Here is a 144,179-nt window from a genome sequence, read left to right on the forward strand (position 1 = left end):
GGTACCAGCACCACACCTATGTGCTGGACTAGCACCGGCGTCACGACAATACCATCATTGGCCAAAAACACCACACATGATCAAACAAGTTCCAAAGAATTGGTAAATTGCAGATAAGCAAGCAGGCAGGCCCGGGCTCCGTTAATAAACCAGCAGCAGGAGCCTATGAGAGATTGGCTAGCATTACTGCAGATTACATGCATGGCTGTCCAGATCACAAGCTCACAGGTTGAGCTGATTATGTCTAATTTAGGAAGACTACAGATTACAAGTAAAAATAGTAAGGAGATAGCGAAGAGGCCGCCGGTGACTAATGACAACTTAGAAGATGCTTCACTTCTTCATACATGAAAGAGGAGCAGATTGAGCCGACATATGTACGGAGCTGTGCCATTAATCATGATAATGCTCTTAGACAGCCTTGCTGCATGTTTGGATACGATACAGAAGAACCATTGTCAGGCACGTCAGATTACAATGACATTGTTTTGCTTCTGTGTTTTTTAAGACAGCCATTAACATGTTAGACAAACTCTATGCTGCGTCATGGCTGACTAATGTATTTCGCTTCAAAAAATGCTATTCTTGTTGTCAACCAAGATTTTGGGGAAGGGGGGATCTTAAGTTTACATGCAATTCCTCTATTAGGGTATGTTCACACTATGGAATCAGCGCAGAATTTCAAGCGACGTTTGCGCTAGAAGTTCCGCCTGTCCCATTCACTCCACCATGGCTTATGGTGGAGTACCGCATTTGAAAGATACTCACCCGTGGTGGCATAGCTACCATGGAGGCAGGCTAGGCAGCTGCTATGGGGCCTGTGTTAACTCAGTGGCAATGTGAACTCACCCAGCTGCTCCCCCCCAGACAGTGAGAGGGTCAGGTGTGGTGGGTGCTGAGGAGACACTACCTGCAGAGCATCGTGGTTGCGGCTCCGGTCCGCAGGGGGGGAACAGGCTGGAGGCAGAGGGTGGTGCAAGACATACTGTTGCTGGTCTAGGGGCTGGAGACGGAGGAAGGCGCCAGCAGCAGCAGGCCAGCTGAGGCACTGACAGCTCACCTCTGCCTGCAACCGAGAGCAATCGGTGCGGCATCAGCTGGCCTGCTGCAGCTGGTGCCTTCCTCCATCTCCAGCCCCTGGACCAGCAACAGTATGTCTCACAGTATGTTCCTCCCCTGCGGACTAGAGCCGCAACCACGATCCTCTGCTCCACCCACACATAGTCTGTCACAATCCCCCCCCCCCGGTGGTCATGTCAGTAGCACTGGGGGGGGGGGGCAGTGTACAGGATTCAATGGGCCCCATACAGTTTTTTGCTATGGGGCCCCATGATTCCTAGCTACGCCCCTGCTCACCAGTTTCCGCATTTTGCTATACATAGTTTTACAATGTGGTTTTTACAGGTAGAACATTTATTTCCCAAGTTTGGTCAGTAGAAGGACACACAATAGCCATATTAAAGCTGCAGCAATTCACATTATACAATGCAAAGGTATACATAGACACAACAAACAACTGCTTCTCATTTATATCTTCTCTTAAGAGATGTTCATGGGGTTTGAATAAGTTTCAGATTATCAGCAGAAATCCACAGCGTATCCGTCATTCTTCAGAGCAGTCTTAAAGAGAGGCACAAAGGCTTGATGGTTAAACACACAACAGGCAAACAAATCTTTAATAGGAGATCTGGTTACAAAACATGTTGTTAATGGCTGTTCTTTGTCTCCATAGAATGTATGACACATCACAGAGAGAGCGTGTTCTCCAGACCAGCACATTGTCTGCTCCATCTAAGTCTTCTGCCTCCTTGCAGAGTGACACTTTGAAATTTTCTAGTGATTGGGCAGCTACATGAGCATCTCCACAAGTTCAGTTGAACATTTTCCGTGACACCTCTTTAGCTACTTTTCTTTGCGGGTCATAACTTTAAAGGGGTTGTTCACTCCAATTTTTTTTCTTTCAAATAAAATGGTTCCAGAAAGTGCCAGGGAGTTGTAATTTACTTCTATTAATAAATCTTGAGTCTTCCACTACTTATCAGCTACCCTATGCCCTTCAGAAAGTGGTGTATTCTCTTCAGTCTGACACAGTGCTCTCTGTTGCCACCTGTCCATGTCAGGAATTGTCCAGAGCAGTAGCAAATCCCCATACAAAACCTCTCCTGCTCTCCAGACTGGAAAGAATACCACTTCCGGCAGGACATACAGCAGCTGATAAGTACTTGAGATTTTTTTTAGTAGAGGTAAATTACAAATCTCTGGCACTTTCTGGCACCAGTTGATTTAAAGCTAGCAAAATTTTGGTAAATAACCACTTTAATGCATTAGATCATATGCACGTCCCTCTGGAATCCACACATTATGCCAGTGTTCTAGGGATGATACCAAACCTAGACATATACAGTAAATGCTTTTTTTCACTGTCCGCTCAGTGGATGCTATGGTACAATGCTTATTTGCCACTGTCTACTGTGACATAAGCAAAGACTCGCAGGCCAATCAGATCTACCGTATAAGACACTTATAAGCAAAAAAAACAGTACAATACAGTATAAATATCTAATATATAATACAACATAACTTAAAGGCATATAGACATACAGTGCACCACAGTTAACACATGATTTATTTAAACCACGTTGTATATTGTGTGAAAAAGAGCAGAACAACAATGGTAGAATTGCAGAAATTTACTATCTTGACCTCTTCCTGCAGTTTAACAAGTATAATTCTTATTATTTTTAATTTTGAGTTTATTGCAGAAGTAATAGGATAACCATCTAACAACATATAGTAAAAGGTAAAAGTATTCTCAATGGTGTGTTTACACAGAGGGATTTATCTGACAGATTTTTGAAGCCAAAGCCAGGAACAGACTATAAACAGAGAACAGGTGATAAAGGAAAGACTGAGATTTCTGCTCTTTTCAAATCCATTCCTGGCTTTGGCTTCAAAAATCTGTCAGATAAATCTCTGTGTAAACACACGATTAGTCCCACATGGAAAAGGAGAACCTGCTTTATGATGTAATCAGGGCCGTATTAACAGCTGTTGCTGCCCTAGGCGCTAAACCTGAGGACGCCCCATCCTCACTCACCAATTAGCATCAGGATTTTCTAGTTTCTGAACATCATATTGATATCTGATCCGTTTTTAGGCCACATTTACTGTATGACACCACATGCAGCCAAATACCAATACCACTATACTGTGACTGGATAACACCACTATATAGAGACTGGTTAACACTGCCATACTGTGACTGATTAACACCGCCATACTGTGACTGGATAACACCATCATACCAGTCTTCCCCCCTAAAAAGACACTGGATTTACTGACAATTCGGAAAGGGAGGTAGGAGACTAAAAAAAACAAACAAAAAAAAAGTTGTTTTCTTTCCCCTGCTCCCTGGTGCTGCCCCCTGCAAGGTGCTGCCCTAGGCACCGATCCACGGGTGCCTAGTGGTAAATACGGCCCTGGATGTAAGAGGTAAATCAATTAAATATTCTCCAAAATGGTGGCAAAATATACAAATACGTCATGCTAAGAGTAAGCCTTTATGCTGCGTTTACACGAAACGATAATTGACCCGATCGTACGATTAACGATGTCGGAGTCACGTTTTTTTTTTTCATAACAATCAGCGTTTAGAAAATTCGTTTTGCGATCGCTTAAGCCTATCTCACACATTGGTTAAATTGGCGAACGACTGTTTACACGGAACGATCTGCGAATTTTTTACGAACAACCATTTGGGAACTTGTAAGATCAAAATGAACGATTTCTCGTTCGTCGTTTGATCGTTTGCTGCGTTTACACGTACGATTATCGTTCGAATTCGATCGATCGTTATCGCGCAGATTTGCACAATAATCGTTACGTGTAAACGCAGCATTATACGGAAATGGTAATGGGAAAAAAACATTAGGTAGGGAAAAAATTTTTTTTTTTAAATTTATGTTCTCCAAAAATTACTATAATCTCTCGAAAACTAAATGAAAAGTAACTCATCGTTTCAGGTAACTTTTTAGCATAAGCAGTTGGGGTGGGTTACATAAGGAGTAGCGCTATTTTTGGCCATTATAACTTGGATTTTTTAAATGTTTTAACAGGTTTCATCTGTAATTTTCATTGGTGTCTGAGCTAGTGGGTGTAGACTAGTTGCTATAATGCATGGTCACCATACATTGCACTGACACAGGAAATCCTGCTCTCTTATGTCTCCATACCCACAGAGGACATTATAGAGCAGTTGTGAACAGTCAAAGCTGTGAATCAAGCACTGGGGTGAAATCTATTACTTACATTATCTTTGCGGTTTATCTATGTGATTGGGGCTCAAGACAAGAAAGAGCAGGCCTGGCAGGCAAGTGTACCAGGTTTTGACATAGAAATAATGTGTGCCAAAGGGCCTGCATAAGACCATACTATTTAGCTGTGAATTTGGAGCCAATTGATTACCACTATGGTCTATTCCTTATGGGATGATTCACATAGAACCTGTTAGGTCCTATAGGCATGCTGGGAGTTGTAGTTGGGGAGTCACACATTGCTTGGTAATGTTATTGTGCATTTAAATATTTATTATATCTATTATAAATATTCATAGTGTATGACATAATGAAGACCTTAGGGTGCTAATATTCCAATGTTACCACTAGATGCCGCTGTTGGCGCTGTGACAGCCTTCTATGGAGAAACACGTGGTGCATGCTCTGCTGCTTCCCCGGCACTGAGCACAGACAGCACTGCAGCAGCAGCAGCACCGGGTCCAGAGACAGCTCCTCCTGACGGGATGGTGAATGGAGGGATCAGATCCACTGCTCCGTGTATCCCAGCTACTGTGATAGGCAGCAGACCAGCAGCATTCCCTGTAAGTGCCATGCCAACCTGTCTGTGCCCCTGTGAGAGATGCCTTGTGTGCAGGGTATAATCTGCTTGGCTGTGCATGCTGCTCCTGCATTGCAATCCTCCCCTGATCACTCAGCACAAGGTGTCATCCATAGATGCATTGCTCAGGTAGGTTATCTATATGTGATTGCTGTATAATGTGCCATCTCCATGCCCTTACCACCAGCAGCTGGCAGGAGAAGGGACCCACCCTTAACCCTTCACTGGGGATGACAGCTAGACGCCTGCAAAGCTGCATTGGGTCTCTAGTGTTTGTGTGGCTTATACTGTATAATGCATAGTAATCCTGACAGCATCATTGTGTATGATGAGATACTGGGATGTGTGTGTCCGGCATAGATAAGGGGAAATGCAGACTTGTGTATTGCTATGAGCGTGAGGAGGGTGTGGTGGGAATAAGGATGACATACAGCAGTATAGGCAGCCTCATATGCACCTGTTATACTCATATATACAGTAGGAAGGGATAGAACTACTATATATACATTCTATCAATATCAACATCTTACTGCTAAATATTTATAAGAATATAACCATAATAATATAAATCAGTAATTATAAACCATTAGGTCGCCCTCTTCTGCCTAGTAGGGTGACAACCAATATGGTCTCCATGATAGGTCCAGCCTTCCTGGTGTCAATGGTAAATCACCTGTGATATGGGAGCAGGATATAGCAATATATTAAAGCGTATGGATGATGACCTCCCATAACAGCGGCCGTGGCGGCCATGATTGTTGTCACTTAGGTGAATGGAATTATAATACAACCCAAGATCGCACTGAAAAGTGGGCTTCTGTAGGGGTCTTCTATACAAAATGGGGTGGTCCTCTGGGGGGGTTTGCCATATCTATCTTTCAATTTCAGGAGCTGCTTTTGTAGTATATGCAACATTTAAAGGGGTTATCCAGTGGTACAAAAACATGGCCACTTTCTTTCAGAGATAACACGACTCTTGTCTCCAGTTCAGGTGCAGTTTGCAATTAAAGGGGTTATCCAGCGCTACAAAAACATGGCCACTTTTCCCCCTACTGTTGTCTCCAGTTCAGTTGCGGTTTGCAATTAAAGGGGTTATCCAGCGCTACAAAAATACGGCCTACTGTTGTCTCCAGTTCAGGTGCGGTTTGTAATTAAGCTCCATTTACTTCAATGGAACTAAGTTTCAAAACCCCACCCTAACTGGAGACAACAGTAGGGGGAAAGTAGCCATGTTTTTGTAGCGCTGGATAACCTCCATTCACTTCAATGGAACTGAGCAGCAAAACCTAGCCCAAGTTGGAGACAAGAGTGGGGCTGTCTGGAAGAAAGTGGCCATGTTTTTGTAGCGCAGGATAACCCCTTTAAGGCTCATGTCTGCTCATCAGAGAACTGTTAGCACTCCACATACCGCCATATGGTGCTTCACCATTAGGCGGTACATAGCCAGTCCTCTAATGTGTTTGAGGGTGTCCCAATTCTCCCTTGTTTTTTTTTTGTTTTTTTTTAGGGGAGGGGGGGTGTTGGTTTTGTTTGGGTTCCTTTATGCCGTCACATCTTTTTCAAAGCCCATTAGATCATTGCCAGTAAACCTCACATCTCGTCTTGGGGTGTAAATAGGAATGTGCGGCCTACTGTGAGGAGGTAATAGGCCATACAAATGATCCAGCAATCGATTGTGCTGCCTGGCTGCACAATTGATTGAGCCTTGTAAAGACTTGGCAAATGAGCGCAGATCAGCTTGCTGTTTCCATCGGGCTGTGTTAAAGGGCTCTTAGGTTTCAATGTGCCTGATCTTTGTTCTGATAGAGGATAGGCTGCTACCAGAGATATCTGGTATTTACTGTCCCCTGCTTACTGAGAACATGTGACAACCATGTGTATGGGGTCACCTGCAATTTGATGGCAGATACCTTTTAATTTGTCAGGATGCAGAAACATGGCAAGCCTTATCTTTACAGTTGGGACGGTCGCTGACTGGCTGAGCGGGGCTGACACATCATGGCCCGGTTACCGCCCAAATCAGCAGACCCCAGCGCTGGAGCCAGGGAGGTAGGTGCATTTGGTTAGGTTAGGCCACCTCCTCCCCGACTCTTTTGAAAAAAAACCTCTGTCTCCACCTTCTGTCCTCCCCCTACCTTCTAAGACCAAAGTCACTGTCTCTTCTGTTGCCAGGCAAGCTGTAACAACTAATCTGTAACAACACCACTGACATCACAACAATCAGTGAGCACCTGGCCAAGGGGCAGGGAAAGAACAGAATAGTGAGAGCCTCCTGAGCAGTATAGGGGAAAGGAAACACAGTTGTTTCATCTATCTTTCTAATCTATCTATTTAGATGGTTAGATAGATAGATAGATAGACAGACAGATAGATAGATAGATATTTTGTTTACAGTGTAGCCGTAGCAGATTAAGCTAGCGATGTGCAGATACTGTAAGATGAGGCAGACATTTGGCAGTTTGCTTGGAGGTGCAGTGCATTTTGGGAAATGTAGTTTCCTGGCCTGTGCCATCTTGGATATAGGCCTGCTTTTAGAAAAACATGGCAGCTAGAAAAATGGGAGATGGCTCAAAATACTAAGGGGGACTTGGTGAGTAAGGCTAGTTAGGTTTGGGAGCATTTAATTTTTTTACCTCTTGGGTGGAATACCCCTTTAATGTTGTTGTACCAATTTATTTCTTAGAGAACCCCTTTCCATTCTGGATGAACGTATAGGTTCTCTAGATCAGGAGGCCCCCAAACTCTTCCAAGTTCTAGAGCCATATCTTACTACTAAAAGTGGCAGCCATATAATGTGATCATATGGGAACCAGTATAAAACTGCTACAGATACTATTACCTGTAAGTAGCATGACAATGCATCAAGGAAGATTATACATTTTCCCCTGTTAAGGAAAAGTCTGCTACTGTGTACACTCTGTAAGGATCTCCTCTTAGGGATCGATCAGAGCGTTTACTCTGTTTACAGTATTTCCTTGTCCCCCTGGATACAGACATGTGACCCAATGCGACCAATTACTGGTTACAGCCGTGACCTGCAGCAGCATGTAAGTGACTGCAGTGGTCACATGTTAATGTCAAGAATGGTTTAGGAAATGCTGTAACAGCAGGACCAGGAAGGTTTGGAACGGACAAGGCAGGGGTTGGTAGGGAGAGGAGGAGTTATATTATTATTTTACACCATACCAAGCATTTTTTAAAACTTGTAAGTGGCCACACAAATATCCCCCCAGTGGACACCTTGGATGGGCAATCCAGAACACAGCTGATTTTGGCTCTGTACCATAGTATTTATTGCCCATGTCCCTAGCTGTCCCTACTTAGTCGCTGCAAAGGATCAGAGAGAACATTGGTGGTAAACTTTTTTTGGGTGTACACTGTGAATAAGACATGGGGTTAGTCCTGGCAGACATGTTCTGTAGATGCAGCCATTAATGTAGTTTGCATTTTTTGTGACACAATAGACTTTTTGGAGTATTCTCTAAAACTAGTAGAAAGACCAAATGAACATTGCTGAGAATTTGTAACAAAACCAGTAAATGTATATACGTATACAGGCATGTGCATTGGCAGGACATGCTGCACAGATACCCAGGGGGCAGTCATCTTTTTATTTGCTATACCTACCATAATGCATATGCTTTGAATTTCCGCTTTCCGCTCTAATTCTGCTTGAATTTTGCGCCAACTCAAAAAGAGTAAATTTTCCTCAGGAAACTTTCCTCTTCAATTCCTTGACTATTCCTCAGTGTGAACATACCCTAAGCATCATTATTGTTAAAAGTAAAGTGATTTACAGAATTGTTGGGAGTCACATAGCCTATCATAGTCTACCACATGGAAGGAAGTTGTTTGAAATTACAGTGACCCATTAAATATCTATAAAAAAAAGTATGGGTGCAAATTGAGTTACACTCAGAATATGGCCTGTTACCTTATGGTTTCTTGGTAAATCCAATCTGTAGACCGGCACTCCACACTTTTTATCCAAAACATGGTGCTTGTAGTTAAAAGTGACTCTGTACCCACAATCTGACCCCCCCTAACCACTTGTACCTTCAGATAGCTGCTTTTAATCCAAGATCTGTCCTGGGGTCCGTTCGGCAGGGGATGCAGTTATTGTCCTAAAAACAACTTTTAATACTACAGCGCTGTGTCTAACAGCCGGGGCTTACATTTGTATATGCATAAGGCTGGCACAACCTCTCCTTCCTTCCTCCCCACCCTCCTCATCATTAGGAATGATCCAGGAACATTTACTGCTGTTTGAGCTTTGCACAGGTGTATTAACGATCCAGGCCATGTTCATTATACACAGGTGGGGAATAGGAAGCAATCTGTCTGGGGCATTCCTAATGATGAGGAGGGTGGGGGGGGGGGGAAGGACAGAGAGGGTGTGCCAGCCTAATGCATATACAAATGTAAGCCCCGGCCGTTAGACACAGCGCTGCCGAGTTAAAAGTTGTTTTTATGACAATAACTGCATCACCTGCCGAACGGACCCCAGGACAGATCTTAGATTAAAAGAAGCTATCCGAAGGTACAAGTGGTTTGGGGGGGGTCAGTTTGTGGGTACGGAGTCGCTTTAAGAAGCATCCAAAATTAATAGAAAAATCTTGGCACTCACGTCTTGCTGCAAATTTGTATTTATTTATGTAGACATAGGACGCAGCACATGTTCTCAACACTTTTTTGTTTCTTGTGCAGAAAACATTTTTTGAGAAAGAAACATTGTAATTTACTTTAGTTAACAGAAGTGCTTAGCAGAACATCATCTCCCTAAAGATTCCCACAGTACTTTAAAAGCCATTTTACCTGTACTGACTAGGAGTGCACTAGAGAAGAAGCTCAGTAGACAAGTGCTGCTTCTACTGAACCTGATCATTTAAAGGGGTTATGCAGCAAAAAAGCTTTTTCTTTCAGAGCAACAATTTATTTAACTTCTATTTAAAAATGTCAATTCTTCCAGTACTTATCAGCTGCTGTATGTTCTGCAGGATGTGGTGTTTTCATTTCAGTCTGACATGGTTCTCTCTGTTGCCACCCCTGTTTGAGACAGGAACTGTCCAGAGCGGTACAAGTTTACTTTTTTTTATTTTCTGAAATCAGTTTTGAAACAAAAAGATTTTTGTCGGAGTACCCCTTTAATGTATTCAGTAAGGGAACGCTCATGTATTTGGAATATATATATATTGTTGAGAGCATGGCCCATCTAATATTTAACACCTATTATTCTGGTAAGTGATAAATATTCTGTATGCTATTCTTTCTTATGAGAGTTGGCCACAGTGTCATCCATTCCTGGGATGTTATAGTAGAATGGTATAAACCTACATCAGCTCTAAGACTGGAATTATTATTTTTTTTGCTATGGGGTCTACGTCTAGTCTGTGTACACCACTAAATGATACTGCATGTAAGGGTCCATTTACACAGAAAGATTATCTGACAGATTATCTGCCAAAGATTTGAAGCCAAAACCAGAAACAGACTATAAACAGAGAACAGGCCATAAAGGAAACCCTGAGATTTCTCTTCTTTTCAAATCCATTTCTGGCTTTGGCTTCAAATCTTTGGCAGATAATCTGCCAGATAATCTTTCTGTGTAAATGGACCCTTAAAGCTTGCACATTGCAGCCTACAGGGAGACACTAACTAAACACCACACCTAGTGCATAATACAAGGTAGGACGCAGCAGGTTTCTCAGCTGATGGACAGCTACAGCTCGGTCATGTGGATGGACATGACAGACATGGTAAACAGCAGAGGAGTAGTAGTAGTATTATGAACAAGAACATTCTAATAAAAAAAATGCAAAAATAATCATTGCTGTTGCTAGGAGATATAGACTTCTTCAAGGGTCACTTCCTGATGTGCTATAGCATCCAATCAATAGCGTTGTTAGGCTGTCCAGGCATGGTGGGAATTGTAGTCTAGCAACAGCTGCAGGGCCACAGTTTCCCCATCCCTGCTAGTGGAAGCAGTAGGAATTGAGGATGACAGGAAATCTAGTCTCTTTGTATATTACTTCTGCTTGGTGATGTAAGTTTTGCCAGACCTTAAATGTCATGCATGCAGTATTATGATGATAGGTCGCCTTCATTCAGGGAGCCCGGTCAGCTGGGTTCACAAGTTGCGTTCACAGGCACTTAACTGCTTGATGAAAATCTCAGATTACACAGGCTTGATAATGGAGATCTTGTTTAACTGGACAGGGATTAAAATTGTTTTAGCCTTGTTCTCTGTATCTCTTCAGAGTTTGGCTACACAGACAAAGGGTACAAACCCACTTGCCGGATCCGCAGCGAGTCCCCTTGCTGCGTATTTGCAGCAAGACTCGCTGCGGATCCCGGCCCTATACTTTCAATGCCAGACAAACTCGCAGCAGGGATGTACATCCATGCTGGGAGTTTGTCCGCAGCCCGCCCCGTTAACCCATACCTCCCAACTTTTGCAAAGAGCAAAGAGGGACATGTGCGCCACGGTTCCCATAGCCACGCCCCCATAGTGACCCTCCATAGCCACGCCCCATAGTGACCCCCCCATAGCAACCCTCCATAGCCACGCCCCCATAGCAACCCTCCATAGCCACTCCCCTACAGTCACCACATGCTGCTGACTGAATAGTGCCCTATACAGTATCCAATCCCCCCAAAATGCCCTATATATAGTATCCAATCCCCCATTATAGTGCCCCACATAGTATCCAATCCCCCCAATAGTGCCACACATAGTATCCAATCCCCCACATAGTGCCCCACATAGTATCCAATGCCCCATATAGTGCCCCACATAGTATCCAATCCCCCCATATAGTGCCCCACATAGTAGCCAATCCCCCCATATAGTGCCCCACATAGTAGCCAATCCCCATATAGTGCCCCACATAGAAGCCAATCCCCCCATATAGTGCCCCATAAAGTAGCCAATTCTCCCATATAGTGCCCACATAGTAGCCAATCCGCCCATATAGTAGCCAATCCCCCATATAGCGCCCGACATAGTAGCCAATCCCCCCAATTGTGTGGCCCCACCGAAAAAAACAATAAACCAGTAACTCACCTGTCCGCCGGTCCCAGCAGCTCCTCTCCCGGCAGAGCGCGCACTTCCGTCATCCTCCGGAGCGGGCAGCGGGTTATACAGACACTGACTGTGCCGGAAGTAATTAATGATAGAGGCTGCAGGTCACAGTCAGTGTCTGTATACCCCGCTGTCCGCCCTGGAGGATGACGGGAGTGCGCACTCTTCTGGGAGAGGAGCTGCTGGGACCGGCGGACAGGTGAGTTACTGGTTTATTGTTTTTTTTTCGGTGGGGCCATATATAATGCGGAACACTGGGTGCCGTTCCGGGACCGCGGGACAGCACCCAGAAAACTGGACTGTCCTGCGGAATCCGGGGCAGTTGGGAGCTATACCGTTAACCCCCTGCCAGCTGGACACTATACATTACCGGGTCCCCGTTCCTGCTTGCTTCGGCGGTTCCCGGCACGTCCCGCCCGGCCAATCAGTGCGCTGCCCCGCCAGAGTGCACTGATTGACCGAGCGGGACGTGCAGACACCGGGAGCCCCGAAGCAAGCCGGAGTGGGGACCCAGTAATGTATATTGTCCAGCCGGCAGGGGGTTAACGGGATGTACATCCCTGCTGCGAGTTTGTCTGGCATTGAAAGTATAGGGCCGGGATCCGTAGCGATCCACAGCAAATATGCAGCGAGGGGACTCGCTGCAGATTCGGCAAGTGGGTTTGTACCCTTAGGGTAGCTTCACATGTACCGTATTGCTGCGTTTTTATCGCTGCGTCTTTAACCCTGCGTTTTTGCTGCGTTTTTTTACATGCGTGTTTTGATTTTCACATGATTTTCATGTGAAAATCAAAAGTCGCATGTAAAAATCGCAGCGATACGGTGCGTGTGAAGGCAACCTTAAAGAGACTCTCAGTAGGTTTATGCTTTCCTGTCTAAGGGTATGTTCACACTGAGTAAAACAGGCAGAAATTCCAAGTAGAAACAGGGTGCATAAGGGTAAGAGTTGCATAAACTAGTGACAGAGAAGCTGAACAGAATGATGTATCACTTACATTGTTCTGTGTAGCTGATCCAGAGATATCCTCCTGAATAACATGGACAATGAGTAGTCCTCTCCGTTGTGTGCATGAGCCCAGTAGTCCTGGATATTCATGAGAAGCAGAAAACTCTGCCCACCAGCTGCTGGTTGGCAGTTATCTATGCATGCTGTCTATAGGCAGTCGACTGTCAATCAGCAGTTGGAGGGCGGGGGAGGGGTGTGGCTGGAATCCTATTCTATATATTAAGAGAATGGCTGAACAGAATTATACAAGTAATACACTCGTCTAGTCAGCATTTTTATCACTAGTTTATGCTGACAAATTCCCTTTAAAGAAATACGTCGGGAACACTGTGGGGCTGTGGAAGAGGATAACAGGGAATTTTGTTCATACTACCTTTAGGGCACGTTCTCACGTAGCGCATCCAGAGCGGATTTCATGCTACAAGTGCCACAGCAAAGCCTGCTGCGACATGAAGTACAGTTATTTTCTAAGGCTTCTGCATTCTCGTGGAAGTTTACTATTATTTGTCAATCTTTTCATTTATTGTAATGTGTGAGGGTTTTGTCTTTGTAACTAAACATAATTTGTCAGCTATAATTTAATTAAAAACCATTGAAAAAAATGGATCCTTCCATTCCGTAAAGGGGAACTCTGAAGAATTAAATGTTTTTAAATCAGTTGGTGTCAGAAAGATATAAAGATTTGTAAACTACTTCTTTTAAAAAAATATATAAAGTCTTCCAGTACTTATCAGCTGCTGTATGTCCTTCAGGAAGTGTTGTATTATTTCCAGTCTGACAGAGTGCTCTCTGCCTCTGCTGCCACCTCTGTCAGGAACTGTCCTGAGCAGGAGCAAATTGGTATAGAAAACTTGTCCTGCTCTGGACAGCTCCTGCAGAACATACGGCAGCTGATAAGTACTAGGGTGGAGATTTATCAAACTGGTGTAAAGTAGAGCTGGCTCAGTTGCCCCTAGCAACCAATCAGATTCCACCTTTCATTCCTCACAGACTCTTTGGAAAATGAAAGGTGGAATCTGATTGGTTGCTAGGGGCAACTTTGTGTTCTTTTTTTTTTTTTTAAAGAAGTCATTTACAAACCTGTATAACTTTTTGACACCAGTTGATTAAAAAATCTCTGGGGTCCCACTTAGGGGTAGCTTCACACGTCTCTGATCCGCTCCCTGTATGAAACCCGGCCCCTTTAACCCCCCGCCACCGGCCGCCCGCCCGCAGCCCCCGCCACGATCATACATTACCTGCTCGGCGCCGCAGCTGTATGTGACGCTCCCGGCTTTCCTCGCTCCTCATCAGCCAATCAGTGCTGCCGTGCACTGATTGGCTGATGAGTAGCGAGGGGAGCCGGGAGCTTCACACAGTCGCGGCGCTGAGCTGGTAATGTATGCTTCAGGCTGCAGGAGGCTGGTGGCGTTGGGGTTAAAGGGGCCGGGTCCCATACAGGGAGCGGATCCGCTGCGTGTATGGGACCCATTCAGCTTCACACAACAGGATCCGCAGCGGAGTAAGCTACCCTTACTTTAGAAATATGAATGTGTGAATAGGGCCTAAGACTATGTTCACACTGTGCACTCTGCCTCCATCAGAGTTATTTGTTGTTAACCAGCTGAGAACCAGAGACAGCAGTATACTGTTCTGGATAGCAGCAGGTTCTGTTCATTTTAATGGCCGGAGTTGTTTAGTGACTCCATTGGGCCGGATATGAAAATCTAAGGGTCCATTTACACAGAAAGATTATCTGACAGATTATGTGCCAAAGATTTGAAGCCAAAGCCAGAAACAGACTATAAACAGAGATCAGGTCATAAAGGAAAGCCTGAGATTTCTCCTCTTTTCAAATCCATTCCTGGCTTTGGCTTCAAATCTTTGGCAGATAATCTGTCAGATAATCTTTCTGTGTAAATGGACCCTAAATTGGCCATTGAAATGAATTGACATGTTTAAATTGACATGCAGCAGATATAAAATCTGTATGCGGGTCTGTTTATTTATGGACAAAAAGAAAACAGCACATGCAGATAATGCACCGTGAACAGTGTCAACCAGACATTAGGGTAGTTCCCCTTTAATTTGCCTCACTGACTTTTTAGAAGAAAACTGGCCTCAGGTGTGTGTACTGAGAGGATGAGAGATGGCTGTACACTAGTGCAGCAGCAGCAGCAGCAGCTTAGAAGGTGAGTATATAGGGAGCACTACTCTTAGTATTGCTTGTGTCTTTATAATCCCTCTGAATTTTACGTATTTTTTTTTAATTCCCCCCCCCCCCCCCTTTTAGTACTGTCAAAATTTTCTAATTTTTTTTCCATGCAGTAAAAGAAGACATGTAAGTGCAATGAAATGTGTTTATTGGTGAGTACCCTGTGTGTACTTGTTATTGTGTACATGTTATGAGTGTTCGCACTGAGGAATTTCCACCCTGAAAATTCGTCCATCAATTCTTTGAGTGGGGAGCGGACGTGCGCACGCTCTCCCATTCACTCACTGTGAGACACTGAGCACGGCGATTCTGCCATTTTTGCTCAGTGTGAACTGGGTCTAAGGGTATGTAGCTGACAAAAGTGTATGGGGACCTTTTAGGCTACTTCTCTAAAATCAGGCCCCCTTTCGCTTTCAAACGGTCGTGTGGTGTTGCCAAAAGTCCCAGCGACAGCGCAGGGCCATTGACGAGTGTAAGAGGGGGGAGGTTTTAAACGCCTACAGGGACGCATACCTCGTCTCTCTGCGCTCAAGGAATTAACATGTCAATTCTTTCAGCTTAGAGCAGAGGCGCGCTACACATCACACTGAGGCAGGCAGAATTCTGAGCGGCGTCCGCATCGGGAGTCCCACTCGGAATTTCGCCTGTTTTCCTCAGTGTGAACGTACCCTAATAGAAAGATCTGCACCTATCTGTTCTTCAGACCCACTCCCGTTATAGGACGTGGATACGGTCGAAAGTACAAGGGCAATTTATCAAGGTCTGTGCCTAGTGGAGACTGGTGAAAAGTCACACATTTTTGCACAAAGTTGTCGTTGTGTGTTTTTTTTTTTTTTTTTTTTTAACTGGTTTTCACCCTACTTGTACATCACAGTTATGAGGGGAGAAACATGGAAAAATCGTGAGGGAAGTTTAACACGCCATGTTATAGTAAGATTCTCATTGTTGCCCATAGCAACCAATCACAGCTCAGCTTTCATTTTTATCAGAGAAATGTGAGAAATGAAAGCTGAGCTGTGATTGGTTGCTATGAGCTGTAAAGGAAGAAAAAACTGTGCTTGTCCTGCACAGACATCCTACATGCCTCGGGGCATTGGGCTTTTCCTCAGAAATTCCTCTAGGTTTCCCATACAGATGTGTTCTCAGGTAAATTCTGCTAATTTTTACCACAGAATTGCACATGGTCACTAGGAATTAATATTTCTTGTCACTCAGTATTTCTAGTAATCCAGATACTAAAATTACTGTAACTTTCTTTACAGGAAGTCCCTAAATTAGTATAGGAACATGGTCGTATACCAGGGATGGTGCTCCTGCTGCATACAGGTGTCCTCAGATTTATGGTGTGTTTACACAGACATATTATCTCATTGATTTTTGAAGCCAAAGCCAGGAATTAATTTGAAAAGGGGAGAAATCTGTCTTTCCTTGACCTGTTCCCTGTTTATAGTTATAGTCTATTCCTGGCTTTGGCTTCAAAAATCTGTCAGATAAATCTCTCTGTGTAAATACACCATTAGGGCCCTATTAAATGAAATGATTATCAAATTTAGGGTACGTTCACACGTACCGACTCGCTCCGAGTTTTGCAGCGAGATCCACTACGAGTTAATGTGCTGGCAGGTCCTGTGCACGCATCTGAAAGACCGCTGCGAGTATGTTATGCAGCCGCCCCTTTAACACCTTTGGCTCCCACTCTCTGTATATACATTACCTCTCTCCTGCACGGGGTCCTGGCGTCCTGCTCTCCCGTCCAACCAATCAGTGGCTGCGGCCGGGCAACACACTGATTGACTGGGCGGGAGAGCAGGACGCCAGGACCCCGTGCAGGAGAGAGGTAATGTATATACAGATCGGGAGCCGAAGGAGGTAAGGGGGCGGCTGCATAACATACTCGCAGCGGTCTTTCAGATGTGTGCACAGGACCCGCCAGCACATTAAGTCGTAGTGGAACTCGCAGCGAGATTTCCGCTGCGAGTCGGTACGTGTGAACGTACCCTTAAACGAGAATCATTTTGTGTGAATGCAGGCTACAATTGAAAAATCATTTGTGTCTTGTTGATCTCATCTCTTGAGCTGAACCTGAAATCATCGTTAATCGGCCACTGTATTGTTGCATCTGTTCGGTAATTGTTCAGTGTAATGGTCCTTTTTACACGGAGCGATAATTTGGCCAATCGAACGATTAACGATTTCTTGTTGAAAGATCAAAATGAACGATTTCTCGCTCGTCACTTGACCGTTTGCTGTGTTTGCACAAGCCGATTATCGCTCAAATGCGATCGTTATTGCGAAAATTCGAACGATAATCGTTCCGTGTAAACGCACCATGATTCCACATTGTTCCTTCATCTGCTGGGATCAGATGGAGCCAACAATTCTAATAACAATCGCAATGAATGACTATTCTGTGTAATATGGTGAACAATTTTAGGTAGCTCTTGTTTGCGACTGTTAATAGTTAAAAATTGCTTTGTGTCTGATTGGACCCTTAGGGTGCCTTTATACAGAGATATTTATTTGACAGATTTTTGAAGCCAAAGCCAGGAACAGACTATAAACCGGGAACAGGCCATGAAGGAAAGACTGAGATTTCTCCTTTTTAAATCCATTCCTGGCTTTGGCTTCAAAAATCTGTCAGAGAAATCTCTGTGTAAAGGCACCCGTATACACAGACTGTTTCTAAGGTAAATCACATCCTGCATGGTAGTGTCTGTTTAGCTAGTCTTCATTCCTGTGAGACTCTCACACCAGGTGACGCAGACCCTGCCCACCTGGTGATGGGAGACTTTAGCACGGAAACTTTATTTGGCAAAATGAACTAAAATTTTATCACAAATTGACAACAGAGACGGCAGGTTAATTGTGGTCATGTTTTATTCTTACTTGTAAGGAGTATCAAACTTTCAAAGTTTTTGCTATTAGTTGAATATTATGCAAAATATGTGCATAATGGCAGCAGATAATTCTGTACATGTTTGCCAGCCATAAGGCAGCATAAAGAAGAATGTCTCACAGGCCTAGCGAGGCACTGTGAGATATACGGACATAATAGACTTTTAGCTATTGGCAAATTGCCATGGACATCTCCTTATTGCCTATATAAGATCGGATGCAATTTTTTTTTATATTGTTTGTATATCTGTATCTATTTTATATCTATACCTATTTTTTAGACATGAGGTTTATGAATACAGATTTTAGATATTGTCACGAATAAATCAACATAGTATGCTTTCACTTTGAGGTTCTCTCTCCATTTCCTTATGTTTTTCTCCTTTACCTGGTGTGAACAGGGACACACTGCTGAGAGTTACCCAGTGACTGCAGCAGTAATTCTGTGGTGGCACGTACCTAAGTAATGATTTATGCTTCTGCAGAAGTGTTACACTCTATGGTGGCACCATAGTCACTGTTTTTTTAAACATCTGTCACTAGGTTTTTTGTGCCTTAAATGAGGGCAGCATAAACTAGTGATAGAAAAGCTGAACAGAACGATGTATTACTTTCATCAGTCTGTTAAACCGTTTTCCTAATATGCAGGAGAATAGGATTTTTGCCACACCCCCTGCCCTCAAGCTTCTGATTAATAATTGACTGCCTATACACAGCATGGATAGGTAACTGCCAATCAACAGTGGATGGGCGGAGTTTTCTGCTTATGAATATCAGGACTACTGGGCTCATGTGTACAGTATAATAGAGAAGACTACTTATTGTCCATCTTGTTCAGGAGGAGATCTCTGAATCGGCTACACAGAACAATGTAAGTGATCCATCATTCTGTTCACTTTCTCAGTTACTAGTTTATGCCACCCTTAGATAGGACAGCAGAAACCTACTGACAGTCTCTTTAATGTAATTGTATTTTTAGCACTCCTCCATCTGTCACTATTCTGAGAAGAACATAAAAGCCATTTTTAATATACATTGTTTAGCATCTTCTTGTTTATTACAGAATTTCTTTTCCCCCTTTAATCCGTTGCCAATCTCCATTTATAGGATGAAAGGACTAAGATTAGAAAATAGCAGTAATAATTCCTCCACAATAATTGCCTTTGGCAGCACCTACGTAATAGTTTAATTGACTTGTCTACAATTTCATCTTCCTATAACCAATAGAAGTCTTACAAGTCAGTCCGCCAGGTGTAACAAGCAGAAGGGCCTCTGACAAAGAGAAGGAGAACCAACCATGAGCCCTATGAAAAAGTCTGTCATATGTTAGGACAGGACTGGACTAAGCTGAGGAGCCAAAAAAGTGGAAGGTCTATTAATCCTAAAATTTCCCGTCTTTGTGTCACCACCCATTTCTGCTATAAAGTGTATTACAGTGGTACCTTTGTTTAAGAGTAACTTGGATTAAGAGTGTTTTGCTCACTGTTTTTTAAAAATGTAACTTGGTTTAAGAGCATTGCTTTGGTTTAAGAGCTTCCTTTATTTGGTGGAAGTGGGGGAGGGGCATGGTCTGCATAGCGGGGTCTACAGCACTGTACTCTGACCTAGGAAGTCTCCCTCACCTTCCAAATCATAGCAGATCCACTTCAGGCTGGGGCTTTCGTCATATGTCCTGCTCATTCCTTCATATTCCCTGCAGTCTCTGTCAGCCCTTGTGTTCCCCATCCTCTCCATTCCTGCTATAATGTGCCTGCACTTCCACTCAGCTATATACACTGCTATAATGTGCCTGCACTTACACTCAGCCACTCACACTGCTGTATACTGAGGTTTCTGTCACTGTCCTGCACAGCTATGTGATTCTCATTTTCTGATTGGTCCATGCTGAGCACACACCACTTCCCCATTGCTGTCATGTGACCACACAGACCTCTGACAGCAGCCCTGCTCTCTATTAGCCTGTTGTACTACACTACTACATTATGGGGATCTGCAGTTCTATCCTGTATCTACAAACTGCTGCTATTTTTTCAGGTTTATACACTTACTATACATTATACACCACATGCTGATTGCTATACTGTACAGTAACTTAAAATATCACATATTCAGCAGTTTCTCATTGTTTCATCTGTTCTACATGTTGTTCAGAATAAAAAAAATAATTTTTGGGGTGTGAAACCAATTGCCTGCATTTCTATGATTTCTTATGGAAAAATGTGCTTTGGTTTGAGTGGATTTGTATTACAAGCACAGTCCCAGAACGAATTATGCTTGGAATCCAAGGCACCACAGTATTTATAAGGGTTGGAACATTTTAGATATTTTTTCATAATAATAATAATAATAATAATAATAATAATAATCCAGTATCAATTGGACCTGGTACAAGTGTTGGTCTCATAAGAACTACTGTAAATATGTTATGTATGTATATACTGTATATATGTGTATGTATGTGGGCTGCAAGTTCACCAAAGAGCTGATATGCATATAGGGGTGCTGGTTGCTGCCACCCCACTGATCAGACATGAATAACCTGTACGGAGGATAAGCCACCTATGCAAAGGGACCAGAACATTCAGGGTACATTCACACACGTACACTGCTCGCTGTGTGTTTTTGGCTTTATTCCTGCTGCTTTTGATGCTTCATAACTTAATTAAATCGGTTATTTGGGGTTAAAAGGAAAAGTCTGTGAAAGCCTGTAACTTTGCCACTTCATGGGCTGTATCTGGTATAGCCGTACTTGCCAACTTTTAAGAAGGGACATCCAAGGATATTGTGAAGTTGGGAACAAAAAGAAGTATTCGTAGCGTACTGGACAAAATGTTTCCCAATGTCCTGTCCCATTTACATTCCCAGCATATGAATAACAAATAATACAGACCCCAGACCAGGCCATTCCTCCTGTTTTACAGACCTCAGACTAAAAGCTTACTGTAGGTTTTTGCTTCCCCAGTTTGACATCATGATGATTTTCTCCAGCCTTGTCTGGGAATGGAGTGAAGCACAGGAATGGGCAGAGATTGGACATTTTGGTGTTTTTAAAAACATTTTAGTACGTTCGGAATAGGTGTTGGCTGGGCCTGGTTACTGCAACTCAGTTCCCATTCATTTGAACAGTTGAGTTGCATTAATGTAATCCCACCACTACACTGTGTACGGAGCCAGCCAGCCCCATTTACTGTATAATACAGCTGACTGGCCAGGTTCTGACACCCAGCACTCCTGACAGTCAGCGATTGATGGCCTATTCTCAGGCTGTCATACGATCATATTTCTCGTTTAATGACTCTGGATTCCAGGACTCATGAATTTTTAAACCTTGTCTTTGTGGTGATAAGCTTTACCTCGTTCACACATCCGTAGGGTTGTCCGTAGCTGCAGGCCTGCAGCTATAGATTGTATGGATTGCACTACGCATGTGCAACCGTAGCTGTCCGCAGTTGTACATAGCCATTTATGGGTAAATGGTGGTTGGCATAGACCTATGGATTTGAACAGGGCCAAACAAATAAATGGGTCCCCAGTTCTGGATATGGACGCGTGAACCTGGCCTTAGGTATGTTCATGCTACGTAATCGGAATTTCAGGAGTGCGGATTGCACTTGAGAAATCACATTGAATCAATGAGACAGGTGGAAGTTCAAGTAGATACCTCTTGAAATTCTTTGCCGGTTCTGTTCTGTGAACATTAGCGTGAATTACAGAGCATACAGCCGATTTGTCAGATCCGCAGCCTGTTGATGTTGCACAAATTTTTGATGATTTCCCCATTTAGGGGACACAAAGTTCATACAGCGTAAAATCGGTGGAGGATCCCGCCTGCCATCTATTTCAGTGAGATGGCTCGCGTGCCTCTGCAGCTCTCCGCTCAAAGTGGCATGTCAATTCTTTGAGCGGCAGAAGCGGAGGTGCGTTAGCCGTCCCATTCAAGCAGGTGGGATTCCGGCGATTTTACTGTGTGAACTGGCCCTTACAATGCAAAGTATGGAAGCCTTGGCTACTCTGGTGCAAAAAAAACCATTCCATAAATACACATTCAAAATGTACTCTTAACTTTCTATCACCAACCTAGAATAGGTAATGAGCACCTAATTTATTAACTTTCTCTACAAACAATATTCGCTGTTGGTTCTCATGGAGCTTTTTTATTAGGTGTTGGTTCCAGAGCAGTTCTGTCCCCACAACAAATGTTCCCCCTACATGATTCTAACAATCTCAGGGAGAGATAAATGCTTTCATTATCTCCAAGCCTGTAAACATTTTGCTTTGTTTTATTGCCCAATTGAGTTGCAGATGGATTTAGTGCTCATTTCACACATGCTGGTTGGCAATGCCGTTCCATTTAGGTCAGCACTCTGTTGGCTTCGTGCTGTCTGTTTTGGCAAGTGTCACTGGAGGCCTGAAATGGGACAAGAAAATTAATTTTGCCTTCCTTGATCCTTGTTTCCTCCTGGGGAGAAGCCTTCCAAGTGAACAGTAGCTGCAGTTCTAGGGCTGATATCCCCATAGAACATGTATTAAAGAGAAGGTTACTGTTCACTTTCCAGGATGCTTACTTTGCTGAGGTTATGATATTCTCTTTAAAAGCTTCCATGGGGGTTGTTATCCGGCTTTCCGGCAGACTGTTATGATCTTTAGTAGAGATGAGCAAACTGGGTTCGAGTCCATCCGAACCCGAACTTTCGGCATTTGATTAGCAGGGGGCTGCTGAACTTGGATAAAGCCCTAAGATTGTCTGGAAAACATGTATATCCATGTTTTCCACATAGCCTTAGGGCTTTATCCAACTTCAGCAGCCCTCCGCCAATCAAATGCTGAAAGTTTGGGTTCGCATGGACTCGAGCATGCTCCAGGTTCGCTCATCTCTACTCTTTAGGTATACAGCAGGGATCGGGAACCTTTGGCTTTTCAGCTGTTGCAAAACTACAATTCCCATCATGGCTAGACAGCTAAAGCTTTGTTTTTGGCTGTCAAGGATGATGAGCCGAGGCGGGACTCCGCTTCGACCGCTGAATGCATGAGCTGTCTTGAGTCATCACGTCTCAAGCCGCAGCTCAGACCAGGATGGGAGTACGGATCGGCTTAATCCGGGACCGAGCGTTGAAACCAGGAAGGTAAGTTACCAGTGGCCTCTATTTCCACCCCTTCCCTGTCCATACCCTAAAAATAACCCCAGCCCGGAGTACCCCTTTAACTATAAAAAAACAAAAAAAAATATCTTTTCAGGCATTTGAATAGTAAATATAAGTAAAGTAAAACTTTATGGCTGTTTGTGGCCACCGCTAGAGGGAGCTTACTGTATTTTGTGTTGTAATAGAATACAATGTATAAACCGTACATATTTGGGAAATGATGTACTAGTCACCACTTTTAGTTTGTTACATTTAATAACATGCGTCCACAGTGATATTGCATCATTTTACACTGAATACTGATGACGTACTGTCTGAATGGGGTGTGAGCTCAGACCAAGACGTAAATGCCCCTTTCTTCATAGGGCGGCTCCTATATACATAGTGTCATGTCCTCAGATGTGAGTAAGTAAAATGTCGTCTTGTCTCTTACTGGAATTGCACAGATTGATTGCTTCAGTCACAGCGAAGCAGCTAGCGGCTTGGATGCCGGCCGCCTTCATTGCCCGGCTTGTCTTTTGCATTCTTAATTACGCTGGTGGTGGGGGAGCATAAATAATTCATCGTAAGAGCACTTGTTCCAGGAAAAAAAGGTTTGTGTGCAAAGTAGGGCAAGCATCGAGCCGTGCAAGTGTCCACATATGGAAACCACACACACCTATGAGGACAGTGAATGACTGCTGTCACAACACAAGCAAGGATATGGCAATGTGCAGGTAAAGCAGAGCTGAGGTAGTAAGCTGGTGCCACTTGTTGCAATGTTATATCTATGTGAATAGATAAACAAAGTGCGTTTATCGTAAAGAGTACCGGTAGGGAATCTTGATGAGGTAAGAATATGCTCTTTATTTTCCATATCAGTGCAGCAATATATGTGGTGTATGCCCCCGGTGAAGATATTATGTCGGAGGATGGTGAGGTGTGACTCCACTCCGGTAGTGGTTGGCAGAGATAGTCGGACCTTGAGGTGTTATTTTGTGACGCCGGTCCCAGTTGGCCACACAGGTCTGAGGGCACACCTGCTTTTATTTTTCAAGGCCGGTTGTACCTTTTCCCCCTGTGGTCAGTGTCCTGCCAGGCTTCTACAGGGTCCCTTGGGTTAGTGTAATCACAGATGGCCAGAGCGGTGTAGTGACCCTACCGGACTATCGGATCTGCCACCCACAGAAAGGGGAAGTGTCCCAAGGTTGTGGTGTAGACTGTGTCAGTATAAGACGAAGGATCACAGAGTCTCTATCATAAATAAGGCTGTTTTTACTGAAGAGTACGTGCTTGCAGCAGGATACACAATTATGACGTTTCTCTTGAGAAAGCACTGGATAATACACTTGATAACACTTGGCAATACAGCAACTGAATCTGCGACAGGAATGCAGTGTTGAATACAGTTGTGCTTACTGAGTAGCATGTTGAGTGATACATAGAAGCAGATTAGCAGAGAGGAGGATGTCGCGAAAGTCTCAACCCAAGTAGTACTGTGCTCTGCCGGGATGTTGGAGGATGAGGTAGAAGAATACTTAGGAGAATAAGAGAGCACCTGTGCCCTTGTATTGACCTGATAGTCTTCACACCAGCTTATGCCCACTAGATTTGGCTGAACCGTCCTAGAGGGTGACACAGGCCCCAGACCTTGTTACCTGGGATGAGCGGAATGCTGAGGGTTCCCTGCTGACAACCACGCTGCGATAGAGTTCCTAGGCTTACTGCAGCTTTGCTCTATTTGGATCAGTTCCTAGCTTCTGTGGCTTTTGTGGATACTGTCCTGCTCTGTAACTCTCCTAGTCTATGGCGTGGGTTGAGGTTGTCTCTGACTTGTCGTCTCTTGAAAGGGGTTTAACACTGCACAGTGTTGTGTAGCGTTAACTAAAGAGAAACTGTAAGCTGCGTACTGTCTTGCTTCCTACCGTTACGGGGTTCTAGCTAAGACTGGACTTTGAGGGTACGGGGACCTGGCAGAGGGCCTGGGCACAAAGAGGAGAACCATAGAGAGCTATCTAGCTTGTGTCCTTCCTCTACAATGTCCAACACGAAAGACCCATACACTTCCTCCAGGGCATCTAAAGTGCGCTGTGAGTGGGTGAAGAATGCAAACAGAAGAAGTAAAGAGAGAGAGGTGATAGAGAAGAAGAGATTCCTTTTAGGTTCGAAGATCCATGTGACCCACAGATAAACAATAACCCTTTACACACTTCAGCCGTGCAGCCCCTGAACACACACATCAACACAGCGACATCTAGTGGTGAAACGTTATCACTACTTTCATCACCACATAAGTACAGGCTTTTACGAAGGGTGTATACAACAGCAATACACGTGGTAGGACACCACTTATATATTAAGAACAAAAAAGTAAAGGTCTGGAGTACCTATTTTAATCCATTTAAATGCTCTGTAAATGAGTGCTTAGCTAAAAGATTGGCGCTCATTTGCTTGGCAGGTTCAGGCCTTAGACCAGTGATGATAAACCTTTGGTGCTTTAGCTGTTGCAAATTTACAATTCCCATTATGCCTGGACATCCAAAGCTTAGGTTATACAGGATTTGTAGTTCTTCAACAGCTGGAGAGTCACACATTGGACACCTGTGCCTAATGGTGTGGTTACACAGACAGGTTATCTGGCAGATTTATTTTGCCATCAGGAACAGACTATAAACAGAGAACAGGTCATAAAGGAAAGATTGAGATTTTATTGAAATCATATCCCTTAGGGTTCGTTTACACAGACTTCTGACAGATTTTTTAAGCCAAAGCCAGGAATGGATTTGAAAAAAGGATAGATCTCAGTATTTTCTTTATGAACTGTTCCCTGATTATAGTCTGTTCCTAGTTTTGGCTTCAAAGATCTGTCTGTAAACACACAATTAGTCAGACCTAGTGGAAAAGTATCTAAAAAAGTGTGGTGCAAGTCATCTACGATGTGTTTGGTTTATGCGTATTCATTTGCCATAGTAAATCGGGGCCGCTTGTATATTCAATTGTGATGGTAATCAGGTTCCCCGTCACGTATTCTCTGTAATCTCCTACCTGATGAATTACCCAGCTCCATTGTGATACAATCATAACATCTCCCCAGGATTACAGACTGACACACATAAATGGCAGCTAAGTGACTTTATGATATATTTAAGGGTCACAGCTTGTCCCTGGCTTTGACCAGCCTTAAAGGGTTATCATATCGAGACTGACAGTCCAGAAACAATTTTCTTAAAACCTACAGCTTTAGTTGGTATGCCTCAAAGGTAATACAATCCACAGGCGAGTAAAGGTCACCAAGCCTACGTGTTTGCAACATGTGGTTCTTAGTCATAGTAATCCCTGCCCTCAAAGCCAAGGAAAATGCTCAGCTTGTGCAGATACCATGCAATCATGTGTGGTATTGTACCACCGTGATGATGATGATGATATGACAAGTGGTTGTGACAGCTCAGCCAAAGATATGTGTCGTGACGCCAGTGCTAGTCCAGCACACAGGTGTGATGTTGGTACCTGCTTTGTATAGAGGCTGGCTGTATTCCCCAGAAATGGTCTGTGACCTGCCGGGTTGTAATGGGTCCCTTGGGCTCTTGTCACGGTAGTCCAGAGTGGCAATTGACTCACCCAGACTATTAGTACCACCACCCACAGAAAGGGGAAAAGTGACCCAAGGTGTGTGTATAAGTGCTGGTGCGGAGGAAAGGATGACTGAGTCCCGATGATGAAAAAAATAGAACAGCTTTACTGGATAGTCTCTTAATTATACAAAACACTTTGGCAGCTAGTACATAAATCTTTGTACAGACTTCAGTGCTTAAACTTAGTTGTGCTGCGGAGATGCTTGGAGTAGAAGATAGTAGAGGTAGTTGTAGCGGTGCTTGAAGAGTTAGAAACAAAGTAGAGCAGAGGAGAGGAGTTTGTCAAGGGAGTCCTAACCCAATGTAGTATTGTGCGCTCTGCCGGAACTTGAAGAGAGACTTGAGTGAGAAGTTTACTTGTACCCGTGTATAGACTATAGTCTGACCAACTTCTGCCCTACAGTGTTGAGCTTCCCATCCTAATAGGGTGATACAAGCCTCAGCCTTGATTATCTGGGTAAAGCTAAGTGTCCGAGGTTTCCCAGTTACCTGCGCTGCGAGATAGAATACGTAGACCTTCTGGTAGCTTTTTTCTATCCAGGCTAGTTCCTTTTGTGTATTAGGATACTGCCCTGCACCTTTTAGACTGGTTCACGGTGTGGGCGAGGATGATCCCCCCCCCCGACTCTTTTTCCCTTTGGAGTGTCTAGCACTGCATAATAGATATAGTAGATAGACTGGAGAAACGGAGTGTCTCTGGTTGCTTCTGCATATACATGTGTTTACCAGCTAGACTCGGTAACCCACTCAACTGTCCCGGACAAGAGTCCTGGCAGAGCCAGGCCCTGGCTTGGCTACGGCAGGGGCATCCTGCTCCCATGAGAATCTGGGTAGAACTGACTACACCTCCTCCCAACAAGTAACTTCCTACAGGGACTAAGTAAGGGACCTTGTGAGTGGTGGAAAGGAATGTGTGCAAGGAAAAAGAGTAATGGGCTAGAAAGAGCATCTCCCATAGGTCAACAAAATCACATGGTACATATAAAACAATACCCTTAGTTAGCTTTATCTGTGCAACACATACGAGCATACATATAAAATACTGACATCTTGTGGTGAAACTCTAGAATACCTTCATCACAACTCAACCTAGAGTAAGAAGCTTTTTGCGACAGGTGTAAGAAACAAGAAACGCCAGTCATTTAGGCACCTGAAGGATCTACTTTTGGCTCTTAAAGGGGTACTCCGGAAATCAGTTGGTGTTAAAGGCATACAGATTTGTAAATTGTGTCTATTTAAAAATCTAAAGTTCTCCAGTACTTTTTAGCTACTGTATGTCCTGCAGGACGTGGTATATTCTTTCCAGTTTTAGGCTATGTTCACACAACAGCTGCAGAAAACCCTGTCAGTTCACACAATGAAGCGTGCGGCTCCGGGCGCACGCTCCATTGTGTGCAGTGGGGAATTCTGATGCGGGCACGCACTGATGCGCCTGCATCCGAATTTAGCGGCGGTAAAGATCATCCGACTGGTACTGCAGTACGGCCGGCATGATCATTTCTGAGACCGGCCATTCCAGTCTCTTACGACGTGTGAGCATAGCCTTACACTGTGCTCTCTGCTACTATCTCTGTGTGTAACAGGAACTGTCCAGAGCAGGAGAGGTTTGTTGGGGGAGGGGGTTTGGGGGTTGCTACTGTTCTGGACGCTCTTTAATGGTGTAGCCACTCCCTGTACGACATACAGCAGCTAAGTACTGGAAGACCTGAGATGTTCTAATAGAAATTATTTAGAAATCTGTACAACATAAAATAAAAAAACACTGGTTTGTTTTGTTTTTTTTTTTGTTTTTTTTTTACGGAGTACCCCTTCCCTTTTTTAAACAGTGGATTTATCAGCAGCTTCTTGAAATTTCCATTACAGACCACTAACCCCAGAGAAGGTTAGTTAGCAACTGCTAGGACCTGGGTTGCAGGGGCATTCTACTCATTTGGAGTACATTTACCTTTGAAACTATGAGTTACCCCTTTTCTAGTAGTTAGTAAGAGATGTATTGGTATTTTGCAACAGCTGAGGGGCCACAGGTTCCCCATCCCCGGCACTAAACCATCAGCTGAGATAACTTTCACATTGCCTGGCATGTAGCAACGTCATACGGCTGTGTGTGCTTGAGGCATGGAGGTAGATGCTAATAGTAGAGAGGAAATACGGTGGTGAGCTGTATAGGAAGTGCACAGAGCAGGCAGCATGTGAAGATAAAACTGACATGAGCACACTAAGGTAGGATGAGCTCCGCTTCTGATGTATAAGGTAACTATGGAAATCCTATTCTATATCTGGAAGTTTCTAATTCCAGCTTGTAAAATGGTCACACCGCCTCTTATGGTTTTCGTGTTTTGATTTTATTTCATCATCTAGTAGTCCCCAGTATATATAGTGCATTGTAGCATAAATGCTCCATAAGGGGTAAACATTTGCTTTATTTACCAGGGTGCACTGTATTTGACATAACTGCCTCCAAAATGGTTTCTGCACAATCTATGGGCCAGGTAGGTATGCTTAGAGGGGTTGGCCACTTTATAGTAACCGTATAGTCCCTTATGGACAGCAGCTCCCTGTGTACCTCATAAAGCTAAAATCAGACTCTCCTCCTACAGGCTGTGCTGCCCTGTTCTGTGGTGAGTCTCTTCATAAGATGGCTGAGCATGGAGGAGCAAGTGACCATGCCCCGCCCCCTGTGTCCTCCCTAGGCCTATACAGGCTCTGGGGAGGGGAATGGTCACATGCTCCTCTATGTCGGCCATCTTATGTCGGCAGGGCAGCACAGCCTGGAGGAGGGGAGTCTGATATTGGCTCTAAGGCACACAGGGAGCTGCAGTCAGTAAGTGCTGTGAGTGCACTAATACTGAACAATTCTACTATAAAGTGGCCAAACCCTTTATTAGATTGTATGGATTAGTCCACTCATGCTCCCATAGTAACCCCTGGCCTCCATGTATAGCGCTGTAACTAGAATGCATAGGGCTACTTGAGTGACTACTTGAAAGGGTTGTCTGTTTTATTACTCATTTTAATATTACAATTTTTGTCCTATTATGACGGAAGGATGTTTATCCCTGTTTCTGCCCTGGTGTTCTCAGGTTTTCTATGTAAACATCTTTTCATCAGCAAAGCACATAATAGTGTGAAGAACATAGCTAATCCTAGGGTTCTGCTTGACGGGCAGTGTATACCGATACAATCTCCTATCTACGTCACCTACCTGGAGAGAGACGGATACACATAATGACCAGGTGTCCATGGGTCCCCCACCTCCTTTCTTTTTTTTTTTTTCCTTCTATCTTCCACAAATGTAATTTTTTATCACTTCCCTTGCTCGTACAGAACGTAATTCTTGGGACGATGAGAGAGCACGAGACTGTGCTCCAAGGTGAGTAATGTAATGAGCAAAAGGAAGTGGTAAAGTTCCATGTGCAGGCAGTTCTCCCTAGTGGCCACTGAGTGCCACAGAATTACATTTGTTTTTTTATAAGCTAGGGAAACATGCTGGCTTCAGCTGGCTGCAACACAGGTCCCATAGCCACAGATGGCAAAAGTTGCTGTGTAGTATAAATTTTATGAAAGACCTAACGTCTCTATACTGATATATATTGTAAGGTTTATCCACATGATTTTAAAAACATAGTGGACATTTGTCTTAAAGTGAACTACTCACATTGAAAATGTAGTCCAGGCAGCATGTGCAGATAAATATATACTTATCGATAAGTTTCCAGTATAATGTCATTCAATAAAACGTCCGCTAGGCAGTCCTCACCAGTGAGTGACAGCTATGCTCTTAGGCATGCTAATGCAGGACAGGCTGTGACTCACTGCTTAGGACCACCCACTGGACTCCTAAGCCCAGAATGAGCAGGGATTTGAATTACTAAACAAGTTGTACCAAAAGTTTTTATAATATGCTACCTCCTTTTGAGATTGACATCTGGTGAGTGGTCAACCAGTTTACTCTGGGGCTGGATATGTATGCTCCAGCTGTTATGCAATATAGAAGCAGTTTGGTTTACTGTAATGGGATTTACATGGGCACTTTTGCTTTGCCCAGAAAACATTATAATGTCCAGATGTATATTATCTGCTTTGTCAGTGATGTATAACACAGAAGAACTGCCGAATACATTTACTCTACGCTTATATGCTATTAAACCCAGTGCACGGCATGTTATTTGTACTGGAAATGACTCTACAACAGAGAAGCCACAGGGAGTGTCGTAACAATGGCATCAATTACAGTCAGGGAGGTTTTTAATTGCTGTCATCAAAACACCATTGTACTTTATAGTACAATTCTCTATCGCTTTTTAAGTCCCTTAATATTATTAGGTTATAACAAGCAGAATTGCAGAATTAGTCCCTGCAGCTACCAACCCATCAGGAGACTGTGCTAAATGGCAGTCTGTAGTCTGCTGATGGATTATGGAGTATAATTTTTATATGGGATTCCCCTGCTGAGGATTCTGTTAGGCAGAAGAGCCAAAGAGCGACTTGACATGGTCATGTATTACATAGTCAACCATTCATATTTTGAGGCTTCTTGCTGCTTCCTTATCAGTAACAGTAGCTTGCTCTATGGCGAAAACGCTTTGCAGCTGACAGATTCACTTTAAAAGGAAGCTGCACCAGAAATTATTTAGGTCTCAACTTGTGGATTGGTGCCTTACTTAAAGGACAAGTCTGGTGAAATTTTTTATTAAAGTATTATATTGCCCCTCAAAAGTTATACAAGTCACCAATATATACACTTATTATGGGAAATGGTTATGAAGTGCTTTTTTCCCTGCACTTACTACTGCATCAAGGCTTCACTTCCTGGATAACATGGTGATGTCACTTCCTGGATAACATGGTGATGTCACGCCCCGACTCCCAGAGCTGTGCGGGCTGTGGCTGCTGGAGAGGATGATGGCAGGGGGATGCTCAGTGTCCCTCCAGTGCCCTGTGTCCCTCAGTGTCCCTCTGTCATCATTCTCTCCAGCAGCCACAGCCCACACAGCTCCGGGAGTCTGGTCATGACATCACCATTTTATCCAGGAAGTGAAGCCTTGATGCAGTAGTAAGTGCAGGGAAAAAAACACTTTATGTGCATTTCCCGTAATAAGTGGATATTGGTGATTTGTATAACTCTTGGGGGGGCAATACAATACTTTAATAAAAATTTTCGCCGGACTTCTCCTTTAACATGGCTTTAGTTGCCTTTGGTCTTTATTGTACGATTGTCTTATTACTGCTATACCACATGTGCTCTCATGCCACTTCGTTGTTTGCGGCAACCTGTGTTTTACACCCAACGGTGCTTAGGTTGCAAGTTTGTATATTACTATAATGTAGGTTTTTATTTAAAAAAATTAATAAAAATGTAGAATTAAAAAAAAAAAAAAAAAAAAAATATTTAGGTCTCAAACTGCTGACACTGTTAGGCCATGATCACGTACTGTTATTTTATATTAAAAAAAGGAAAAAAAAAAAAATGGCCGTTATTTAATACTCAAAATAACAGCTGTTATTTTCAGACTTCCATGATTTCTACTGAAGTCTATGGAAACTAGAATGAATTAATGTCCGGCCATCATTCAACCTGAACTTAAAGAGAGTTTCTTGGCAGGTCTATGGTGTCCTTTCTAAGGTAGCATAAAGTAATGATGGAGAAGCTGAACAGAATGATGTATCACTTATATTGTTCTGTGCAGCTAATTTGGAGTTATCCTCCTGAATAACATGGACAATAAGTAGTCCTCTCAATTATGTGCATGAGCTCAGTAGTCCTCAATATTCATAAGAAGCAGAAAACTCCACCCACCAGCTGCTGATTGGCAGTTATCTATCCATGCTGTGTATAGGTAGTCAACTTTTAATCAGCAGCTGGGGGGGGGGGGGGGGGGGGCAAGAATCCTAATCACCTAATATTAGATCTGTTCAGCATTTCTATCAATAATTTATGCTCATTGCGATGACATTCATAAAAGTATGTTAAATAACGGCCGTTGGAAATCGTGTTAACAAGGCCTTATGTGGTACACTTCATCTGTGGTCTGTGCTTCCAGAATGAAGAGAAATTTTTGTTTTCCTGTTTAAGTGTCAAGTGACTTTCCCAAGCTCCTGAAATGCCTCCTTGCTCCCCCTCCTATCCTTATTCCTGTTTGACTGTAAGCCGAAATCTATGTAACGTAGGCAGCTCAAGTTTGAGTGGTTGCAGCTCTGATTCCTCTGATATCCATATGCTAGGACATGTGTATTAAGGATGTCTTTAGAAGGGATCTGACAGGCAACTGTGATCCTGTTCACAGGAAGTTAGCTCACCCATGCCAGAACACTTCCTGAGGCACAGAAACCTATAACTTTATTTTTTGAGTGGTGATCGCATGATCCAGCTACAGTAATGAAACTTATAGATGCAGCTGAGCTTGAATGAAACAGATGGCACTGTAGTAGTAATGGTGGTGAGCTTGCATTATATAGGGAAAAAAATAGTGCTTCTTTACATTTTAACATTTTCAAAACCAGCTGTAAGAAATAGCCAATGCAGTTATTATAAAAACATAGTCTGCCCTTTTACACATCGAGTAGGGGGAATAAAATATAACCCAGACACTTTGACTTTAAAGGTATTTTCCAGCTTAGGTATTTTTCCACTAGGTACATCGCTTTAAGATTTTTACATCAATAGACTGGCACGGGGATGTTGGTGTCGTTTGTTTGTTTTGTTTTTTTTTGAACAGCAGCCTGGTTCCTGCGCACAGCACTGGTCTATTACCTGGCGTCCGCCCCCAATGTGACAACCCCCTGCCCTCTGTGACGTGGCTCTATCACCATTAATGGAGCCACATATCACATAGGGGAGGGCCGATTGCCACACCAGTCTGTTGATGTCTATTGAAGACCTGCAGATCATGTGGTCAGGTCTTTCAGCACTCTCCTCTGTGCACAAGATGTTGGCAGGTGCTGCTTCTCTGTTCCTCTTCTGATGATCAGCCCGCTCACCCTGCATTACAGTAAGTGGGCTGAACAGTACAGTGGCATTTCCCTCTCCTGGCCCCTGGGTGGGGGGTCGTTCTGCTGTCAGTGGCATACCATGAAGGAAGACAACGTTTTCCTGGGCCCCATAGTAGTTGCGTGGTCTGCATTTATGGTAGATACGCCACAAATTTAAAGAAGCAGTTCACAAAAAATTATTATTGGCCCCACTGGTAGGTGCTGGTACTTGCCGCAGCTGATCGGTGTCCCGTGGAGAGGCTTCGTTCCGGTCCCGCTGCGCCGTTCAAGTCTGGAGCACGTGCGCGTCCGCCTCTGCTGTGATGTCTTCTCTGTCCTGTGATTATACGCCAGAACTCACGCGCTTCAATGCATTTTCTATGGAAGCGCATGACTTCCGGCGTTCAATCACAGGACAGAGAAGAGGAGTGACTGCACAGGCTAAAGTGAGCGTGCGCCGTATTTGAACGGCGCAGGGGAACCGGAACGAAGCAGCGCTGTGGGACACCTATCAGCTGTGGTGAGTAAAGGTGCCAGCGCCTACCAGAGGGGCCAATAACTTTTTTGTGAACTGCTTCTTTAAGCATATGATAGATGTGATAAAATTGAGGGGTTAAACTATTTACATAAGGTAGGGTGTGTGGGTTTTTTTTTTTTTGTCTTTTTTGTTTTCCCGATGCATATTTAAAGACTTTAGACTAGGGAGAAAAGCCTTACAATTTAATGGTGCAGAATAATTCACAATAATAATAAATATAAACAATACATGAAAGAGGAAATATTTATGTATTGCATATAAAATCGGCTCAAAAACAAAATGTAAGTACATTGCATTTAATCCACTGCAAATAGTCGCTGTTAGGAAACGCAGCAGTAATGGTCATTACAACCCTCCTGTGTGTATAAATGGAAGTCTCTTTTCTCTTCTCTTGCAGTTGAACAGAGAGAAGGAGGATGGCTAAAAGTCGCACCCACAAGACTTGCGAATTAAAAAATAGTTGATATTTTTCTCCCCTCTTCGATGCCAAAGAGAAATAAGTCGGAATAGAAATAATTGGTTGTATCTGGTGTGGACACAATTGACGGAAACATGTCAAAGAAAAACCGAGCCAAAGGAGACAAGTGTGAAGTAGAAATGGAGGCGTTTCAGACTGCCAATGAGGAACTGCGGACAAAGCTCACTCAAATCCAAATAGAATATCAGCAGGAAAAACATAAGGTACAGTAGACTGATGATGATGATACTATTGTATTCCATGCCTATGAGGATCTGAACAATGTGCCCTCTCCGCAGGGCATGGCTGGCTCTTATGTTTGGCTGCCATTTTCAGACCTGTATGTCATTCTGGAAAATTCATCATTGTATAAATGGCCATCTTCTATCAAAATAGAAAATAGGAATTTTAAAATCCACACCGAAATATTAAATCCTGAACATGTACACTGGTGTGTAGAGAGAAAGCTGATGAATTGCTGGGATTTCCTGCTGTGAGAGAGAACTGCTTCAGAATATACAGCAAGGCAAACCATAAAGCATTACAATTTGGGTGGGAACTAGGAATGAATCATAGATTACATGCATGGGGGATTCATTTTCTCTAACTTTTTAAGTAGGAGAAGTTAATGCTTGATACTTCAAGAAGGTACAGTTTAATACAGCATCCTTGTATATTGGTGTTACATAAGTGTAATTGCTTGCACAAACTTGCATCGTTATTTTTCTGTCAGTGAATTATTAAAGTAGGCAGAAGGAGACTTTAGGAAATTGGATAACTGTTTTGGGGAAAAGAAGATAATAAGTGTACATTTTCCTTTGGGTTATTTGGGAAAAGTTGAAAGCGAGTGTCTGGCTTTTTCCTTCCTTTTAATAAATGGTAGGAGTAAGGAGACAGGCAGCAATGTGCTACAGGCTTTTTTTTTTTTTTTTTTTTTAGTCAGGAGTTCTGGAAAGAGAATTAACCCCTTGAGGGTGCGTTCACACGTACAGGATCTGCAGCAGATTTGATCTGATTGCCACAGATATCAATGTAACAAAATAACTGAACACTGCATCAACTCTGCTGTGGAACCTGTACGTGTTAAGGCGCCCTAAAGGAATATATTGCAAATCTAGTGGTATTAATTGGTAGCTGTAGAAGTAGATTAGTTTGAATTTGGGGTCGGCTTAAAGAAGATGTACCATCAGGTACACGCTCTAAAATACACATCAATCGAACGGCGCCGGTGCCTAGGTCCTTTTTTTTTTTTTTTAATTTTAATTTAACCGTACAGCGCCGCTCTATTCATGGTTACCGGTCAGGGTGTGAAGCACTGGAGGCAGGCCGGCCTGTCCCCAGTAGGAGAAAACCCCCACCCCTCCATGACGTGGATCCATTAGCAGCAATAGAGGGGCGGGGATTTCCTCCCACTGGGAACCATATTAGCCCAATTGGACTGATTGGTTCCCTTTAAATGGCTGTTTCCATTACCAGGCGGCTTCTTATTGTTGCTTATACTGCATGCAGGAGAGCATCAGATACACGAGACTTGGTGCTTGTGTAAGCTGGAGCTTCTCTGGTTTATTAAGGTACTTTCAGACTAGAGTACTTATCCAATTGCATGTAACTATGACTACTACTAACAGATCAAATCAAATTATACGACATATCTTATCCCAAAAAACATTAAAGGGGTATTCCAGGAAAAATCTATTTGTCCCCTAAGCACAGCATAGGAGAAAAGTAGGAGGTCACGGGGGCATACAACCTCTGTACCCCCCCACCAATCTTTCGTATCTGTCCCTGGATTCTGTATAATGAATAGAGCCGCGGTTACAGCACATGACCCGTGAATCTGTTTATTCCTATGGAGCGACGGAAAGAGCCACTCTGCTCCATAGGTGCCGTACACACGGCTATTTTCATTACACAGAAGCTGGGGCCCGATATGGAGATCGTGAAGGGGTACAAAGTTCTGCCCCCCCCCCATGATCTCCTCCTATATATTTTTCTTTTTCTTTACTTATTTTCTTACAATTGTGAACAGCAGACTCGAATTAGAACAGGGCATCAAAGTGACAGATTGCATAAGGTAGAACCATGTACTAGCACCAAGTACACATTTTTTTTTTTTTAAGTGATTTATTACCTAACATAACATTTTTGTTCCATATAAATTTTATCAAGCATGACAATGGTTGTATGGATCAACCAGAATCATCACACCCAAATTATGCATCAGCACATAAATGACTACTACTACTTGTGCTGTCACCACTTCATACATGGTTTTACTATGGATTGATGGGGGGGGGGAGAGAGACGGACCAAGTCCTCCAGGAAACATGCCCCATGGAATCCCTATAGAATGCTGCTTACACAGAGCATTGCATGTTGCAGGTGTGATCTCTGGCCTTTGATATGCTACCTTTTGTAAGTAAGGGATATTCAATTGGGTGTTAAGAGTAACTTGGATTGAGAGCGTTTTACAAGAAGAGCTCAGTTTTTCAAAATTGTGACATGATGTAAGAGCTCCCTGTACTGGGTGGGAGGGGGGAGGGGGGGAGGGGCATGGTCTGCATAGCTGGGTCTACACCACAGTACTCTGACCCAGGAAGACTCACTTCTGCCCTGCCCCTTCCTTTATGCTCCCTGCAGTCTCTGTCAGCCCTTGTGTTTCCCATCATCTCCATTCCTGCTATAATGTGCCTGCAGTCACACTCGTCTATACACACTGCTGCTATAATGTGCCTGCAGTCACACTCTGCTATACACACTGCTGTATAGAAACGTTTATCCTCCTGCACAGCTCTGTGATTCTCACTTCCTGATTGGTCCATGCTGAACACACCCCCTTCCCCAGCTGCCATGTGACCACACAGACCTCTGACAGCAGCCCTGTTTCTATATTCTAGCCATGGGGTACTCAACAACTTTTAGTGAAGGTCCACTTACCGGGGTCTATAGTCAGGTGAAGGTCCGAGCTGAACATCGTTTCACAAACTTTCAACTATTTACATACAGAATTGCTGCTTATTAGTGGGAAAACTGGCATTTTTTTTTTTCTCTCTCACCAGCCCTTTAATATAAGGTACAAAGAGGGTGACTGCCCTGGTAGTATATAGCCCTCCCTGTGAGCTCCCCCCCAGTAGTATATAGCCCCCTGTGAGCTCCCCCTGTATTATATAGCCCCCTGTTGCTCCCCCCAGTAGTATATAGCCCCCCTGTGCGCTCTACCCTTATTGATGGCCCCCAGACAAAAAAACAAAAAACAAACCCCAACTCGCCTAGCACCTCGCTCCCCCACTGCGCCTGTCTTCTCTTCTCCAGTCGGTCCGGCCCCCGACTGATATGCGCTCTGTAGGGATGTCCTGGGGATTCCATAGCAGAGCGCGCACCAGTGACCTCAGTGTACGCCGTCGGCCTGCACTTCCGGTAGAGCAGGCCGACGGCGTACACTGAGGTCAGTGGTGCCCGCTCTGCTGGGGAATACCCGGGACATCCCTACAGAGCGCGTATCAGCCGGGGCCGGACCGACACTGCCCCCAGCCCCACAGGCGTACTGCAACCTAAGGACAGTACGCCTATGGGGCAGGAGGCAGTGCGGTGGGGAGCGTGACCTCCTAACTGTCCCGGAATGGATCCGGGGCAGTTAGGAGGTCTGACCAGGGTGCCGGACAGCTGGCCTCCGCGGTCTGGGTTCGGACCGTGGTCCGCCAGTTGAGGACTCCTGTTCTAGCCTGTTGTACTACACTACTGCATTATGGGGATCTGCAGCTCCATTCTGTATAAACTGCTGCTGTGTTTTCAGGTTTATGCAGTTACTATATATTATACACCGAATGCGGATTGCTATACTGTACAGTAACTTGCAATATGACCTATTCAGCTGCTTCAAAATATTTGATTTACATGTTGTCCAGAATAAAAAATCATTTATATTTGGGGTGTTGAACAAATTGTCTGTATTTTTATATGAAAATTATATTTCTTATATGAAAATTTGCTTTGGTTTAAGAGCGATTTGGATTACAAGTACAAACAATTTATGCTCGTAATCCAAGGCACCACTGTATTTGGCTTACTTCTGTACAGTATGGCCACCATCAACCTCCTTGGCTTGGAGAATGAGGCTCACAAGATGAGCATTCTTCCAATAAGTGTGGACTGTAGAGGTGGGATCCCCAACTATAAAACATTGAAATAACCATAAGTTATGCTTCGATAAATATTCCGTATTTCATGTGTATTTCCAGGTGACAAAGCTTCGAGAAAAACTCCAAGATGCCAAGCAGGAGAGGGAGCAGGAACAGCACCGACATACTGCATACGTGTCTGATCTGAAAGCCAAGCTACACGAGGAGAAGATGAAGGAGCTTCAGTCCGTCAGGGAGGCACTGATACGCCAGCATGAACTTGATGTAGCCCGTGTGGTCAAAATTAAAGACAGTGAAATCCAACGTTTACAGTCCACGGTTAATGTTTTACGGGACGGGGCCGCGGACAAAGTAAAGACTGCTTTATTGAATGAAGCCAGAGAGGAAGCCAAGAGATCGTTTGATAGCGAACGCATTAAATTACAGCAGGAGATCCTAGAAATGAAAGCCGGCAAAAAACAGCTGGAGGAAACATTGAACAATGTCATGCAGGCGGATAAAACAAAAGCGGCAGATCTGCGAATAGCGTATCAGACGCATCAGGACGAAATTACCCGGATAAAGCGGGAATCTGAACGGGATATCCGCAGGCTGGTGAGTTGCATAGAACATGATTGACAAGTTCTGTTCTTTCCACTTGTGTCTTTGGTGTGAACTCCACTGAATTGTGGAGCATGAGCCCAGTAGTGCTGGATATCCATGAGAAGCAGAAAACTCCGCCCACAGATGCTGATTGGCAGCATCCCTGTGGTATATAGGCAATCAACTGTCAATCAGCAGCTGGAAGGTGGGATTAAGGGTGTGGCAAGAATCCTATTCTACTGCATATTAGGAGAACGGCTGAACAAAGTGATGTAAGTAAAACTCTGATCTGTTCAGCATTTTTCACTAGTTTGTCGCCCTTGTTTAATACGGCATAAACCTAGTGACAGATTCCCTTTACGTTTGCGTACAACTAAGTTCTCCACGGAGCATTGACTTGAGCTTTGACTCCAACTGATCTAAAATTCTGGGATTTAAAGGAGAAGTTCAGGCAAAATGTGTTTTTTAATATGTTACATAAAGAAAGTTGGACAAATTTCGAATATACACAAATTATTTGAGATGCACATAAAGTGCTATTTCCTTCAATTTAGTAGATCAGACAGGCTCAATTCTCCTACCCCCCCCCCCCCCCTAAAAACCTCCAAACTACCCCCATCAGAAGTGCCAGCAGCCAGCCAGCAGGAAGACTACGCATCACAGGAGGTTATGCACCTCCTCTGTGTGGCTCGGGTGGCACCCGGTGGAAGGGGGTGTTTGGGGGTGAGCTATGGGGTTTTTGGGGGGGGGGCGCTGGTCTGGGGTCTGTTGACACTGTGGGGAGGGCGGGAGCATTCGCACTACAAGTGCCAGCAGCCCCCCCCCCCTTAAGGACCCCATAGCTCACCCTCAAACACCCCTTTCCACCAGGTGCCCCCCGAGCCGCACTAAGAGGAGGTGCATAACCTGTGATGCAGTGTCTCCTCGCTGTCTGTCTCCTCTCCCGTACAGCAGCTGGAGAAGAGAGGGAGAGTGGGGAGACACTGCATCACAGGAGGTTATGAACCTCCTCGCGGTGCGGTTCGGGGGGCACCTGATGGAAGGGAGTGTTTTGAGGGTGAGCTATGGGGTCCTTGGGGGGCGCTAGTCTGGGGTCTGCGGTCGTGCGTGCGTGGGTGGGTGAGCACTACAAGTGCCAGCAGCCCCGTCCTATGTGCCGTGGACTGGGCTGCTGGCACTTCTGATGAAGGTAGTTTGGGGTTTTTAGGGGTGGTGGGTGGTCTGGGGTCTACTGTCGCAGGGGTGGGGGGCACCTGCAAAACAGGTGCCAGCAGCCCCGTCCTGTGCGCCGTGGACTGGGCTGCTGGCACTTGATGGGGGTCTTTAGGGGTGGGGGTGTTCACTGGGGGCTGCTGTCACGGGGGCAGCTGCACCACAAGTGCCAGCAGCCCCATCCTATGTGCCGTGGATGGGGCTGCTGGCACCTGTGGTATAGTTATTCTTACTATGTAATTTCTCCATACACTGTGCCCCCTGCTGGATGCTTCATAGGAATTACACCTAGCCCTGCTCTGATTTGTGGCATAACTGGAGGAGAATTTTTAGGAGAATTGAGCTTGTCTGATCTACTTAATCGAGGGAAATAGCACTTCCCATATTTAGTTATATTAGAAATTTGTCTCATTTTCCTTGTGTAATAACATATTAATTTTTTTTTTTTTCCTGGAGTTGTCCTTTTAATTTACTTTTATTTTTAAGTGCTGTCTTTCTTTTTTTCTCCAGTATTCGTAAGAGAGGCTCCCAGTTTTCCACTTGTGTACAGTAATGGAGAAAGTAAGGTTCCGATATAACAGGGCCATATTATCAGCTGCTCCTGCCCTAGGCACTACACCTGAAGACGCCCCATCTTCACTCACCAATTAGCATCATGATTTTCTAGTTTCTGAACATTATATTGATCTGATCAGTCTTAGGATGCGTTCCCACATTTACTGTACGTCACCACATGCAGCCGAAACCAGTCCCTCATGTGGTAACCAATAGGCGTATGGCCAATAATCCTGGTAACAGCACACAGGGTTGGCGTCGGCACCAGGCTTACCCCAAGCAAGTGCCGGGGCCCACAGCACCTCTAAGGGCCCACAGAGGGAGAAGGGCCTGGTGTTCTAATGTTCAGCCCACTGTAGTGCAGGGTGAGGGGCTGAGCATCAGAAGACACAGGTGACTGAGCAGGACCTGCACAGAGAGAGAGGGGTGAAGGACCTGATCACATGACCCGAAGGTCCTTAACCTTACAGTGTGGAAAGCAGCCCAACAGCGAGAAAGAGGGCGAAGACTGAGCTGCAAAAGCTGTTAGTCAGTGTTGGTCGGGGTCAGGTCTCAAGTAATTGAGTATAGAGTGTGGATGATGAGAGGCCTGCTGAGGCTCTGTCGCTCAAGGGCCCGCTAAATCTTGGAGCCATCTCTGACAGCACATGACTACTGAGGAAGAAATGGGAGAGTGGTTTCGGCCACATGCATTTCTCTACATGTAGAAACATTGTCTGAATTGCGTTTTTCATGGTTGTTAACTGGTTAGAACATTTAAACAAATTCCTGCATGGAATCAATGATTAGAGCCGTCTGCATGTTGTCTGAGGGAATTCTCACTACAGGATTGGTAGGTAATAGCTGCAAGCATCACGTTTACCACCGCCATACCAGACGTGAACAATACCGCCATACTGTGACTGGATAACACCGCCATACCAGACCTGACCAATACCGCCATACCCCCAGCCCCTACAAAAAACACCAGGTTTACTGCCAAGTCTGAACGGGAGGTGGGAGACTAAAAACATAAAAACACCAAAAAAAAGTTGTTTCCTTCCCCCTGCTTCCTGGTGCTGTCCTAGGCACTGGACCATGGGTTCCTAGTGGTAAATACGGCCCTGATCATAAGCTGGGAGTATCAGCATTTAGGCAAGGAGTTAGTAATAATATTACGTTGTATTAAATTGTAAATTTCTCAAAAACACCCAGAGAGGACACCATAAAAACATAGCAGGTTACCTTTTAATGTCTGTCTTCTGTTCATTGAGCATTGTAGTGATCCGTACCCCCCCCCCTTTCCGTGGTGGACCATAGACCATAGAATCTAACCTGTCTCTTTCTGCAGACATCTTGGGGATTTCTCCTGCTTGTATTCCCCAGTTCCTGTCATCATGCATCTTGCCTTGTGTACGAATTAATGGTACTAGATCTGACAGAACCGGCACAGAGATTATATTTTGAACAGATGGAAGCTGGCAGGGTGAACCTCCAAAATGTATGTTAGAAAGTGAAGTCTGCTCATCCAAACATAGGTCCTGACTGTGTGCATCGGATTTCATGAAGATAATATCGTAGAGACGTGCATACAACCGAGAAAAAAACATTCTTTTAATTTAAGGGGTTTTCTGGGGTTTATGGGATTTGTATTATGAAACAAAGTTGGTAAGAGAACATGTGTGCCACATAGCTATATACAAAGGAGTCCAAATGTCCTGTTTTTGGTAAAGTAATGTACGTCCATGTACAGTTTTATCTCCCACAAATCTAATCACGTTCTGGTTTCTTCTCGGAACTAATCCTGCTGTTGCCTTGCAACTGTGCGCACACTTTGTTCTGTGTAATAGGGCCCAATCTCCATGTGATACAAAGAAAACGATCAGATGAAGTAATCGTTGTCGCTTAAACTTGTGTAGTGGTGCGTGGCCCATTCGTACTTGCTCTCCGGTGTCCTGCATACCCTGCCACTTCTGGACCCATCTCTTCAATGAGCAGATGGGTCACTGAAGAGCCAGGATCAGAAGCGTGAGTGGGGAACACTGAGGGAAGGCTTCAGGACACTGGGGGAGCACTCGCAAGTATATAAACTTAATTATTATTATTTGTGTTTCTTTGTAAAAAGCAATGTCGGCACGGATCTTAGTAACTAAGTGCCGGTCTAGCCGTTTGGAGCTTGCTCACTTGGAGATGTGGGGCCATTTAATACAACCCTTGCAATTCTCTTGCTCGAAGGCTTGGTGGAGACAAATTGCCAGTGCTTTCTGGAGACCCAAGTTGAACTGAACATGCCTTGTCCATAGTGGGTTATAGCACAGGTTATCAAACAAAGCAGACACCTTAAGGATTAGAAAGTCTAGATCTCTCACACAGTATAGTTTCAGAATTTTTTTTTTTTTAATTTCACGTAATGTATCAGACCTAGTTTTCTTAATGACACAGCCCCTTTAAGGCATACCTCCAAAGTTCAACTCGTGCCCAATCGCAGTCTACCCTGCGAAAAGGGCTTGTGCAAGGAATTCACTGGGCATCATACAGTTGCTGGGGCAAGTGTACCTGGGTGGTACACTTGCCCCGGCAACTGTATGATGCCCAGTGAGTTCCTTGCACGAGCTCTTTTCTTATTGGTAGTAATTTGTATGTAGGGAACTTGGCAAACTGGCAGCCCAGTGTGAAGTGCGTCTCTTCTCTGGGAAGATCTGGTGAGAGTTTAAACTTTAGAGATCTGCTTTAAATCCTCAGGATAGACCACCATTATCAGATTGTTGGGGCCCAACCTCTAGCATCCCCACCAATCTGCTTACTAAAGTGTTGTAGCACTCAGGACAGCTCCTGATGCAGTGCTGTACATTGTGTAGTGGCCATACCTGGTACTGCAGCTCACTCACTCAAGTGAATAGGTGTGTGTGTGTGTGTGTGTAGTACTAATAAAGTAGCTGAGGGGTGCCAGCAGTCATACTCTGTATGAGATGAGGCCATCAATATTAAAGTCTTGAGGCACCCTAAAAATCTGATTGGCATGTGAGAGCGTTTCAAGCTCAAGCCTTTTAATATAATCCTATAAACTGTAAGAGCCTTTTGAAGTGAATATATATAATTTATATATATATATATTTTTTTTTACCATGCATCTAAGATTTTAGATTAAGACACATTTTTATTTGCTGTTTGTGGTGGTGCTGGATTGTTAGCAACATTAGCCTCTTAAGGCTCGTTTCACAGGGCAATAATATGACTGCAACAGATCTGCCGTATAGGGTTTGGATCAGCGGAGCCTAATGCTGCGTTTACACGGAGCAATAGATCGCCCAATCGATCGTTTAACGATTTTTAAGCAACAATTTTTGTTTTTTTTAGAACAATCAGCGTTTAGAAGAATAAATTGGTAGAAAAATCGTTAGAAAATTTGTAAGAAAAATCGTTATTGCGATCGTTTTAACATCGCTTAAGCCCATCTCACATGTAGGGTAAATCGGTGAAAGACTGTTTACACAAAGCGATCTGCGAATTTTTAGCAAACTATTTGAGAACATTGTTGAAAGATAAAAACGCACGATTTCTCGCTCGTCGTTGATTGTTAACTCTGTTTACACAGAACAATTATCGCTCAAATGCGATCGTTCGAACGATAATCGTTCTGTGTAAATGCAGCATCAGGTGAGTTAGTTAGTTCACACAGGTAGTCCAGGTGTTATACCTGAAATATGGACGCCAGGTGGTGGTGTAACACTGATCTTATACAGTCTCTCTCTCCTTCTTACTTAAGAGATTCTGGTGCGTAATTTTTCTTCATTCTGCAGTTTTAAAATTTTAAAGAATTCAGTATCTGAATGGGCAGAGCCATCTGGTATCCTCTATTATACATGGCAACTAGAAAATTACAGTCTGAAGCTGTTTGTACTGATTTAGGCTTTTACGTCTGTTGTTTTCAGTGCACAAAACAGTCATTTTATAATTAAACTGCTGAAGTAAGAATTCTCCAGCGCCCTTAGGTAGAGATCAGCATTAGAAGTCTTATTGAAAACTGCATTTCAGGGTGACCTCAGCATTTGTACAGGGGTATGACTGCAACTAAAATGATTGCAACGGAACAAAAAAATTTAACTTGGCTCATAAATTTTTAGAATTAAAAGCCAAAGGTGGGCAAGTTATTTAAAGGGGTAGTACGGCGCTAAACAATTATTCACAGAATAACACACATTACAAAGTTATACAACTTTGTAATGTATGTTATGTCTGTGAATCGCCCCCTTCTCGTGTCCCACCACCCCCGCCCGTGTACCCGGAAGTGTGTGGTGCATTATACATTACCTGATCCGTGTCGAGGGCCGTCCGCCATTTTGTGCCAAACGTCATCTTCGGACGCACGGCCGATTCCCTGCCGCCGCCCCCCCCCCTCCGCCGCGTCATAACTGTGCTTAGCCGCGATTGGCTGAGCACAGTTATGCTCAGCCAATCGCGGCTGATGACGAGGTCGCGTCATCAGCTGCTCAGTCGCGATTGGCTCGGCACAGTTATGCTCAGCCAATCGCGGCTGAGAATCGGATGACGCTGCAGAGGGCGGCCGGCATTCGGAACAGACGGAGCTGTTCGCCGGCTGAAGAAGACGTCACTGACTGAAGATCGGAGACGGGGGTTGGCACGTGACAGGTAATGTATAGCGCACCACACTTCCGGGTACACGGGTGGGGGGAGGGGGGACATGGGGAGGGGGCCAACCCGGGTGGGGGGGGGGGGTGGGACACGGGGAGGGGGCCATTCACAGACATAACATACATTACAAAGTTGTATAACTTTGTAATGTGTGTTATTCTCTGAATAATTCTTTACCGCCGCACTACTCCTTTAAGCTTGTAGCCTTTAGGCAGTAAAATAATGGTAATGGAACAGAGTTGCCTATACCGTAGGTCTCCTACCTATATCTTAGGTCCGTTTTTCTTCTGGGACCTCAGACATCAGAATCAATCAGTGATGCACACAAAAACAGGAAGATAAGTGGCCACAAGGTGGCGCCTGCCTAGAAGTCACTGGGCAATGCTTGATTAGAAATTAAACATCATATAGCTTGTGAACCCTTTGACTTCTGTTGGGCCTTGTTCCGCAAGAACGGACTGTTAGGGTGGGTTCAGACTACGGAATTCGTGTGGACAAATTCCGCGGAATTCCGTTGCCTGTACGCGATCACGGCCGCGCGCCTCTCCGCCCGTGCCATAGACACCATTCTATGCACTAGCTGGATCCGCATTCCGCCGAAAGAAATGACACGTCAATTCTTTCGGCGGATGGTTGAATCAGCCGCCCCATAGAATGGTGTCTATGGAGCCGCCGGGAAGGCGCGCGTTCCAGCAACGGAATTCGGCTGAATTTATCCGGGAGAATTTCTCAGTGTGAGCCCACCCTATAAGTGCAAATTTTACTTTTTTGCAGATTGGAAACAGACCAATTTTCCACACGCATTTAGGCTGGGTTCACACTACGTATATTTCAGTCAGTATTGTGGTCCTCATATTGCAACCAAAACCAGGAGTGGATTAAAAACACAGAAAGGATCTGTCCACACAATGGTGAAGTTGAGGGGATGGCCGTCATTTAATGGCAAATATTTGCTGTTATTTAAAACAACGGCTGTTATATTGAAATAATGGCAGTTATTTACTGTTATATGGCGGCCATCCACTCAATTTCAACATTGTGTGGACAGATCCTTTCTGTGTTTTTAATCCACTCCTGGTTTTGGTTGCAATATGAGGACCACAATACTGACTGAAATATACGTAGTGTGAACCTAGCCTTAAAGAGGAATCCATTGGAAGCAGAAAAAATGCAATCAGGCATGGCGTTTTTGCCCCAGTGTGGTGGATTATACTTACGTATTCGCTGTCGACCCCGGACCCCATCTTGGGTTGACTGTCCTCTTCGGGAGGCCAGCCAGACCATTACAGCCGTCCCTCAGGCCAGCCCCCTCTGCCACGTCATCAGCTGCTCAGCCGCGATTGGCCACCAGAAGATGACATTGTCGACCCAAGATGGCGGCCGGGGTAGACAGCGAATATGTAAGTATAATGCGCCACACTTCCGGGGTGGGGGGAACACTGGGAAGGGGGCCATTCACTTAAATAACACACATTACCGTTCAAAAGTTTGGGGTCACCCAAACAATTTTGTGTTTTCCATGAAAAGTCACACTTCTTCAACACCATACGTTGTGAAATGAATAGAAAATAGAGTCAAGACATTGACAAGGTTAGAAATAATGAGTTGTATTTGAAATAACATTGTTTTTACATCAAACTTTGCTTTCGTCAAAGAATCCTCCTTTTGCAGCAATTCCAGCATTGCACACCTTTGGCAATTCCAGCATTGCACACCTATTAATCTGTTGAGGTAAGCTGGAGAAATTGCCCCCCACGCTTCTAGAAGCAGCTCCCACAAGTTGGATTGGTTGGATGGGCACTTCTGGCGTACCATACGGTCAAGCTGCTCCCACAACAGCTCAATGGGGTTCAGATCTGGTGACTGCGCTGGCCACTCCATTACCTATGATAGAATACCAGCTGCCTGCTTCTGCTGTAAATAGTTCTTGCACAATTTGGACGTGTGTTTAGGGTCATTGTCCTGTTGTAGGATGAAATTGGCTCCAATCAAGCGCTGCCCACTGGGTATGGCATGGCGTTGCAGAATTGAGTGATAGCCTTCCTTATTCGGAATCCCTTTTACCCTGTACAAATCTCCCACCTTACCAACACCAAAGCAACCCCAGACCATCCCATTACCTCCACCATGCTTAACAGATGGCGTCAGGCATTCTTCCAGCATCTTTTCATTTGTTCTGCATCTCACAAACGTTCTTCTTTGTGATCCAAACACCTCAAACTTGGATTCATCCGTCCACAACACTTTTTTCCAGTCTTCCTCTGTCCAATGTCTGTGTTCTTTTGCCCATATTAATCTTTTTCTTTTATTGGCCAGTCTCAGATATGGCTTTTTCTTTGCCACTCTGCCCTGAAGCCCAAAATCCCGTAGCCGCCTCTTCACTGTAGATGTTGACACTGGTGTTTTGCGGTCACTATTTAATGAAGATGCCAGTTGGGGACCTGTGAGGCGTCTGTTTCTCAAGCTAGAGACTATAATGTGCTTATCTTCTTGCTTAGTTGTGCAACGCGGCCTCCCACTTTTTCTACTCTGGTTAGAGCCTGTTTGTGCTGTCCTCTGAAGGGAGTAGTACACACTGTTGTAGGAAATCTTCAATTTCTTAGCAGTTTCTCGCATGGAATAGCCTTCATTTCTAAGAACAAGAATAGACTGTCGAGTTTCAGATGAAAGTTCTCTTTTTCTCGCCATTTTGAGCGTTTAATTGACTCCACAAATGTGATGCTCCAGAAACACAATCTGCTCAAAGAAAGGTCAGTTTTGTAGCTTCTGTAACAAGCTAGACTGTTTTCAGATGTGTGAACATGATTGCACAAGGGTTTCTAATCATCAATTAGCCTTCTGAGCCAATGAGCAAACACATTGTACCATTAGAACACTGGAGTGATAGTTGCTGGAAATGGGCCTCTATACACCTATGTAGATATTGCACCAAAAACCAGACATTTGCAGCTAGAATAGTCATTTACCACATTAGCAATAGAGTGTATTTGTGTAAAGTTAGGACTAGTTTAAAGTTATCTTCATTGAAAAGTACAGTGCTTTTCCTTCAAAAATAAGGACTTTTTAATGTGACCCCAAACTTTTTAACGGTAGTGTATATAGCTGTAATGTGTGTTTAGTGAATAAAAGTTAAACGCCGCACTACCCCTTTAACAGGTGCCCCTAACAGCCTTAACGCACCGCGGAGCAAGCTACTAATTGCACCAGAATGGTGCAGAGGATGAAGGGAAGAGACCTACCTTCCTCCTGTGCACTAGGGACAGATCAGCAGCTTAGATTCGTCTAACCTGCTGATAGTTCCCCTTTAAGACGAAGGGCCTCAGTGATAGAGCCTTGACTACAGTTTTCCAGTAAGATAGACACCTAGAGGCCAAATATATAGCATTGTACTTCATATAGGAAACAGACTGTACAATCAAAGTGCAAAGATTATGTACTATATATCGCCTCCCCTGCTGATTTTCCATCATTTATTGGTGCCCATTTAAATCTTTCCTGATTCTAGGTTTTCTGCAGACCATCCACCATTTTTGTAGTTTGGGATCTGCAGATATCAATGTAACTAAATGATTGATCGGGGCATCAAACCTGCTGCAGGTCCTGCACGTCTGAGTAGACCTTTTAGGTACATTAGATACATTTACAATCAGTTGCAGCAAACCTGCATGTGTGACCATACGTTATTCCGTAATACACCAATATTAGGAGGGATAATAGGTCATTCAGGTCCGTCCATCTATCTGGAGGAGATATTGCATGTAGACGTTCCTGTAGCTTTGTGATGAGACTTCGGATAGATGGCTTTCTGAGACTCCGGATAGAGGATGGGTAATCCTAATAACCAGTGCTTTATAATAATTTATTGGACGTTGTAGCTCCCGCCGTGCAGGGGGTGGGGGTGACTTGGCACGCTTTTTCAGGATGGACCTGGTACTGAGAATAAAGCACGAGAACAGATTTACAGACTGTCATTTGCAGAACTGAATGCATCCTACAGTGTTCTCCTCCGTCACAATGGCCGGTAACCATGACAACTGCCTGTTACTTTGGATACTATTCCATGACTCATGCAAACTTTTAAGAAGCTGAAATGCATTATCTTATTTCTTTGCTCTCTCTAGGGGTTCAAGTGTACTTACATTTTCAGTCTTTTATTACATATACATGAAATAATATTACTTTTACTTATTTTGAGCTGCCCTTGAAGTACATTAGATCTTAATTCATATCCAAAGCTGTATCCAGACTTCTAATGGCTCCATACTAGAAGAGCCCTCCCAGCAGCTTCTCGCTGGTTCACCGACTACAGTGTTGCCCATAGCAACCTATTCGAGCGCAGACTTAATTTTTCAAGTGTTGTACATGAAATGAGAAGTGTTCTGTAAGTGGTCACTATGTAATAAACTGCCCATAACAACCGACCACAGCTTGGCCGTCAGTTCTTGGATGCAACCAGAGATGAGCGAATCTCAAGCACTGTGGTTCGTCCAACCAGAGTGTGCTGCATTTAAAGGGGTTATCCAGTGCTACAAAAACATGGCTACTTTCTTTCAGAGACAACACGACTCTTGTCTCCAGTTCGGGTGCGGATTGCAATTATGCTCCATTCACTTCAATGGAACTGAGCAGCAAAACCTGCACCCAAGCTGGAGACTAGAGTGGGGATGTCTCTGGGAAAAAAATGGCCATGGTTTTGTAGTGCTGGATAACAGCATGGAATTAGGGCAGCATATCATTTCTGCGGCCACCGGTAATATGCCGCACACTCGGGTTGGACGAACCACAGTGCTTTAGATTCGCTCATCGCTAGATCTGGTGTGGAGACAGACCAGTAGTCTCTTCAGTGTTTTACTGTCCCTGGAAATCGAACCCACGAATGTCTGTCGATCCACAGCCATCCTGAATGGGAATGGCAGATATCACAAACTGCAGGATTGGTGCAAAATGGCGCTAGTAGGCACCCAAAGTCACATGTGAATAATCATCCAAATACACTAAGGCCTCATTCACACAATCCATGCTGCAACCTGATCCGTGCTGCGAAAAAATAGGTCACGCATGGAGAAGGATTGTGGCACTGATCCCCCAATAGAAGTGCAGCCCACCCCCGCCGCCCAGCAGCAGGGATGACGAGCGCATATTCTGATAACTACTCGACTACTTTCCCCGTGCTGGCCAGCTTACACATGTTCATCAGAAGTGGCGTGGTCCCTTGTTGCTGCCTTCTCCCAGCGCCAGCATGAACTGGCGCAGTCCACTTGACTTCTGCTGAACGAGGGATCACGCCACTTCTGGTGAATATGTGTAAGCCGGCCAGCACGATGGGAGTAGGTGAGTAGTTGTCAGATTATTTGCTCCTGTCATCTCTGCTGCTGGATCCGGGACCACAGAGAATTTCACGGGGTGTGTGAATTCAGCTTTAGGCTGGGTTCACACAGTATATTTCAGGCAGTATTTGGTCCTCATGTCAGGTCCTCATAGCAACCAAAACCAGGAGTGGATTAAAAACACAGAAAGGCTCTGTTCACACAATGTTGAAATTGAGTGGATGGCCGCCATATAACTGTAAATAACTTCCATTATTTCAATACAACAGCCGTTGTTTTAAGATAACAGCAAATATTTGCCTTTAAATGACGGCCATCCACTCAATTACAACATTATGTGAACAGATCCTTTCTGTGTTTTCAATCCACTCCTGGTTTTGGTTGCTATGAGGACCAAATACTGACTGAAATATACTGTGTGTGAACCCAGCCTTAGGGTGCCTTCACACCTACCGGATCCACAGCGGATCTCACTTCTGCGGATTCGAAGCGAGAACCGCTGCGGATCCGGTATCAATTCACCCCGATGATAGCACATATTCGCAGCGGGATTGACATCCCGCTGTGAATATGTGCTTTAACTCCCTGGTGCCCGCAGCCCCGCCGTTCGCATCCCCCCATCAGCCCGCCGCCGCCACTGCAGTGAGGCTGCCGGCTCCGGGTCCTGCTCAGATCTTAGTAAATCCGGATGACTGTCAGGAAACACATCTTGTTATAAATATAAAACCACTGAGTAGAACGGGTATTGGGAAAACTTTGGAAATATTTTCTCTTCCCCTCCTGAAATTTATTTTCATTCATGAATGTCTCTGGATTATCGTAACTCTTTTTGCCACTTTTGCTTTTCAGATGGATGAAATTAAAAGCAAGGAGCGAGTAATCCTGGCACTAGAGAGAGAGCTGGGCGTACAGGCCGGTCACACACAAAAATTGCTTCTGCAGAAGGAAGCTCTGGATGAACAGTTGGTGCAGGCCAAGGAAGCTGAGCGATACCACGGCAGTCCCAAGAAAGAGCTTCCCACCGGTGTAGCCGATATCTCTGAACTGATGGGTCATGCGGTAAAGGCAAAAGAGGCGAGTAGTATTATTTGGAACGTGACTCCGGCTTTTAAACTTTTCCATGAACTTTGTCACAAGAAGGATGTGCCATGTCGAAGGACTCATATGTAGTATATTTTATCATAAAGAATTCTGAATATTCCATTCACAACATCCAGTTTAAAATCATCAGTAAGGGTATGTTCACACTAAGTAAAACAGGCGGAATCCCTCCTGTCGCCTTGTCCCATAGCCCGTCTATGGGAGAGCACGCGCTCCTCCGCAGCCGCCGTTCTCCGCTCAAAGAAGTGACATGTCATGGGCGGAGAGCAGCGGCTGTGGAGGAGCGCACGCTCTCCCATTGAGATGCTATGACACACTGAGGCAGGCATAATTCGGAATTACGCCTAGTATACTCAGTGTGAACATACCCTTAAATAGCAGAACTAGCTCTGTAAAAACTTTTTTTAAAACATTTGCAAATTACATTCAATAAAATATTCTCTCCCCTCCCAGGAACCACATGTTGATGACCGAGACCTGAGAAGATTCCAGCTAAAGATTGCTGAGCTGTATGCGGTGATCAGGAAGCTGGAAGATAGGAATACCCTGCTGTCAGATGAGCGGAATGAGCTGGTATGGGACTGGATCTGATTTTTGGGGAGGATTTATTTGCAGCACATACACCACTATGGTTTGGACAGCACCACTCTTTTTTTCTAGTTTCGGTGTAGGTTCTGCAACTTAATTCCATTGAAGTGAATGGAGATTAATTGCAAACCACACCTGAACTGGAGACTAGTCGTGCTGGGTCTGGAAGAAAGTGGCCGTATTTTTCTAATGCTGTACCCATTTGCCCATAGTCAACAGACCCATAGACTCTTGTTTACAGGGAAAAAAAAGCACATTGCGCATTTATACTCTATACATTACACTACACTTGCAAAAAACACTATAGTAACTAGAAAACTGATATGTGCCAGCACTACCAGACTAGCATTGCAGAGCATGGGGGTTTTTAGGAAAATATGACAAATGTAGTCAGAGTTTTTGCGCAGAAGCAGCTCAAAGCCATACAAATATATCTGCATTTCAATGACATGTAAAATACTTGAAATAGATTCACAATTCTGCCAGATAATTCATTCCACACATAGGGAATGAATGGGCTCATTACTCGCTGTTTTCACACATTTTATTATTACTAGATGAGATGTTTGTCTTCATTTAGAGTTAAAGAATTGAATTGAGAATAAAAGGGTGGAATGAAATTAGAAAAAGGAGCAGCCTATTGACAAGATTGGCCTGTTTCTGGTGGAAAGGAAACATTGCACATTACATTGTTGGCTATATGCACATACCCTTACATTGGTCTGTGCTTGTGCCAGGGCTACCTGTGCAGCATTGTAGGTGTTGGGTCACTTGTCACGGTGGGCAGGAGTGGTGTTGTAACTTACCCCCGGACAAATGGGCACTGCGCTCCACAGAGAATAACCCAGGTGTAGGTGCAAGTGCAACAAAAATAGGACAGGAGTCCATTGACTTAACCAGAGTAACTTTCTTTACTAGAAGAACTTCAGAGCAATACAATACAGTTGCAGTAATAACTTTGAGAGCAGATGCAGGTGACAGGTAGTTAGAAGTAGTTGTTAGGCTGCATTCCCACGTTCCGTGATCCTGACGGATCACGGACGTGGAATGCATGTACCGGAGTCCCCCAGCGCCCGGACAGCATCTGCTATTAGATACTGTGAGCGGGGGAGACTGTATTCTTAAGCGCCGCGCTGTAGTAACAGCGCTGCACGGCTGATTCATTACTGCGCGGCGCTTATGAATACAGTCTCCCCCGCTCCCAACATCTAATAGCAGATGCTGTCCGGGTGCGGGGGGACTCCGGTACGTGCATTCCACGTCCGTGATCCGTCAGGATCACGGAACGTGGGAATGCAGCCTTACAGAGAAGAAAGTAGAGATGCGTCTTGGGGGGCCTTGTTCAGGTAGTGGTGCACTCTGCCAGGATGAGTTACTAGAAGCGTTGAAGAGTGAAGGATACTCATACTCACGTTTAGTTAGTGTGCTATCTGACCGCTTCTGCCGCAACCAGCTCAGCGAGTGCCATGTTGGGCAGCATGAGCCCCAGGCCTTTACAGTTGGGTGTAGCAGACCTTTTCGAGATTTCCCAGCAGAGCCATGTGCAGACAGTAGGATACATCAGCTTCCCGCTATTTGTCTTACTGGGGTCAGTACCTTGCTGTGGTTACTGCCCTTAAACTAGTGAAGAAGGCAGGCGTGTACAAGGCTTCCCTTAGAGGATGGCTACCCCTCCCAAGGGTTTAGTACTGCATACTGGAGATAGACAGCAACAGAGAAGAAGTGTGCTTGCTCAAGTGTCTCAGTCCCTCCCCACCTCTACTGACAAAAAAAACTCCCACCAGGAACTAACCTCCCTTCCATAGGAGGTACCTAAACTGGACTGTGATTGGTGGGGTTGTGAAGAAAGAAGGAAGTAGAAGTAGAATTTGATGGAAAAGTGAGGAGAAAGCATCTGCACCTGTGATAGGATAAGGCAAAATCATGACGAAATCGTAACATACAAACTTAACCCATAGACTCCTTCAGCTGTGCTCATACATAACACACAATAAGGGGGCCTTCACACCTACCGGATCCGCAGCGGGTCTCACTTCTGTGGATTCGTAGCGAGAACCGCTGCGGATCCGGTACCATTCACCCCTATGATTGCACATACACGCAGCGGGATTGACATCCTGCTGTGAATATGTGCTTTAACCCCTCGCTGTCCGCAGCCCCGCCGCCACATCCCCCATCTCCGGCCGCATCCTGCAGCCCGCCGCCGAGAGAATACATTACTTGCTCGGTGGCGCGGCTGCAGTGAGCCTCCCGGCGCCGAGCAGGTACTGCATGCTCTCTGCAGCGGGCTGCAGGATGCGGCCGAGGAAGGGGGATGCGGGCTGCTGGATGCAGCCAGGGATGGGCTGATGCGGCCGGGGATGGTGGATTAGGTGGCAGGGCTACGGACAGCGGGGGGTTAAAGCACATATTCACAGCGGGATGTCAATCCCACTGCGAGTATGTGCTATCATAGAGGTGAATGATACTGGATCCGCAGCGGATCTTGCTGTGAATCCGCAGAAGTGAGATCCGCTGCAGATGCGGTAGGTGTGAAGGCACCCTAATAGAAAAAGTGACACCTAGTGTGGAAATTACATATCAACATCTTCATCCTCTTTGTATGATACCTGACAAAGATACTTTGCCCAAGTGGAATAAAACTCAGTGGAATAACCTGTACTGGGACACTGTTTTAGCTAACCTGTTTTAATTGTCCCTCCTAAAAGCTGAAACGTGTCCGAGAGACCGAGACGCAGCTGAAGCCCCTGGTTGAAAAGAATAAAAGAATGTCCAAAAAGCACGAGGACACTTTACACACAATTCAAAGGATGGAAGAAAAAATTAAGGCCTTATCGAGGGAGAATGCAGAAATGGTAAGAAAAACTGCTTCTACTGTGGAGGGAATAGGCGGGACATAGTAGCAGCAGTCACCCAGAAGAGTTGGATAGTTGTAGCATAATATGTAGGGTCTATGATTGTTCTTTGTGGAACCTAAAGGGGGAATTCCTATCTTTATAATCTAATGCGATACTACCAGGATATGCCATCATTTTATCAAACTGGGGGCCATTCTATGTACTGCTTTGGCTGATCTTAGGTTTTTGCCGATCTGAGTACAACAACATCCTAAATCAGTCCTGTGGCTACTTCATTCTTAGACCTGATGCCCATTCCTAAAACAGGAGCACATCCTAGCAGATATGCCATCACTTTAGAGCATGGAAACATCTTAGTCTGTATGCATCATACAAGATGCGTAACTAGTCTTGGATCCTTCAGGGTTCTGTTGTACTAAACTTAGATCAGTAAGGTTTGGTGAGTTAAGTTTGTAACACCCAGACTGCACAACATTTTTTTTTTAAGGCAAAAACATGGGTGTATTTTGATGATCATTATTTACAACCAAAATTATCTAAATAGGGCTTTCACCCCAAACGTTGAACATACCCTTAAGACCCTATTACACTAAACTATTATCTGCCGATATCGGCTGTTATGGCCAATAATCATCTGGTGTAATAAAAGACAATGATGTCTGCTGATCGTTGCTGTCATTTGTCTTTCAACATGTTGAAAGACAAATGACCAGGATAGCAACAATCTGCTACCGTCGCTTGGTGGATTAGGAGTGGCGGCATCAGACTGCTGCTATCTTCTGTGGGCTGCCCGGACAATCTACCGATCTCCCGGGAGCGCCACCTTCACCCCCCCCCCCCCCCCCCACCCAGCTCTCACCCTCTCGCTGCCAACGCCGGTAATAGCGGCAGCAGTGAGCGGGGAACGGGGAGCAAACAAGCACTGATAGCGCTTTAGAATGTACTAAGTTACCCCATGTATTCAGGCTGTATTCAAGTCAAGTGAGGGTCCTTTACCAGCCACTTGGATCTTGATGGAACCATTGTAAAAATCTCCTAGCATGGAGACTATTACATTTTTTATGGTCCTTACAAAATAGTTATGATTTCCGTCATTTAGATAAAATATGTTATATAAAAGATTGACTTGCTTTTCCTTTGCCTTTACAGAAGGAGAAGCTATCCACTGTGAGCTCCTTAAAGCACCATTCATCTTTGGATGATCTGAGTAACGCTCAGGAACAAGAGATCGAATTCTTAAGACTTCAAGTCATTGAGCAGCAGAATATCATTGATGACATCACAGTGGTAATACACATACTGTTACGCCCTGTGTATTGTTGCATGCATTTCAAAATGCCTTAAGCGTCTACCATATACACATTTGTGTCCTTGACGCAGGATTGCAGTGTCCTACCACACTATGCTGCTTTTCTGCCTCCTGGTTGTGTCCGTGAACAGATAAGTAGTACGTAACAGTGTATGGATGCAAAACATTCAAGGTCAATATATGCAGTGCTGTAAAATATAGAACAAATACAATGATCCAATTTGGAACATCTTCAGTTTGATGTATACACACTTATAAAGTACATTTATACGTACAAAAAAGCACCCATGTGTATGCATTGTTCTCTATGGCATATGCATGGTGGCCCTACATTACTCATGCTAACATGTACACACTGACATTAGTAATGTAAAAGAGTCGTCCTAAGAACAAGTTCAGCAGCAATGTTCGGAAGCCCCATAGACAATCAATGGAGTGGTGGCAGAACATGGGTCATAACATTGATCCTCAAGGCTCACTGGAGTATGTAGCCTTATCCAGTTATGTATGACCCCCCCCCCCCCCCCCCCCCCCCCCCCTTATAGAATTAATCTAGTAGTATTCCCATCGCATGCTTAAAAAAACATCATGTCTCAGAATAATGTAATTGTGCTGTATAAAATGGAGCAAATAGTCTAAAACTGGAACTGGGTACTTGTGGACTGTTATGGCCTTTAGGCATTATATGGGTGATAAGCTTTGCCTTAAGGTGGACAGTAATGTAAGCGTAATCTGATATAGCTGGAGCGCTGCTGGACGCTTCAAAATTGATTGCAAGTACTAACTTGCCTCCCCCTGTGCCCGGACCGGCCTCAGGAACCCTGTCAGACTCCAGGATCTCTGGCGCTGACGGACTCCAGGATCTCTGGCGCTGACGCATCACAACCCAGCTGATGGAGTGGCTAGTCAGTGAGTGGGGCAGGACGCTGCTCCAGTCACAGATTGGCTGAGTGGGCGGTCCGACAGGCCTTTTTTCCACGAGTTATGATGTCATCACAACTCGGGGGGGGGGGGGGGGTGAATGCCTTCTGGCGGGGTTCCAGAGCCCGGTCCCTCCGCTCACTGCCGGCATGGGAAGAAGTACGTTCGTACTTGTAATAAGTTTCCTACTGCTGGATTTTTGAAATCTCCAGACCTCTAAATCTGGGTAGTTATGATCTGTCTTACTACAAAGAATACTACCTTAGGGACGCGCCCAATTTTTATTTTATTTTTTTTTCTCCTCCCCTTAAGAGCCGTATCATACATTTTTTTGTTTGGCTCTGTACCCTGTGTAGTGGCGGCACAGCTTTACTGCAACTCTCTCTTATTGAAGTGAATAGGAGCCAAGGCAGCAGTAACGCTGCTGGGATGCAGGGTATCAATACACCTCTGGTCAACTATTGATAACCTGTTTGTTAGTACAGTACACAGCAATATCTATATTGCAGTTTATGTTCATGTGATCTCCTATTACAGCTTGCTTATGGGGACACTTAACATAGCAGCCACATAGTCCTTCATAAAACTAATGCCTGCCATGACAAATGATCGGCGCTACACAATCTCATTTGGGGGAATAAATCAGACACATGAGATGACTAGATGCCAAAATTACTTTTGACTATCTAGGACTTGCTAATGGCAGCTGGCACAGACAGATATATGCATTCTTTCCTCCACTGTCCTACGGTTTTTGGATAGCCAACATAACAGGTCTGGTATCTTGATTTTTGAAATCACAGTGTGCAGGTATAAGCCCTGGAAATTACATATTCCCCAATGACTTGTGCATGAACCACATAGGTAATTATGGGCACGTATAGGTCATGACAAATTGTAAGCAGTAGACTGGACTCCAATGTACTACAGGGAAGGAAGGCAGAGGGGTTTGACAGTCTATTTAAAACAGTCTGGGCTGAGATTTCATATGGGAAGCTAAGGGTTTAGGTAGAATGAATTTAGGGGTTTATGCTGTCCCTGTTACTGTCATGCCTTTTTACTCTACTTTTTTAGTTTTGTTTTTTTTATATTTTTGTTTTATTTATTTTTTTTGTCCTTAGGAAAAGGAACGGATGTTGCGTTTTAAGAAGCCGAAAAGAAAAAGCTTGAAGCACCCAAAGGTATATTACAACAATGTGTAGATGGGGCTTACTGTGCTTGTTGTAAAATATGTTCTGATCTTGGCTGGAAATATGTAAGTCTGTATGATCCAGAGGCGGCCTATACAACCAGCATGCATACAGCCTTTACGGCACAATTTATTCTGACTTTTATACTGTTTAGAAGTGCAAAACTTATTCGTTGTCATTTGTACAAGGAATGAAAACCATAGTGGTTCGGTGTAAGGGTCCTTTTACTTGTACACATAAATTACTTAAGTGCCTGTTTAGTGAACAAGTGTTTGTGTTGTGTGTGTGTGTGTGTGTGTGTGTGTATGTGTTGTTTTTTTGTTTTTTTTTTTTCTTTTAAACGATAGGCATTTAGATAAAAAGATGTGTATGACCAGTTTAAGAGTAATGGTGTGTTTACACGGACAGATTATTGAAGCCAAAGCCAGGAATGGATTTGAAAAAAGGAGAAATCTCAGTCTTCATGACCTGTTCCCTGTTTATACTCTGTTCCTGGCTTTGGCTTCAATTATCTGTCAGATAAATCTGCCCATGTAAACGCACCCTTAGGCCATGTTCATGCAACGTATGTTTAGCATTAATCACGGCCTTTGTTGCAATTTGCAGCAGCGGCCGTGATATATGCTAAACATACAGTACGTTGGATTGAAATAAATGGAATTCCGTCCGGAGCGTATACACTATATACCCTCTAGCCGGGATTCCATACGGCCGCACAATTGTATAGTGGCTGCAGAGAACATGGTTCCAGTTGCGGCCACATCCGAATTCACCAGAAATGAAGATATTGGCCGGGATGATCTTCAGTAACACCGGACGTTCTGTGACCTGGCAGGGTCACAGAATGGCCAGTGTTATACACCATGCTAACATGGCCTTAGGCTGTACGGCATGTTTGGTAGTGCAGTTGAAGCTTCCATAGAAAAGCGTGGCTGCTCTGTAATACCACACATAACCTGAGCATATGGGTGGTGCTGTTTTTGGAAATTTTCCTCTTATTTACTTCTATGGAGCTAAGCTGTGATACCACGCACACCCGAAGGCAAAGTGTGGCACTGTTTCTGGAAGAAAGCAGACATGTTTTTCTAATCCTTTAATTTATGCAATTTTATGAATCCGCAAAGTTGTACTAGGCTTTAAAATTGCTGTGTCACAAGATGTGAGATATGAGCACTTTCAGCGCTAGAGTCGATTCTGAGACAAGCTGGGTAAATAATAAAAAGAGGTTGCTGTACTGAGGGTATGAAGTTAACTTTGCCTTCTGTTGTTCATGTAGTCTCTTATATCTCGCCAAGAAAAGCTGCTAATTTCTAATGGTTCAAAGCTGAGGTTGAGAATAGGGGACACTGCTTCAGATATATTGGCATAAGCATCTGGGTTGTCTCTAGGAGTCCACTAGGGGGCCCACACTCCATCCATATAGAACATGTACAAATCCTAGGAGTGGGATGTGTTTATTTGTGAATCATCCCATAAGAAAATAGAGGCTAGTGGTAAGTGTGTATCTCTAACATACCTTCCAAATTGGGTTACGTTCAGCTGCACCTTTGGGGCTTGATCTTTTGGCATTCTGTTCAGTCCTTGCTGCACAGCAGCGTATAGCTCTGTATAATAGTATGATGCTACATCTATACATTACCTGTGCTGCTCTCATGGGGGTGCTGTTCCTCAACTATAAGAATCAGTGAACTGTTCCTAATCCATGCATTAGAAAAATACTCCTAACTGCCTGCTTTTCTCAGAGCATGGACAATGTACATCATTGGCAAGTGTTCATTGTATATGACTATTATTGCTGCTGTTAATACTTGGACTATTGCTATAAATGCTTCAGCTACAGATATTGGCTTAAGTTTACTTTTATGGCTGGATAGGTTTCTCTAATGTATAGACATAGAAGAAGGGCTTCCTATAGGTGCTGCTGGCCTTCTATGCCAAGATGGGACTACTAGGTCCTGGGCAACAATCTTGCACAGACTAGTGATACAGGGCCACTGTTCTACTTTTATATGTGGTAATATATTCACCCTTCAGGGCACAACACTGAATGTAATTACTGCAATTAATGAATGTATGTATATATATATAATATATATATATATATATATATATATATATATATATATATATATATATATATATATATATATATATATATATATATTATATATATATATATATATATATATATATATATATATATATATATTATATAATATATATATATATGTGTACATACATACAGTGGTGCCTTGGATTACGAGCATAATTCGTTCCGGGACTGTGCTTGTAATCCAAATCCACTCTTAAACCAAAGCAAATTTTCCCATAAGAAATCGTTGAAATGCAGACAATTGGTTCCACACCCCAAAATAATGATTTAATATTCTGAATAACATGTAAGGCAAATGAAACAAACATTGAGAAACTCTTAAACCAAAAAAATGCTCTTAAACCAAGCCACAATTATTAAAAACTGTGAGCTCTTAAACCAAAACGCTCTTAAACCAAGGTACCACTCAAATATAAATATATATAAATATATATATATATATACACACACACACGTCACTGTCACTTATGTGCAAATTGTCAATGTCATTTTATATGTACAATAACTAAAAAATACAATAAAACTGTATAAAGGTACTTTTGCTCCCCTATAATGATGGCAGTAGGCATAAAAAGCTCAGTAGGCTGATCTAGAAATAGCTGTGATTAATCTCATAATTACTCCATACAGATTATCCCCTAATCATTCCAGGAATCAGACACAGAAAAGGTTAGCAGTTGGAAAAAATGGTTTCTATATAATATGGCCACAAGGGGGAATTGTCTCCTTTACTACCATACTTTATTGACCAGGACAGAGGCCTGGAAGGAAGGGGAGGATCAGTACCAGGACCGAGGCCTGGAAGGAAGGGGAGGATCAGTACCAGGACCGAGGCCTGGAAGGAAGGGGAGGATCAGTACCAGGACCGAGGCCGGGAAGGAAGGGGAGGATCAGTACCAGGACCGAGGCCGGGAAGGAAGGGGAGGATCAGTACCAGGACCGAGGCCGGGAAGGAAGGGGAGGATCAGTACCAGGACCGAGGCCGGGAAGGAAGGGGAGGATCAGTACCAGGACCGAGGCCTGGAAGGAAGGGGAGGATCAGTACCAGGACCGAGGCCTGGAAGGAAGGGGAGGATCAGTAATAGAGAAGAGCAAAGTTAAATTAAGTTTGGGTTTGTGCGATCGCTCTGTATTTGAAAGTGGATTTGGCTCTAGGGCTGACTGGAAAACATGGATACAGAAAAAGTTTGGAGAAGTGCTCTATGTGCTTTGCCCCCAGGCTTTTTGTGAACTTTGCCCAGTTGCAGGAGATGGCTGGTCTCCTGCAACTGGACAGTGTTTGCATTCACTGGTCAGCTGTCTGGTAGTGCCTCCCTACAGGACAGTGTGATACATGTCTGTGCTGCTCTTTACCTGGGCTAGGATGAGTTGTTCCTTTGGGTAACCGATGACGGCGGCAGCTTTTTATTTTTCTGGGACCCTGTGTGATTTGTACAGTATCCCGAAAATGTTCTGGTCCTCTACATACAAATTTACAGTCCCCAGTAGCTCTTTCTGACTGTTGTATGTAAGGCCTCGCTTTATCCATATAAGTGAACTGCCTATTTTCCTTTTTAAATGCTTTTTTTTTTCTCATTTAGGGATGACCTTTTCAAAACCCAATCAACAGTTTTCCATGGATTTTTGGTTTCAACCCTCAATGGTCGTCCTGGAATATTGTATGTTGAGGGACCACTGTACATTTTTCATCTTTCATAAAGTTATGATTTTGTAATGAAACTTTATTAAAGAAAAATGTAACTTGTTTCACTACCCCTTAAAGTGTTTGGAAATAAGTAAAAAATTGGCTAAGTGTCATGGAAACATGGAAAGGATGTAGGCGGAAACACTGGACCCTGCTCTTGGTAGAAAACCTGGCCTTTTTATAATTGCTATGGTGTCTGCTCTATTGAATAGAAGTGTGGCCACTATATAGAATACTGATTCAGAGCTTTGGGCAGGGCTGTGGAGTCTGGGGCAGTATTGGCTGCAGTCGCGGAGTCTGGGGCAGTATTGGCTGGAATCGTGGAAAAAAAAATCTTTCAAAATTTTATAATTGAGTTTTCATATGTATTTTATAAATGTTCCCCATTAATATGGTTTATGTTCCATCAGTCTAAGCCCTTTATTCATTACAACCAGAAAACCCCCTTTCTTCCATACATTTAGTTACCTCCATATATCAGTAATAAAGCACTGGGACTATTAGATAAGGGTGGTCGGGGAAAAGTTGTTGGTCTCTATTTGGCAGTTTGTTTCTGAGCTAGAAGAGTCCATTGTGTGGGGGGAGATCTGTGCTGTTCAGTTCCTGGATGCTGGATGATTGTATATGAGCAGCAGTGTAATATAAAGATATCCTGTGTAATATAGAGGAGGAGGAGAAGACATAAGTAGTGTAGCGGTAACCTCTGTCCTCGGTGTGGTGTTTTCTCCGTGAGAGAAGAGTGTGTGCTATGGCTGCGGCAATGCGCTCCCAATCCTGTGATGTCACAATGTCACAGCCCCACTCAGAAATGCCCGCTCAGCCAATCAGTGAGTGAGGTGGGGCACAGCTGCAGTCACTGACTGGCAGTGCAGGTAGTTCCTGTGGGGCTGTGATTCAGGAGAGTGGACGCAGAGAGCTGACAAATCTGGGCCAATGGCTGAGCCCTCTATATCACAAGTATCTAGCATTGTTCTCAATCACTATACTCTTCTCCCCCCCCCCCCCCCAATCAAAGTCTGTCTCTTCTGATTTTACATTTACCTTCTCACTTGGTGTCATTTACATTACAAATGACTTCTCAAGAATGGCTTCTTGATAACTGGTGTAATATTCTGCTCATGTGGATAACATTAGCCAGAAGGGTTTCACCTGCCTTGTTCCTCCTGAGATTTACGGCTGAACAGCATGAGAAATGATATGTTGTACAACTAGGATTAGGAGATTAAGACGCATCATACGGCTACGGTATCCCCCAAGGCGAGTGACTGTGTAATTACGGAGAGCTCAGGCGGTTGTCACGAGATTTGGTTGTGAATGAGAAGATCTTATTTGTTATGGAGAGGGTTAATTTTGGATATGATCACCTGAAGGGCAGGTAATATTATATAATATTAAAGGCCTTATCCAGGATTATAAAATGTTAACTCCTATCTTTGAAAACCGCACCTCACCTGTCTTCAGGTTGTGTGTGGTATTACAGTTTACCGCCATTCACGGTAACTAAGCTGCAGTACCGCATAGAAAGTTTCATTAAACCTCAACTGCTTCTTGTCCTCACCTTCTATGTGTAATGGTGATATCTATCTATCTATCTATCTATCTATCTATCTATCTATCTATTGAAAGAAGTTTAAACACCCGGTTCCATAGCAGTCCAGGTTTCTTGTTCTCATAAGCCTCCAGGGGCCTGCTTGCTATATGTGCATGCCCTCACATCGCCACTGGTCCTAACACCACCTTACAGCTTGGTCAAACGGCCTAGATAGCAGGTATTTCAAGAAAACACTAACTCTACTTCTCTTGATCCAGTGATGTGCCCCTAATCTCAGTCAGCTGGGCAAAATGTCCTAGAGACATGTCTAGTAGTCCAATATCTCATCAATAGCTACACTACTCAAAAGTGGCCCCTGAGAGCATCTTTATAGGGCAGCTGGGAAACACTTTTATAACCTCTTGTAGCAAAACATAGTGTTTGATTACAGACCATGCCTGTAATCATTATGTACCCACACACCAAATTCTGAAGGGATTCCATATTTCTATGTGGGTGTATTACATGTGAGACTTCCTTCTCCTAGGCCAGGATTGTTTATGGGGTATTGGGATGGGTGCACACACTACCTTTTGATTCCATAATAAGTGAGTACAGTAAAAGGATGCATTATTTTCTTTCTCTCTCTCTCTCAATAGTATATATTCAGACACTTTAATACTGCGAAACCTTTTATTATATATGCGCATGAGGAAGGAGACTGCTTTGCCAATCGATCCTCGCTTTCCCGTGTCTTGCTTTCAGAAAATCTTTTATTTCCTGACAGAACCGCCATGACCGCCTTTTCAGCCCCTTTAAATTCTCAATTACCGCTTGGTGAAGGTTATTGAGCTGTGTGCGTGCTTTTTTTTTTTGGTATATTTTTAGTTTACCTCTTGGTGTCTGTCGGCTCCAGGTTACTGTTGCTAGCTATAGAGAGCTCACATGGAATAGTCTGGGGACCTGGTGCACATGTGGCAGGCTACCTGCGCCCAGTCCTGCTGAGGAGGGAGCAGATCTCTGTAGGTTCTCATAAGCAGCCATTAATATATCCCTCCCACCCTCTAACGGCCGTTCATCATGTAAATTGAGAATTTCTGCCAGTAACTTGCTGTGCGGTCCAGTGTGGCAGCGCCTGAGCAGACCATTGAGAGGAACAGATGAAGGGTTACTGAAGTAGATGCTCTTCACCTGCACACAATGGAAGACTTCCTACTCATCTTGTACTTCTCCTTTTTCATATGCCTTTGCGCTTTAGTCTGTCTGTATTTTTCAGGATGCCAAGAGCTGACTTATAAGCACGAAGGTAAAGAATTTGCTGATATATATTGTACATTATCTGTGTAGGTCAGGTACACTGGGGATGAGTGTGAGTGTGTGTTGTATATGTATGGAAGTTATGTATGTATAACTGTTGTTAAAAAATATATATTTTGTATAATGTAAGTCAGTATACCGGTCTTGTCTTGTTGTTGAAAAAAGTGTGTACATATAATTTGTACACACGTTGTAGTAGAGCTGATTTGCTGCTTTTGTTAACCCTGTCGCTGTACATCGAATTGTTCTCATGCTAAAATGTACCAGCAGTCCTATGTAACTCCTCACCCTGGTATCACACTCTGGGCCGTATTTACCACTAGGCACCCGTGGTCCGGTGCCTAGGGCAGCACCTTGCAAGGGGGCAGCACCAGGGAGCAGGGGGACAGAAAAAACTATTTTTTGTTTTTATTTTTTTAGTTTCCCTCCTCCCATTCAGACTTGCCAGTAAATCTGGTGTCTTTTCCAGGGGGGTGGGGGGTATGGTGGTATTGGTCAGGTCTGGTATCGCCAATAGGTGTGTGATGATGGGGTGCTTCAGGTTTAATGCCTAGGGCAGCAGCAGCTGTTAATACAGCCCTGATCACACTTTGAAATCTCATTTTGTTATACAGTGTGTGTATATATGTGTATGTGTGTGTGTGTGTGTGTGTGTGTGTGTGTATATGTATATATGTGTGTGTGTGTGTGTATATGTATATATATATATGTGTGTGTGTATATACCCTAACAGTGTTATACGGTATCTATTTAGATAATTTCTGTTCTGGAGGAGGTGGTCGCTTTGTTTTTATTTGCATCTTCTGCCCCATAATTCCTTGCAATATGAATAACAACATTTGGGCCAAACTCTGTGGTGGTCTCTTTTTACACTGCCTGAATCGCACATTATTAGCATGGTTCCCAGCAGCTGCTCTGTGCCCCACCAGCCATTATTGATGGAATTCTTCCTGCTTGGGTATAGGGAGAGATCAATTAATCAAAGCCCCTGTAGACCACCTTAGGGTTGAGGAGCATGACCGTGATGAGAGGGTTACTTTAAAGAATTTGCAAGCTGTCAAACTTTTGAACAATTTTGCATGAAAGAGTGCTACGGAGTCTTTTGGGGTAAAAACCCGTCCGTGAGAAGCACCTACCATCTACACCCATTGTGCACCCCTACCCCTGCTTATACACTTTAAATAGTCATATAGTAAAAAGTATATATCTCTAGATATAGGTGGGAGAAGTGTGCGGCAGTGCATTTCACTTCCAGCTCCGCACTCCAGTCTCGGAGCCTATGGAGCCTGATTCCCGCAATAAGATTGACTAAGGTTATGTGCACAGTACGGAACCCGTGAATTATCACCCACTGTGGATTCTGCAGCTCTCCCCCACTCACAGCCGCACGCATTTCCGCCCGCTCCATAGACTCCATTGTATGGTCAGGGGGATTCCGCCGTCCGTCCAAAGAATGACGACGAAATATGCCCTACCATAGAACGGAGTCTATGGCATGGGTGGAAATGCACGTGGGGGCGAGCTGGGTGATCTGCGTGGATCTGCACATAGCCTAACATGTAAAAGGTTTCGATTGGTCAAGGATTATATATATATATATATATATATATATATATATATATATATATATATATATATATATATATATATATATATATATATATATATATATATATATATAATCATCACTGAATATTCCAATAGTCACTTAAAAATTACCTTTTATTATATCATTTAAAACACCAAACACTTTATTGCACAGCCATCACCTTTGCACTTTGTGCCACCAATTTTTTACACAGGAGAGTCTATTTGGGCACTCTTCAGACCTTGTAGCATGTTTCTGCTACCCAAATTGTCCTCTTCTTATATGTTACACTGTATATGTTATGTCAACACACACAAAAAAAAAAAAAGTCATCATCTGAGCTATGCACCAGCACACAACAGACGTCCCAGAGCTCCAGAGTTAAAGAAGCAGCAAGGCCCCTGATGAGAGGCTGCGGAAACGCGTTGGGCCGGATCATGAGAATACTGAAGTGAACCCCATGAACAAGGGAAGTAACATATCTTCAGCAAATAAATATTTTCTTGTTTGAAAGTTTATAAATGGAAAATTGGGACATTTAGTAGTGACTATAACCGTGATACTTAAGCACAATAAAAAAGACTGTGACCATTATACGAGTGCAATATGAAATGATATGTGCAATATGGGAACACGGCTGGAAAATACACACGGATAATAACCACTACTAATGGCTATATGCACTGTATAATATGCAATAGGAGGAAGAGCTGGGTGCAAAAAACGCATGGACAGACAAAAAAAACGCATCAAAAACGCAACCAGGTCTGAACAGTACCCAAACAGACTTTTTTTTTGTGTGTTGACATAACATATACAGTGTAACATATAAGAAGAGGACAATTTGGGTACCAGAAACATGCTACAAGGTCTGAAGAGTGCCCAAATAGACTCTCCTGTGTAAAAAATTGGTGGCACAAAGTGCAAAGGTGATGGCTGTGCAATAAAGTGTTTGGTGTTTTAAATGATATAATAAAAGGTAATTTTAAGTGACTATTGGAATATTCAGTGATGATATAAAATTAACATAGTCTTCTATATTGACTTACATTCAGAGACTGTGTATATATGTGTGTGTATATATATATATATATATATATATATATACATTCAGAGACTGTGTATATATGTGTGTATGTGTATGTATATATATATATATATATATATATATATATATACATATATATATATATATATATATATATATATATATATATATATATATATATATATATATATATATATATATATATATATATATATATATATATATAACACAACAATCACTGAGTTCAGGGAGAACAGTGAAAAATTCCAATGCAGTACTCATTTACAAGTCTCCATTGATTGTCCCATACAAAATTTAAATATGCAAAAAAGGGGTCCGTGGAGGCTCCACGGACCCCTTTTTTGCATATATATATATATATATATATATATATATATATATATATATATATATATATATATATATATATATATATAAATTTATAACCTGAATGCTTTAATCTTATTTGTATAGCCAATTGGTGCACTAAGGTAAGGGGTGTGTGTGTATAGTAATAATGCTAGGCATTGATGAGTATAAATAAATGTCTATCTGACAGCTATAGAGCTCCACCAGTGGTGGGGTGTATTAGCACCCCAAGGCCACTAAAAGAGCAGGTCCCACTCTTGTATAGTGCAGTAGATTCTAGCATCTATATGGCTGCTCATCCTGATCCTCCTGGTTTATAAATAGAATGCCAGAACTACGGAGACAGAAGCAGCAGGCACAGTAACCTTGTGTAGAAGAAACTGTTCTGTCTGTCTGTAGCTAAGAAAAGAATCTCCCGGCCATGTAGGATATTACAGGAACACTTGAGTGATGAGATGTGCCATGGCAGGGCTGTGTGCTCAGTCTCCTAGTCAGATATCGGCAGTAATGGCTGCAGTGTACTCTACATTACTCCAGACATAAAGAAATGTCTATACATCCACCTGAGGCTGATCATACTTCATCTATGTCACCTGCCACATCCAATATGACACTTCAACTTCCAGCTCTGCTTAAAAGAGCACTCTGGGCAAACCCGATCCATTTCCTCTAGCTTAGGCAATATCCTAAGCAAGACAGTAAATCTGAGTATGTTCAAAAGCTTTAGGTTTCAGGGAAGTCTGCAGTTCTAGTATTTGGTCCTTATGACAACACTTCCTGGTCCATGGGGAAAATCAATTAGAAATCTGCAGTGGAGTGCAAATCCTTACCATAGGTATGTTTTTGTGCATGTGGTTTCTGCAGTATATGGGTGAGATTTATTTTTTTTTAAATCCACATTGCTACTACTCTGCTTTGTGTATTTTCTACATGCAAATAGCTGTAGTATTAGCACATTCAGAACTGCACTGTTAGGTTATCAGAAAAAGAGACAAATTTGGTCAGCTCTCCTAGAACACCATTCACACTAGGCAGGAGCACATTGCTATGGCTGAAATTGTAAGCACAAAAACACAGAAAAATGCTACAGACCCACCACAGACATGAAAATAGTTAAAAGCAGCCCCCCAACTGCTAAAAAAAATTCCCACGAGAAGGTGGCCTCATATCGGGGCAGACCCTACACTGTACTATGGCCTCTCCATGGCGTGTAATATGCCTATGCTCTAGGAATGCAAGATCCGTCTTATACCTGCAGTATATGGGTTAGATTTATTTTTAAAAAATTCACATTGCCGCTACTCTACTTTGTGGATTTTCTACATGCAAATAGCTATAGTATTAGCACATTCAGAACTGCACTGTTAGGTTATGCATCTGCAACGTTCAAATACGCCGTGTGAAAAGAGAAGAAAATGACAACAATCGGAATCCATACAGTGAAAGTGACTTTTTACACTGTAACTAAAGTTTGTATGCACATTTTAACACTCTGTTTATTGTGTAAATAGCAGCTTCACACCTAGAGAACGCATGTAAATGTTACTGTGTATGTCACTGTACGCTGTGTGTGTGTTGGTGCTTGATAATTGCTGTTTTGGTTGAGTTTAATGACTCGTGCAGCAGCAGGCATATAACATGACAGAGGGCTCTGGGGACAGTGATCATGTCCCCCTGGGTACAGTAACATAAGAAACGAGTCTCCCTGCACCATGGAACCAGTCGTCACTGGAGCAGATTGTGACATATCACCTAGTGTGTTGTGACTAAAGTCTGCTCGTCCATGCGGAGATGATTTTAATAAAAGTCTATTAATGTGACATCTGACAGTCCAGTGACTCTCATACCCCAGTTACCCAAGTTAATTTTGTACTTTCCTGTTTTAAAACTACAATTCCCAGCATGACCACCAGATGGCAAGCTGCAAGTCGGATAATCCAGGAACCATGGGGCCCTAATAATGCCACCCCTGCCAATAGGTTGTGTCCGGTATTGCAGCTCAACCCATTGTGTGTTGCATTGTAGCTTTGCTCCATTCACTTGAAACCATTGGCACCACTCTGTGATTCTCCAGCTGTTGCAAAACTACAACTCCCATCATTTTAGTTTTCTCAATTTATGGCAGGGATGGGGATCTTTCAGCCCACCAGCTGTTGCAAGACTACAATTCCCATCATGCCTGGGAAGCCTTTGGCCGTAGCTTCCCCATCCGTGGTGTAAAGAAATGTTGAGGCCCAGTTTTTCTCTTGCCCTCTGTAACCATCTGCCTTGTTTTGTAGAGGCATGTTGTGGAGACGTTTTTTGGATTTGATGAGGAATCCGTTGATTCAGAAACCTCTTCAGTCGCCTCATACAACACTGATAGAACAGACAGGACACCAGCAACACCGGAGGAAGACCTAGAAGACGTAAGTTGCTATTGCTGCTATAGTGGTAGTTTTACATCATGTACTGTATGACACATACATAATATATATACATACCACCAGCTCTTCTCTGTAGTCATAGATTTTACAATTGCATTACAAGTCGATGCAGGGGAGAAAGGGCATATAAATGCCCGGCATAGGCAGGGCTCCAGATGGTGACCAAAATGGTCGCCAATGCGACTGACATCTTGCAAATGGCGCCCAGATTTATTAATCTCTTTAAGGACAATGACCGCCTTCCGCACGCTGCACCGAAGCGTGTCCCCGCACACTGGGGACACGCTTCTCCAGTGACGTCATCCAGCACGTCCGTCATTCATTGGACGGACGGCCGCAGAGGCGCCACACTCCTCCAGCGCCTCTCTCCCGCCTCTCCTCACCCGGCGGTTCTTCAAGTTCACCCCAGCGGCACCAAGCTTAGATTGTGGGTGAGTACAACCGGAGGGACGGCAGGGGTGGCGGCCGGCCAGTAATGTGTGTGGGGGAACCGCGGCCTGGGCGGGGGATTGGTAGTGTGTCTGTTGTGATGGCGGCCAGGTGCGGTAGTCAGTGCGTGTGGGGTGCGAGGGGGGGGGTTATGTATAGACTGCACAGTACCACTTCCCTCAGTGTCTGTATGTATAGACTGCACAGTACCACTTCCCTCAGTGTGTATGTATAGACTGCACAGTACCACTTCCCTCAGTGTCTGTATGTATAGACTGCACAGTACCACTTCCCTCAGTGTGTATGTAAAGACTGCACAGTACCAATTCCCTCAGTGTCTGTATGTATAGACTGCACAGTACCACTTCCCTCAGTGTGTATGTATAGACTGCACAGTACCACTTCCCTCAGTGTCTGTATGTATAGACTGCACAGTACCACTTCCCTCAGTGTGTATGTATAGACTGCACAGTACCACTTCCCTCAGTGTCTGTATGTATATACACTGCACAGTACCACTTCCCATATACATTGCCACAGGGGCTATATGTCATCGGCTGCCGGGGGCTATATATATATATATATATATATATATATATATATAGTAGATCATTGCCGGTAAGATGGCAGCTGGCTGAGGGAACACACCGGCAGCAGGGGGTATATGGTTGTCAAGTTGCAAGTTTCCATGTTGAACGTTTTCAAACTAAGAAAAGAAAGGATCTAAAGGAGGAGGATGCTGCCGTGGCCTCTGCACACAGTAAGTCCCATTTAACATAACATTAATTTTACATGTTTTAAAATGTTGGCGACCAAATATTCTATTTGGCGCCTAAATTTTTCAGGTTAGGAGCCAATGGCTCCTAGGTAAATTTTTTAGTCTGGAGCCCTGATAGGGCGTGCTACAGTGTCAAGAAGTTGCCTCCAACAGACTTTTTAATTATCAAGACTGTCCAAAGCTAACATTCATGTCATGTTTGTGCCCTCTGTCAGTCCAATGTGGCTGTTGACTTCAGTGAGCTGAACTGGGGCAATCATGACTTTGTTTGGTCCATTTTTCGACCCAGCGCAGGACTTCGAAACCACCTACAATGTTTTTAGGTCTGGCACAAAAGTATACATTTGCAAATTTGACTAAACAGACTTGCAATTAGACTCTATTTGGCCCAGTAAAATGACTGTGCATGTCTGGTTGTAGGTGGTCTTCCTTTTTTGTCAGCTTGCCGATATACAGTAGAGCCAGGCGGAAAGGTAGATATGGTATGTGAATGTCTGCCATAACGGCCAATTAGAGCTCACCTTTCAATAATGCATATGCTGTGATAGGTTGTAATTGGCAACAAGGATGGTTAGTGGTCTATATTGCAACCAGTCACCACGCAGCTTTCTTTTGAAAAGTTAAATCTGCGCTGTGATTGGTTGCTATATGGCATCAAAGACTGTTCAGTGCTTGCACAATGTGCCAGTATTTTGTTAGCGTATCAGTCCCTGACAGTCATGCGTGTACCTATACCCTTGGTAATACTGGAAATGTGTGTAGTAGTCGTATATTATAAGAGGGGCTGTACAGGATTAGATAAACATGGTTGCGGTTTCCCCAACAGCGCTACTTCTGCCCCAACCCATGAATCGCCAGCTGTAAACCTGCAATTCCCATGACTGTCAGAACTTTGATGGGAATTGATTGTAGTTTTAGAACGACTGACCATCAACAGGCTGAGTAACGCCTTTTTTGTAGGCACTGTTTAGGTTGACACTGACGCCAATAACTTTTTAAGTCCCCCCCCCCACCCCCCACAGCCTGTGCTTTTGTATTAGATTGGCAACCCACCAAAATGCAAAAACATATCAGAAATATCATATCGTAGTCAGATCATAGTCTGTAACACATGTAGACAAAAAATGCAGTTTTGAAAAATATTTTTTACCATGATAAAAACAAGACATGATTGTGTAAATATAAGGGTTAAACAGACAATAACAGCAGGGGGAGGGTACCGCTCGGTTGGTAAAGGGCTAACAGTCACACACTACACCACTGATGTTTGTGTAGAAGAAATTGCAGTGTGCCTTGTGCAATTTATAAAATATCAGTGGCAAAATGTATGAATAAATACTGTCTAAGAACTCTATTTATGCATACATTTTGCCACTGATATATTTTATAAATTGCACAAGGCACATTGCACTTTCTTCTATACAAACATCAGTGGCTAATATGTGACGTTTTTTACCAACTGTGCGGTACCCTCCTCTGCTGTTGTCTGTTTACCTCCATATTTACCCAATCATGTCTTGTTTTTATCAAGGTAAAGAATAGTTTTCAAAATTTTGGTTGCATTTTTTTAATCTACATGGGTTTCTGATTCATGTGTTTTTGAATTTTGGTGGGCTGCTGATGGATGGGGCATTTGTCCTAAATGTTTAGTTGCATGTTTTCCGCACTGACCGTTTTCGGTGGTTATTTGTATGAGATTGTAAGGAAAAAGCATAGCTATGGCCTGGTCTGAGCAGTAACAATCTTCCAATCATGAATGCACTGGGCACTTATCTGGAGCCATGTTTAAAGTATCTGAAACATTATTATGAATGTCCATGTAGGTATTTGCATGATTTAGATTTGATAATTTGATCCATTATTCATTCCCCTTTGAAGAGCACTCCTAAGGAAGAAGCTGATTTAAGATTTCGTCAGCTGACCCGAGAGTACCAGGCCCTGCAGAGAGCGTACGCCTTACTGCAAGAACAAGTGGGAGGAACACTGGATGCAGAACGAGAAGCAAGGGTAATTTTCAGAAACTTGCTGTTCCATGACCCATGTCTACACATTTAAACCTTGTAGAGATTCTGAAAAAATAGTTCAGTCTCCCTTTTTATTATTGTTGGGTTCAGAATATAAGCATATAATAACAGCAGGTGTGTTTTTTTTTTTTTGTGTTTTTCTCCCCCCTCCCCCCCCCCCCCCCCCCCCCCTAGACCCGGGAACAGTTGCAGGCCGACCTACTGAGGTGCCAAGCAAAGATTGAAGACTTGGAGAACTCTTTGTGTGATAAAGGACAGGTAACCGCAGGAGAAGCATCTCTGGAGAAGCCGGTCTCTGTGCTGCTTTGTACAATGGTGGTCAGCCTTGTATCTTGGTGGTGGGCAAAGTATTTGTAAGAAAAAATTCTCATTTAAGCGTTACTGAAATTGTCATGAACGTTCTGTAGAAGAAAGTTTAGTTCACTGTTATAGCCCTCATTAACTTTTTCATGCCCTGGTGAGGAGCAACTTTTTGTCCCCTTTAAAAGACTATCTTGGTTACCTTTCAACACCTCAGTCTCACACTATAGGCAGAAGGATGCCTTATTAGAGGAAAGGATATGTGCTTGTTCTTTAGCAATGCAAGCTTGTGACTGCACAGCTAGATTGTGTTTTTTGTAGCACAGCAGGTTCCAGGACTTGTTCCAGATCCATTATGCGCTCTGACCTGGTTTTGTTGCTGTTCTTCGGCTCGTACAACATAACATTTATAGACTTCTAGGGCAGAATTATCAATTAATACACGACAGGTGATTATATACATTGAACTCGTGCTGTAAGATATTAGAATCCATGACTATGAATGATAAACACTAAACTGATGTAACCAATAGAAAAGGGGAAATATTTAGAAACTATGAAAACTAAAGTTGCCTCATCTTGCCTGCATTTTAAAGAGAAGCGATCAGCAGGTTAGACAAATCTAACCTGTTATGTCCTTTTTTTGTGCTGAGGATAAAGGTGCTCTGGGGGTGGTAGCCCCCGCCCCTTGTGCTCCAAAACGCCAGATTAGCATAAGGATCTAACTACTCAGGAAGGGCAACGTGGATGGGGGGTAAATGACTTGCCTTCATTCTTAGAGCCCTGTCCGCAAAAGGGACATATCAGCAGGCTAGATTTGTCTAACCTGCTCGTAGTAGCTCAAGATTTATTAAGATCTTGAAGATTTGTCATGTTTCCCCTCTAAATTTGAGCTTGTTTCCTAACTCGTCAGACTCCCCTCCCACCATGAAAGCAGCTTGAAAATGTATCTCTCCAGAAAAACTTAGAAGCCACTGTAACCCTGCTGCTATTACACTGGCATAGGAGAAGCTTCTACCCTCACTTACTGCCTCCTTTCCCCTTCCTCTTTAGATTAAAGCTCCTGGCAGGCAGGGTCCTCTGACTGTCACTCGCTAAGCTCATGTACAGTATATATTATACTCATTTTTATCTCCCGTTATGTAATTTACACTTTTTTCCTATGTACAGCACCCTAGAATTAATAATGCTTTATAAAAGTAGTAACTACAGGGCAGAAAGGTTCCACCCATAAAAGTAGAAGTAGAAGATAGGTCCTAGTGTTGTGATCAGCCGGGAGGACACACATATCTGAGCTGCAGAATAGAATATACACAGAAAGAAATATTGTAATGTTCATAGCCTTTTATTAAATTAGTGAAGGTACATTGTGGAATTGGGTAACAAATTAGGAACGTAGAATTTTTCCATCCATCTCTTAAATACTTTGATGTACAAACATTGAAAGATTCACAGAAAGCATGCAGAAGATACATGTGCCAATAGTACTTAGTACTTTGGATTGTTCTACTAATCACAATAAAAGTTTCAGCAACTTGATTCTGTGTCGAACATTGAAAGTAAAGAAAATGTAAAGCACCAAAGTGATGGATACTTTTTGTTAACAAAAAAAAAAAAAACTCTTGTAAATGAGCTGGTCAGGATGTCTTAAAGTTGAAACCGTTAGCCATCTGCTGGTAAACTTTTGCAGTTAGCATTTACCTGCAGCGCCACCACAGGAGAAATGAAAAATTACATAGGGCCCATTTATGTGGTGGTAAATACTTTGGTTACGCAGGTATTTTAGAAGTGATACATTCATTGGCTGGCCAAAAATAAATAAATCGGTCCTTTTAAGACAAGATTTTACCACCACATAGACTTTCCTGTCTATGCACAGGCAGGCTGGATTGCCCAAAGAAAGGAATAATCTGGTAAATTAATGGAAGGTCAGAATGAAGGACACTCCTAAAAATGCTCTTAAAGGAGAACTCTGAGGAAAATTAAAAAATCTAGGGCAGGCAGGGGGTGTTGGTAACCTAATAAAGAATCTTTACTTGCCCATCCCTGTACCCCGCAGCACCACTGTCTCCAATCCCAAGTTTTTTCCAGCCTCCATTTTCATTATGATCTCACAGTAACTCCTCGATCAGCCAGTCAGACTGCAGAGGTGCCCCACCTCAGCTACTGACTGGTTAAGTGGACGTTTCTGATCAGGATTGTGATGTTGCAGGATCAGGAGGCCAGTGGAGGTCCATGAGTGCTCATGCTGTGCTGCGGGGGGAGGGGTAAGTATAGCTTCTTTATTATGTTACCTGCTGCCTGCGACTTTTAAATTATCCTTGGAGTTCTGCTTTAACACAGTGATTGACAGGGGTTTTGACCACATTACAGTGGATTAAAGATTTTTTTTTTTTTGTTGGCCCTGTATTTTCTATAAAATAGTAATCAGTCGGTAGCTGGTTCACATTGCCCTTTGTGTTGGGTTACAGTATGGCAATACTTTCTAATCCATTGTGCCCTCAGTAAGTGTCTGCCAAGGTTTAGCTGGAGATCTGACCTTCGTCCTTGTAAACAGGGATTATATTGGATTCTCATTATTATTCAGCTGCTGTGCCCACACATAAGTCTCTGTCAGTGTACAACACGGAAACCCTGGCAGGAGTAGTCTACAAGAGAGCCGCCGAGCCGCCAGATTCTCCTCCTTTGTATAAGACGTGTGCAGTTTGGGAGTTGTAAAAAGACATATTACATGGCTCTTCTTCTAAAATAAGCCAGCCTAAATCCATTTCTACTTTAATGAGAAATTACTTATAATCCACCTATGACAATGTCGCGGACGGTGGAGTGTAGTTACTATGGTGTTTAGATTCCGTAGCTGGACAGTGCAGTTTTGGTTATTGGTTTGTTACATGTACACGACAAAACCTTTATACTGATGCTATGATGGACTTGTGCCCTTATTGCTCCTTTATAACTTCATTCATACTAGACATAGAGTAATTATTGATACTACATGGGTAACAGCACACTACTTGGAGCATGCTGTGATGTGTTAGGACCCTATTACATCAACAGATTATCTGACAGATTTTTTTTTAAGCCCAAGCCAGGAATGGATTTGAAAAGAGGAGAAATCTCAGTCTTTATTACCTGTTCTCTGTTTATAGTCCATTCCTGGCTTTGACTCAAGAAAATCTGTCAGATAATCTGTTGATGTAATATGCCCCTTAGAGCTAAAATTGGAAAATCCAACCACAGACCTCAAAGATGTAAGATTTGGATCATAATGTTAGGTTGAAATTGTCCTCTTACAAGGGTGTAACCTAAACCTACCCCCCCCCCCCCCATCCTTTCCAAAGCCCATTTATGAACACTTACCATATGACCACATGACCAATAAAACTTATTTACATCCATGTTCCATGTTTTGAGTCAAGTGCCTCCATAGGTTTTGTGGCCATTGAGTAAATTGGTCAGCCTTGCTGCTCAGTCCACATTCTTGCCATTTGAGACTTGGAAACAATTTTTCAGACATGTCCACATAAAAAGCCTGTATGACCACTATTCGAAGTAGTAAATTCGTAGTCTTCTGTGACTCCTTGCCTTCTGTCACTTACCCAAGTAGGACCCATCGTATTCAGTACGCTTGCTCACCTTGTGCAGTGAGGACAGTAGACCTGCCGCCACATATCCGTATACATTAGGGTCAGAGTCTATCTGTATTTATTGTTGTATGTAAGATTTAATAGTGGCTATCTGTGTATGTATGTTAGTTTGGGGTTAATATCCATGTTTGGATGTGAAGGAAGCTAGGTGTGTATGCCTGATGGGACGATGAAGAATAGCTGTTGGCCAAATATGTGTGTGGCTGAAGCAGTTTCCTGATGTATTGATGAGCTTTACTTCTGTCTTTTTTAGGATTCTAAATGGGTGGAAGAGAAACAGCATCTTCTGAGGAAAAATCAAGAATTGTTAGAAAAGGTATTGTCTGTCTCATCTATGTTGGGGCAAATGTGATACGTTAATAGAGTATCTGTGTTCATCAATCAGTCAGGGACCGTTTTTGACGTACATCTTCTCCTTACAACGGACCACCGATGACCCTTTTTAGTTGAAACCTTAAAAAATAAAGAAAAAAAAATCCCTTGGATGAACTGACCACAATTTTTTTCAAATAATTCTTTAATTTGTCAATTCAAAAGTGAAGCCTAACATTAGTCATGAATGACTGATCTATATGCAGAGATGCCATGAACACTTACTAATCAGTCTCAAGTGATCCACAAGCTCTGCAGGATGAATGTGGCCTTTTCTATCAGTGATTCACGCATTTCAAACCCCAATATGCATACACATTTACTGTATTTTACATTTTATTAGTCTTCAAAACTCAGTTCTATTCAAAGGTTGGACTCCCCTGGTTTGATTTATTATGTTTTTATTGATTTCCATGTCCAAAACCAGTATCAACACTTGTTTTAAAGCTGAAGAGGATGTCTTCAAGGAACACTGTTCATTTCTAAAATTAATAATACTAGATGTAAAACGTGCCCAGTGTTTCAGTCTTTAAGATTATCTGAATCTCCTTAATTTACTCCTTACATAACTCTTCCTGAATGATACTGGTTTGGGCTGATAGAATAAGGGGTATAGCTTTCAGATTCTTGTCTCTTGTTGCAGACAAAGCAGTGGGGGAATTCTCAATAATTTTCAGACAGACACAGTATTGTATATGGAGTTATAAATTTTCTAATTTTCATTACCGTAGATCAGTGCTTCTCAAACTTTTTGTACTGCGTCCTCACCTAACAGAGAAAAGTAATGCCTGGGCCTAACCAGACTGACAAAGTGGATGCCGGGGCCTCACCTGTGGTCAAAGTCCATGCAATAAAAAAGAAAGCTATTGCTCAGTCTACCCTTTGTCTCTTTAACTCTGTATATCGGTAAAATAAGTATAAAATTAGTAATAATGTTCCTAAGGCTAGGTTCACACTGCGTTTTCAGCATCCGTTTAACGGATCCGTTTTTTTTAACGTCCAGAAAAATAGGGTCAGCAACGTTTTTTGGTCCGTTTTGGTCCACCAAAAAAAACGGATCCGTTTTTTTTATAATGGAAGTCAATGGAAAAACGGATGCACACAAATGAATCCGTTTTTTGCAATCCGTTTTTCATGCGTTTTTTTGCGGATGCGTTAAACGGATGCTGAAAACGCAGTGTGAACCTAGCCTAAACCATAGATTGTTGCGGCTAGGGAAAAGACTGTGCATCTTATAGTCACTTTAGTAAAAACTGCAATTCCAGCTATGCCTCACCAAAAACTAGGGGGCGCCTCACTGGTGAGAAGCACTGCTGTAGACAAAATATCAAAGGGGAAAAAAGGAGATTTTAAAGGGGTAGTGCGGCACTAGGAAATTATTCACAAAATAACACACATTACAAAGTTATACAACTTTGTAATGTATGTTATTTATGTGAATGGCCCCCTTCCAGTGTTCCCCGCCCGTGGACCCAGAAGTGTAGTGCATTATACATACCTGATCCGTGTCGACACCTGTCCGCCGTCTTCTGACAGTGATGTAATCTTTGGGATGCCGGTCATCCCTCATGCCTGCCCCCTCTGCCGCGTCATAACTATGCTCAGCCGCAATTGGCTGAGCACAGTTATGCTCAGCCAATCGCGGCTGAGCACAGTTATGACGCGGCAGAGGGGTCCGGCATTAGGGACGTCAGGAGCGGGTCGGCCGGCCTCCCAAAGATTACATCACTGTCAGAAGACGGCGGATGGGGGTCGACACGGATCAGGTATGTATAATGCACTACACTTCCGGGTCCACGGGTGGGGGTCGGGGAACACTGGGAAGGGGGCCATTCACATACATAACATACATTACAAAGTTGTATAACTTTATAATGCGTGTTGTTTTGTGAATAATTTCTTAGCGCCGCACTACCCCTTTAAGGGGATATCTTTTAAAGACAACTTCTTAAAAAACAAAACGAGACAACTCCAACCCCTGATCATTTATTCTCAGTGAATGTCTGTTTGGGGAAAAATGGAGTATAACATGCTCACCATTCCGGTCAATAGCTGTTCTGTGTTGCATATAAAATAGGTTTTCCCATTTCCCCAAATAATGTAAGTAATGTTTTTGTGAAAATTCTGGGAGTAAACAACATGATTTTCTTGTTTTAATTCAGTTATTTAAATATGAACTGGACGAGACCCAGCTGAAAAACGAAATCCAGGATGCCAGAGACCAGAATGAACTCTTAGAATTCCGTGTTCTTGAACTTGAAGTAAGAGACTCTCTCTGTAAACTCTCCCCGGGAACAGACATTGCTTTTGAGTCTCGGATAAAATATATTTAATACACTATCCTTCCTACAGCACATGGAGATATGGGAGCGGGACGTCTGACTGAAGTCAGGGAACGTACGGGGGGGGGGGGAACACATGTTGCCTTTTATATGTTGCGAGAGAGATTAACGATGCACGCACCTGGCCAATGGAAGCTGCTTATTGCACTTAATGTCAGAATAGTTTTTGTACATATTTCCCTGTTGTCTAGTGTTCTGCATGTCTAACGTCAATGTGCACACTGTGAATTGTGTTACTCCTGTTTATTTTAATGTCTTTGGATTTGAACCTTGCATGTTTAACCAGTTTTTGTTTTTTCATAATATATATTGTTTTAAAATATTTTCTCATAATAAAAAAAACTGCTCTTGGGTTAGTTTGCATTTGTTTATTTATTCCATCTAATTTCCAGCATGTCATTTTAAGCGTGTAATTTTTTTTTTCCACTTTTTTTTTTTTGTTCATTTTATTTTTATGTCCCTGTGTTTGCAGTTTGTTCCAGCATGAGCCCTTTGACCATTTTAATTTCACTTCGACACTTGTAATTTTACAGACTAAAATACTGCATTCACTTCCACTCTTGTCTCTGGTCAATAGCTGAAATCCTTAAGACCTTTATTTAGACATGTAACAGTGCCCAATGATTAAATGAGAATTTTCAATAGAGTCAGGGGTGTTTGATTTTTAACATTCTTGATCTTTTTGTTTTCAGGGGAGATAAGCTGCAGCCAGAGCAATCTGGAGGGGACAGAGGTCTGGCAGTGGCTTTCTCCCAATTCAGATATACCCATTTTTAGGGGAAGATCGGGCGAAAATGCAGTTGGCTGACAGAGCATTCGGTTGACAGTTGTCTGTAGTATATAAGCAGCTGCCTTCACACCTACCGGATCCACAGCGGATCTCACTTCTGCGGATTCGAAGCGAGAACCGCTGCGGATCCGGTATCAATCCAGCCCTATGATGGCACATATTCGGAGCGGGATTGACATCCCGCTGTGAATATGTGCTTTAACTCCCTGGTGCCCGCAGCCCCGCCGGCGCATTCCCACATCCCGGCCACATCCCCCCATCAGCCCGCCGCCGCCCGCATCCCGCCGCCGAGAGCATACAGTACCTGCTCGGCAGTGAGGCTGCCGGCTCCACTTCCGCTCAGATCAGCTGCGCGGTGGCGGTAATGTATGCTCGCGGCGGCGGGCCGGAGATGGGCTGATGGGGAGATGTGGCCGGGATGGGGGGGATGTGCTGCCGCCGGGGATGGGGGATGCGACGGCGGGGCTGCGGGCACCAGGGAGTTAAAGCACATATATTTACAGCGGGATGTTAATCCCGCTGCGAATATGTGCTATCATAGGGGTGAATTGATACCGGATCCGCAGCGGTTCTCGCTTCGAATCCGCAGAAGTGAGATCCGCTGTGGATCCGGTAGGTGTGAAGGCACCCTAAAGGGGTATTCCCATCTTCGCTATGGTTTGGGGGGTTTCCTACACTTTTGAAAAGTTTCTCTTGATTCATCCTGCTGTGATCTGGTTTTATTTTACCCCATTTTAGTAAATAAAAGGGAAACTGTGATGAAACTACCAGTTTTTATACACAATGGGGGAGATTTATCAAACATGGTGTAAAGTGAAACTGGCTCAGGTGCCCCTAGCAACCAATCAGATTCCACCTTTTATTCCTCACAGACTCTTTGGAAAATGAAAGGTGGAATCTGATTGGTTGCTAGGGGCAACTGAGCCAGTTTCACTTTACACCATGTTTGATAAATCTCCCCCAATGTTTTAGGGGGGTAATACATTGTTATACTCATTCATTGTGACTGCAAACATAGTGGTCAGTAAATCTAATATATGATACTGGAAGGGTCCTGCTCAATTCGTCCTTCATTATTTTATTAGTGTTGCACTTCTTGCACCCCAAATAGAGTTTTCTTAACATCTAACAACATGACACATAGTAGGCTGAGTGGTCTGGACAATGAATGTGATGATACTGCGCATGCATCTATAAGCTGTCAATGTGTTTTTTTTTTTTTTCTTTCTTTTAGAATTTCCTAATCCTATGCTTGATCTTCTTTAAAGATGTAATAACTGCTCCTATTTTGTAACCGATTGCAATATAACCCTTTATACAGTGTCAAGTATCTGTTTTATACTGTTACTGCTCTTGTCCTGATTTTTTATTTTCATGGCTTTTCTTCTTCACTCACAGTCAAAGCTAAGGCTATGGTTGCCTTCGAAGACACTTGTATATTATTCTCTTGTTATGGTACACAAATATTTTCTATGTCTTTATTAAAGCGCTGCTCTGACACAATTTGGCAGGGACCCATACAATCTTCACCAAGGCACCCTAAAAAAATAAAAACCTGGTAAAACACAAACTAAGGGCTCTTCTAGTTACATAATCTGTCTATAGGAGATATTCCTCATCTGCACCTTCCCTCCAGAAACCAGTTTTAGGGGAGGAGAAGGGGGGGGGGATACCCTGGTATTTTAGTAGAGCCCCCCCCCCCCCCCCTACATTTAGCTGATCGGCTGTGAATGAAAAAGAAAAGCCAAGGTGGCAAAACAAAGTATTCAGAGTTACTTGTTCTGTAGAAATTTAAAAATTTAGGGTTTATTCACAAACTGATTAATTGTACAAAATGTTGTGCATTTTAAAAATCTCTATTCAGTCTGCTTCTTGTGAATACACCCTTAAAGGGGGAACTATCGGCTATGGGCATGGGGCATTGAGGATGAAGGTATGTCTCTTACTTTCATCCTCAGTGTTGTTCCTGTGCTGTAAATTGTACCTGGTAAGCAGTTGGTAGCACTGGGGGCATGGCTACCTCCTGAGCACTGATCCGGCCCAGGCCGCTCTCCTCCATTGATAATTATTGGGGCAGGGCTATGGCCCTGTCTGGCCGCCCCCTCCGCTAATCATCAGAGGGTGTGTGCTGGCCGGGCCATAGCTCTACCCCAATTATCACCCGGATCAGTGCTTGGAGGGGAGGCAGCCATGGCCCAGCGCTCCTAACTGCTAACCGGGCACAACGAACATCATTGAGGATGAAGATAAGAGACATACCTTCATTCTCGGCCCTCTGTGCCCACTAGGAAGCTGTCAGAAGGTTACAGTCGTCTAACTACTGATAGTTCCCCTTTAATATTTCAGAGTCAACTGGTCTTATCACAGGTGGCTCCACCTTCAGGCAACCTGAATGCGTTATTTTGTCTACGCCATCAGACAAATTTATGAATGTTCTTTTGTCAATGCCTTGTACAGATGGTGACGTCTGTCACTTTGGTCATTGTTTGAGGGTACAGGATATTATAAATAAATAGACCTATTCCCCCTTATGCATAGAGGCTGATGTAGTTGTGGCCACTCTATGTTTATATTAGGGCGATTCTCCATGACATTCCTATTAGGTTCATATGTAAAATAACACATTTTTTCCCAGGAGAGAGAACGAAGGTCTCCAGCCTTTAACCTCCATATAGCCAGCTTCCCAGAAAATAATGGAAGCGCTCTGCAGCTATTCTGTCAGCAGGAAGGAATTAAGGTAGATTCACTTCTCTCTTCTGGTGCATACCATGTGTTTCTAATGCCATTGACCCTTGACATGTTAACCAAGCATCCCTTCAATATGACACTATGCATGGTCACCATCTCCATGTGCTGTTTAACCCTGTGATGGCCTGTGCCAAAAGTGAGTGTACAGTGCATAATTTCATCTCTCTTAAGCAATTGAGGGTGGCCATTTTGCAGCCTTGTAGTTTGCAGCCTTGAAACGTTTGGCCCCTACCATGTGCCTTGACCATGTTATTTAACTGGCTACAGGATTGGTAGTTGCTTTATTCAGAATGGCTCCTTTCACAATGTTTAATGCATCTTATACATTCATCTAAACTCATATTATTTGCAGTTGTCTGAAATTAAAGCAAGCTTTATAGAAGACATAAAATAGTTTTAATACTAGTATAGGTTATTTACAGTAGATGTGTAAGTAATATCTAAACAGAGGATGAGACAGATCATGACACCAAGTGCCATGTAAGTATAAAGTTACCCTACATAAAATTTAGATTCTCATCTTTATAAAACCTTCTCTATGTAGCATATATTTAGGCATATTAAGGTTAAATGGACAAACCACATAATTGTAAAGCCCTATTCCAAGATACAACACTGGAAAAGGGGCCACAGTGTTATCACCTCTCTATTGCAGTGCCTGCACAGTGCTGCCCTTGTCCATCTAGCTATGTCTAGTACCACAAGTCTGTACTTCCAAACACAGATTTTGTATGCAGACAACCTTTTGATGTACGTGGGTTCTGTGTAATACTTCATTTTGACTGTGGTGGCGCTGCAGAGTAATTAAACTCACTCACTGCCTGGTTTCCCCAAAGATGACAGCCCCACCTAGAGGACACTTTGGGACCAGATTGTTGTTTAAGGAGAAGTCCAGTATTGTATTGCCCCCCAAAAGTTATACAAATCACCAATATACACTTATTATGGGAAATGAACATAAAGTGTTTTTTTCCCTGCACTTACTACTGCATCAAGGCTTCACTTCCTGAATAAAATGGTGAGGTCACGCCCCGACTCCCAGAGCTGTGCGGGCTGTGGCTGCTGGAGAGGATGATGGCAGGGGACACTGAAGGACACAGGACACTGGAGGGACACTGAGCATCCCTCTGCCATCATCCTCTCCAGCAGTCACAGCCTGCACAGCTCTGGGAGTCGCGTCGTGACATCACCATGTTATCTAGGAAGTGACATCACCATGTTATCCAGGAAGTGAAGCCTTGATGCAGTAGTAAGCACAGGGGAAAAAAGCACTTTATAAGCATTTCCCGTAATAAGTGTATATTGGTAATTTGTTTAAATTCTGTGTGTGTGGGGGGGGGGGGGGGCAATACAGTACTTTAATAATTTTTTTTTGCAGGGCTTCTCCTTTAAAGGAGTTCTCAGTAAAGAACAATCCCTACTTGTTACGATGTGACCATAGATTGTTACCTGACAGGGCCGCCAGTGATCAGCTGTATTCTGGAGTATCCTGTTTACTCCCTGCAGTGCCACCACTGGGGAAATGAAGCATTATACAGTGCTCATTACAGTGGGTTGTCTAATACTGGACAGGACAGGTCCTCCAGAGAGAGGGAGACACTCTATATAGCCACACTCTATAAAGGTTAATGGTGGTGAATCTTGAACGAAGGACCTCCCTTTATTAAAGGTGTTGCTCACTCTATGGGCTGTAGAATAACTAACTATGCCAAATACAGATTTCCCACCGCAGAGAATCCTTTAGAATAACATCCGAATTGATTACTATAGTACGTGGTCTTACAAGCCGCACAATCCCCTTTATTCTTCTGATTGATAGGGGCCCAGGATTAATATTGCCTGGCAGTATATACATAGTAAACATACATTGCCTTTAACAGACATGGTAATATCTGTAATATCTCCTATGCACATTTCCAATATTGACTCCATAATACTGACATTTCCTATAGATTAGATTATCAGTGATATATTTGCCTGGGTCATCATATCCGTCACACCATTGTATAGAAGAGCCTGTACTGATGCTTGAGCAGTGATTCAAGCTCTTTAGTGTCGGGGAGACCTGCAGCTGATTGCTCTACAATCTGTTGTAGGCCTCAAAGGGACACAAAGAGTCTCCAGACTATAGCTGCATGGTATGTATTTCTCATCTACAATCATCTTCAAGTTGCATCTCTGTCTGTACATTTGCTTCCAGTCATTCTCTGCTTTGTGTCTCTGGGTTATTACCGTCACTGTAGGGTTTGGCCTGCTCTTACCTACTCTCATGTGGCTGCTCTCTTTCAGGATGTGGATATTTCAGAGCTAATGAAGAAGCTGGATATACTGGGAGATAATGGGGTAATTTCCTGATTCATCCTGATAATGAATTACTTATCTGTGGTCGCTTCTTGGCATAAATTCTGTATATACTTTACCCAGGAAGTACAAGCTTCCAAAATATTTCACAGTTAAGAGTGTAATAATCACATCTTCCCATCATTTGGAATAACTGAATGCAAAAGGGACCAATAATTCATATAAATACATATATAATTTTTTTTTTTTCTAACTCAGGCTAGGTTCACAGTGTTTTTGTGTGAAGTCAATGAAAAATGCATTGCAGATACATGCTGGAGTCCATCCGAACCTGATCGTTCGGCATTTGATTAGCTCTAAGCTCTAAGGTTGTCTGGAAAACATAGGTACAGCCAATGACTATATCCATGATTTCCACATAGCCTTAGGGCTTTATCTAACTTCAGCAGCCACCGCTAATCAAATGCTGAACGCTTGGGTTCGGATGGACTCGAACATGCTCGAGGTTCGCTCATCTCTAGTCAGAAGTCTTTTTTCAGGGTCATAGGATGTTGCAGAGCTGGGAGCCCATAGAAAGGTTCAGTGTAGATTGTAATATGTAATGCTGTAGTGGACTCCCAGGATTATCCATTGCTTTCTTACCATCATCTTTTCAACACTTATTTTAAACTTGTTACTATAAAATATGAAATTACTATGGGCCACTGCTCACCATCTTACACTGAGAGAGTGCTTCTAATATGTGAAGGCCGAGCCATCGAGGTGTGACAGATCCACGGGATAAAGAGCCGATAAAAGATGTGAGCTGAGCATTATTCACTTCATATCACACATACAGCCTGTGATCTCTTATGAAATGAAGAATCTCCTCGAATATTGTAGGTCACCTTGTAAGAGAGGAGTCTGGAGAGTATTACACTCTCTGCAGTCAGAGATTAGAGTAAAACATTCATGGAAAGGGATTAGTATTACTTTATTAAATTCAGTAGGGAGAAGGCAATAGAATCTTTCATACTCCACTTCTGGCCTGTCTCAAAAACAGAGCTGCATCTAGGGTGTCATCTTTTTGGCAACATTTAAAGGGGTTATCCAGTTAAAATCCTTTTGTTTCAAATCAACTGGTTTGAGAAAGTTATTTAGATTTGTAATTTACTTCTGTTTGCAAATCTCAAGTCTTCCCATACTTATCAGCTGCTGTATTTACTGCAGAAAATGTTTCATTTTCAGTCTGGCTCTCTGCTGCCACCTCTGTCTGAGACAGGAACTATCCAGAGAATTTTCTACTGGTCTAAACAGTTCCAGTTTTGGACAGAGATGTCAGCAGAGAGTACTGTGTCAGATTGAAAAGAAAACAACATTTCCTGGAGGACATACGGCAGCTGATAAGTACTGGAAGACTGGAAATATTTAAATAGAAGTAAATTCCAAATCTCTGGCACTTTCTGAAACCAGTTTATTTGAAACAAAAAATATTTTTGCTGGAGTATCCCTTTAAGACCAAATGTGATAGAAGTGCAAATCTCTCATACAAGAATAATCTGAGTGAATGCCTTGGATTTAACTGAATTTGGCTACTGTATGGTGGTAGAAAATGCAAGATAGCTATCCAACAGATGGTGCCCCTGCCTCCAGCACTGGATACTGCTACTATAAAACCGTGCAGATAGGAAGTGTTTATAATTAGACATGAGCGAACCGGGTTCAAGTTTGAGTCCATCCGAACCCCAACATTCGGTATTTGATTAGCGGTGGCTGCTGAACTTGGATAAAGCCCTAACGTTGTCTGGAAAACATGGATACAGCCAATGACTATATCCATGTTTTCCACATAGTCTTAGGGCTTTATCCAAGTTCAGCAGCCACCGCTAATCAAATGCCGAAAGTTCGGGTTCGGATGGACTCGAGCATGCTCCAGGTTCGCTTATCTCTATTTATAATAAAAAAAATTGTTACTTCAACAACGTCTATAGATGTGAATGGAGGGAACCATGCATGGCCACCTCACCTTTCATTTAGCTACCATGTCCACTAGCCACCTCACTTGAGAGAGAAGGGCTTAGGTGGTATGATGCTATCGATTTGTTAGACTGGACGGCAAGGCTTTACTTTTAGCAGCCATCTATTCTGGAGCCAAACAATTCCTTTAAATATTCAGATAATCCCAGAATTTGTGTTAGGGAAATTCATATGTTAAAAGCAAAAGCCAACGGCTATTTACCGATAATTGTTACTAATTGTCACCGATGGAAGTATTACTTTTGCAGGGAATAGAAGCCTTTGAGGATGGCCAAGACAATGTGCAAACCACAAATACACAACCGGACAAATAAAGACTAAGGACACGTTCACATACTACCCTTTTTTGGATGTCAACGGTCACCTTTTAGGACGCTTGTTATTTTGAGGCCAAATAACCTATATTTTACAACAACGGACGTTTTTAGGCCTCAAAATGATGGCTGTCCTAAAAGACGTCCATCAGATGGCTAAAAAAAATATTGTGCGAACAGTCTAAAGGAAATTTACAACAACAGCAGCAGCAGTAGGACCAGCAAATTGCTTTGGAAGAAAATTCCAGAAAAACTTCCAATGCAAAATGTTAAATCCCAAATGGGACAGATTGGACAAGACATAGCAGCACACAGCAGCAGAGCCCCAACAATATAGATAAAACCAATATGAGACAGACTGGACAAGATATAAAAAAAAAAACAAATGGCAGCCATGCAAACAAAACAGTGTTAATCTATATTAAGGAATAAATACAGACTGAGACAGACTGGACAAGACATACATCAAAGTAGAGCACTAATGATATCAACAAAACAAATAGAAGACAGGCTGGACAAGACAGAAAACACATCAAAGTGGAACACTCATGATACCAATAGAACACTTATGGTGTGTTTACACAGAGAGATTTATCTGACAGATTTTTGAAGCCAAAGCCAGGAACAGACTATAAACAGGGTGCAGGTCATAAAGGAAAGACTGAGATTCCCTGTCCAAGTCCATTCCTGACTTTTGCTTCCAAAATTGGTCAGACAAATCTGTCTGTGTAAACGCACCATAAGAGGGAGAGTTATAAAACTGGTGTAAAGAAGAATTGTCTTTCCACTTTTCATTCCTCACAGATTCTTAGAAAAATTTAAGGTGGAATCTGGTTGCTAGGGGCAACTAAGACAATTCTTCTTTACACCAGTTTGATAACTCTCTCCCTTAGAGTAGAGCACTAACGAAATCAACAAAACTAATAAAAGACCGACTGGACAAGACACAGAAAACACATCAAAGTGGAACACTCATGATACCAATAGGCAACAGAGACTGGACAAGACACAGAAAACACATCAAAGTGGAACACTCATGATACCAATAGGCAACAGAGACTGGACAAGACAGAAAACACATGAAAGTAGAACACTAACGATATCAACAAAACCAATAGGAGACAGACTGGACAAGACTCAGAAAACTCATAGAGTAGAGCACTAACAATATCAACAAAGGCAGTAGGAGTGAGACTGGGCAATACATGGCTCTGCCAAAAACTAAACCCACTGCCAGCAGAAGAATTTCTGCCATGTGTAACATCCGGTAGGTGTGTGTTCTTTACCAAGTTACATTGATGAGCGGTACCTAGGCTCTTATAATGCTAAGAACTTTCTATTGTATTAAATAATACAGTCCTTTTGGAGTTCCTCGCGCCATTCGCTCATCTCTGTGAAGCTATTACTTTATCATGCATTACATTGGAAGAGGGTGATGGGTACCGTTGAATCTATGTGTTCAAAGATGAAGACCTTCTATCCCGTCAGTTATTTCTAATATTCTCTTTTCTTGTAGAATCTACGGAATGAAGAGCAGGTTGCAGTAATCCAGGCGGGAACTGTATTATCTCTCTGTGAGAAGGTAAAAAGCTTTCACTGTACACGGTTCACAATTCTCTCCCCTGAGATTACTCCAGTCATAGGATATACTGTAGGCTGCCATAAATTGTGGCTGTATTCTGCTGCTAATGTCCGCATTGAATCTGTCAGAGAACTACATGGTTTTCCAATGCAGGTAAAAGAGGTTACTTACGTAATACATTGTATGTGAAATATGGGGTTTAAATGGTCACTCTCATTTTAAACCACTTTCCTCCATTTTGTAGCCTGTGCGGTTCCTAAGATTCCTGTGAATCACTTGATTTACTAAAAATAATCCTTTATCACAGAAAAAAACTCTAATGTCTTGGCCATTACGTGTCTTCCTTTTGGGCAATCTGCTGTCCACTTCCTGGTGTTAGGGGAATTCTGTCTCTAGTAACAGACAACAAGATAAAACACAAGAAGTAGGAGTGGGCTTTAACTACTGCTCAGTGCTGGAGAAAGAAAGCCGGTGTATGTGCAGGCTGTGTTGATATAGGATCTATACTGTCCCTGAAAGGTAAATCTAGGTTTTTCTCTCATCTGAGCAGCAGGGATTAGTGTAACCCCTTCCTTGCTGTGCTTATTTATGTACACAGTGCTGTCTCTAATACCCCCCTCACTTTAGTCTGCAGGCTTGTTCAATGCTTAGTGTAACATCTTCCGTGTTGTGCTACTGCTGTATCAATCTATCTATCTATATATATATATATAATTATTTTATTTTTTTCTGCTCACAAAGCACCTTGCATAGTCATTGCATCAGTAACCTCCTCCTCTGCCACATGCCATCTTTAGTGATGTACTGTGTAAGTCATCACCCAGCACAGAGCCAGCCTGTTTAGCTCAGGGCACTTTCCCCAGCACTATGTCCTGGCATAGTAGAGGGGAGTAGATGCTATGTTCTGATTGGCCAGTCAACTAAGGGAAAAGAAGTAACTCAGTATCTCAGGGGCTCAATAATAGTAGTAAGAGAACTAAAATCATCTTGAAGGGTTAAAGGGGTTATCTACCAAAAAATTTTCAAACGAACTGATGCCAAAAATTTGTAATTTACTCCCATTAAAAAATCTCAAGTCTTCCAGTACTTATCAGCTGCTGTGTGTCCTGCAGGAAGTTATGTATTCTTTCCAGTCTAGAGAGCAGGAGAGGTATTCTTTAGGGATTTGGACTACTGATCTACTGATCTGGACAGTTCCTGACATGGGCAGAGGTGGCAACAGAGAGCACTGTGTCAGACTGGAAAGAATACATCACTTCCTGCAGGACATACAGCAGCTAAAAACTACTGGAAGACTCAAGATTTTTTAATAGAAGTAAATTACAAATCTCTGGCACTTTCTGGCACCAGTTAATTTGAAAGAAAAAAAAACCATTAGGTGAATAACCCCTTTAATCTAACAAAACCATGGAAGTTTAAAAAAAAAAAAAAAAAAACTTTTTAGACATTTTTAGACAGAAGTTGGCCTTGTTGAGTTCTACTCCTTAGCACAAATACATATCGATTGATATAGTAGCTGCCACGTGAAGAAGTGCCAGTGTATTGTCATAATCCATCTTGGAGGTCTGCTCCCAGCATATAATGGAGCCTCCATCAATCGGCTGCAGCCACTAATTACAGATTAGTATTGGCAGAGCTGGTGAGACGATCTCGGAGGCTTCTTCTCCGCTAAACAGAACAGGGTTTTATCTCTTGGTTGCTTAGCGCCTCTCAATCAGCTGCCTCCATTCCCAGCAGAGACATGTATTGCATATAATTGGACTAAGCAGGTTCTCTGGTGAATTCTAAATGTTACTCATTGCTGTATTATGTATGATTAGCAGTAATATAAGCTGTCAGTAAGCCAAGAGAGCTAGCCCTTCAGAAGAGGTATTAGGGTGGGCAACCTTGGCTCTCCAGCTGTTGGAAAACTACAACTCCCATTATGCTTTAGCTTTGGCTGTGCAGGTATGATGGGAGTTGTAGTTTTGAAACAGCTGGAGAGTCAAGGTTCACTACCCCTGCATTAGGGTATAAGGCCATAATAGAGTAGGGACCCCTGCTTTGGACCCACTTTGAGTCACCAGGAAGAGTGGCTCTTGTTCTGGTAGACCAGGGGCTGGACCAGTGTGGGCTCCAACATTAAAAGAAGTATTTAGTCAGGGAGGGTCATATTGCAACTAGATTTGCATTTCCAAGGAAATACAGTACATAGTGCTTGAAAAGAGCGCCCTTTTAACAGTGACTTCCCTTTAAGAGAAACTTTAACCCTTGATACCCTCCTTTTAAGAGCGACACTGGTACAGTCCCTTTAAGAGCAACTTTGGTACAGTCCCTTTAAGAGCAACTTTGGTACAGTCCCTTTAAGAGCAACTTTGGTACAGTCCCTTTAAGAGCAACTTTGGTACAGTCCCTTTAAGAGCAACTATGGTACAGTCCCTTTAAGAGCAACTTTGGTACAGTCCCTTAAGGAGCGACTTTGGTGCCTTTGAGTGACCTATATTCTGTCCCTTTAAGAGTAGTTTAAGTATTGTCCCTATAAAAGAGACTTAGGGAACATCCTTTGAAGACCAGCTTAAGTACTGACCCTTTAAGAGTGACTTGGGTAACGTCCCTTTAAGAGCGACTTGGGTCCGTCCCTTTAAGAACGACTTGGGTCTGTCCCTTTAACCCTTTAAGGACTGGGCCCATTTTTGTTTTTGCGTTTTCGGTTTTTCCTCCTTGTGTTTAAAAGGCCATAGCACTTGCATCTTTCCACCTAGAAACCCACATGAGCCCTTATTTTTTGCGTCACTAATTGTACTTTGCAATGACAGGCTGAATTTTTGCATTTGGTACACTACAAAACCAGAAAAAAATGTGTGGTGAAATTGAAAAAAAAAAACGCATTTCTTTTATTTGGGGGGAATGTGTTTTTACGGCATTCGCCCTGGGGTAAAACTGACTTGTTATACATGTTCCTCAAGTCGTTACGATTAAAACGATATATAACATGTATAACTTATATTGTATCGGATGGCCTGTAAAAAATTCAAACCATTGTTAACAAATATACGTTCCTTAAAACCGCTCCATTCCCAGGCTTATAGCGCTTTTATCCTTTAGTCTATGGGGCTGTGTCAGGTGTCATTTTTTGCGCCATGATGTGTTCTTTCTATCGGTACCTTGATTGCGCATATACGACTTTTTGATCTTTTGACTTTTTGGGATTTTTTTGCGCTGACGCCGTTTAACGTGCGAGATCAGGAATGTGATTGAACAGAGTCTGTGCGCAAAGCGGTTCGGGTTGTATTAATCAAAGAACAATGGCTACAAAAAGAAGAATACGTATTTCAATATAGGGCTTTTTCAAGCACTATAATGACATCATTAATAGTATAATCGTAGACATCATTGACATCACTGATAACAATCATTGACAACAATGATAACTTCATCGACAACATCACCATTCACATCATCACTGATGACATTATCGAGTAGTGATGACATAATTGATGACATCTTCGATGACATCAATGATATCACTGATGACAATGATTGACAACAATGATAACTTTATCGACAACATCATCGTTGACATCACTGATGACATAATTGATTACATCATTGATGACATCGAATAGTGATGACTTCATCAATGACCTCATCTATGACATCATCAATTACATCATCAATGACATCACTGAGGATAATCATTCACAACAATGATAACTTTATCGACAACATCATTGTTGACATGACTGAAGAAATCATTGATGACATCATCAAATAGTGATGACATCATTAATGACATCACTGATGACAATCATTGACAACAATGATAACTTTTTCAACAACATCATCGTTGACATCACTGATTACATCATTGATTACATCATTGATCACATCAGCGCTTCTCAAACTGTGAGACGTGCCTCACTGGTGAGGCGCAGCTCGCAGTCTGGTGAGGGGCAGGGTCCCGGTCTGTGCCCGACACAGCAGGGACTCCAGGATTTGTGGCCAGCGTTCCCGATGCACGGCGCACGGCTGCTCAGCTTACAGGGAGGCCCCACGTTCTTCCTCCAGCCGCCCACTCAGCCCCCCTCGCAGCTATTTTTTTAAAAATCTGGTGCACTGAGGCCCCGTACGGCCTCAGCGCACCGCTACTCGTGATTGGCCTGCCCACCTGTCCATCACCGCAGGCGCCCGTCCAGCTCCTATCCTGTTACTGTGACTGTTCGTCACTCGGAACCCAGGAGGAGAGCGCGGCGCTGGCGGTGATGGACAGGTGGGCAGGCCAATCACGAGCCGCGGTGTGCTGAGGCCATACGGAGCCTCAGTGTACCAGATTAAAGCGGGCGGCTGGAGGAAGAACGCAGGGCCTCCCTGTCAGCTAAGCGGCCGAAGGTTAGGGGACATAGGGGACGTGTGGAAAACGGGGAGGGGGACATGTGTATGGAAACCAGGGGGAGAGGGGGACATATTGTATGGAAAACAGGGGGAAGGTCAGGTGGGGATGAGGGCCATGTGGGGTAGTGTGTGTGTGTCGGGGGTCAGGTGGGGTAGTTTGTGTGTAGAGGCAGTGGCGTAGCCACCGTGGTCGCGGGGGTCGCCGCCGCGACCGGGCCCGCCACAAGGGGGGCCCGCGGGGCCCCCCGATCAATCACTCTTGTGACCGCAAGCATTGTTTTGCTTGCGGTCACAAGAGTCGGGCTCCGTCTTCCCCCGGCTGCTGCGCGGCTGCCGGGGGTGTCGCGTCTTACCCCCGGCAGCGCGCGCATCCCAGAACTCCCTGCGCGCCTTGGGCCCTGACTTCCGGTTCCGGCGCGCAGGGAGTTCTGGGATGCGTGCGCTGCCGGGGATAAGACGCGACACCCCCGGCAGCCGCGCAGCAGCCGGGGACAGACCAGGAGGAGTGAGAATCAACGTGGGAGCGCGATGTCAGGTGAGTTAAGTTTTGTTTTTTTTATCAGCCTGTACGGGTGGGGGGAAAGGAGGGGGCCATCTATGAGGGTGGGGGGAAAGGAGGGGGCCATCTATGAGGGTGGGGGGAAAGGAGGGGGCCATCTATGAGGGTGGGGGGAAGGAGGGGGCCATCTATGAGGGTGGGGGGAAGGAGGGGGCCATCTATGAGGGTGGGGGGAAAGAGGGGGCCATCTATGAGGGTGGGGGGAAAGAGGGGGCCATCTATGAGGGTGGGGGGAAAGAGGGGGCCATCTATGAGGGTGGGGGGAAAGAGGGGGCCATCTATGAGGGTGGGGGGAAAGGAGGGGGGCATCTATGAGGGTGGGGGGAAAGAGGGGGCCATCTATGAGGGTGGGGGGAAAGGAGGGGGCCATCTATGAGGGTGGGGGGAAAGAGGGGGCCATCTATGAGGGTGGGGGGAAGGAGGGGGCCATCTATGAGGGTGGGGGGAAAGAGGAGCAATCTATGAGGGTGGGGGGAAAGAGGGGCCATCTATGAGGGTGGGGGGAAAGAGGGGGGCATCTATGAGGGTGGGGGGGGGAAGGGGACCATCTATAAGGGAGGGGGGGGAAGGGGACCATCTATAAGGGAGGGGGGGAAGGGGACCATCTATAAGGGAGGGGGGGAAGGGGACCATCTATAAGGGAGGGGGGGAAGGGGACCATCTATAAGGGAGGGGGGGGGGGGGAAGGGGACCATCTATAAGGGAGGGGGGGGGGGAGAGGGGACCATCTATAAGGGAGGGTGGGGGGAGAGGGGACCATCTATAAGGGAGGGTGGGGGGAGAGGGGGCCATCTATAAGGGAGGGTGGGGGGAGAGGGGACCATCCATAAGGGAGGGTGAGGAGAGAGGGGCCCATCTATAAGGGAGGGGGTATAGGGGCCCATCTATAAGGGAGGGGGTAGAGGGGGCCATCTATAAGGGAGGGGGTAGAGGGGGCCATCTATAAGGGAGGGGGCCATCTATTTGGGGGGGCAACATAGGGGGAGAGGGAATACACAGAGGGGGCATATATTATTAGGAGGTCACATAGAGTCAGGGCTACCCACTAAATGAGGGTGTAAAGGGGACAGTACAGATGTGCAGTATGTAGAGAGATGGAGATGGTGTCAGAGTGTGGAGAATAATATGTCTGTCTGGCAGATTCTGTGGATTCGTGGCTCGGAGAAGTTCTCATAACGGCCCAGGACGGATGGAGAAGATGATGAAAAGGAAAGAACTCCGATCAGAAAAGACGTCTCCTGTGAGTCACCTGATATAACTGCACAGTAATGTATATGGTGTATAGAGCCTGTGTAGAGCTGGGGCCACCTCTATATGACTGGATGAGGTGATTTAGTGTACTGGATTTGGTCAGTAACAATATGGTGGTGATGGTGGTGGTTGTGGTGTGGCGGTAATGTTTCCTCCCTATATACTGGTATTACTGGTAATATTGGTCTCAGTATACAGGATTTGGTCGGTAACAGTATGGCGGTAATAGGTAATATCTGTCTTGGTGTGTGTGTGTGTATATATATATATATATATATATATATATATATATATATATATACATACAGTGGTACCTTGGTTTAAGAGTAACTTCGTTTAAGAGCGTTTTGGTTTAAGAGCTCACAGTTTTTCAAAATTGTGACTTGGTTTAAGAACATTGCTTTGGTTTAAGAACTTCCTGTATTGGGTGGGAGCGCGAGTGGAGAAGGGGCATGGCCTGCATAGCGGGGTCTACAGCACTGTACTCTAAACACCTTCCAAATCATAGCAGATCCCCTTCAGGCTGGGGCTTACATCAGGGGACAGGACTGTGGAGGTAATCTCTCCATAGCTGTAACCCCTCTCTCCCCGGACAGAGAGTGCTGCATGTATGTGCCCACATCTGCCCTGCTCATTCCTTCATACTCCCTGCAGTCTCTGTCAGCCCTTGTGTTTCCCATCCTCTCCATTACTGTACAGTACAGAATAATAAATATATTTGGGGTGCGGAACCAATTGTCTGCATTTACATGATTTCTTATAGGAAAATTTGCTTTGGTTTAAGAGTGGATTTGGATTACAAGCACGGTCCTGGAACGAATTATGCTCATAATCCAAGGCACCACTGTGTGTGTATATATATATATACACAAACACACACAACAATAGCATCACTTGGTCGTGAAAGGAGGGGGGGGGGGGGCCCAAGTTGGCCTCTCGCACCAGGGCCCAGGAGACATTAGCTACGCCCCTGTGTAGAGGGGTCAGGTTGATTGCAGACAGAGGAGGGAAATTAACTGGTGGATACAGCAGGGGGCATTATTACTATATGGGGGCACTATATGGAGACACAGCCAGAGACATTATTACTATATGGGGGTACAGCAGGGGACATTATTACTATATGGAGACACAGCCAGAGACATTACTACTATATAGGGGCACAGCAGGGGGCATTATTATTATATGGTGGCACAGCAGGGAGCATTATTACTATATAGGGACACAGCAAGAGACATTATTACTATATGGGGGCATAGCAGCAGGCATTATTATTGTATGAGCGTCCCAGTCGGGGCATTATTACTACATAAGGAAAAGCAGGGGATCTTACGCACAGGGGGCAACCCACATACCTAATCTGGGGGATTTAACTGTTTGCGGGGCACTACAGGGGATTTAACTATTTGTGGAACACTGATGTGTCACTATTGGGGGAATTAACTATTTGTAGGCCACTAGTGGGGTTATTAACGGTTTGTTGGGCACTAGTGGGGGAATTTACTATTTGTAAGGCACTATTGAGGGAATTAACTACTATATGGGAGCTATTATGGGAATACCTACTACTTTGACAGTGCCAGGAACACTGCACATCACTCTGACAGTGACAGGAATGCCAAATGTACAGAAATGGAGTAATGAGGGGAAAGGGAGCTACCACAGGAAGAGGAGGTTAAGAGTAGAATCATGCTAGCGTGTGTGTGTAAGCTGCCAGGTGGGTTATGGAGAGAGAAATGCTGCACTGTGGGGCTGGTATACAGGTGGAGCAGTATGTGGTAATGGGATACTGCAGGTGGAGCAGTATGTATTTTCTGCACTGTGCTGGTGGTTTACTAAAGGTGAAGCAACATTTATTTCTGCACTTGGTGTTGTTTTGACGCTGCTCTGGGATATTATGTGCAGTACATAGCGGTATCTGGCAATTCATAGTTGTATATGTTTGTTGGTGAGGCCCGAGCATCAACATGGTTTGCCAGGCGAGGCCCGAGAACAAAAAGTTTGAGAAGCACTGGATTACATCATCAATGACATCATCGAGAATGGATGACATCATCGATGACATCATCAATGACACAATCAATGAAATCACTGATGACAATCATTGACAACAAAGATAACTTTATCGACAACATCATCGTTGACATCACTTATTACATCATCGATGACATCACTGATGATATCATCAATAACATCACTGAGGACAATCATTGACAACAATGATAACTTTATCGACAACATCATCGTTGACATCACTGATGGCATCATTGATTACACCATCGATGACATTATCGAATAGTGATGACATCATCGATTACATCATTGATGATATCATCAATGACATCACTGATGAAAATCATTGACAACAATGATAACTTCATCGACAACATCATCGTTGACATCACTGATGACATCATTGATTACATAATCGAATAGTGATGACATCATTAATGACATCTTCGATGACATCATCGATGGCATTATCAATGACATTACTGATGAAAATCATTGACAATGATAACTATCGACAACATCATTGTTGACATCATTGATGACATCATTGATTACATGATCAATGACATCATCGAATAGTGATGACATCATTGATGACATCTTCGATGACATCATCAATGACATCACTTATGACAATCATTGACAACAATGATAACTTTATTGACAACATCATCGTTGACATCACTGATGACATTGATTACATAATAAATGACATTATCAAATAGTGATGACATCATCGATTACATCATTAATGAAATCATCAATTACATCATCGATGACATCACTGATGACATCATCAATGACATCACTGAAGACAATCATTGACAACAATGATAACTTTATTGACAACATCATTATTGGCATCACTGATGACATCATCAATGACATCATCGAATAGTGATGACATCAATGACATCTTCAATGACATCATTGATTACATCATCAATTACATAATCAATGACATCTTTGATGACATCATCAATGACACCATCAATGACATCACTGATGAAAATCATTGACAACAATGATAACTTTATCGACAACATCATTGTTGACATCACTGATGACATAATTGATTACACCATCGATGACATCATCGAATAGTGGTGACATCATCAATGACATCACTGATGACAATCATTGACAACGATAACTTTATTGACAACATCATCGTTGACATCACTGATGACATCATTGATTACATCATCGATGACATTGAATAGTGATGACATCTTCGATTACATCATCAATGACATCACTGATGACATCATCAATGACACCATCAATGACATCACTGATGAAAATTATTGACAACAATGATAACTTTATTGACAACATCAACATTGACATAATTGATGACATCATTGATTACATAATCAATGACATCATCGAATAGTGATGACATCATCGATGACATCTTCGATGACATCATTTATGAAATCATCAATGACATCATCGATGACATCACTAATGACATCATCAATGACATCACTGAGGACAATCATTGACAACAATGATAACTTTATCGGCAACATCGTTGACATCACTGATGACATCATTGATTACATCATCGATGACATAATCGAATAGTGATGACATCATCGATCACATCTTTGATTACATCATTGATGACATCATCAATGACATCACTGATGACATCATCAATGACACCATCAATGATATCACCGAGGAAAATCATTGACAACAATGATAACTTTATCGACAACATCATAGTTGACATCACTAATGACATAGTTGATTACACCATCGATGACATCATCGAATAGTGATGACATCATTAATGACATCACTGATGAAAATCATTGACAACAATGATAACTTTATTGACAACATCATCTTTGACATCATTGATTACACCATTGATGACATCATCGAATAGTGATGACATCATCGATGACATCTTCGAATAGTGATGACATCATCAATGTCGACAACATCATCGTTGACATCACTGATGACATAATTGATTACATCATGGAATAGTGATGACATCATCAATGACATTATCAATGACATCACTGATGACATCATCAATGACATCACTGATGAAAATCATTGAAAATGATAACTTTATCGACAACATCATCGTTGACATAATTGATGACATCATTGATTACATCATCGATGACATCTTCGAATAGTGATGACATCTTCGATGACATCATTAATGAAATCATCGATGACATCACTGATGACATCATCAATGACATCACTGAAGACAATCATTGACAACAATAACTTTATCGACATCATAATTGACATCACTGATGACATCATTAATGACATCATCGAATAGTGATGACATCATCAATTACATAATCAATGACATCTTTGATGACATCATCAATGACACCATCAATGACATCAGTGATGAAAATCATTGACAACAATGATAACTTTATCGACAACATCATTGTTGACATCATTGATGACATAATTGATTACACCATCAATGACATCATCGAATAGTGATGACATCATCAATGAAACTCAGTTCTACAATGATAACTTTATCGACAACATCATTGTTGACATCATTGATGGCATAATTGATTACACCATCAATGACATCATCGAATAGTGATGACATCATCAATCAAACTCAGTTCTATTGAAGTAAATGGAGCTTAATTGCAAACCACACCTGAACTGGAGACAAGAGAGGGGGAAAAGTGGCCATTTTTTTGTAGCGCTGGTTAACCCCTTAAACTAGACCTAGCTACTAGACAATGAAGAGGGCCACAAACTACCAGCCCCACTCACTGTGGATAGGCCATCTGTCTGTTTTATTTGGAAAGCCCTATTAATAAGCTGGCCATACACAATATTGTTGGCTGAACCCATTGAATATTGCAGAATTGGCTCACCATTTAATATTTTTGGGGCCTTCAGATTCTACTTCAGTAGCAGATGTCAGGAATGTTGGATTTTAACATGCCTGATCCCTTTGTTCTCCTGGAGACAATTTACAATGTGTATGGGGCAAACAGGTAAAATACTGTAACTATCAGCGTAATGTACGGCTGGTTTGTGGTGCCTTGTATCCAGGGGCAGATTAACTTTACCATAGTCCCCGGGCTGTTCACCCAGCCTGGGCCCCCCCCCCCACTCCACTGTAACTATGGCAGCACTAGCATGTTGTTAATAGTATAGGATAGATAATGTCATAATGCCCTGATGTGTGCAAAATTGCAGTAAAAAAGCAGCAATTGAAGTATTGTATTTCCTCCCAAAAATTAGACAAATCCCCAATATTTACTTATTACAGGAAATGCCTATAAAGTGCTTTTTTCCTGCACTTACTACTGCATCAAGACTTCACATCCTGGATAACGTGGTGTTGTCACTTCCTGGATAACATGGTGATGTCACTTCCTGGATAACATGGTGATGTCACTTCCTGGATAAAATGGTTATGTCATGACCCGACTCCGAGAGCTGTGCGGGCTGTGGCTGCTGGAGAGGATGATGGCAGGGGGACACTGAGGGACACAGGGCACTGGAGGGACACTGAGCATCCCCCTGCCATCATCCTCTTCAGCAGCCACAGCCTGCACAGCTCTGGGAGTCGGGTCGTGACATCACCATGTTATCCAGGAAGTGACATCACCATTTTATCCAGGAAGTGAAGCCTTGATGCAGTAGTAAGTGCAGGGAAAAAGCCCTTTATAAGCATTTCCCGTAATAAGTCTATATTGGTAATTTGTATAACTTTTGGGGGGGCAATACAATACTTTAATAAAAATTTTCGCCGGACCTCTCCTTTAAGTGAATGGCCCCCTTCCCCATTTTCCCTTACCCCGGAAGTGTGGTGCAGTATACTTACGTATTCGCTGTCGACCCTGGTCTCCATCTTGGGTCGACGACGTCATCCTCGGGAGGCCGGACCGTTTCAGCCGTCCCTCATGCCGACCCCCTCTGCCGCGTCATCAGCTGCTCAGCTGAGCATAGCTATTAGTGAATAAATATTAAACGCCGCACTACCCCTTCAACATTCGATTAAGGCCAAACCAGTCCTCTCCCAGACTGGTATACAGTAATACCTCGGTTTTCGAACGCTTTGGAACTCGAACTGCTTGGTATTTGAACGAAAATTTACCCAGAAGTAGTGTTTGGAATTCGAACTTTGTTTGGTTTTTGAACATTTTTCGAACGTTTTTGCGAGCGTGGATGGTGGGTTGTACCTGGCGAGTTAAGCAGTGGTGAGGCTTCACATACAGTACAGTGCTGTATAAGACTGCTGGAGTGCATATACAGTGCAGTAGTAGTACAGGCAGTGCACCACCATCTCCCATACATTACAGTGCTTGGATGGGGGGGGGGGACGCTATACAGTAAAGGATGGGTGAGGAGTTAGTGACTACTGTACTATAATTGCTGGTTCTGATGAACATTTCTTATGTTTAATGTCCTGTACAGTATAGTGCTGTACTGTACTATACTGTAATGATTATACTGAGCACTTATCAGTGTAATAAATGAGTATTGTAGGGAATTATTGGTGGCTGCTGGAACCAATTCATCACATTTACATTATTTCCTATGGGAAGACACTGCTCGGTTTTCAAACTGCCTTCCGGAACCAATTAAGTTCGAGAACTGAGGTACCACTGTATATGGGTAATACTATAGAATAGTATAGTCTAAGGCAGGGATGGGGAACCTTCAGCCCTCCAGCTGTTGCAAAACTACAATTCCCATCATGCCTGGACAGCCAAAGCTTCACTTTGGCTGTCCAAGCATGATGGGAATTGTTGTTTTCAAACAGCTGGAGGGCTGAAGGTTCGCTATTCCTGGTCTAAGGCATCTAATAAAAATGAAGCAGGGAAGTTATGGGAAACATATGCTATTGCTACCTACATGGTACCATACATCAGGGTTATATGTCGTGAAACCATGTATCACGGAGCCTCTCACTGTTAGCAATGCTAGGACTACCCAGCAGTATGGACTATGGGGGAGATTTATCAAACATGGTGTAAAGTGAAACTGGCTCAGTTGCCCCTAGCAACCAATCGGATTCCACCTTTCATTCCTCACACACTCTTTGGAAAATGAAAGGTGGAATCTGATTGGTTGCTAGGGGCAACTGAGCCAGTTTCACTTTACAGCACGATTGATAAATCTCTTCTCCAGCCGCCGGACGTTAGCACTATCTAGGAGTGAGACTGTGCATTGACTTGGTTGGGTGCCATCTTTGTGTTTGGTTGCAGTGGTTAAAGCAGATTGAGGTGACAGAAGCCGCCCTGACCCAGAAGATGATAGATCTGGAAAATGAGAAGGTAAGATTGCGAGTAAGTGGAGTTTTTGTAAAATACTTCAAGTCATCCAAACATTCCTCATTCTCCACAACTCTGTGGTCATGAGTCTTACATTAAAACATTGGAAATGTTCATTGTATTCATGGTCATTTGTTTTCGTGACTTCAAAAGGAGCATTGGAGCAAGTTATTGCATCTTAAGACATTCAAGTTGCTTCTGAAAAAGTAATGCAACCCCTCTCCTGCCTTGAAATGATAACACATCATAGGGAGATGAATAGAATGACTGCTGTCTGATATAGCTATAAACATGGCGCAGGAAGTACAGTACTCTAAAGGGGGCCATACACCTTCAATAACTGGGGTTTGTTCGGCCATCAGTTATCTGTCCTGTCCTCCCCATACACAGGAACATTCACCAAAAGTAGTGGGTACAGCTGACAACAGTATAAGTGCATAAGTGCTCACCACATTATTGTCAACCCCGGCCGCCATGTTGGGACAATGACGTTATCTTCAGGAGGCTGGCTGGACCGCTCCAGCGCTCCCTCATGCCGCCCCCCCTCCGGCGCGTCATCAGTTGCTCAGCCGCGATTGGCTAGGCATAACTATGCTCAGCCAATCGGGGCTGAGAAGCTGATGATGCGCCGGAGGGGCGGCTGGAGCGGTTCGGCCGGCCTCCTGAAGATGACGTGTTTGACCCAAGATGGCGGCCGGGGTCAAGAGTAATTCGGTGAGTATAATGCACCACACTTCCGGCAGTGGGAGGAACATGAGGAAGGGGGCCATTCACTTAAATAACACACATTACAAAGTTGTATAACTTTGTAATGTGTGTTATTTAGTGAATAAATGTGTACGACCGCACTACCCCTTTAAAGTGACTATACCACTAGGCCCAGACTGAAGCACTGGAGGTGGCCGACCCACCCTTAGTGGGAGGAAACCCCAGCCCCTCTATGATAGGGTTCCATTGATTCTAATGGAGTCATGTCATGGAGGGGCTGGTGTTTCTTCCCACTAAGGGTGGGTTGGCCCGCCTCCAGTGCTCTGCCTGGGCCTGGTGGTACAGTCACTTTAAGGTTGTGTTTCCACATTCAGGTTTTTTTATGCAGTTTGTGAGCCCCAAGCAGTGAATGGAGAACAGGTATAAGGGAAGACTCAGACCTCTCCTCACTTAATATCTAGTCTTGGCTTTGGCTTTAAAAAAAACCTGAACATGAGAATAAACTCTAAGTCACTGGCTAATGTTGGCCAGGGTTCATCATCATTTCCTAACATGTATATCTTCTCAAAGTGGTACCTTGGAGAAAAATATTTTTCCAATCAACTGATGTCAGAAAGTTATACAGAGTTGTAAATAACATGTTTAAAAAAAGTCTTCCAGTACTTATCACCTGCTGTTTGTACAGCAGAAAGTGGTGTATTCTTTCCAGTCTCTGCTGCCACCTCTGTCAGTGCACTCTCCTAATCTGGACAGTTCCTGACACAGACAGAGGTGGCAGCAGAGAGCACTGTGTCAGACTAGAAAGAATACACCACTTCCCGCAGGTCCTACAGCAGCTGATAAGCACAGGAAGACTTGAAGATTTAAAAATAAAAGTAATTTACAAATCTCTAAAACTTTCTGACACCATTTGATTAAAAACCCTTTAAGCTTCTATTTGAGAGCTGTCTCTCTTCATTTTTTTTAGGAATTGTTCAGCAAACAGAAGGGCTACTTAGAAGAAGAACTCGATTACCGAAAGCAAGCACTTGATCAAGCACATATGGTATGAACCCGATTACAATGTGAAACAATGTTCAAGCTGTGTTCACATCTGTATCAGGGGCTTCAATGCAGATTCTGCCTAACATTGCATAATTCCTGCGAAATGATGGATGCCAGATGGAAATCCAACAAATCCCATTGAAGTCAATGAAGACTCTTGGGATCCATTGCTGTCTGTCATAGAGGGGATTGTCTGTCTCTTCTCACTCCTCTTATGCATTGGTGTTACTACATTGCTGTATTCTTATTTGCTTCTCTCCCTATTGTCTATTCCTTATACACGCAACTGCTGGTGAACATTGTGACTTGCGCTAGAAAATCCAGGAGCTGGAGGCCACACTCTATAATGCCTTGCAGCACGAGCCTGGGCGGAGGGTCAGTGAATGTCTGAATGAGGCGCAGAGGGAAGACCTGAGGGCGGCCGTGGAGAAACTACGAAGGCAGATCCTAAGGCAGAGCCGAGAGTTCGACAGTCAGATCCTACACGAGCGTATGGAGCTCTTACATCAGGCTCAACAGGTACAAGACTAGCAAAGAAAGCAATGGATGTGGAAGAGAGATTCTCTAATGTCTAGGCAATACCTGCACCAAAGCATCATGGGGTTGAGACTATATAGAAACCATGTAGAGCTATTTTTCAGATCCATCTTGTTTATTCCTCTACCGACATTATAAAGAAATTATCCAGTGAAAATCATTTTATTTCAAACCAACTGGTTTCAGAAAGTTAAATAGATTTGTAATTTAGTTCTATTTAAAAATCTCAAGTCTTCCCATACTTATCAGCTGCTCTATGTCCTGCAGGAAATGTTTTCTTTCCAGTCTGACACAGTGCTCTCTGCTGACATCTCTGTCCCAGACAGGAACTGCCCAGAGCAGGAGAGGTTTTCTATGGGGATTTGCTGCTACTCTGGACAGTTCATGACATGGACAGAGGTGGCAGCAGAGAGCACTGTGTCAGACTGAAAAGAAAACACCACTTCATGCAGGACATACAGCAGCTGATAAGTATGGGAAGACTTCAGATTTTTAAATAGAAGTAAATTACAAATCTTTATAACTCTGAAACCAGTTGATTTGTAAGAAAAAGATTTTTGCTGGATAACCCATTTAAAATACAGGTATAGCTTATTAACGTTCTTGTTTAATAGTGAAACCAAATATTAACATTCAACATCAAAAGAGATGTTTTTTTATTTTTTTATCTCTATTGGGAATAATATGCCTGTAATACTGCTATTAAAAATCAATAGGAAAACTAAAAATTAGTCCTAACATGTATAACACCTCTATAATATCCATGTAAAAGATGCATACTTCAGCGTATCCACATCTAAGACCTAAGACCTTCCACATTAATCAAAGTTTGCCCCTCCAGCTTCACACTAGGCCAATGCATACACATTCATAGATCTGTAGTATGGCTGCCCGGTCCAACCACGTGCCTGGTGAGCCAAAGTAACAGCTGCCAGTTAGGGTCATTAGACTGGCATAAATAGATAAAAAGGAATAAAAAAAAATGTATGGATTGATTTACATAGATATTCCATGTACTGTAAGTATTACACATAGATGTTATATACAAATATTATATATGTAATCCATAGAAGAAGCAGCACTCCAGGATTTAGATAGATAGATAGGAGATGGATAGAAGATAGATAGATAGATAGATAGATAGATAGATAGGAGATAGATAGATAGATAGATAGATAGATAGATAGATAGATAGGAGATAGATAGATAGATAGATAGATAGGAGATAGATAGATAGATAGATAGATAGATAGATAGATAGATAGATAGATAGATAGATAGATAGATAAATAGGAGATAGATGGGAGATGATAGATAGATAGATAGATAAACTTTCACAACGAAGTGCACTCTGTTCAAAGTAGTGAATAGGGTGCTTGCAGCTGGAGACCGAATCCACGTCTCCCCATGAATACTTCAAGAATTCTGCAGCACAACCATATAGTGAAAAAATCCAAAAGTGTATTTATTCCATACAAGTTGAAAATCCATGCAACGTTTCTGTCTCTTCACGAGATGCTTGAGAAAGGTCTCGTGAAGAAGAGACAGAAATGTTCCATGGATTTTCTACTTGTATGGAATAAATACACTTTTGGATTTTTTCACTATATGGTTGTGCTGCAGAATTCTTGAAATAGATAGATAGATAGATAGATAGATAGATAGATAGATAGATATTGCAATTGTACTCTTCCCCACAATCCACTATGTTTCCTTGGCAGATGCCTAATTCTTTTAGTAGAATAAAATCTACTTACTTCCCATATATGCGTATAAACCTATATACCCACAATAAATCTTCTTGTAGTCATATAAAGGCTATAGAATTTGAATACACCTGTGAGAGGAGAGGATACATGTTCCTTACCATATCCCTGACCTATAGCTTCCTCTTGTTCCATCATCCAGAATAGTAATGGTCATTTACCTGGCAGACTATATATATACCTGGCCTCCCATATGGCTATACAGACATAGTAATCGGCTTAGTAAGTCTGCCGTCCCCGTCCTGCACCTTCTAAGTCTTTTAAATTTTGCCTTGTGGAGGAAAATCCCATTGGTGAGCTCATAAATTCATTAGGTCATTGGGGCGGTGTTACCAGATCTCTCCAAGAACTGATGAAAGTCACTGATAGAACGGAGGAAATGTGCAGTGTATTAGATATGATACTAGAGTAATGGACACTTCATAAAGGATAACACTGTTCCATACTGATGGAGCACATGTAAAAAAAAAAGATTAGTTTTTGTTTGTTTGTTTTTTACATGTTTACATGCAGTGGCCTCTCTGCTGCCACCAATGGCTGTCATGGGAACTGCAGGGCTGCACAAGCCTTGGTCCAGGCACAGTTTTATATCACTTCTGCACTTGAAGTTTGTCCCCCAGCTTCTCCAGACACTAATGGTGTGGTAGTAAAATATTTTGATTTGCTTATTTTCTGCAGTACAGTATATAGTAAGAGGCTGGGGAAGCAGGAGGCGATCTCCTCTGTCTGTCACTGCTTGCCATTATTATAGGCTTATGACTTAAGTAGCACTTTGCAAATAGCATTAACCAGCAGCTAATGCCTTATATCCAGCAAGAGAGGTAGAGAGGCTGAGCCGGAGAAAGGGGGCATCAATATCATTTGTATAAAGTCGTTAGACGTTCTCGCCGGGCTGCCACTGGAATACATTTACTTTGCATTGCTGTATTCAAAGCATTAAAGCAGGGCTGTCAAACTCAGGCCCTCCAGCTGTTGCAAAACTACAATTCCCATCAAGCCTGGACAGACAAAGCTTTAGCTTTGGCTGTCCAGGCATGATGTAAATTGTAGTTTTGCAGCAGCTGGAGGACCAGAGTTTGACTCCTGTGCAATAAAGTGAAACGATTATAGGGCAGGAGTTTGCGGACAATTCACTTTTCTCAATAATTTGCATAGCAGTCTATTTTTGAATAGCAGGACAGAGCGGACACGGACCAATGCTGTCAGCTACTCAAAGCTATGCAGTAGGGGGCAAATTATCTGGACGGTCCTAATGAATTACGGACGGTAGTTTATACAGTGTTTGCACTGGCAACCAATTTCCCATTGACTTCAATGGAGCGCATTATTAAATTGAAAATATGGCCATCTTTAACCTCAATAGTCCCCACTATGAACAGCCCCAAACCTCTTCTTATCTCATTGTGCTCAGAGGACTATGGGGGATATTTAGCAAACATAGTGTAAAGTGAAACTGGCCCAGTTGCCCCTAGCAACCAATCAGATTCCACTTTTCATTCCTCACAGACTCTTTGGAAAATGAAAGGTGGAATCTGATTGGTTGCTAGGGGCAACTGGGCCTGTTTCACTTTACACCATGTTTGATAAATCTCCCCTATGACTCTCAGCCAGGTCTCATTGCAGCAAGAATTAGTTTCACCTATACTAGCATTACTAGTAGTTGATATAACACATCTTAGGTTCTTATTATAAGGATATAAGGTAATTGTCCGAATCAGGCTGATCGTTTCTTTAGGTCCTGTCCTAAAATCATCGGGCAACGGGCGCACATCGCTATGTGTAATATACCTGACGACTGATGACTGTAGTATAAAATAATAAAGTAATAACTTACCTTACCTCGTTTCCTGTTGTCCTTGGGCCTTCTCCGGTGTCCCCAGAGGCCTTCCTCTGTGTCTGCAGCTCTGCCTCCTCTGCACTGACAGGCCGCCGGCCACTCAGCTTTCACTGGCTGAGATAAACCACAGCCTGTGATTGGTTGGGCGTTTGGCAGCCTGTCAGTGCAGATTAGGCAGAGCTGCAGACACAGAGGAAGGCCTCTGTGGACACTGGAGAAGGCCCGAGGACATTAGGGAACATGGTAAGGTGAGTTATTACTTTATTGTTTTATATTAAAGGCAAAGGCTGCACGGACATCGCTAACAATGTCCGTGCAGTCCTTGCTGCCCGATAGTCGGCCCGTCTAATTGTTCAGTAAACGAGCGCCGATGTAGCAGATTACAGTTTATGATCAGGTTGTGTAATAGGACCCTTACTCTTTAAAATCAGCTCATACTATAGTCTCCAAATGTTTCTTTGCTTTTTCTCTCATAGAGAATCCGGGAACTTGAAGACAGGATAGAACTTCAAAAACGACAACTCAAAGACATAGAGGAAAAGGTAAGTAATTCTGGTTAGTGCATGGCTGCCTATTGCTCTGTATGCAGGTTGTTATGGGAGGCTGGTGATGTGCCTGGACTGCTGATGTGTAATACAGTAAATGGAGCCATTAGGATGCACTGTGAAAACTACGGTACACACTCTCCAAGCAGAACGGGACAGGAGCCATCCAGCCCTAGCAACATTAATAAAGATTCATGGCGTATGGTATATATACATAAATACAGTGCACTAGAGCAGAAATGCCACCTTCCTATGTAAAGTCAGTGCTATCATGGCTCTATAGGCAACATACATTTCTTTGCAAAACTATAACATTTACATGTGGATTGTGACTCAAATTCACTATTGATTTCATATAGAAAATGGAAAAAAAGATTTCCACAAAAGAATCGTCATAATTATAATTCTGCACCTTAAAGGGGAACTCAGGTTATTTTTATTTATTTATTTTCAAATTAACTGGTGTCAAAAAGTTGTATACATTTCTAATTTACTTTTATTTAAAAATCCCAATTCTTTCAGTACTTATCAGCTGCTGTATGCCCTGCAGGAAATGGTGTATTCTTTCCAGTCTGACACAGAGCTCCATGACAGAAACTGTCCTGAGAAAAAGTTTTCTATGGGGATGGGGAGCTCCATGACAGAAACTGTCCTGAGAAAAAGTTTTCTATGGGGATGGGGAGCTCCATGACAGAAACTGTCCTGAGAAAAAGTTTTCTATGGGGATGTGCTCCTTCTCTTGACAGTTCCTGACATGGACAGAGGTGGCAGCAGAGAGAACTGTGTCAGACTGGAGGTATTACACCACTTGCAGGACATACAGCAGCTGTGAAGTACCATAAGACTTGACATTTTTAAATAAAATTAATTTACACATCTGTATATTCTTCTAGCACCTGTTTATTTGAAAGAATTTATCCACTGGAGTACCCCTTTAAAGATCTGTCAACTCTATATGAATTCTGTTCTGTAACGGTATTCAACTGGGTGTTGACATACTCCTTCTCAATAGGGTGTGCCCCTACAAAGTCTTTGACTGTCCAGTTAAAACAGGGAAACACCCAGGGAAAAAATGGTAACACCCAGTTGTCAATTTATTCATACATTTCCAGAGGCATAACAGAGGAGTGACACAATGTAGAGTCTTAAAGGGGTTGTCCAGCAAAAATCTTTTTCTTTCAAATCAACTGATATCATAAAGTTATATAGATTTGTAATTTTTTTCTATTAAAAACATCTCAAGTCTTCACATACTTATTAGCTGCTGTATGTCATGCAGGAAATGTTTTTTTTTTTTTATTTTCAGTCTGACACTGGAACTCTGTCTTGGTTTTTTATGAATCCCCATACAAAACCTCTCCTACTTTGCACAGTTCCTGTCTCGGCCAGAGATGTCAGCAGAGAGCACTGTGTCAGACTGAAAAGAAAACAACATTTCCTGCATGACATACAGCAGCTGATAAGTATGGGAAGACGTGAAATCTTTTAATAGAAGTAGATTACAAATCTATATAACTTTCTGACACCAGTTGACTTGAAAGAAATTAATTTAATTTATTAATTTATTCATGGAAAATACAAGTATCTACTAAAACAGAGACGTCCTGAGAGCTGATAGATTCCCTTTAAGGGTACAAACCCACACACCGTATACGCAGCAAATACGCAACAAATACGCAGCAAATACGCAGCAGTTTGATGGTGAAGATTTAATGCTGAGTTCAGTTATTTAGATCTAATCTGCTGCGTTTTTGTTGCGTATTTGTTGCGTTTTTGCTGCGTATTCGCTGCGTATCGCAGCAGTAAATACGCTGTGTATACGGTGTGTGGGTTTAACTACAATGATATAAGATTTATTTATATAATGTAGAAAAGAGGGCCAAACACCCTGTAAAGAAGCAGGGATTCCCTTCATTATGATTGGAATCCCTGCTTCTTTACAGGGTGTTCCCTGCAGCTGAGAGGAGTAGGTGAGCGGGGCTGGGGAAGGGTGCGGAGGTGCTCCATGTCTGTGAGGAGGATCCCTGCAGTGGGTACAGATATCACTGGTGGCAGGGAGCAGCAGGAGATGATAGCTGAGCAGTGTAGGGCCGGCAGCGCAGGGGATATGATGGGAATCCCCCCTCTTTATAGGGTGTTCCCCAGAGAGAGACAGAAGCTGGTGGCTGTTTAAACTTGCTGCCCGGCTCCTGCGTCTCTCAGCTGCAGGGGACTCCCTGTAAAGAAGCTGGGATTCCCATCATAATGAGAAGGGATAAGGGGGCACTAACAGCTCCGTATTATATTCTGGACATGTGGTCTGTCATGGCTTCTCAGCATAATAATCCACACACACAGCAAAGGTATCCCGGGAATTCCTCTAACAGATTGTCACAAAAATAGAAAATTGCTGCAGCAAACTGCAAGTGCCATATAGAATTAAATTAAAAAAATAATAAAAAAGAGGTTTCTTAGCAAACTGTTTGATCCAATAGAATGTACCAGTTCACCATGTTAAGGTGAACCCCAGGGAGTTGGAACTACACTAGCAATGGCCTCTCTGAGACTATAAGTCTACATATCTGGCATATAGGGTCAACTGATCTCTATGTAACACACCTACAGGAGCTGGGTGGAGTGACACACAAAAAGCAATCCAAAAGTCAACACACGACAATAACACTTGTTCACAGTGGCGTAGCTACCATAGAGGCAGGGAAGGCGGTTGCTATGGGGCCCATGGAGGGAGGGGGCCCAGGGAAGATAAGAGCTTCCTGTGTCCTTTTGCTTAACCCCTTATGTACTGCAGTGTGTAAGTGACCCAGTGTTCTCTTACATGCTGCACCACAAAAAAGGGTTAACAATTCGCTCTCTGCCTCACTACTCTGATAACGTCTGAACTCTGTTCTCTGAGCTCCTGCAGAAGTCAGGAGTTATCAGTGAAGGAGAGAGCTACTTGTCTTCTGTATTAACCCTTTGTTTGTGTTGCAGCATGTAAGAGAACACTGGGTCACTTAAACACTGCAGTAAATAAAGGGTTAAGCCAAAGGTAGTCTGCTCCTGCACCTATGTATATAACCATGAGGCTCCTAATATGCTGTTATAGTTAAATACAGTGGATGGACAGAACAAGCAGACATTGGCTTTCTGCTCTGCCAGTCACTGTTGTGGCTGGACACAAGATATATTTTTTTTTGCACATCACCGAATATATATATATATATATATATATATATATATATATATATATATTTGTTGTCAATGAGTGTTGATTTCTCTCTATATATTATTTAGGGGTTATTATACTTTGTTGATATCATTGCTACAATAGAATGTTAATGTATTGTGTGAATCATTTGCCATACAATGTGCATAAAAAAGGAATTTCGATCTGTTTTCAGGACATCCATAGGTATAGGGTGAGGATAGATGGGTGGGAGTTAAATTAACTTTTATTCTAAAATTTTAAGGTAACTAAGGATCCATTTACACAGAAAGATTACCTCACAGATTATCTGCCAAAGATTTGAAGCCAAAGCCAGGAATGGTTTTGAAAAGAGGAGAAATCTCAGGCTTTCCTTTATGGCCTGTTCTCTGTTTATAGTCTGTTTCTGGCTTTGGCTTCAAATCTTTGACAGATAATCTGTCAGATAATATCTCTGTGTAAATGGACCCTAAAGGACTTTTATTAACTGGGGTTTTTGTTATTATTTAAAGGAGAAATGTTCGTAAACAGACAGTCCTCCATTTTTAAAAACGCTCCTCAATGCTCAAGGGGCTATACTGCTATTGTTCTGTATAGGAATTTTATGCATCTCTTTGTCTGATTCTCCACCTCTCACAGCATTTTCCTTTTTCTTTTCTTTCTGTTTTATTTTGATCTTATTTTATAGTTTTTGTTCCTTTTTTTGTTTTTCTCACTAGCATTCATTCTGTGGCCTTGACGATCTTTTCCAGCAAACAATCATGGTTGGTATATACTCTGCATATGTATATAAATCCAGCTTTTCTGAATGAATGCTGCTTTGTTTTTCTAAGCTTAGATTTATGCATGTAGTTATATTCCTTACCACAATGCATAGACTTATAAATTTTAGCTTTTTTTTAAACATTTTATCCTAGATCGTGTAAGAGCTGTATACATAACAAGAGAAATAACTAGTCTTGAGCAGATAGGCTGTACTGTTCAGGTTCGGCATTGTTCTCTGAACAGTTGCAGCTGCAGAAGTTAGATGCAGCCCTAGAAAGTCCTGGAAAACATGAATATAGCCTATGGCTGTGATGGCTTATCCACTGCAAAACACCCCTACACTTATATTATCTTTAGGTGGAGAGTCTGGAGGCCCCCATACACCACTTTAGTCTAAGGTCTATGGCTCCTTAACCCTTTCACGACCTGGGGTCATTAATGCCTCAATGCCCAGGTCGTTTTAGGATATCAGTTTATAGTATCATAATCCCATAAGCTGATGTCCCTGTGTCTGCCCCTTGCCGCTGTTACAATCTTTTGTAAGCTTCAGGGGAGAGAGGGGAGGGGGCAGAGCTCACGGCTGCGTGCCTGGTGTGCGCCCTGCCTTCCCTCTCTCTCTCCCTTCCCCCGCTGGTCTCCGTAGCCAGGAAACCGGAAGCCTGAGGCTTCTGGTTTCCATGGCTACCTTTGGGGCTCTGCGATCACTTCGCAGAGCCAGATGGACACCGCCAGAGAATTCTCCCTCTCTAGAGGGAGAATTCTCTGTCAGGAGCCCTAAAGATGCTGCGGTCATGCTGTTGCGACGGGTCCCTGGCTATCACTGATAGCCTGGACCCGCTGCAGATGACACAGGCGCAGCTCCTGTGCCTGTGTCATCCTGGATCGTTTATTAACGTAGCTGCAGCTTCAGGCATAGGCTGCAGCGACGTTAATTAATTGTGAAGCGGCGGGAGGAGGTTAAAGGGGTTATCCAGCACTACAAAAACATGCCCACTTTTCCCCCTTCTCTTGACTCCAGTTCAGGTGTGGTTTGAAATTAAGCTCCATTTACTTCAAAGGAACCGAGTTTCAAAACCACACCCACACTGGAGACAAGAGAGGGGGAAAAGTGGCCATGTTTTTGTAGCGCTGGATAACACCTTGAATGTCTTCGGCTATCCCTTGTTGTCTGGCCAGGAATAGTATTTTAACATGTGGCCTGGGTGAAGAGAACATAAATAAGTGTACCTGCCCATTCCAGTCCCTGTAGGTCCCAGTATCCTAGGGGCCTAGTCCACTGATAAAAAAAAAGCAATGGGGGCAACTTAAGGAGTATAGATGCCCAAGAATGTAGTTTTACCTAAGTAGCGATCATTGAGTCCACATATAGAATATTAAGTACCTGTATATAAGAAAGACATGGCTAAATTGGAGCCCGTGCCAAGGAGGATGACCAAAGTCTTTAAAGGATTGGTGGACTGCTGAAGTAAGACAGATTATTAGGTTTTAGGGGGGTAAAAGATGCCCTAGGGGCGACCTAATTACAATATACAAATATATGAATGTGTGGTGACCAAGGGATTGCTAGATGGAACTTGCAAGGGCAGGTGTTGCGGTCACGGTGGGCAGGAGTGGTATGTGCCCTCCCCTGAATCCCAAACACATGCCCATTAATAGGTTGTAATTGTAGGTGGTCCCTGTAGTGTATAATGCAGCGCATAGGAACCACAGTCTCTTAAATAAACGTAACCACTTGAATGCTGCTTTACTGGATAACTTTTCTTAAAGTGACAGTACAGTTTAATAATTTACAGTAGGCTGTGCTTTAGTGTGATGGCTTTTGTTCCCTTAAGAATACTTGCGTGATGCATTTGAATAGTTGGAATTGAACCAGGACAGTCTCTTTTATGGGTTTTTAGTTAGAAGACTTTGTATAGTAGATAGGGGGCTACCGGAGGGACCGCTCTAGGTAGTGCAGAACTCTATCAGGGTGACCTTAATACTTGAAGAAGAAGCCCACACGGTTCAGAGAATGCCGCCTCATGCCGTAGCTATTTCCTCTAGACTACCCAAGGAGATGGAGCAACGTTCAGTGGGGTACGTTGGCTTTATCTGCCACCAATGGGGATAGTCCGGACAGCTGAAGGACTTCTGAAGAAATACTTGTTAGAGAACTTGGTTACCCCAGACGTAGACAGCTTAAGTCCATTGGAAGGTAGTTGCTCTTCTTAGGGTCCTATTCCACGGGCCAAGCAGGGCCCGATCAACTATGCAAACGAGCGGCGATCTGCTAGATCGCCGCTCGTTTACTGGGCCTATTCCATGGCCCGATGATCGTTGAGCGAGGGCTGCAGGGACATCGTTACCGATGTCCTTGCAGCCCCATACATTACCTGTCCAGGCTTCTTCTCCGCGCTGTCTTCATCCTCGGGTCCCGCGCGCTCTATCTTCAGAATGGCCGGTCAGCTGACAGGCCACACTCAGCCAATCACAGGCCGCGGCGGTCCCGGCCTGTGATTGGCTGAGCGCTCCATCAGCTGACCGGCCATTCTGAAGATAGAGCGCGCGGGACACGGGGATGAAGACAGCGCGGAGAAGAAGCCTGGACAGGTAATGTATGCTGCTGCTTGTCAAATCGTCGGTCGCCCGCTGCGCACCTCTATTCAACCATAGCGATGCGCGGTGGGGGAGCAATGATTTTAGGTCTGGCCCTAAATGAACAATCAGCCGATGACACGATCATCGGCTGATCGTTCTCTCTATTTCACCTAACGATAATTGGCCGAATTGGGCCAAATGGGGCCGATCCGGCCGATTATCCTTCCTGTGGTATAGGGCCCTTAGGGTTTCAGCAGGCCATCATCTTGTAGGCTGGAACTTGGAAGAAAAGATTCAGTCTCTGGCAGGAGCAGGCACCTGGCCACAAGGACCAGGCCCTGAGGCAACTCTCTTTTGTCAGGAACACCATTAGGATACACTTTACACAATCTTCTCCTAAATCTCAACAGACTTGACCAAACGTTCTATATATAGGCTTACAAGTGAGTTACTGCCACATTGGTGGACAAACTGTGAGGTGATTCTACATCCCGTAGGTGGAAACTCTTTAGAATAATCTTGTGATGAGTTAAGGAATGGGAACTGTCAAGCAATCACACTCTTGCACATATAAAACATCCTAATAAGATCGACAGTGCATTAACCCCTATCGTTCGCAATAGGTTAATAATGAGTGGCGTCATCTTGTGCCCAAACAGTGGTAAGATATCTCCGAAATACAATACAGAAAAATACTAGTGTAGCAGTGCCAGGAGGAGGAACCTTCTGGGAAACACTTCAGTGCCAAATGGAAGATACTAGAGCACAGTAATGGCTCATTGGTTCAAAACCCCTTCCACTACATCTAAAGGAAGGAGGTATCACCATCATTACCAATGAGGATTTTTTATTTACTATAAAAGCAGTGTCATTATAGAACTATGTGATGGTTGCTACATTGTTGCTACAAGTTCAAGATGGGTCTTAATGAATTCCTTCAAAATATAATATTACAAGCTATGGTTACTAGATTTCTGCAGACAGTGATTTATTCTGCCATGTTCATAGTTGGGCAGACATTTTCCCCTAGTATGGAGCAGTTGTCACCAATCTTTTGCCTTCCTCTAGATCAGCATGGTAAGAATATAGTTTAGTCTTTTTATAGTCCTATTATTTACAGTATTTCAGCAGGACAGTCTAGGCGGAGTTCTTTATAATAAAAATATAGACCTGCATGAAAATGAATACATGAGTGATATTATACCAATGATTCTTCTCTTTTGTAGGGTTTGAAGAGAGCACATGGGATGAACAGCTGACACTTCTGCAACTGCCAAATCAGACACACGACTTCATGTTATTTTTTATCCCTGGGCCTGGCTGGAGACACCAGACGACGAGTTTTATAACAGTTTAGTTTTTAACTGGACTAAATTTGTTGTACAGCTGCAATATAGTCCTGCTATTCAGAGACTCTAATACAATGGATGAAAAGATAGTAAATAAAAAAAAAGAAAAAAAAAACCTATTACATACATATTGGAAGACTGTGTTTTCTTACACCATATGGAAACACATTTCAGCATAGTCCTAAGGAAACCGTGCTAGGATGGATTTTGGTGCAGTACCTACAATGGAAGCTGACACCAGTCCATATAGTCCTGCCATTCCGCTATGCAGCGAAAGAAAAATAGGTAAAGTAGACAAAAAGACATACCTGCCTCGTGCAAATAATAGAGTGTACAAAGAGATATACAGTATGGCAAACTGTATACTGTGGGGTATGCTATGTTGCAGAAACATCTAGTTGTAAGACACATTTATGGTCCATGATTTAAGGGGTACTCCAGAGAAAACAAATATGTTTTATTTAGTTAACTGGTGTCAAAAATTATACAAATTTGAAAATTACTTCTATTTAAGAATCTAAAATCTTCCAGTACTTATCAGCTGCTGTATGTCCTACAGGAAGTCATGTATTCTCTGCAGTCTGGCACAGTGTCATCTGCTGCCACCTCTGTCCATGTCATGAACTGTCCAGAGTAGTAGCAAATCCCCACAGATAGCAAAAGAGAGCACTGTGTCAGACTGGAAAGAAAACACCACTTCCTGCAGGACATACAGCAGCTGATAAGTACTGGAAGACCTCAGATTCATGAATAGAAGTGATATACAAATCTGTATAACTTTCTGACGCCAGTTTATTGGGAAAAAATGTTTTTCTTTGGAGTATCCCTTTAAAGGGGCTGTCCGACCATTAAGGCTTATGCTGTATTCACAGGATGAGGGTTAAGTGTATCACCATACAGGATCTGACTGCTGGGGCTCCTTGCTATATTGACAACTGGGACCCGGGTCTTTCATCTCAATGGAGTGGTCATCTATACACACTGACGATCCCTTGGGAGCTGCCAAACATAGCAAAGTACTGGCAGCATTTATAGCCAATGCAAGGAGCAGTAGTGTGCATGTGTACCAGGAGACTTTGCTCTTCATTCTCAAGATCATGGGGGTCCAAGAAATCAGACTCCCTATGATAATACCCCACCCTGTATAAGGGGCATACATGCATAATGTTATAGAGCAGAAGGAGATGGACAGATTGATATATAGTTTTGTAGGAAATGCTTCAGTATAACATGCATTGTCTTTATTGCAATCCTTGCTCTTTTCATGATGTGGTGTCCATTGGGTGGTCCTACTCAGTCATTGATAACTATCTGTATATGCACGCACTACATGCAGGCTGTCAACCCTGATGAGGACCACCCACTGGAATCCTAAGCAAGTTAAAATGAACCTTTTCCATAAAATTATATATCAACCTGCTGTGTAACATGCGCATCAGACACCATGTTCAATGTGATCAGTTCTCTTTACAGGGGTTGAGTCAAAAAGACAACAACCCCTCTATGATGTGGCTCCATTAAGTATGTATTGGACTTGGTGCAGTATAATATACTTGAGGGAAGGGGGTTTATCCAGACCCAAAGGTTCTCAACAAGAGAGGGCTTTGAGAACATTCGCCTTGGCTATCCTTTGGGCACTGAGTGACACACGGTCAGGGATGCAGGCCCCATATCTGGGTAAGCTAGCCATCAGGTTGACCCTTCAGGAATAGAAACTTGCAGCAGAGTCTCGGCTTGAATAGTGCACTTAGCTAGCTGCTGGCTTGACTTGATTTGACTGAAGACAAAATCTTCTTTTGACTCCTCTGATAGCCCCTCTGCATAGATAAGGTTATCCCCTTTCACTCCACTAAGGTTTTTCTAGCCAGACATGGGTAGATCTGGAACTCTTTTTCATAATACTAGCTGACTCACTCACTGGAACCTCTGTAGTCTACAGACTCTCCTCAGACTAGGCAGTTTTAACTAACTGAAACCAAAACTTACTTTACCCCATATCCCCATGGAACTCTAGGATTGAGGAAACACACCTTGTGACTGAATCTGAGGCCACTCATAGGCTCAGTGTGAGGGGAGGGTGTAGTGTGAGGTACCCTCCACATGGATTGGGTCTCAGATAAGCTTACAGGAACACACTGTGATAGGAGAAAACATACAATTAATTAAAAACTCTTAACCCTTGGGTAGCTTTCAGCTGAACCTGAGTAGTGCACTGTACGACAGCGACACCAAGTGGGGGGAGATGTATACTACAGCTACAGTATCTATCTCAGAAAATACACATATACACAATTCTTTTTTTTTCCAAATATTTTTATTAGATTTTTCAAATTTTATCTATAACAATACAGTTACATATCAAAGGAAGACATAAATAGGATACAATATAGTAAGTTTGAAAACAATTTTGCTATAAAAAACAATAGAATCTAAAGAACAAAAATTAATGCTCTACAGGATCGAAAGAAATGTAGATAAAGAATCTCTATCTTTAATATAATTAAGGAACTCTGAGTACTCCTAGGGTGCCCCTTGCCTTCGCCGTCTGATACCAAACAGTATTACAAAAGTGTTTCATAACAGCTTCCCTCTCCTCCTGCGACATAACCTTTATGAGAAAAAATTTCCATTTTTTAATGAAATTTTTTGTGGAAACATCTTTGTTGCGGATTGCATCCAGCATTTCCCAATGAAGAGTTTCTTTAAGCGAGGTTGTTAGCTCAGAAATAGTGGGAAGTGTGTCAGAGATCCAGTGGTTTAGTAAGCCTTTTAAGGCTAATAACAGAGTAAGATGAATACATTTTGAGGCTATAGGTTTTTCAGAGGGATCTCCATCCCCGACCACCACAACATGAAAAACATAACTGAGTAGAGTTAGAGGTATGGATTCATTCCATGTATTCTGAATAAAGGTTTGTACTAATTGCCAGTATGTCTGAATTTGAGAACAAGACCAAACACAGTGTAATAAATCTGCGCTAGGTTCTTTACATTTTGGACAATATGTCAAGAAATCATCTGGCATGGTGGAGTAAGAAAAGTTAAAAGTGTAAATTGCCTTATGGAGTAGCCGGAAGTGGATTTCCCTCAATTTCACACTGGGAGTGGCTGCAGTAACATATCAGATGCTATTTAGCAATTTTTGTTCTAAATTATCTGTTTGTATTTCTGCAGCCCATTTCCGAAGAAAAGCAAAAGAACACAGTTGTTCAAATAAAACCTGGCGATGGGGAGGGATATCATACATGTCTCTAAATTTTCCCAAGATAACAACTCTCCCTTATCTGAGTCCAGTAAGTTACTTAAGTGAGTGATTTGTTTTTGTTTCCATACCATATAGCCAGGATTGATGTTACCATGTAGAAAGAGGGGATTGTCCCATAATGGGAAAAACTTAGATAGACTAAATGGGAGTTTATACAATTTTCTTAAAGCTTTCCATGTGGCCACGGTATCAGCGATAATAACATTGTGTTTTAAATGTGAGGGTAGTTCTGAAATAGAGAAATGAAGAAGCGAAGCCAAAGGCCAAGGAGAAGAAAGAGCAGACTCCAAGGAATAATTAGAAAAGAAAGAAGTACCGTTAATCCAGTCTCTGATGTGTCTGAAAATGGAGGCCAAATTATAGAATCTGATATTAGGTAATTGAGCACCACCTTTATGTTTGGGGAGGCTGAGAGTATCATATGCTATTCTTGGTCGTTTTGACCTCCAAATACATTTGGTAAAGGCTGATCTGAGTCGAGAAATATCCTTATGTTTTAGTAGTAAGGGGATTATTTGTAAGGGATACAATAATTTAGCAAAAGACATCATCTTAATAAGATGAATACGGTCTAAGATTGAAAGGGATAAATTTTTCCACCTATCAAGTTCTTGTTATATTTTTTGGAAGATTGGGATATAATTTAATGAGTAGAGAGAAGAAGGGGTATGTCCAATTTTAATTCCTAAATATAAAAGGTGTTGTTTTGCTATACCTATACCATCAGGGTACTCCAATTCCTTGTGGAAACAGCGGAATCCCCTTTGTGACGCACAGTCCTCAATCAGGTTGGCTAACACCCAATACGTAGTCCAGGAAAAAAGTTTGGGAAGACAGCGTCCTTTTGTAGATTAAAAAGATTTCTTTATTTTGCCATATGCACACACAGAAAATTTACGACGTTTCGTCTCCTCTAATACATCCTGAGCCTTCCTCAAGTATAGTGCTTTATACTTGAGGAAGGCTCAGGATGTATTAGAGGAGACGAAACGTCGTAAATTTTCTGTGTGTGCATATGGCAAAATAAAGAAATCTTTTTAATCTACAAAAGGACGCTGTCTTCCCAAACTTTTTTCCTATACCTTCAGGGTAAATATGGGGAGCCAAGTGTGGTATTAAGGGTAAAAATTGGCTTTTAGTAATATTAATTTTAAAACCAGAAAATGAGCCAAAGTTTTTCAAGATTTTTAAAACACCAGGGATGTGTGACGTGGGATTTTCTAGGAATAATAAGGTGTCATCAGCGAAGCAAGCTATACGTACTTCTTCATTGCCTACTTGAATGCCTTTAAATTGAGGTGTGAGGAGAAGAAATCTAACTAATGCTAAATCAAAAAGAAGGGGGGACATTGGGCAACCTTGTCTGGTTCCTTTAAGGATTGGGAAAGTGTTAGACAAGAATCCAGGTGTATGAATGCGATCTATTGGGTTATTGTATATGGTAGAGATAAGATCTTTAAAAGGGCCTGTAATGCCATAACGAGAGAGGGTCATATCCATCCATTCCCAGTTAAGATTATCAAATGCCTTTTCAGTGTCTAAGGCAAGCAGTCCTGGTGAATGGTTTGGATTTTCCCTGTATGGTTAGAGCTGTCCTAATATGAGTTATCGCTGAGCGGCCTTTTATAAAGCCAACTTGGTGGCTACTAATCAACTTAGGGAGAAATAAAGCAAGCCAGTCAGCCATAATTTTCGTAAGAATTTTTAAATCTTGATTTTATAAGAGAAATAGGCCGATATGAGGATGGAAGTTGTGGGTCTTTCCCTTGTTTATGGAGTAATCTAATATAGGCCATTTCCCCTGAAGGTAACATGCATTTATTATCTATTATATGTTGATATACTTTTTGGAGAGTTGGAACCAGATCAGTATTTAGGATTTTATGAAATTCTCCACTAAATCCATCTGGCCCTGGTGTTTTATTATTATGAAGGGAAGATATTGTTTTAGAGATATCCTCAGGAGAGATGGGGGCATTTAATGATGCCAGAGAAGATTCATCCAATTTGGGAAGATTCAGAGAATGGAGAAACTGTTGACCCGCTAAAGGATCTATAAGATCAGAAGAGTAAAGGGATCGGTAAAATTTTTGAAGAATATTAGAAATAGTTTTTAGATCAGAATGTAATAAACCATTATGATCTTTCATATTTTTGATATGGGAAATAGGGCGTTTACTCTTTGCTAAGTTAGCTAATAATTTTCCTGTTTTATTACCATATTTATAAAGACGAGAAAAATAGTGATCTTTATATAAATTATTAAGTTTTTCTTGAGCTAATTCAAATTCCTTTTTTGCTATACACCAAAGGGATTTATTTTGTTCAGAATGTAAAGATAAAGAAGGTAGTGTATGCATTACGAAGTTTAGTAGTAAGAGTATTGTAATAGGTGGTCGCTTCTTTTTTACGTGCAGAGAGATAAGAGATTATATTGCCTCTTAGTACAGCTTTGGCAGTTTCCCAGAACAGTATAGGAGTTGTGGTATGTTGCGAATTAGTGTCGCAAAACTGTGACCACCATTTTTTAAGAAGATTTTTGAAGACTTTATCTGAAGCTAAAACTGCTGGGAATCTCCAAATAATGTCTGTTCCTTTAGGGTAAGAATCACGTAGGGTTAAAGTAATCGGAGAATGGTCAGATATAACCATATCATTTATGACAGAGTCATCTAGTAGGCTCAAGGCTCCCTGTGAGACTAACATATAGTCAAGTCTGGACCAAGCCATCTGAGAATGTGAGAAAAAAGAAAATTCTCTTTCTTCAGGATGAAGATGACGCCAGGAATCCACTAGATGAGTACTAGATAACAAATTTGATAAAAATAATTCAGGAGGAGAATTCCTTGTCAGAGGAGTGGAATGTTTCCTATCTTCATGCGGGTGTAAAACTGTATTGAGGTCACCTCCTACTATTATTTTGGATTCATCATCTTGAAGAAGGGACGATTCTAAGTGTTGGAAAAATGGAGCTCGTCTGTTATTAGGGCCATAAACATTATATAAGCTTATATGTCCAGATGGAGTATCCAAAACCATGTGGTGAAATCTCCCTTCTGAGTCTGAGGTTTGAGAAACAATAGAGTGGACAAAATTTCTATGAATAAGAGTTACCACACCACGCTTCCTATTTTGAGCAGGAGATCCAAAGACTTCACCTACCCAAAACCTTTTCATTCTAACATAATCTGATTCAGACAAATGAGATTCCTGTAATAACGCTACATCTGCTCCCAGTCTTCTAAGGCTGGGTTTACATATATAAGTTGGCATCAGTTGCGTTTTTTGCCTAAAAACTGACCACAACTGATGTCACAACTGATGCCAAAAATGCATCAGTTGTGATCAGTTTTTCTATCCGTCTTTTCATTAAAAACCATCAGTTGCCATCAGTTTCCATCAGTTGTCATCAGTTCCCATCAGTTGTCACAAGTTGCGCTCATCAGTTGACATTTTTTTCCCCAGTATGTTTTCCTGTCATTTTCAATGGGATTTGCGGGGGAGCGCACAGGGGGGCTATATACTAATTGGGGGAGTTCACAGGGGGGCTATATACTACACGGGGAGAGCGCACAGGGGGGCTATATGGGAGGGGGAGAGCGCACAGGGGGGCTATATGAGAGGGGGAGAGCACACAGGGGGGCTATATGGGAGGGGGAGAGCGCACATGGGGGGCTATATACTATTGGGGGAGAGCGCACAGCAATGCTGTATACTAATTGGGGGAGAGCACACAGGGAAGCTAAATATTACTGGGGGGGCAACAGGGGGGCTATATACTACTGGAGGAGAAACAGGGGGGGTGATATACTACTGGGGGACCAAGGGGGGACTATAGGGGAGGGGGAGAGCACACAGGGGGAGATATATGTTTATTTTGTGCTACTATTTGCCTGAACGCCGGATGCCAGAGCCGAACGGCATGCGTCCTGCCCGGCGAGGCATCCGGCGCTCTATTCGATTGAATTGGTGCGGCGCCGCAGCACCGGAGCGGCGGTCCGCTAGGACGCTGCAAGATGCGTCCTAACGCACCGACGGTCCGGCGATGCGGCGGCCACTAGTTCACCGCCGCACATTTTGAACGATCCCATTGAAAACAATGGGATCAGTTCAAAGATGCGTTTCCCTCCGGCGCTTTTCTCCTGCGCCGGAGGGAAACGCCGCCGCACCGCCGGACATATGTAAACCCGGCCTAAGGTGTTTAAGGATGAGCACTCTTTTGGAAGGAGAGCGCAAACCTTTTACATTCCAAGAAACGATTTTCATAAAAGCCAGGAGCGGATGAAGTGATAAGAGGCAGGCACCCCAAGAGCACACAGCAGTAGTAGGGATAAGAAAAATATAGATGAGAGATTCATGTTACAATTACACCTGAGAGCATAAAAACTGAAAAAAACCTTACATAATATATATATATATAGAGAGCAGTATAGCAATAATATTGCAATATATCTAAATCTTACAACTAAATAAGCGAAAGAAAGTTGGTATAAGACTTCACTTTTTTCACACAGAAACATACGGAGTATTCGCTGACTCCGAGCAGGCATATAGCCTGGTAAGAAAATAGAAAGATACAAGAAAAAGAAGAAATAGAAAACAAATAGAAACATGGCGAGAAAACGTAACTCGCTAATATCAATAATACTACATAGCAATATCTCTTCCTATACATTTTCCTATTCAAGCAGGATTTGTACAAGTAAACAAATGCCATGACTAATTTGGTAAAGGAAAACTCTTTCTTTAAGGTGAAACCTTAGGAAATCATAGTAGAATAGGAGGAGCATAAGTAAAGGGAGAAAATGATGGAATATAAAGGAATAGGAGATATAAATAAATATCTGAAGTAAGATGATGACTCTTGTTAGACATGTTAGTCAGTATAGTTCATCACTCCATATCTGCTGAAGGAGATGTAGGACTATCAAAACGTCGTCTCTTGTTCTTATCCCCAGGAGGAGTAGCAGAAGTCGGGTCTCTCAAATTCTCTAGGAGAGACAAAGCTTCTTCAGGGGTCTGGTATACACTGGTAGATCCATCTGATTTGAAGACTTTTAGAATAGCAGGGAAGAGGAGTGCAAATCTTATTTGCTGATGTACTAGAGCCGTACATATTGGTGCAAATGCTTTTCGTTTTTGGACTACTGTAGCAGAATAGTCATTGAATATCAGAATTTTGTGACCTCTTATAAGAACTTCAGTTTTCATTTTCCTAAACGCCTGTAACATAGCAGCTTTAAAAGCTGCTATCACTTGTTAGTAGTCGCCTTTTTGGAAGGGGTTAAAGTGTTTGCTGGAGGGCCTATACGATGTGCCCTTTCTACTTGACAAGAGCCTTGTAAACCTAGGGTCTGTGGTAATTCTGAGGTACAGATGATGGATAATTGTGACAATGCTATGCTTTCAGGCAGACCTATTATGCCAAGGTTACTCCGTCTTGATCTATTTTCTAGATCATCTGTCTTGTCCCTTAATGTTGCTGTAAGTTTCATAGTTTTTGTAGCTTAGATTTAGTCGTGGCTAGTTCATCCTCCACTAACCCTAGGCGCTCTTCTAATTCATGTATTTGGGAGGTATGATGAGAAATGTCTCCCTGTATAGCAGATAGTGAGGTCATTATAGTGGCTTCCAAGGAAGCAGTAATGTCTGGTATTATTATTTTGGCCACTTCTATGGCTAGTGATTTACAGGAAATAGACAGTCCAGGAATAAAAGACTCAGTGTTGGGGTCATTTGTGACCATTTCAGAAGGAGCAGGAGGTGAATGATTTATATTTGTGTCTCCTGTGGTGATATGCTGCGCTGCTGTGTGAGGAGACACAGCCATCTTGGATTTTGTTTTCTCCCTCTGTGGGAGAGGTATAGAGGAAGAGGGGGCTCTGTGTTGCTTCCCAGCGCGCTGCTGTTGTTTCTCCATGTCCCTAACGGGTAGAGGAGTATGTCAGGTGCTCTGGTATTTACTGTGGTAACGGGTAACAGCTGGGAGCCGAGTCTATAGCGAGTTACTGTGGGAGCTCCTTCACAGTGCTGCCATCCTGTGCGCGCTGGAACTGGAAGCCCTATACACAATTCTTACCTATAACTGCCAGAAAAGTGTACCCCAATTGATTGTGAGAACAAATTATTTACTGAAACATACACAACCACGTCCTATGTAACGTGATGCAGCACTGGGCAGAAAGGAGCTCTTGTCCTCAGGTTGTGTGTGGGTTTTGCACCTCAGTTCCAGTGATGTGAATGAGGCTGAAGTGTAATTCCACACAAAACCTGAGAACAGGGGTGGTGCTGTTTTTCCAAGAAAGTTCTGTCATGCACTACAACTCCCATCATATGCTACCAGGGCACTGGTAGAGTAAGATAGTAAGCTGAAAGTAGAACATCAGAGCAACAAGCTGGATGTTGAGATACTGTATAGTCGGTCGTATTAGATATTTTAAAAATCATCATAAAAGACCAGTTTGGGTAAAATCTTGTGTTTTGCAGGTAAGACCAAGTAATAGAACTGGAAAATCTCATACAGGCCACTAGATGGCGTATAATGTTAGGGAATCCCTATGTAGATGTAAGAACAAGAAGACAATTTAACAGATCAATAAAGCGGAAAATGTTATTTTAATAAGTGTTGCTTTTTGTCATAATGGAAACTAGGAAAAGGTAAGTGACCCTGATGTGAGTGTAGCCCAATCCTGCAGACCAATATGTTTTATACTAAATAAAAACAACATAAACCGGGTGTCACCACCATCGTACCAATCCATCCAATTTTTTTTATTCATTTTTTTCTCAATACATTATATGCTAGTATAGAATATATTTACTGATGCTTATAATATACCAAACAACGTCAGCAGCCCTGTGGAGCAGCCTCATTCTTTTGGATTCAGCTGAGCTGCAGTATTTCATAGACATGAAAGTTGCTGGGGGGAAAAAAAAACATCTGATTCCTGTATTGTTTCTCCTCCTCCTGAGAGCACTGCATTACTGGAAGGGATTGCTATTTTACACATGCTCATAGATACCTAAATCTTCCTTTGAAAGGGTATTTCATTTGGGGCAAAAATATAGCAGCAAATGTTCTGTTTCACTGCAGCGCCACCACAGGAAAAATAAAGCATTGCATGTTGCCTATTCAGATCACTGGGTTTCCAAAACTGGTCCACATATTTAAAGGGGACCTGTTATTTCCTCACAATCCTTTCTTCAAATGAATACATAATAAAATATTCTTGGTTTTTTTGTGACTTTGCTATGCTGTACTATAGTTTTTAGCCTAAAAAAAGAGCTCGGTTTAAAAAAATCACTCCAGGTTTTTGCCAATTTAATGTACAATCACCATCACTAGCCCAACAGCACCATCTGTTTAATCCTGTGCAGCTGCCTCAGTGTATTTCAATAACTGGGTCATGTGATCACCAGTCTGACCCACAGAACATCACAGTGTTTAATATGTCAGAGGAAATGGTCTGTCCTGGCTCAGCTAACTTCATGTAAACTACTGGATGACATCATCTCTTATTAGATCCCTTCTCATTGACTCAGACCCCTCCTTATCTAGATTTGTCAATCTGATCAATGTGTCTGATTTTGTCTTAAACAGATAGCAACCAATCATAGCTCAGCTAAAGGTTCTCAAAATCAGCTGTGATTTCACCAAAATGTGATGAAAATGTATTAACTCAGGGTTGCTAGTTGTTGTGTTAGCAGCGGGCTAGGTTTTGAGGTACCAACTAGGCACTTGTCATGGTGGCCAGGAGTGGTATGCCCACCCCTGGGTACACTAACACTAGGCTTTGGAGAGAGAGAACCAATGTAGGTGCAGGTGCAGAGTAACCACAGAGTCCAGCACTTAAAGAGGACCTGTCACCCCCCCGTGCCGGGGTGACAGGCTCCCGACCCCCTGTTAGATCCCCCTATACTTACGTGATCCTGCCGGGTCCCGCTTCCTGAGCCGGTCGGGTCACGGAGATTTCAGCGCCCGAAGCCCGGCGTGCGCGCTGAGAGATGAGTCCGATGCCCATAGAGAATGACGGAGCATCGGACTTCCCTATTCATTCTCTATGGGCATCTGACTCTGCTGTCAGCGCGCGTGTCGGGCTTCGGGCGCTGAAATCTCCGTGACCCGACTGCATCAGGAAGCGGGACCCGGCAGGATCACGTAAGTATAGGGGATCTAACAGGGGTTCAGGAGCCTGTCACCCCGGCACAGGGGGTGACAGGTGTCCTTTAACCAAGAACAGTTTACTAAGAGAATCTTCAGTGCAATACAATATATACTTTGGCAGCAAGGTGTAAGGTATAATAAAAAATTGAACAGTCTTTTCTCCTGATGGACTACACAGAATAGTTATCCGGGGTACTTGAGGTATCTGAGTATAATAGTAGAACAGAGTGCTTGGCTTGTAAGTAGGTCTGGGTTTCTGTAGGAAGGCTAAAGGGGCTGCCCAGGGGCCTTACCTAGCAGTACAAAACTCTGCCGGGGTAACAGACTGAATAAGAGTCACTTGATAGAAGAAGCTCATACTCATGGTTTTGACTATACCGCCTCCTGCCAGAAAAGCTCAGGGAGTGCCAAATCTAGTTGCACGAATCCTGGTCTTGCACAACTGGGTGTAGCTAGCCACTCCAAGGTTTCCGACTAGGCTGAGCAGATATCAATAGAGTTCATTGGCTTTACTTGCACTTTGCTCCCCTGCAGGTGAATCCCTTAGACTGTTGGACCGTCCTGACTTTGCCAGGAAGATGTTACTGTGGTGCTCCACCGTGTGGTGGATGACCGGTCACTTGCCAGAGGGTGAAGTGTGACTCCACTATAGTAGTGGTTGGTCGGGGAATAGCTGGTATGTTAGCTGTTATGTTGTTGTGACGCCAGTGCCGATTGGGCACACAGGTATGCTGGCACATACCACATATTTTAGTGAGGCTGGCTATATCTTTTCCCCTGTGGTCAGTAACCTTCCAGGCTGTTTGGGGGTCCCTTGGGTGCTTATCACGGTGGTCCGGAGTGTAGTTGTGACCCACCCAGACTATCATACCGCCACCCACAGAAAGCGGAGATGACCCAAGGAAGATGCACTGGCTGTGCAGGGTAGATACAGTGATATACAGTGGACTTCTGTCTTGACAATACACTTTAGGCTTTAGTGACAGGATCTGTGCTGAAAGTTTTTACAGTAGTGTAGCCGTGCTGGCTGAGTTGTGTGCTGAGAGGTAGAAAAAGGTTCAGAGAAGTACAGAAGAGGATGTCGAAAGAGTCCCAACCCAATGTGCCCTGCCGTAACTTTAGAAGTAGAATAAGTCAAATACTTGATAGTAGATAGAATACTTGTTCCTGTGTTTTGACTCCTTGGTCTTTGCACCACCTATTGCCCCCCAGTGTCGCGCGACCCGTCTTAGATAGAGTACGTAGGCTTCTAGCAACTTTGCTCTATCCGCATCAGTTCCTCTTTCTTTAGGATACTGTCCTGCACCTTTAGACTTGTTCACGGTGTGGGCTGGGATGATCCCTGACTTGTCCTCTCTGAGAGTACTTAGCACTGCATAGTGCGTGGAAGTGCTGCGTTTAAGAAAAGAGTGGACATTTCCATATACGTCTTCTCTGCTCAACGTCTAGACTAAGACTCCCTTATGGTGCGTTTACACGAAACGATACTTGGCCCAATCGTACGATTAACGATGTTGGAGTAACGATTTTTTTTCCGTAACGCTCAGTGTTTATACGGTACAATATATCGTACGGAAAATTCGTTTTGCGATCGCTTAAGCCTATCTCACGCATTGGTTAAATCGGCGAACGACTGTTCACACGGAACGATATGCGAATTTTTTTGCGAACGGCGATTTCGCTGCGTTTACACGTACGATTATCGTTCGAATTTGATCGTTATTGCGCAAATTTACACGATAATCGTTACGTGTAAACGCACCTTTAGGCTATGTTCACACTACGTAAGTTTCCTGCCGTAGCGCGCTCCGTGAATAAGCGGCCGGAGACTTACGTAGTTTGCGTATAATGGAAAGTATACGAAGTACGGCTGCACAGTTCACACTACGTACGGACTTACGCCCGGATCGTACGCGGTGGCGTAAAAAATGAACCAGACCATTGTTTGCGGACGAAAATGCCGTAACTTACGCCCGTAGCGTTACATGCGGTCCCGTACGTAGTGGTGATTTCTTCATTTTTGCAGCTTTTTGTGCCGATCCAAAAGGTTCTGTGGGGTGTCCGGGGCTAGGCGAAGATTTCCAAGTAAAAGAGCGCTGTCAGATCGCTACGTAGGGCGCTCGGGAAGCGTAAGTAGACTTCGGGCGTAAGTTCGCGGTCCGTATGTAGCCAGCCGCAAGTAGCGTAAATCTCCGGAGTTTACCGCGTATATGTCCGGCCGCGAAAATATGCGGCCGGACATATACGCAGTGTGAACATAGCCTAAGTGTGTGTGTCTCCACTTCCTCTCCCGATGTGACAACTTCCTACAGCATATGTAATATGTGCTGTGAGTGGGTGAGAAGAGAGTGCAAGAGAAAGAGAAGGATAGAGATAGGTAGATAAGAGAAAAAGCTCTCATTGGTGCACAAATCACAGAAACAATAACCCTTTAGTTACCTACAGCTGTGCAATACGTAAAGGAGAAGTCCTGCGAAAATTTTTATTTAAGTATTGTATTACCCCCCAAAAGTTATAGAAATCACCAATATACATTTATTATGGGAAATGCTTATGAAGTGCTTTATTTCCCTGCACTTACTACTGCATCAAGGTATCCCAGGTAGGCAGTTACCCCACCTATGGCCTTAGCATTGCATAGTAGGTTTGAGGAAGTCTCTCATAAAGAAGCTGTAGCATCTAATGCCTGTCAGGACACCTAGCCTCCAGGCCAGGCCCGGGCCTAAACTTCTGCAGGAACCTTTCTCTCTGTCACTACTCTCTCAGTACACCAACTAGAGGACCTCACCCAGGAACAAACAAGGCCTTAAGTAGTGGACTAAACTCCCATTAGTGGGGAAAATACTGGAAGGCACAGGGTCTATGTGTATGATGTGTGGTGTGAGGTACCCAGACTAATGATTGGACAACAAAGTAACACATCACGTACATAGTAAAAGGAGAAGTTTGGCGAAAATTTTTATTTAAGTATTGTATTGCCCCCAAAAGGTTATACAAATCCCCAATATACACTTATTACGGGAAATGTAATTTTATCTGCACTTACTACTGCATCAAGGCTTCACTTCCTGGATAAAATGGTGATGTCACTTCCTGGATAAAATGGTGATGTCACGACCCGACTCCCAGAGCTGTGCAGGCTGTGGCTGCTGGAGAGGATGGCGGCAGAGGGATGCTCAGTGTCCCTCCAGTGCCCTATGCCCCTCGGTGTCCCTCTGCCATCATCCTCTCCAGCAGCCACAGCCCGCACAGCTGAGAAAGTGCAAGGTTAAAAAAGGAGTAAAAAAAAGTCAGAAATGATAAGTTCACCCTGTATCCGTACACAACGTGCCAATATCGGCAAATAGGGATGGTCCGAACCTGGTTCGGACGGGGTTCGTACGAACCCGAACCCTCCGCAATGATTACCGCTGTCTGCCCGCTCCGTGCAGCGGGTGGATCCAGCGGGAGGAACGCCTGGAAAACTGGGATACAGCCATAGCCATAGGCTGTATCCCAGTTTTCCAGGCGGTCCTCCCGCTGTATCCGCCCGCTGCACGGAGCGGGCAGACAGCCGGAATCTGATGCAGAGCGTTCGGGTTTCGCCGAACCCCAACCTAGGCGGGTTCGGACCATCCCTATCGGCACATATACACTCACCGGCCACTTTATTAGGTACACCATGCTAGTAACGGGTTGGAGCCCCTTTTGCCTTCAGAACTGCCTCAATTCTTCGTGGCATAGATACAACAAGGTGCTGGAAGCATTCCTCAGAGATTTTGGTCCATATTGACATGATGGCATCACACAGTTGCCGCAGATTTGTCGGCTGCACATCCATGATGTGAATCTCCCGTTCCACCACATCCCTAAGATGCTCTATTGGATTGAGATATGGTGACTGTGGAGGCCATTTGAATACAGTGAACTCATTGTCATGTTCAAGAAACCAGTCTGAGATGATTCTAGCTTTATGACATGGCGCATTATCCTGCTGAAAGTAGCCATCAGATGTTGGGTACATTGTGGTCATAAAGGGATGGACATGGTCAGCAACAATACTCAGGTAGGCTGTGGCGTTGCAGCGATGCTCAATTGGTACCAAGGGGCCCAAAGAGTGCCAAGAAAATATTCCCCACACCATGACACCACCACCACCAGCCTGAACCGTTGATACAAGGCAGGATGGATCCATGCTTTCATGTTGTTGACGCCAAATTCTCACCCTACCATCCGAATGTCGCAGCAGAAATCGAGACTCATCAGACCAGGCAACGTTTTTCCAATCTTCTACTGTCCAATTTCAATGAGCTTGTGCAAATTGTAGCCTCAGTTTCCTGTTCTTAGCTGAAAGGAGTGGCACCCGGTGTGGTCTTCTGCTGCTGTAGCCCATCTGCCTCAAAGTTGGCCGTACTGTGCGTTCAGAGATGCTCTTCTGCCTACCTTGGTTGTAACGGTTGGCTATTTGAGTCACTGTTGCCTTTCTATCAGCTCGAACCAGTCTGCCCATTCTCCTCTGAGCTCTGGCATCAACAAGGCATTTCCGCCCACAGAACTGCCGCTCACTGGATGTTTTTTCTTTTTCGGACCATTCTCTGTAAACCCTAGAGATGGTTGTGCGTGAAAATCCCAGTAGATCAGCAGTTTCTGAAATACTCAGACCAGCCCTTCTGGCACCAACAACCATGCCACGTTCAAAGGCACTCAAATCACCTTTCTTCCCCATACTGATGCTCGGTTTGAACTGCAGGAGATTGTCTTGACCATGTCTACATGCCTAAATGCACTGAGTAGCCGCCATGTGATTGGCTGATTAGAAATTAAGTGGTAACGTGCAGTTGAACAGGTGTACCTAATAAAGTGGCCGGTGAGTGTATACTGTTAAACCAATGACGATTAAAGAATCAAAGCAAAATTCTAGAGAACAGTCATCAACCTTTATAGTGTATAGTGTATAGTATATGATGCGAATAGAATGTGAAGGAGAACAAGATGACTACTGATAAGATGAGAGCGACATCTGGTGGTAAAAATTGGTCTTACATGTAACCTCATTATAGAGCAGCTTTCAGAAGGTTCCTGCTATAATATATACTGTATGCTTGTTATAGAACAAAATAATGGGGTCTTGTAGTCTCCAGGGGGAGATCAGCATTTGTTTTGCAAGCAGTCAGTAGAATTCATTGTATGGACCTGCATGAAAACAACTGCCTGGCGTCAAGCATGCTAAACAAGGCAACGTCTTGGCACTGTAGCTCTGAAATGAAACAGGTTTACTGTGACCGGAGGAAAAAAAACAGCCATATGCATCTCTGGTGGCTGAGAAGACCCAAGGACTACTTTACCACATAAAGAGATACCAGTATTAAAAAAAGGCACAATGTACTGTATGTTAGGGCCGTGTTGGATATTTAACACCCAAGAGTCTCAGACTCCCAGAAATCCTATATTGGGAAGGATAAAGTTAGTGAAATCACTTTGCAGGAATATCAGCCCATGTGGACGGGATCACTACATATGGTTGCTGCATATTAGATGGTGTTACTTATATGCCATTCTGTCTTGCCGTATTCTGAACTTGGACAACCCCTTTAAGATCTTGGGACTGTGAAGGCCACTTGACAATATAGGTTCCACCATTGCAGATTATACTCCCCTCGAAGCGGTACTGCAGTAGAAAAAAATATTTTCAAATCAATTGGTGTCAGAAATCTGTATAACATTTTGACACCAGTTGATTCAAAACAGGCTACATGTTGTATTTAAAGGGTACCCTTTAAATACAGTTCCCCGACCAGACTGTCACCAAAATAAAGACTTCAGACCAGACTGTAACTAAATACAGACCCAAGCCAGTTTATTCCAGAAACACAGACCCCAGACCAGATATACAGATATCCACTACTGGCCACAGGTGGTGTCTGGGATGAGGTGTACTCCGGTAATAGGGAGAGGTGAGTATACTTTATAGAGGACATAGTGGCTAGGAGATTCATCTGCTTTTCTGGGGGATCTCCTCATCCTCTTCAGGAATTCACCTAGACATTTAAGGAAAGTTGGCAAGCATGGTGTCAGAACTGTATGTGGAATAAGGTTGGGAAGGGACAGTAAGAAGGACACAGACAGTGAGCTCTAGCCTGGTCCCACTCAAATGACCCAGTCTACCTACCTAAATAGTACTAGGTGACAACCACAGTAACAGTCCCTTGCCTAAGGCTAAGGGGAAAGACAGAACAAAGACAAGACAGATGAACACAAAGGATAGTCCTACATGCCAAGTCACACCAAATAGGCAATGTGTGGTGTCCCACCACGGGTGTTTTGTATCTCTCCTTTGCACCTCTCAAAAAAGCTTCTTGCTCCAGGTTAAGTGGTGATGAAGGTGGTATCTTATAGTTTCACCACTAGATGTCAGTATTTTTAATGTGTTTATTCCTACATACTGTACAGCTGAAGTCAGTATTGGGTTAATGTTTTATATGTACTATGTGTTCAGTGCTAACCTAAAGGAGGTGCTCTTTCCTAACCTATTATCTCTCTTCTTTCTCTTGCACACACTCCTTTCTATCACTCACAGGGTAGATTACTTAGCCCCTGTAGGAAGTAGTTACTTGGTGGGGGGAGGTGTAGAATCAGTTCTTACCCAGATTCTCCTGGGAGATGGATATACGGAGCAAGCATCCCTGCTGTGGCCAAGTCAGGGCCTGGCTTGTGCCAGGACCCTTGTCGGGGACCAAAGTTCAGTTCAGTAAAGTCTAGCCTAGTCTAAGACACGGGTGTGTACAGATGCCAGTTCTTTCATTACTTCTACTCTATTATGCAGTGCTAAGCACTTTAAGGGAGAGGAGTCTAGGAACATCCTAACCCACGCTGTGAACCAGTCTAAAAGGTACAGGGCAGTATCCTGATACACAAGAGGAACTATCCTGGATAGGACAAAGCTGCCAAGGAAGGTCTACGTATCCTATCTCGCAGTACAGGTAACTGGCACACCCCCGGGAGCTTAGCTTTAGCCAGAGCTAAAGCTAAGCTGGGGCTTGTATCACCCTGTTAGGATGAGTCACTCGATACTGTAGGGCACAAGGTGGTCAGACCAAAGTCTGTACATGGGTACTAGTAAACTTCTCACTACAGTATATTTCTTCCAAGTTTCGGCAGAGTACACTGCTACATTGGGATAGGACACCCTCAACAATCTCTTCTCCTCTACTCAACTTGCAACTCTTCAGGCACTTCTGCAACTACCTCTCTCTCTACTCTACTTCTTCAACCACCTCCTCAAGCACAACCAAGTAAAGCACTAAAGTCTATGTGGAGTCTTATCTATTTTACTAAAGTGTATTGTACTACTAAGAGACTTTAAAGTATAGGTGTTCTATTATTGATATCACTGGGTTTTCGTCATCCTTTGTATGCACCAGCACCCATATACACTAACCGCACACCTTGGGTTATTTTTCCCCTTTCTGTGGGTGGCGATAGCGCTAGTCCGGGTGGGTCAATTGCCACTCAGGACTACTGTGACAAGAGCCCAAGGGACCCACTACAACCTGGCAGGTCACCAACCATTTTGGGGAGTACAGCCAGCCACAACACAAAGCAGGTACCACCATCATACCTGTGTGCTGGACTAGCACTGGCATCACGACAATACCATCTTTGGCTGAGCTGTACAGAACAACTAAGCACATATACCAATCAGCTCATGCTAAAGCATTCACCACAAATGCAGCACTAAATTCAGATCCAATAGAATAGTCAGGGAAACAAGAGCCAAGGTCAGGAAGGGCAGATGTAACAATACAGGGAATAAAGCAACATGGAACGCTGAGCGCGATTTAACAAAGTTTAATAGACAGTCTGGAGTTCAGGGCTGTGAAACACTTTATAGAAGGTCATGGACCTGGTTCAGGACGTGGGTGTGCCACACACAGACACAGCAAAGAGAGAGTGGAAAGACCAAATATCAATCACCAAAGCAAATCAGAGGTTCACTGTTAGGTGGCCAGAGGGAACCAGCAGGGATGAGATGGGTGTGGTAAGAATTCAATCAGCAGAGCGGTAGGAGTAGAGCTGTGTTCAGACACTATTCAGAGAAGTGCAAATAAAACATAGAATGCAAATACAAAATCATGACTAAGAGCACAGTCAACATCCGAACAATGGGCAATAACACACTGTATACTGTTTATACACATTCGGTAAAGATAAGTATTTACCACTGAATGCTGTTCTGAGTTTTGCTGATACTGTAGCAACCAATGTAAACCAAAATATTCAAATCCACATATAAAGATCTGCAGAAAACCTCCATATGGCTTACATGTGAGTGCTGTGTTTTCTGTTGCTTGTACTGTAACATGCTTACATTATTTTTTCTTCTGATGGGAAGCATATGGAGCTAAATAAAACCCATATGGAACCAATAAAGTGAGATATACAGTGATTAATCTGTGTTCATCTATATGGAACACATATTAGTATTGTATGTTTATACACCCATGTGCATGATTCCTAGGATACCTTTATATGCATGTGGTACTTAAAGTGTACATTTCCTTTCAAAAGGTTTTTGAACCCTCCACATTGATCTCTGTCCCATCACTGGTGTTATTGAGCCCCCTCCATGGTACAGTACATAGCTTTTTCTCATTGTCTTCATTTCAGGGGCAGCGCCAGTAGTATATACATAATATACTGCCAATCACAGCACATACATTACACATTGCCACTCACTTTACAAACATGAAAAGTGTTTTGCTCCAAATTTAATTCCCAGAAGTTGGATGCCACCCTAGAGAGTCCTGGAAAACATGGATACAGCAATAGGCTATATCCATGTTTTCCTGGGAGCCCTAGGGCTGCATCCAACCTCTTTAACCACTTGTAATTAAATGCATTTGGTTTTGGAGAACATCGTGTGGTGTCTCACCACGGGTGTTGCCATTGTTTACACCCTTTGTAAAAGCCTGTACGTTTAAGTGTAAGTTGTAATGTAGCAGTACCAGAGTTCTGCCACTAGATCTCGTCGTTATAAGTATGTATATTCAGATATTGCACAGCGGTAGGAACCAAAGGGTTATTGTTTTGTTTATGTACCACATGGATCTGTACACCAATGAGAGTTCTTTCTTCTCTTCACCTATCATCTCTCGCTTTACTTCTTCACACACACTCTTCACCCACTCACAGCACAGTTTACACCTGCTGTAGGAAGGAAGTCACATGGGTAGAGGAAATGTAGGGTCTTTTGTCTTTAGACTCTGTGACTGTAGGACGCTCCATACAGTTTTCCCTCAAGTAACCATATTCCACACTATGCAGTGTTAAGCTTCCACTAGAGAGGACAAGTCAGGGATCATCCTAACCCATGCCGTGGACTAGAGGAACACAGTGCAGGACAGTATCCACAAAGAAATAAAGGAACTGATAGAGCAAAGTTGCTAGAAGACTATGAACTCTATCTTGTAGCGTGGGTGTAATCAGAGAACTCTGACCACTCTGCTCATCCCAGGTAACACGGTCTGGTGCTCGTGTCACCCTCTAGGACAGGTCACCAGACACTGTGGGCAGTACTACTTGAGTTGGGACTCTCTCGACATCCTCATCTCTACTCTTCTGATCCTCTTTTCTACCTCTCATCATGCAAATCAGTCAGCATGGCTGTGTCACTCCTTCTACTCTCAGTACAGATTTCGACTCTAAAGTATTAAGTAACTTATCGAGTGTAAAGTATTTTATAAAGTCAAAGCTTTATTATCTACTGCCTACCTCAAATATCTTCAGAGTAAACAAGACTATATTTATGCTAAAGGCACTCTGTGGTTCTTCACTAAGCACAGATGCAGCAAACACACCTTCCTTAGGTCATCTCCCCTTGGCAGTGCCAATAGTCCGGATGGGTCACTATCCCACTCTGGACCACTGTGATAATTGCTCAAGGGACCCCCAACATCCTGGCAGGTCACTGTCCACAATAAAAGTAGGTGTGCCACCATACCTGTGTGCTCAACTGGCACTGGCATCACGACAAACTACCACCGAGCAGAGCTATACCTCGGCCAATCACTGAATCAGTGGAGTCACGCTGTACCAGCTAGCTTGTGACCGGCCGTCTGTCACTGCTCACCGGCAGGGCAGTCACCACAATTGACAAACCTGAACAGTGTGACAGGTCCGCTGAACACTACTTGGAAGGTTTTTGTAAAAGTTCTGACCCTGCCAAACATACAGTATACAGCACTCTCTTGCTGTTGTTATCTGTTATCAGCTATTATCACAGTCTGTTCTTTATAGGTATCTAAGCCCTTGAACCATTTACGGTAGTCACACATTTGGCACACAGGTAGTATACAAGACGTCTTTTGTGAAGTTCCTTACCTGACAGATATACACAGCACTCACTTACTACTGGTATACTCTATCACAACCTTTTCTCTATAAGAAACCAAACTCCTGAACCCACTCACCATTGTTCTCTGTTATCAACCATTATCTGGTCTGTTTCGATAAATGTGCCCCTGTGTGTAACTATCGGGGTATACAGGGGTACTAGCGATATTCCCCTACACAATAATATATGGGCTCTTGAAACAAATCCAATCAACATACAGACTGACACTCTTTCTATTATATTTATATTGCAGAGGGTATTACATAACATCTTACATCTTATCTATATACTGGTGAATTAAAAGGTGCTAAGTGTGAGACACAAGTATAATTCCATTATCTCCTCCTGTGATTTACCGGCTTCATCCGCAGTTCATTGTCCACTCCAGATGTTTGTCCGCACATTATGATGTCAGACGATGGCTGCCCACAGGCTATGAGCCTTGATGGAAGGGGAGGGTGGGGACCAATCTGTCTAGCCACAGTTCTCCCATAGGTCACACAATGAGTTTGTCTTCGGTTACGGTGATGAATCAGGACGCCATCTCCAGAGGGGCAGCCTTATTCGAGCCTATTGATTCTATAAGCAATTTGTCAAGTAAGTTGTCAGCACAGCTAGCACTAAAGGTCAATGGATATTGGCTGTCTCAAAAACACAATAACAGTTCAGCAGAAAATAAAGCATTTTACGATGGATGGCGTTAGATGAATTGTTGGGTGGCGGATTCTTTATTATTTGTGCAATGGGAATTTTATTCTACCGGGAGAATTTTTTTTCAGGACTTTAGCCGGTCACATGATCAATTTATTACCTCTTGTTTAGCAGGTGCTTATATATTCCTCAGGAGACTGTATAAGCTCAGTGAGATACTATCCTGAGAATAAAGAGAAAATGCACACTAGTGTCCATACACTCCACGCAATGCTGTGGTTCACCATTTAGGTGGCACAGATTTATCTATAAGCAAAGGTAGCAGCTGGAGTTGGTCGTAGGGTAACGCTGCATTTGTTTTAGCAGTTTGCAGAGAACTAAAAACTGTCTACACCTAAGGGTGTGAGGCCTAGCAAACTGGATGAGAGAAAGGTAGATGTTCTCACTTCTTTGGTCAAGCCAGGACTAACTAGAAATTTCCAGCACCCTTGGAGAAGAGATTCGGACTTAGCTTGGCAAGCATTGGTTCTCATGGTTGGACCTAGGAGACTCCACTTAGGGGGACATGTATCATCCGGCGTACTGTTTAATTTTGGCGTAAAGTGGCGATATGAGAATGATTTTATGCGCAAATGGCCGATTTGCGAATAAAATCTTCGCGTATTGGCACTTTACGCTGGAGGGCTGGGGAGGGGGTGTGGAGGGGGCGGAACGGGGGGCGCGGACACAGAGTCCGCGCGATTTATCATTTTTTCAACTTAAAGATACGCCGAAAACCTACTCCACCTTTCAGGACTCTACATAAATCTCCATAGCGGCGGAGATGCGGGGACATTTATAAGTCCGGCGTAAAAAACGCCAGACCTAATAAATGTCCCCCTTAGTGTATGCAGGTTTTTTAGTGTGCCAAGTACAATAACAGTACATACAAGGAACTCACTATACCCAGATCCAGAATAAGATATTTATCAAGATATTCCTCACAACAACAACCACAGCAACAACTTTAGGTTGAGATATCGGATACTGGGACATTACCGAAGCTTAAAAGAAAAATACGGCCATCTGAAAGATTCCACAGCCGACAGGGGAAAACATAATCACTACTCACCTCTCCCCCTGAGTTTTGATAAAATCATGACTCTGGGAAAAATGCTTGTCCCAGCTGACAGATTGCGCGCTTAGCCAATCAGGGACTACAGTGGTGCCCGTCCCAGTCACTTACTGGCTTAGAGGGCGGTTCATTAACCGGGTTGTGACGTTGGCAGTGGAGGAGATCTCGGGGGTCCCAAAGCAGCAATCCAGCGTAGCTATGGCTGAGGAAGAGGTGAGTTGTCATAGTTTGTTATGTTCCCCCTACCCCTGCCGGATGGAAAAATTTTCAAATGGTCGGACTTCTGCTTTAAGGAGAATTTAAAAAGTATGTGTAGATTTTGGCCAGGCTTTAACTCCTGACTACATACCAACTTATAGCTTATATCCTGAAAGCCACCAGATTTACTGATGGTTTGTGCGTGGTGTCCCACCACGGGTGTTCCTTGTATGACACCTGTCGCAAAAGCCTTGTACTCTAAAGTAAGGTGGTGATGAGGTTGTATGTGAGTTTCACCACCAGATGTCAGCGTTTGTAATTTTGTATATATTGTACAGCTGTAGTCACTGAAGGGTTACTGTTTTTGTTGTTATGTGATTCTGTGGACGAGTGGAGATGCGTCTTTCTTTACTACCTATCTCTATCCTCCTTTCTCTGCACACTCTCTTCTCCACCACTCACAGGGACTCATACACACCCTGTAGGAAGTAGTCACTTGGGAAGAGAAAGTGTAGCATTAGTCACTTAGGTTAGTTTCCCTGTGATTCTCTGAGGAGTAGGACACACACAGATCAGGCATCTCTGCTGAACTTAGCCAGGGCCTGGCTCTGCCAGATTCCCTGTCCGGGAAAGACCAGCTGTGATAGTGGACAGACACATGTGTATGAAGAATACAGAGACTTTTTTTTCTACAAGCTATAACTACAGACACTATGCAGTGTTAAGCAACTAAAGGAGGACAAGTTAAAGATCACCCCAGCCCACGACGACCTTTCTTAACAGTGCTGGGCAGTATCCTAGGACAGAGGAACTCACCCAGATAGAGCCAAGCATCCGCAACCAAGATCTTGTAGCGCAGGTTACACCGGAAAACTTCGGACACTTAGCTTCACCCAGGTAACATAGTCTGGGGCTTGTGTCACCCTCGTAGGACAGGTAACCCAACACTGCAGGGCAGAAGGTGGTATAGCGGCAGTAAGGTCGAAACAATGGCACAAGTATTGTTCTTTCAAGTCTTCTCTTCAGTACTCCGGCAGAGGACACTACTACTTTGGGTTAGGGTTCTCCTGCCAAATTGCTCTGAACTCCTGTAAACTCTTCTACTCTTCCCAACACTAAACTAAACCAGCACTGCTACTCTACCTCAGCACTTAAGCAACTCCCAGCACAGATTCATTGAGCTTAAGTCTGTACCACAAAAGTCACCTATTGAAAATCTGTTCTGTATTACCAGAGACTTTCAGTAAAACCGCTTTATTTATTCCGCTGGGACTCAGTGATCATTGCACCAGCACTTACAAACACCGGCTACACCATCCTTGGGTTATTTTCTCCTTTCTGTGGGTGGCGGTACCGACAGTCCGGATGGGTCATCTTCGCACTCCGGACCACCCTGATAAGAGCCCAAGGGACCCATCACAACCCGGCAGATCACCGACCATTGAGAAACAATATAGCCAACCACTAAAAGCAGGTATACCATCACAACTGTGTGCTGAGTTAGCACTGGCGTTACGAGTACATCATCACTGGCAGAGCTATATTCCAACAACCGACATAAAATAATTTCTGCGATTGGGCACCACATGTGATCTTGTTCTATACTCAAATAGAGGATAATGCACTGGACCATTGTCGAAAATTACTTATTGTATTCATTCTTATGTCATCATTACCACTTTCAAAGTGGA

General features: G+C 43.3%; 1 protein-coding gene across 12 annotated transcripts; it reads left to right on the top strand.

Annotated features, from left to right (window-relative positions):
• Window positions 1–4,817: 4,817 nt before the first annotated feature.
• JAKMIP1 (janus kinase and microtubule interacting protein 1) lies at window positions 4,818–118,796 on the top strand. Of its 12 annotated transcripts, XM_069976420.1 has the most exons (24): window positions 16,203–16,320; window positions 18,786–18,940; window positions 34,726–35,009; window positions 39,024–39,518; window positions 52,082–52,306; window positions 52,787–52,906; window positions 55,630–55,776; window positions 56,929–57,066; window positions 59,131–59,190; window positions 71,129–71,257; window positions 74,361–74,489; window positions 74,681–74,764; window positions 78,707–78,769; window positions 80,988–81,086; window positions 84,593–84,694; window positions 86,802–86,843; window positions 86,995–87,048; window positions 90,853–90,918; window positions 104,347–104,415; window positions 106,088–106,165; window positions 106,480–106,683; window positions 110,781–110,846; window positions 114,753–114,797; window positions 118,602–118,796. In XM_069976420.1, the coding sequence occupies exons 3-24, from the start codon at window positions 34,881–34,883 to the stop codon at window positions 118,632–118,634; spliced, it is 2,577 nt and encodes an 858-aa protein (XP_069832521.1). In that variant the 5' UTR covers window positions 16,203–16,320; window positions 18,786–18,940; window positions 34,726–34,880; the 3' UTR covers window positions 118,635–118,796. The 12 variants fall into 12 exon arrangements, with proteins under 12 accessions (XP_069832524.1, XP_069832523.1, XP_069832521.1 ...); XM_069976423.1 differs by lacking the exons at window positions 16,203–16,320; window positions 18,786–18,940 and adding an exon at window positions 4,818–4,876; XM_069976422.1 differs by lacking the exons at window positions 16,203–16,320; window positions 18,786–18,940 and adding an exon at window positions 4,888–5,022.
• The last annotated feature ends 25,383 nt before the right edge of the window (window positions 118,797–144,179 follow it).

The sequence above is a fragment of the Dendropsophus ebraccatus genome, chromosome 7 (assembly GCF_027789765.1).
Source record: "Dendropsophus ebraccatus isolate aDenEbr1 chromosome 7, aDenEbr1.pat, whole genome shotgun sequence".
Classification (NCBI taxonomy): domain Eukaryota; kingdom Metazoa; phylum Chordata; class Amphibia; order Anura; family Hylidae; genus Dendropsophus; species Dendropsophus ebraccatus.

What these genes read in the sequence shown, in the direction of transcription:
- JAKMIP1 (XM_069976423.1), top strand. Translation starts at nt 34,881, where the DNA reads ATGTCAAAGAAAAACCGAGCCAAAGGAGACAAGTGTGAAGTAGAAATG. An exon ending in ATGCGGTAAAGGCAAAAGAG is followed by an intron (nt 52,307 to 52,786) that starts GCGAGTAGTATT and finishes CTCCCCTCCCAG; the next exon opens with GAACCACATGTTGATGACCG. An exon ending in TAGATCTGGAAAATGAGAAG is followed by an intron (nt 104,416 to 106,087) that starts GTAAGATTGCGA and finishes CATTTTTTTTAG; the next exon opens with GAATTGTTCAGCAAACAGAA.